This window comes from Aphis gossypii, chromosome X (genome assembly GCF_020184175.1).
Source record: "Aphis gossypii isolate Hap1 chromosome X, ASM2018417v2, whole genome shotgun sequence".
NCBI classification, from domain to species: Eukaryota; Metazoa; Arthropoda; class Insecta; order Hemiptera; family Aphididae; genus Aphis; species Aphis gossypii.
This window is the reverse complement of record NC_065533.1, coordinates 46,227,499-46,356,979: the sequence shown is the minus strand read 5'-3', so window position 1 is coordinate 46,356,979 and position 129,481 is coordinate 46,227,499. Positions and strand designations below refer to the sequence as shown.

Here is a 129,481-nt window from a genome sequence, read left to right as displayed (position 1 = left end):
GCATTTTTAATCACACACATATTTGTTTCTTGTCGTTTAGAACATATTATTATGTGTTATTATATTTTTTTAATTCCATCCGTACAAAAAAAATACCTCCAAATATTCAACGATTTATTCCGTGACTAGATCCCTAGAGGGTAACTTTGGAAAAACAATTATTGAAACCTTAGATTGTACCTACAGCATGCGATACATATAAATTATAAATCGACAAAATAATTTTTGTGATAAACAAAACGTTCATTAAATTCACTTTGTCATAGTTCGTTGTTTATAATAACTACAAATATTTATAAGTGTAACCGTATAGTTTTTATAATATATATTGAATAATATATAGTTAAGTGTATAATTCTAGTTTAATAAAACTCAATAAATAAAATCAAGCAAGTGTTATACAACCATTATAGAGTAAACATATGAATATGCAAACATTTTAAATTTTAAATATAAAATTAGGGTAATTAATCCAATTGTTTAGTAGGTGGATGTTGACTATACTTCGTAATTTAGTAAAATCACAATAATTAATATGTATATAATATATTGAATGTAATTATATATCATTGTATATTAAAAACTATTCTAAACGGAGACTTATATCAGTCTATACCTACTTTTTAAAATAATGACATAATAAAATAATATTATTCTACTATTATATGTATATTAACTATTTATTTTTCTATCATTAAATACGATAGATCGTATAGTATTTTTATTTTTATCAAGACAAATCATATATTTATTATAGTTATTAAACTATAATTTAATATAAAAATACTAAATGCAACTTATAATTTAATACTGACGTCGTGTGAATAGGTTCATAGTTAGTATCTATATTAATTATAAATAGCTTAAAGGGATTTGGTCTCGTCTACCAAAATAGATTTATCTTATGCCAAATGTGCCGATTATCCTAGTCATCGAATAAAACTAACTATGAAACATATTTATATTTTCTATGCAGTTTACTTCAAAATGACTTCAACTGATTTTAAATTAAGCTACTAAAATCCTAATAAGAATTTTTAAATATTATTAACATTAAAGAAAATAAATAATTTAAAAATATAAGCAAACCATTTTCAAGCAAAAGATAAATGTATTTTAACTGTAACTAATAATAAAACATTTGTTATAAATAAATAATAATTTATAATAAAATTAACCGTGTAATTTAAATTATATTGTAAATTTGATATTTAACTATAACATTGTTCGCATTGCCAATTGATTAAAAATACCAGATCATTTGAGTGATACCATACTTTAAACAAAACAAAAAAAAAATATAATTAATATTTATATAGTGAATTATTAACATATGTGAAATACGCGTTATATACGCGTGGAAATGTTTCGCTATTTATTTTACAGTCACGCATTTACTAAATATCTCTTACTATAGATATTACAGTAGGTACCTATGCATTTATTTGACACACAACATTAAAACTTATAATACTGCCTATATTGAACTCCTTAGAACGGTAAATATTAAACACTCAAAACCTCTTAAAATTAATTTAAATAATTTGACATTTTCAGTCTATAGAGTAAATAATATAAGTAGCCACTCAGAATCTAGTATTTTTAAAATATTATCACGATTAAAATAAATTAATTGAACTTAAATAAAATAACTGCACTGCTTCAGTAATACATAGTAAGTATTAGACATAAGTATTTTATAAATAATAATATTATATAAAATGTATAATGTTCAAATTAAATTTAGATATTATACTTTAACAAAAAATAATTTATGGTATAGAGGGCAGAGGCCGTAAAAAATTGGTATGATTGATAAAATCAAATTAAATGACGCAATAATAAATAACTTTAAAATAAAGACTACAGCTATACCTGCTAGGTAGCAATCTCCAATATTTTATGAAAATTAATCATAATATACAATTATTTATATATTTTTTTTTTATAAAACACTCTGAATTAACACAATTAAAGCAAAACGTTGTTATACGTATATACCTACTTATTATTTAAATTCTTATATATCCACACATACTAGTATTTCTATAACATAATTTCAAATTAATTTGTTTTTAATGTTTTCATTATTTAATTATACATATTATGCACACCGTGGTATAATAAACCTGAGATAATTTTTTAACTATTGCCCAACTAAACAATTTTTTTGATAACCGGTTAAAACGAATTATGGTCCAGAATTATAAAATGGTTGAAACAGAGTATTACCTACTATAAATCGTTTTGTTTTCATTTTTCTGTTTTTATAGATATCTAAAAAAATATTATGATAGTTCTAAGTATCCTATCTAGATAGGAGATATATATATAGATCTTCGTAAAAAGTTTTGAAACATTCCTTCTAAATACTCGCTTAATTTGATAAAGGATTTAATAAAGAAAATAATACTTCGTTTTAAGTCAATATACTCCTGAGTTCTGATCCATACAGAATCTGACTATTTGAGAACCACTGTTTACTGAGTATAAATGTAAATTGATTTATAAATATTCAGAACACAACAAATGTGTTAAAGCGTGAATGAACTGTCATTTATTGCATATGTTAAACTTAAACGATAAGAAATATAATATATATTAAACTTAATTGAAAATAATTTAAATCAATTTAAAAACAGATTTGAATAACAACTTGAATTGTAAATACCTACTAAATAGTATTTTTATATGTATTCATAATATACTCAGATATTATATTGTACTTGTACAAATATAATATTATGTATGGAATATGAGTAGGTATTATGCTGTTGCTATTATAAAAAAATATCCACCTACTTCCTATTTATAAGTATCATTATAAAAAAATAAATATTAGTTGCTTAACAATTTATAATCGTGAAATAATAGTTCAAAATATTATTACCTATAATTGTTAACTTTCAAATTACGTACATTGTAAATTTGTCAATAATAATATAAAACAACTAAATTGATTTTTATGAGGTACCTAGTTCGTTGAATGTAACAACTAACAAAATTCAACAAAAAAGTTGTTATTATTATTAATTAATACTTTAAAGTTCAAATGTGTAGTACTTATCAAGATTGAGGTAATATTTTATAAGTCAGTAAATATTTACATAATATGTTAATATATATTATTATTATATATATATAATATAATATAATATATCGTTTAAAAAAGAATTTGATAACTTTTTATCTTATTTAACTCTGAATAAAAATGATAAAAATAGTAAGTATTATATTATGATGAACATTTTAATTTACATGTGAGAGCTCAAATCACTATAATAGGTATGTTTTTTTCAAATATAAATGTATAATTTTCTGCTATTGGCTTATCGCGCAAATAGAAATTTAATATGTTTAATAATCATTATAGGTATTCATGTTTTGAACATTTTTTTATAGGAATTTTTGAATGCTACTTACTTTACTTAGGTACTCGCTATTTCACATTGTAATTGAAAAATATTTTTCTTCTCATAAAAAATTATAATTATTGTTATAATATAATAATAATTATATTTTGATATTTTACTAACTCACCCGGTAACACTTGGCTATTGCTATATTTTTTATATTTTTCATGTAGATATATTTGACCCGGTGAACTTTGTATCACCTACAATTTATCCATCTTTTTTATAAATATCTGTCTCTCGTGCACATCGTCGCGTGTAAAAATCGTCGTACAGGTTAGATTGTTCTGTTTTAAATATTTTTTTGAATTTATACACTTAATCTCATAAACATAATCTCAACACGAAATATGTAAATTTTACGAATTATATCAGTGGTTCTCAAACTTTGATTCGCGGAGTCCTAGGACTCCGCAAAACTAATCTAAGGGCTCCACGAGCACATTTAAATTAAGTACATATATTATTATTCGTTAAATTGTTACAAGTTACATTTATATTGTACAAAGTTTATATATTGGCAATTTGATTCATAATATTTTATGAGTTGTAAAATTGGTATTTCAAGTTTTTGGGGCTCCGTGAATTTTTTTTAGTATCTCAAGGGCTCCGCGGAAAAATAGTTTGAGAACCGCTGACTTTATATAAGTCACAAATTAATTGACAGTAGGTATCAAATGAAATCTTTTTTTTTTTTTTGTTAGGGATAAAATCCGAAACATCTAAATGGATTTAGATGCGGTTTACACTGTTAGATAGATAATTAACCGAGAAATGTTTATATGTATAATTTATTGGTATTAATATTATTAATTAATATACAATTAAAAAATTATACATAAAAACCTTCCTCGGTTAATTGTCTATCTCAGCGGTTCCCAACCCATTTATGGGCCACGAGCAGCACGGTACTAGGCCGTGAACAATATAATATTATTATATATTATTGTTTCATATACTTATAATATTTCTGGTTGTAATAATATTCGATCAATATTAACTACAGTGTAAAATAAGTGTACGGTATCGAACGTTTGAGGTTTGAATGTAGTTTTATCTCATATAATATATTATATTTTATAATTATAATACGTACCTATATAGGTGTCAGGTATGGTATTATAGTGGGCCTCAAAGATTTTTTTACAAAATTGGTGGTCCGCACTACTAAAAAGGTTGGGAACCGCTGGTCTATCTAACAGTGTAAGCCGCATTAAAATCCATTCAGCTGTTTCGGAGTTTATCCCTAACAAAAAAAAGAAGATTTCATTTTATACTATGTATATTGATCTATGTTCTTAATAGAGACGAAAGACTGATCAACAAATACTTACCCACCGACTAAAATCACTATTTGACTAAAAAAAACTATTATTATCTACCTACTTTATGTCTGATTATAAGAATTATTTGTTTTAAACGTTTGTAATATACCTATAGTCGTGTAAAGACAGTAAATAATGATATTATTGTTCAGGGTTAATAAAGAAACTAAAACCTACGTTATTTATCGGGTCATTACAAAGTTAAAGCTTCTTAAAACCATCATTCAAACAAAAATATTATAAGTGATCATAATTTTTACATTTTATTCTTTTAATAACAGATTGTGGATTTGGATTATAAAATATAAAAAATGTATCGAGCTACTATAATTTGCGTTCCATTTAAATTTTTTTATGTAAATATTGCTGTCCAAGCTTATTAATTTATATTGTATATGTGAATTACGTTGAAAGATATTTTTGCAAAATCAGTATTTTCTGTCTCATTTTAAGTTTTTAAACTAACAGTATAATTTTTATGGTTAAAAATATTTTTATTACTGCTAATAACTTCTTATAATTAAAAATTAATAATTAAGGGACTAATACAAATATATATAAATGTACAATAATTCACGAACAACATATAAACAAATATATATATATATATATATATATATATATAATATATATATATTATGTGTACAATAGTGTTTAGAATAAACCGTCCCGGGATGCAATTCACATGTGTTTCAAAAGCACCTGAGCCACAAGTTATACAATATACCTCCATGACCGTGACCTTTTTTAGATGACGCAATTTACCTACTCCGGTGATCTCATATTATACAGGAAACCTGCCCAGGCGGTCCAGCTCGATGTTAAAACACGTCTTTCGTTTACGATAGCGTTTTGAATTGGCTACTTAATTCACAGATTTAGATAAAAAAAAACAGTATTTTTTTATTTTTTTTAGTTATTATTCCTACAGGCTTATTATACAAGTCACGTGTTTACATTATCAAACCGTTTCTAAATGTTGTGTAATATTTCACGTCAATTGTGAATTTACTAATAAATTATCGAATAAACTTAGAATTTGTAGGGGAGAAATGAATAGATGTTTTTTTATAATTTATATTCCCGCATAATAATCAATTTAACATACCAATGTTTATCAGCTAGTATAATACTTCAACATAAAAATACAGATAAAATATGTGCATATTATAATATAGAATAAATGCAATATTAATAAGCTAATGGGAAAAGTATTGTTTTAGGTGATACCTAAATATAAATTTAAAATTAAGAAATGATATTACGATGTCTTGCTTTTATCTAGAATTTAAATTAGATGTAGAGTTCATAAGCAAAATTATATCATAAAATGAATAATGTATGATGCTTGAGCGCTATAAATATATACACCTAATATATCCCAAATTGTTTTTCTATTGTTTCCATTACTAATCATTATTCAACAATACCCGATTGATAAATGATTAAAATTATGTCTCATCGTAACAAAAAATCTAAATGTTATGTTTTTAATATTAACTAAACATAACATTTAAACAACTCTTGCGCTATTAACTTCTTTATAATTGCATTATAAAGAAACATTTTTTAATTAAAAGTTTTAAAATTTTGATTAATATACTATGAAATAAATGTCGTATTACTCTTAAATCCTTAATTCCTAAGTATCGCAAAACATAAATTTATATGGACAAGAGTAACGAATGTGATTCTGTATCCACTACGTGCATGTAATTAATTATTTTACAGTAGTACACTGTACAAAAAATTTAAAATTTTATATACTACAATTTTGTATCTACCTATATTATTGAGTAATTATATTTATACTACATTCGTTTTTTCTGATGAACAATTAAATTTGAAAATAGATAACACAAAAAAAATTGTTTTAGCGTGACAAATACTTACATAAAGAGAGTCCTCTGATTTTATAATATACTAATGCAAATGGAATATACAAGTACCAAGAACATCTTCTATAGTTACATCATAATATGTATTTGTCGCATCATTTACAATACATTATTATGTGCTTAGGTAGGTATATAAACCAGTTCAGTTCACACTATGGACCTACTCGAAAACTGGTTTTCGTAGCGGTGTAATTAAAAGGATTTTTTTAATAGGTATTCAAAATAATATTTTCATAGAATGCTTTTAAAAGTGTTTATCATAAACATCCATCAAATACATGCAGTCATATTAGTTCTTTATTTTCTTCCTTATTAACTACCTATATTATTTTACCACTACGATTCTTTAAACGTATTATAAGTATAGGACTAATACACTAAAATAGCCGATTGTTTTATCGCTGAATTCTGAAGGAGAAAATTATATTTATTTTAAACTATTAAAATTTAAAATAAATCAATTTTTTATTTGATTGTATTTTAAAATCAAATGACAGTAGATACTCGAAATGTTCATTGAAAATTTTTAATAGAACTTTTTTACGCTTCACCCTATTTTGAGCTATTTATTGCAATTTTAAATTTAAGACTTTTCATTTTGTTTCTTAAAATATTGATAACAATATTGAATTTACATCAAATGCTTAAAAGTGTAATGCCAAATTCCGCATAAATTATTCTTACAGAATTATAGAAATACATGTATAGCACAATTTTTTTGTTATAGACATTTTGGTTTCCAAACATCTACAATCGAATTTCACCAGCTACTGTCCATTAGTTATTATACAATACAAGCAATTTATATTTTACCAAAATTAGTTCAATCTATCGTATAACTAATATAAAAATTAATTTTAGGTAATAGCAGTAAAAATATAAAACCATATATACCATCATATATAGACCATCTTCTCTTCAAATCGTTTTAAGTATACCTATAATGCTTGATCATTTAATATAATTTGAACACATCTATTGCAATGACTTTCATAATGATGAAAACACTCGATACCTGCCCCCTTAACAACACTACAGCAGATCGACTTCTCTTATTATTTTTTTTTTTTTTTTAAATAAAATTAACAAAAAATACAATGTTGGTACAGCTATTATATATTATATTTATAATTAAGCTTTTTTAATTTAATAAACGGTTTTTACGGGTATAACTTGAATTAAAAAAATAACAAAATGTCATGCATTAAAACAATAGTCAATAAATTATTAAATATATTAATATTAACAATATATAATATTTACTTAGATAATATTATATAATACAATTTGTAGAGGAAAAACATTAAAGCTTAATAAATTATATTTGCTTAAATTTTTCCAGAAATATTGAAATAGGTAAGTACTAAAAAAAATAGTTTTATACTATTTATGTACCTAGTTATAGGTTTAGAGAGTACAACTTAAAAATACAAATGCACTTTTTGCTCATGCTAATAATGTTGATTGCACTAATATAAGTAGGTACCTAAGTAATATTATTATTTAGTTTTGTTATAGTTAAATTATTCTGGGTATTTCTTAAACTAATAAATCATATAAAACATATTTTTTAAGCAATCGTATTTAATTTTCATATAAACGTATACTTTTAACTGTTCGAGAATTTTAGATCTTTTTATAATGAATCTTTTCAGCCTGATCGCAGTTTTCACAACAACAACAAAAAATATCAATAATAAAACTCACGGAATTTTATATTATATCATGTGATATTTAATATCAGGAAAAGTGTAAGTGTACAATAACATAATATTATATTACGTTATATATATACTGTACGTATAATAGGTCTATATGCAGATGGGTAAATAAATCAAGTTTTTGTAAAGACATGTTATCGAAATTAACGGCTAGAATATATAATATTATGTAAATGACCCGTAGGGTAGGTCAAACGTCAATTACTATATTATATAACCCGTGTGATTAAGACGATTATTTAAAACAACGAATGCCTAACCACATTATTGTGGAAAGAGATGAACAAAAAAAAAATAGAAAAAACCGGTCCATCTAAAAACTCGTCTCGAACCCATTTAAATACGTTTATTTATTCGTGTACTAAAAGTGATTTTTGGTGTATAAAAATATATTCGTCGTGTGCGAGGGACATACACGTGGTTTTAGTGCTAGAAACTCTCATGAAAAATACAACACGTTAATGTTATAAGTTTATAACATATTATAATGTTACTTGACCTTGGCGCGCTTTCTTTTACAATACACAATAATATTATGACGATAACGCGCGCCGAGGAATCCTTATATATTTTTTCGTTGTAATATTATAGTGAAGCGTGTAAAAGTAAAAAGGAAAATATAAAACCGGTTGGGTCCGCCGTGTGCGTGTGTATAGCTACGGCAACACAATGCATAATAATATATTGTATTCGAGTGTCGTGCAGCTGCGACTCGAAGGCGACGGGTGTGCACGTCACGTCGTGTGATGTATATAGGTAGGTTTTATTCGGGGTAGTCGAGCTGCCCGCCTCTGGCCGGGTCGGTGGTCGCGTGACGGGGGATAATTGCTTTTTAGGGGATGTATTGGCGTCGACCCGGCGCGGCGGCGGGCAGCTGTATCGATTCTGTCGAATCCTCCCTTTTGTGGTGAGCAGCGTTTCGGGTCTGCGGGGCGACGTGCGCAAAGCCTTTTCAATATCAACAATGTATATCTAATGTGACGAGGGTTGGTAAACATATTGAATATAATACACGCATTATGTTTCCATGCTGCGTTTTCGGGACCCGAAAAATATTCAACCGTATACGACGACGGCGGCGGCGGCGATATAATATATTTTATTGTAACATTTTCGGTGAAAAGAATTTATATATGTTATATACGGCGTCTTATAATCCCCAAAAACCCAGCATGCTAGGTATTTGTGGTACCTATGTACATGATATTAAATCTTATTTTTTTTTTTTTGTCGTACTTGGACCGAATGACATGCCCTATAGTCCTATAATATATTATATAGAAAGTCTGCCGTACACCACTGCATGATGGTTGTATACTTATAGATGCGTGTATTATTATCGCGATCAAAGATCTAACGATATTTACGTCTAAGGGTTTTAATAATATATAGTTTCGAATCGTTCCTACGACGTACGAGGGGAGACTGACGCCGTGTCGCCGTCCCGCCGCCATGTCGCCGCTACAGGTTTTTAAATCCACAGGTTGTTTGTTTCGTATTAAAATAATTCTACTATTTTTTTTATTATTATTATTATTATTCTCCTTTTTCCTCTTCTTCTTCTTCTACTACTTAATATGTATTTTTTTTATTTACATATTATATTTAGAAAGCATGAACGCAGACCAAACGATATAATTTTTGTGACAGTAGGACGTGTAGCTTCGGCGAGTAAATCGGAGAGTTGAAAATATTCAAAACCCCGTATGGTTATAGTATTGTAAAAATAATCTACAGTTCAGTGTCGTACAAAATACAAAATCAAAAATTCAGTAAACTGCAATTCGTAATTGGGTAAGTTATAGAAATAATTAAAAGTTTATTATTAAGGTAACCTATCGTTTTAAAAAATATTTACAAACCAATGTTAAACATTTTAAATCAATAGGTACATTTCAAAAGATAAAGAATGGCATGGTATACGTATTACAATAGGACTGACCTTTTTCGTATTTTCTCAACGGGAGATATAATGTTGGTACCTATAGAGCGTGACAGTATCATAAAATAATATAATATGACTGTCGAATGAAGAGCGTGAACTATATTGTGTTACACCTCTGTGTCGACATATTATATTCGTATTTCGTAAATGTATATTATATTATTACAATATATACTCTAAGATACGAAGCAAGATTTATATATAGATATTTGTATGTATATTATACATAGATTTATCTGTGATTAAACCATTGGTTCATCGTGATAACATCTATTATATGACTCAAAAATTTAAATAAAATATTCAATCACGTATTAGTTACCTATTGGAACCAAACACTGGATAATTTGCAAATGTTTAATTTACCGTTTATAAAATAGACAGCCCGAATTTCTCTATTATCAAACGTTTCCAATGTTTACTGCTATCGAATTTTCTGTAATAATTTGGACTTGTGGATGTAATAGCCCTTCAACCGATAAGTGTCCTGAGGAGTAATGACGACATTAGAGACGTATTATGTCAAACTAAATACTGGTACAAACATTATTTTATTGACACATGTTATTGGTTATCCCTCAACAACAATGCGACACTTAATATCACTTTTTTGAAATAACGAATATTAAATTAAATTTGAATCACTAATGCGTTCATGCGTATTCGAGTGCGAGTACAGCACTTCACCTTAGTACCTAACCATATTTACCTATGTACAAATTACGGGACAAACAATTTAAGTTAACTATAACAAAAAGACATTCAATAACTGTACACCATTTTTATGTTTTGTATTATATTTTAAAGACAATATTTACCTATTAAACAATGTGTGATAGTTATGAGGATAAAGGGTTTATTATTGTACATTTATACTATGGTAGTAAGTAAAAACAACATATATTATGCAATCATACTTATAGTTGACAATGAGTCACACTCACAGATATAATAATAATATAAATATATTTTCTAAAACTGGATCAAAAAGGGCTTGTTAGAAGTTTTTAGTGACAAGGGTAGATGATGCTCATAAAACTGACGATTCCATTTTAATGGTCTGAAACTGACATGTTTGATGAGATATTTATTAATAAGACTGACAAGAAATTTATGCGCGGAGTTAACAGAATTAGGATCCGGTAAAGGGGTGAAGATATTTAGGTGGGTGGTCTGAGTATACTACTCTTTGTATGTGTGTGTGACGCAATATTCGTACATATACACTAGTGGGCTGTACTTTCTCGGAATTGATATCCCTTTAAATACAATGAACTTGCATAACCATGGCAACCCAATTCGTTCGCTTAAAAAATCGACCCTTTGAATTCTCTGAACCCAGAAACGGCTGCAGTCTGTTGCTATCAGTATTCTAGGTACATTGTAAAAACTAAGTAATACCGATATATATATATATCACTCATTATATCATAATTTACTCTTTTATTTTGACAATATTAACGTGTTTCTCGTATGTTTTAGTTCTACGAACGTTTTTGTGATATTTAAAGAACTTAACTTTCGGTTCAGACAACTTTCTCAGATATACAATATGGTACGTCATATATTTATTATTTAAACTTCGAAAGAATATTATAATTTTGTATTTTGCCGTATAGTTTCACGCGCAATACTAATTAAAATATTATTATATCTTGTATTCTTAATTATTTATATGTCTTATTACAGCAGTATCTACCGGCTTCGCGGACGTTTGCACCATACCTAAAGGACAAGTTTTGTCATAGTATTAGGAATGATGAAGTAACATTAATCGAATTTATCAAGGCTCTGAAACCGATATTGCAGACAGACGCCTACGGCAACCACCGTCGTAACGTAGGTATAAGCGATGTCGACATTGACATCGGTGAAAATGAAGGCAAAAACAGGTTCGGCGGCACAAAAAGGGACTGGCACACAAACAGCGGCGAATACCATTGTCGTGCAGAGGCTTTTGCAGTGGTTAGCGGTTACAACGACGTTCGCGGGCCTGCATACAGTTACGAAGGGGCCCACCAAATGGGCGTCCGTCGCACTTAAAGTCACAAGTGAGACGAAAAAACCACTGCTAAATCCTAAACACATCTCGGAGTTTATTTAAGAGCAGTGAGGTGGGAAGTAAGTTCGTTCGTTTATCTGTGACGTTTCCACTTTCCGCAGTGGCATTGTATATACCTATTATACAAGTATACTATATATATATTATACTATACTATATGAATGTTTATCTTAAACACCTTTGATCATCTGGAACCGTCCACCATTAGATATTAAGTGTTTATAATATTTAAAAAAAATATTATAAACTTAATTTTAAGATAATTTTATAACTAATTTTAATCGTTATACCATAACGTATATTATATTTAATATCTGTACCGTTTTAATGATGCTCGTCCATTTTGCTAAACAACGGGAACAGTATGTTATTGTTTATTTTATTTTTTGATGTAAGTGCTTACCTACGCACAACATAAAATCATATTTATAAAAAGTTATATTTCGTTTTTATTCATTATTTGAATAATCAATTATTGATTTGTTATTACACATCTGCATTATTACGTGGTGCGTAAAAAATTTTCAAACTGTCTCGTAGGTTAGTGGTTCTCAACCTCTTCATTTCTACTCCCCTTTATAAGTTTTCAAAAAACTCGTGTCCCCTCGGCAGGTAAATTGAAAAAAAAATTATCATCTTTTTTCTATACCTGACAAATAAACTATTCAATATTTGGAATGATAATTATAAAATATGAATAATAGTAAATAATATGACGGCATAATTAATTAATGTGAATATTTATATATAAATAAATTAGTACAAAATATAATATAAATAAAGTATAAGTATCCCAGCAAAGATTATGAGTGTTTAATTTCTTAATATAATATACAATCTTTATCAATAAGTATCCGATAATCGTTCGCTATTAATTTTTCATTTTCTTTCCCTGGATTTTAAAATAAAAATTTACTTCGTTATGCCTCGCAAACGATGTTTACACCTCCCCCCCATCCAAGGTTGGGATACACTGGTGTAGATAGTACGCCGTACGCAGATATAAAAAGGTTGAGACCCACTAATTTAGACTCGACACACACGCATATATTATATACGAATCGTATGTACGAATATACGTAATATCGTATATTACTGCATATTTCGCATAAACGCGTTATATGTCTATTTTCTATCATTTATATTATAAACCTAAGTTTTGATCACTTCCCGATGAAGGTCGCGGTATCACTTCCCGGCAATGGTACAAATAGTTTATTAGTAAAATTAATTGTATAGTTTATACAATAACGTTACTTTTACGTTTGATTAAGTTACCAATAGTGTATAATGTTTTTATGTTAGATTTAATCTTTATTATTAGTTATTACATATAATTAATAGTTAATCTATCGTAGGTACCTTTGTACAAATATAAATGGTGCCTGCGCGTTATAATTAATGAGCTTAACATGGTTTTAGTGTAATTTTCAATTATACATTTCGTGTAAAAAGTGTGATTGTCTTTTGGTCATACCAATATGAAACGATTAACCTAAGCTTGTTAAGTTTTATTTTGCCACTCCTATACAACATAATTTAGATTGTAAGTACCTAGGAATGCCATAACTCGGAGATTGTAAAATATTGATATAAATTATGATATTTAATGTCAGTTTTAAGAAGGATTAATTTTTCGGTGTGTTTAAATATGTTATAATACAATTATAAGCTATAACATAATATTCTTATAAGTATTTTTTGTATAAGCTATAATTTATTATTTTAATTTGATTTTGTTTGTGGTTTGTTATGTTTCATAAAACCAATTCTATTTACAAAACAAATTAATGTAAGATGTTTTTAATTATATATAAGTTAAAATATAATATTAACACAAAATAAAGTAGTTAAGATTGTAATATCATATTAATTTTAATATAATTATTAAACAAATAAACATAAAGTTAATTTAAGTATAATAAAAAAAATTACTTTAAATTAATAATAATATTATCATTAAAATATTCAAACAAAAAAAGACTAATAAGTTTAATAATTATAATAATAATCAAAGTCCGTCACACAAACACCCTTACTTCAAAATATTAACCCCAAATGAATAACTATTTTGTAAAATAACTTGTCAAACATTTTGTTTACCTACACAGAATTTTTTTGTTTTTGGTTACACTCTTAAAAATGTTTTATGTAAATCTTTGAGTGTTGGTGTTACGTCACACAAATAATCCAAGTAGCTTTAAAATTTAAAAACTTTTATCTTATAATTTTCTCACTGTAAAAGTTTATAATTACACACTTCGAAACTCGATAAATGATAATTTGTTTCGTTCCAGCTTTAATTTTAAATTTTACTACATTGTTTCATAAAAATAATTCTATTTATAAAAATTAATATAAGTTGTTTTTAATTATAAATATTAAAATATAATTATTAAAATTACAAGTATAGAATAATATAATATAAGTATAGTATAATAAGATAGAAGTTAATTTAAATGTAATTATTAACTACTTTATATTGGGTACCTAAATATTAAATTTAATAATATTATTATTTGTATACTTAAGCAAAAGTAGACTATAATCATTATTGTTGAAGCCATAACAGTTATAAAACCTACCTAATCTTAACAAGTAAAAAAAAATATATTAATATTACGCTGTTTCTTCATTGTCAATATTATTAAAAATAAACGAATTTAAAAATGTCATCATTATTGTATATTTGTTTTCAATTATTTATTATTTTCTCTCACTATGTTTCTCCTTTTAAATTATTATATTGATTTTTAAATAAGGTCTGTTTTTGAGTATTGGTCTGATACATTGATTTATGGAGTCTATATACTTTTTGCAAACGCCAAAACCAAATGATTGAACAAGTGCCAAGAAAATTATTGCAGTTTGCTGATTTTCTCCTTAACATACTTTACGCTTAACATAGCAATACTATTATTAGTCAACTAGGTACTTCGTCTGAGTTTATCAAACCATCGGTAAGTAATTAGCATCGCATAATTCATATCTAATTTTGTTGGTTTACCTATTCTCCAATGAATATTAATTTTAGGATACTAACTCGGCCACTGATAAACTCCACTTCCTTTATCTGTATACCCTTATCTACCACTATAATTACCTACCTTCATAATAATTAACCTCTACGGAATATTATGATGCGTCTTGTCAATGAAGACCTTTACTTTAATTTAGAAATGTTGAAATAGTAATGAAGCTCATATCAAAAGTAATTAAAAAATAATAAGTTATCAACAACTATTTTTAAATTACTTTTAAAAGATTTATTTGTATTTTTTATTATTTTTGGTATAAAAACTAATTTTCCATACTAATTAATAAGTAAATACAGTAAAATTTCATAAATCTGGACTAATTGGGACTCGGACTCTAGGTTGTTCGGATAAAAGTCCGGATTAAACAAAATGACCAAAAATAATAAATTATAAATTTAAAAAAAGTTTAGTATACAAATTTAAAATTTTAGTCTAATTCATATATTTAACAATATTAAACCTAAAAATGTACATAATTGTTTTATAATCATCAAATATACGTCATACATATAGAATTAAGGCATATCACCTTCTAGCACCTTTCTAGCATAAACTTGTGTAATTTATGTATTTTAAAAAGCTGTCCGAATTAAGTGAAGTCCGAACTAATGAGGTTCTACTGTAATATGTATATGTGTAAGTGTAACGTCCTCTAAACAAAAATTAAACAAATTGCGTAAGGACAGTGATGGATTTTCAAAATTTTTCTAGGAAGGGTCCTAAAAAATAATAATATGTAGGTATTTCAAATGTATCTATTATTTTTATTTTTATAAAATTCAGAATATAATACGATATTTATAATATTTATGTAAATATCAGCTTCTGATTAACCCCCGGACCCCCTCTCTAAATCCGTCCTTGACTCATTAAAACACTACTTTTCAAAAAAAAAAAAAAAAAGTAAGAAATAAATAAATAAAAAAGTCTAAAAAACAAGGTCACCCGGTAAAGTAAACTTTAACCCATTTTTTTATTGTAACTGTAAATCGATAAAAAAATGCAAAAAACTTTTGGTACTTCGACCCTGCCAGGATTCGAACCTGGAATCTTCTGATCCGTAGTCAGACGCGTTATCCGTTGCGCCACAGGGCCTATAATACTTCGTAGAAAACTACTTTGTATATATTTTACTCTTACTCACTTACTTTTTAGCTACTATAATAAATATACAAGTATGTTTCATGCGTCGAACCGATAAGGTTTGTGTTATCTTCTCAATGGACACGCCATAATAACCGCATAATCAGACTTCTTTAAGCAATGAACGTAAAACGTTTATCACTCATCAGTATATTATGCAGGCCCAACTCGCCGTTTGGGACGAATAGCTAATATTTCTAATGTGTAGCACAATGAATAAAACATTAAATTGAAATCAATTTGATTGAGCAGACCCTACCAGACCAACTTAAACAATAATAAAAATATTAAAAATATAATTATTATGTCAATACGTGAAACAATACAAATATACTCAGTACACGGCATTATTATATAATTATATAAATACCACAAATTGAGTAGATACCAAAAATAAGCACAAAATATAATGTTGCTGATTAGTTGTCAATTAATATTAGAAAGTCTTGTGAATTTCGTCAAAAATCCCAATTCAAATTAATGTAAAAAATATTATGATATTAAAATTTAAAATATCAAAAATTGTTTGAGGAAAAATAATTATTTTACAGCTGGGTATAGAATGTTATGAAAAATTGAACTTGAAATATTCATAAGAAGTTAATTTGGTTCTTCAATAAATTTCTTTTTATACATTGGTTGTATATGTATAAAGAACCATGTACTTCATTTTTAAATAGTAGGTTGAAGCCTGAAGAACAAACATTTTTATAAATTTTTAGTCATTAACTTATTTGTTAATTTTAGAATTTTTAAGAAATTTTGTCAAAATTATGCTTACAAAAAAGATTGTATCTATAGATTTTAGATATGTTTAATTATATAATTAACATTTGGTGAAAATTATGATATTTATGTCAAAAAATACTGATCATTTATTACTTTTAAACTCTACATTAGGTTTTTCATGATTAGACTTGTTATTTTTATAAAGCAGTAATCATTTATGTAATTCTGAAAGTATTGAAAGGAAAACATTTGTAAATCCATACACCTAAGTATTATTAAATTAATTTTATAGTCAAATTTTAGAATTTATACAATTCATATTAGTGCCATTGTAACTTTTACTTAACTAGTACGTTTAAATTCTAATGAGTAATTGACTTAATAAATTAACAAGATACTTAGTTTAATTGACTATTTAAATAAATATTTATAATTATGTTAAAGAATAAACCCAAGTCCCAAAAAGGGCTGTTCTCATTCCGCATTTCTAAAAAATTGTATATTGTAAAAAAAAAAAAAATGTACAAAAAAGAAAACATATTATACTATCAACTACGTACTATAGAGACTTTTAACTATTTAGTTAGAATAAATAAAACATAATAATATAAAATATACTATGGTATGATATAATTATGTATATTATGATTTAGCCACCCTTCCTTGACTAGTCTGGAGCACAGAACATGAGAAAAACATTAAGATATTGGCATAACATTTATTATATTAACAGACACAGAAAATCATTATATTGTTATTAACTAAAATATTGTTATATAAGTACAGCAATGGTTTAAATTATAAACTACCTAGCTATATTTATTTTTTTTGCATAGTTAATACATTATTTTATAGCTTTATAGGTAACTAACAAGGTACTTTAGTTTTTAAAAACGTTCCTAATGTTATGTATTCTGTAATAAGTTAAGAAGAGAGTTGGCTTGAACTTTAAGAATAAATTATTCTTCTATAATTTATTTTAAAAATATATGTAGGTAATTCAAATTAATGATTTTTAATTTTAAATATTATATTATATTCCATTTTTGATTCGGTGAAATAGCTAGCTGAGTCAATATCCTTTTATAAAAAATTAGAATAATCTGCAGAGGCATGTGTAAACTCCGGCCGAAACATTATAAAACTGTCCTGTCAGGTAGATAAGGTTTAAGTCTTTAAGTTCCTACATTAGAAAGCGTTAATGTCAACTGACAACTTTCATTCTTTACTTATTTGTATTTAATATTAAACTCAAATGCATACAAAGTTAAACATCTAGTTGGTATACTTAAATAAAAAACCATATCTAAAATTCAGACAAATAATTGTATATAATAATAATGGACAAAGAGTTTTTTATTATCACATTATAACATTTTAATTCACATTTTGAAAAGTCCAAGTTAAGTATAATATCCAATTCTAAATATTATTTTATTATGTTTATAAAACCTTGAACTTTGAAGACACACTAGAGAACTAGACAATATAATATAGATATTATTCACATTATCACAACATATTGTAATGATACATATTGATATTCCCTAATCTCTTGTTTAATTTAGTTGACTTTTTTAAATTCTGGAATCTGGTAGATTACATAAATAAATTTAATCAAGATTTTGTTTTCAGCACAGCTCACAATAAAAATATTGTATTTTTGTACTTGTAACAGAGTTAACAATTTTTGCTTGGTCAGAAATAATTATTAGTCTGGTAGAGCTTATTAGCAAAAACAGATTTTAAAATTCAATTATATTTTGTTCTAAAATTCTTTTTTTAAACAATATAGATATGGCTAATACAAAAAAAGGCCAATGCCAAAAAAATCAATAATAACAAATCTAATTTTTTACACTATACCTACCTAATTTATTATTTTAGTTCAAAAATAATTTGCATAATGTGGAACCTGTGTTATAAATTAGTATTTATGTTACACTAAAAAAATTCGATTATTTTAAACTATTAACACCTAAATTAAAATAATTTTAATTAGTATAGATACGCTTATGAAGTTAATCAACAATAATATCAAAAGAACTAATAACAAACAATTAACAATTGCTTAAATGTATCAGTGGATTTAAATGTAGTAATTTTGTTCGAGAAAAAAAGTGATTTTATCATCGGCTTACATTTCTCATTAATGATGATAGTGACATATTACACTAAAATCATAATATTATAATACATAAATAACATAACATAATATGATCTAAGAACATACATAATATTATTATGTACATATTTAATAATAATAATAAATATAATAATAATAATATAATACGGTCAAAATAATAAACAACATTATCTTCAAAAAATCGATCGATAGTTAATATTCGATTGTACGAGAGAATAACCTAAAAACATCTCCTTTTCAAAAAAGGAGGGAACGGATACACATTTCGTTGTTCTTTTATTTCGTTTTACTGTTTACAGTACTGTTTTCAGTTTTGTCAGTTTCAGTTTAGTGTGCTACCTGATGCGGTGCAGTTCCGTCGTGTTCTCTTGTCGATAAATCGAGCGTGAGGGAATAAACCTGTTGATTAATTATCTAACTGTTGAATCGTAATTATTATTATTACTGAAATGTTTGAGTTAAACAATAAATTGTGATCATTTATTATAAAGTTTTTTTTTAAGTTTTTGTCTTTTTTTGGAAGAATAAGATTACGGTAAGTTCAAACTCATTTACTTTAAAATCAGATAATATTAAAAATACCTATATACACTCGTCTTATTACATTATAGATTAATTTTTTTTTTTAATTTAATTTTTGTAATTTATACATTCTCGATTTTTAATTCGATTTTTTATATTAGTGTCTAATAAAATATTGTTTTAGGTTTGAACATTACAAATGGATATTCCGTTTGTTGAAGGTTGGAATATTGTTCAAATATTGGGCGAAGGAACATTTGGCGAGTATGTTATTGTTCACATATTTGTTAATAATAATTTTTTTTATTTATGCTAACAAATTAAACCTTTAATGTTGCAAAAAAACTGTTTTGTCTAAAGATGGTCTCTCAGTGTATTATAATTTATATTTATTTTATATTATATTTTTTTATTATTTGATAAATAAATAATTGTATTTAAATATTCAGTATGTTTGATTGATAAATTCCTAATGATGGAGTCAACTTGTTTTTACTTGGTAAAAAGGTTATAACACAACTATATTTGAAATGTTAATTATATTATGGTTATATTTTCAGAGTAAAACTTTTAGTAAATCAACGTAATCGAAGCTTTGTAGCCATGAAAACAATAGATTTACTAAACTATTCCAATGCATTAGCGACGGTAAAAAAAGAAGCAGCTATACATTGCCGATTGAATCATCCAAGTATAATAAAATACTACGGTCAGCGCCATTGTAAAGATAATTATTATATATTTTTAGAATATGCATCTGGAGGTGAATTATTTGATCGAATTGGTAAGCTTATTTGATATTATTAAGACTATAAATTATTTTAACTATATAGAGACAATCCTACATTATAAGTATGTTATAATATTACAGAATCAATACTAATCAGTCCTTTTCATTTCACTTTTAAAACATTTATTAATTTTTTGGATCATCTCTATAGAATTTATAAGATTTAAATGTAATATATATAATATATATATATGTTTTTATTTTATGGTAATTACAATAACTAATAACTAGACCCTGGAATTATATGCATTTGCATGTTTGTATATAATGTATGCACATCAATAGGGGTTTGAAATACCTATGTATGATTCGTATTACACCAAATTCAAATATCAAGTTTGACTTTGTGTATTTTGCATATTCAGAGAATTATTGCATATTAATTCATAAATGTATATAACATGCAGGTTGTGTATTTAATGATAAATCGATTTTAATTACTTATAAACAGTAAATTTTCGATTTTTAATTTTAAATATTATATTATGATTTTATCAAGATAAGATTGTTAATGTTTAAAATATTTATTCATAGCATGTGATTTTAGTTTTACTATTTTGAAAGTTTATTGTTTGATTTTTTGAGAGTTTTAGGTGTGGTATTTTATTATTATTTCCAATAGATATTTATAGACAATTTTAGTTTATTTTTATTTTCTCCTTGAATATTTTATAGTATTGAATTTTTATATTTTAATCTATTAAAAGTTTTTATAAATCTTAATTATTTGAATATTTTTGTTTCTGATAAAAGATAAGTAGTTTATTACTATTCTTGGTGTAAAGAATGTGTTTTATTTATTTGTATGTGTATATTTACATCATAATTGATAATTTTTAAATGCATATAATTCTGGGCTCTGTTAATAACTAATGATATTGCATTATTGTTAATATACTTATTTAAGAAAATATTGTTTGTTAAATTAGAACCTGATGTTGGAATGCCAGTGTCTGATGCTAGAAAATTCTTCAAAGAGTTGATTGCTGGAGTTGTATGTTATTTAACAAAAAATTTTTAATTTGTTTTATATCTATTTATGTATAATTTACACTATTTTTTTTATTAGGATTATTTACACAGTAATGGTATAGCACATAGAGATTTGAAACCAGAAAATTTACTATTGGACGTTAATGGAAATCTAAAAATAAGTGATTTTGGATTGGCTACTTTATTTTTATCTGGTGGAAAAGTAAGTAGTATTTATGTATTCTTATGTTTGCGATAATCATGAATTATTTAGTGTACACATTGAAGTAATAAAAAATCACACTCATCTATTCTTTACAGTGGCTGTACCAGAGTAATATGTTAGTATATTAGTGATGGCTCATAGATTTTTTTTTTTGAAAGATGGGTGACTCCTTAGTTGTTATATTTAAATAGGAAGTTGATTGATACTTTTAGGTAGATTATGTTTGCTTTTGCCTAAAATGTTTTGGTACTCTTGCAATATGCTACCAATCGTAATTATGTTTATTTAATTGTGAAAAAGTTTATTTGAGTCATTTTGATAAATAACATATAACAGTTGTATTAAATTATAGCTTAATAGCCATCATGATGACTGATAAATATCCACCAAGACCCATGACAACTTACTTTTAGATATATTATATTAGTCTATGTTATATTGTGTTCACGTATGTGTTTTTTTGTTGTGATTTTTACTTAGTATTTTTTTATTAAAATAATACAATGAAAAATCAATGCGGTATTTGTACATGCATTTGATATCCAATCAGGAAAAATTAGAAAAATGTATTAATTAAAAAGTAGTTTCATTAAATTTAAATATCTTATCTCTGGAGATAACTATCTTATATTTTATAATAATTTTTAATAGCGGCGTAAACTGGATAAAAATTGTGGAACTCGGCCTTATTTAGCTCCAGAAGTTCTTTCATCTGTACCTTTTCAAGCAGAACCTTCTGATATTTGGTCATGTGGTATTATACTGGTTTCAATGCTTGCTGGAGGTAATTATTTTCAATTAAATCGCTTATATTACACATTGAACTTAAATATTATTATTTACTTGTAAGTTATTGTATTATACAGAAAATTAATGTCAAGAGTTGATCTCTTTGGTATTCTAGCTGTAGATGTAATTTTTAAGAAATATTCTAAGGCTTTAGTACCAAAGTAATTGACTATTGATACTGCATCAGTCATCTTCAGTATTATGGTTTTAAGTTAAAAAATTAAAGTTAGTTTTGTATTATATAATTGTTTCTTTAAATTTAAGCAACCATCCATATTTTTGTTTGTTACTTTATAATTATAGCACAACAAAAACAAAATGTATATAACATTTTAATAAAACCTCTGCATGTTTAAAGACTATCTAGTATCTATGTATTTAAAAATTAAATATTTACAAATTTTTATTTTATTTTTTATATTGTATTAACTATAAATTATACATAATATAAATTACTTTTAAAATTAGATACTATAAAGTTACTGAAATTAAATCAACTAGGTACAAAGTAAATTCTAGGAAAAATTATAATTTATTCAATTTAAAATTTTTTGTATTTGTTTAGAGTTACCTTGGGATATGCCATCTGATAATGATAACGATTATAAATTGTGGAAAACTACTGACTATGCTAATCATTCACCATGGTCTAAATTAGATACTTTAGCTTTGTCTCTTGTAAGAAAGATATTGACACCAACACCATCTAAAAGATATGACATATCACAGATTCAATCACATCATTGGTTCAAAAAGTCAGAAACTTCTGGTAAAGTCAACTTAATCAATCTAATCATAACTAACAAAATTTAATACACAGTTAGACATTTAATCAAAATTATATTAACAATATCTCGTCTGTCACTCCGATTAATCCGACCATAGTATTATCGATATTAAGTCTTTAAAAATGCATTTATAACACTATTATAATATAATAAATTAATAATGTGTCTTATATGTTTCTGTATATTCTGATAATCCTATCTTTTTCACGTTCCATCCATACCCTACACCCCCAGTTTCAAAGGCGGCTTATTAAATGGGTTCTACTATATTTCATTAGCTATAATATAATTCAAGTTTATGTTTATTTAGGTAACAAAAAAGTTCGGTCTGACCGAGATTTGGATGATGATCGTCAATGTTATTCTCAACCAGCAACAACAGCTAATCTGTTTGATTCATCCATATTATCAAGTGATACTGAAATACACTCATTTTCTCAGCCAACACAGGTTGATGATCTTCTGCTTTCTTCGCAACTTTTTACATCACAGTCCACTTCTACGCCGCCACCAAATGTAATTGGAAATTATTTGTATTATTTTATAGGTTATATTAAACTGTTATATTTTCAGAATTCTATGCAGAGATTAGTCAAAAGAATGACTAGATTTCTTGTCTCTTTGTCGTCGGAAGAGGCATTAACCAATTTATCATTGTTTCTCGATGATTTGGGATATACATGGAAAATGAACTCACCTAGTTTGGTAAGTACTGTTAATATGAGTGTAATTACTTGTTATTAATTATTAGCTAATTATTAAAATTCCATTGCATTTTTTTTACATTTTGTGTTTGGTATGGTAGGTATGCTGTAGTCCATGAGATGAATAAGAGGAATAAGAGGAGGATGAAAAAAGGGGAAAAAATGTGTATGTCAAAAAATATTAAATTCTTTGGAAATAGTTATATGCATCATATAAATCGTTCAATATTGAGAGAATCATTAAATTAACTAACTAAGAGCAAATTTTTAGGAATAATTATAGTTTATTATATTGCTAAGAGAATAATAGTGAAGAAATTGCTTTATTTTTGTTTCTACATGAAACAGATAAACAGTTGCCATAATTGGTCAAGCTATTTTGGTTATTATGGTCCCATTAGAGATAGAAATATATGACAAATATAAATGGGTTGGTGGTTTTTATTTAGAGGACATCATACCCACATGTGTTATCTTACACACATACGACATAGACAAAACATGTTTACGCAGAGTGTGTAGAACTCGCTTAATTTTGGTTCAAGTGAAAAAGGTACCTATTAAAAATTTAAATTGTGACAATATTTCTGGGGGCAAAACATTGTGTTTTTTTTTTTAAAAAAAAAAATTAAATTTTGAAAATTTTAAGGTCATTTATAAATGTTGACATTTTTGCTATTTCCAAACTATATAATGAACGTTATGTTGTAAATAATGGAAATAACTCAGCGCCATGCCCTCAGAAATATGTCTCACAATTAAATTTTAATATAGGTACTCCAGAACCAAAATTGAGTGAGTTCTACTCAGACTGCGTAAATGTGTTTTGTCTAAATCGTACGTGTGTAAGACGGAGACAACACAATTGTCATGCAGGTATGACGTCTTCTTAATATCAAACAGCTGAAAAATGATGCTCTTATGGGTGGGTGATAAATAATTGTATGTGTACTACTTTGCTAGACTAGAGAGATCAAAGATATAGGTAGTTTTATAATATCTAATATTTTAATATTATATTAATAGCATACTATTTATTTTAGTTTATCAAATAAGGAAATTTTTATAATAAATAATTTATGTTAGTTTAAATATAACTACTATAACACATAAAATGTATAAACATGTTGAATGTTCTATTGTTCTGTAATGTACATGGACGTACATACAAATTGAGCCATGATATTGTTATCTCTGAGTCCATGTGTATTTATGAATATAAGAAAAGTACAATGCAAAAAAAGAGAGCAGTTTTAGCGAGCAGGTTCATTTAAATAAAATATGGGTAGAAGTTTATTTGGATGACATTCCACACATTTTGGTAAAACAAAAGATTTTTTTTATATGACGAGAATGCAACACAATTCCACATAAAAATTGCTTCAATGTTGTCAGTTAGGTACAGTGAATAAATATGTAACTATAATATTAATTTTTATTAAATTTTATCATAATAAAATAAGTCAATAAAAATTAGTCAATGTACACCTGATAAAACAAATATTTAAAAATTAGGACAAACATTTATAAGTTCAGTGAATTCCTCATTTACTTCATACAATGTAAAGAAAGATAATGCAAAACATTGCTTCAATCACTATCCAAGTTCATCTTTCGAATCCATGTATGCCTCTCTTAAACTAGATTTCAAACCTTTCTATTTCTAAAATTATTTTTTAAAGTACATTCAGCAACGTCACAAATTAATTTTGTACGGAATTGTGTAATGCAAAATCGTAAATCACGGGTATACTCGAAACTTGAATATAAACTTCTATTTTGCTCATTTAGTAAAAAAAATTCAACACACCACTTTTAGGTATATGTATAAAAAAAATAAAAATGTAAATTATCAGGTAATTTTATACTAAAACTTTTATAGTTTTCTATAAAAAAAGATAAGTATCTTTAAGTATCTCTAAAATAAGTTTCTTATTTTTTAAGAAAAATAAGAGAATAAAAACAATTGATAGAGGTAAACATTCTAAGGCAGTGGTTTTAGGACCGCGACCCAAATTTTCTTCAAAAAACTTATGGTGACCCCCTCTATAGTTCTATAATCGATACAGTTTTTAAAAAACATAAATTTCTTACAATCTGTATAATTAAAAAATCTTCTCGCAACCCCCTAAAAATTGACTTGTAACCCACAGTTTGAGGAACGCTACCTATTCTAAGATATTTATTTTTGTATAAGTTTCTAGACTAAAAGAAAATAGATCACATAAACCAAAATTGATAGTTAACATATTATAGACAAGTAATAATTTTAAATATTGTACTGTGTTACAGGTTACAATTACTACTACAGATCAGCGCTTAGTGTTTAAATCTAATGTAATTCCAATGAATGATCAAACTCTGATTGACTTCAGACTTTCGAGAGGCTGTGGCTTAGAATTTAAGCGTCATTTTGTTTCCATTAAAAATGCAATGTCTAAATTGATTTCCAGAGTTCCATTTTAATGGCCTGTTGCTACTAAAACTGAAACTGTTCCATATGATATTTATAGTGAAATAAATGCGATTAAGACTGTGATTTATTGTAGATTGATTTAAAATAATTTTACTTATGCTGCACCAAATTGGAAATAATAATGTTTAATATGTTTGTCAATGAATTATAACAAAATAATTTACTATTATCTATTATGTAACTTATTAATTACATACATGTAACATAGATTTAAGGAATATTTACTTTTTAGCTTTAGTATAAAAATGTTTGATAACATATTATATTGATTCCTACTTTTTTATTTTCTCAATCAATAGTATGAAAATGGCTAATTTTTATAAAATGTATTTTTATACACATTAAATGTAATTATAAAATTTTATATTGTGTGTTGTTTCCTTTGTTTTAATCTTATTTCATTATATTTAGATAATTATTTAAAATAGATTGATAGGTTACAATAGAAACATGGTTGGTCATTTGATAATAGTAATTTCTTGATTAGTTAAATGTTGCATATTAGTTTTAAAAAACATTAGATGAATAATAATAATTTAATTTAATTAGTAGTTAAATGTTTACCATTTTTATGAGTTAGTCGTTAGATATAAGATCAAAATCCCAACTTTAGTATTCAAATTTAACAAAACAAATATATAAACACTATAGGTATTAAATAAAAAATTTTAAATGATTATAACCCTAACTTGTACATTAGGTTATTAAGCAGTTGATATGCTGCATAATTATTAGAGAAGGAACCTAAGTATATAGGGTACTTGATTTGTCATTACTTACTGAATTTTCAAAATGTTTAATAAAAACTTTGAAATATTTATGCGTATTTTGCAATTATCAAAATATGTGGACACATATTTTTAAACTATGAAGTCGGTGACAGTTTTATTCTAAATACTAATGTATATTGTATATATAATATATAATATATATATATATTACTTAGTACTAACTAATTATGCTGCCTACTAGTTAATCTTCATGAAATAGTGTACCTAGTCACCTAGATATATAATGAAACACACGTAATAATAATAAAAAGTGTATAAAATAATTTTAGAAAATGGTTGAACGCTACTAAGATCTCTCGGATATTAATTCTTTAAATGAGGAAGGGGCCAAGGGCGTCTCTGGCCCTATTTTCAAGGGGGGGGCGACTTATTGATACAATTTAAAAAAAAAACCAAAAATACAAAAATGTATATGTTAACCTATTTAAACAACTAGGAGCGCTATTCCAAAATGTTTAATTATTTTACTTTATTCGGTGTACACTTTTTGTATCATAATTACACATAATTACGAAAATATTAAAGTAGGTACTATTAAATAGAAATAAAAACAGAGGCTCTGGGGAGGGCGATCTCCCCATCGCCCCCCCAGAAATACGCCCTTGGAAGGGGCTTTAAAAGGTGTTTGCTCTTGAGCCTTAATTTTGAAGTTAAACCTCAATAATTAAATCCATTGTCGATTGCATTTCCACTATGAGCATTGCAATAATATATTTATCACTATATTGCTTATTTTACATTTTTTTTTTTTAAAGTTCACTATTTAATAATTTAATATTATAACATTATTTATCATTTAATACGAAATTTATTTTTTTTCATAAATATAATATTATTAAATCATAATTGTAAATGTAATTTCATATGTACATTTATAATAGGTAGCTAAAAAATTGTCTTCACAAAATATTGTAATTAATAACTAAAGGGGATTACCCACTAGGCAATTCGAACGCCCGCGTCCGCGTTTTTAAAACATCGCGATCGTTCAAAATTAAACGTGCAGCTTATGGGAGTGTATTCACATTTCATTATTTCACACACATAAATAAGACGCGCGTTCGGTTGCGATTTTCAGCTATAATTAAATATTTTCCCAATGTAATTCTGGTTTTACACCACACACGGACGATTTAAATGCCGCGTTTGCCTGCGTTTATTTACGTTCGTTTATAATTCGTCTGTCGCGTTGACATGCGTCTAATTTGTAACCAGCTTAATAAAAATATGGCTAAAAATCCGACATAAAAATAAATGATAATTTTTTAACACACGCTTTGAAGTCAATATTATAATAGTGAGGTGTAGTGGCAGTAAATTTTATTTAATTGCGAATTGCGATGGCGCGAAGAATGTTTGTATGACTTCCTTTTCGTAATCGCCTTACAACAGACATCTAAAAATCAATTTTCATAAAATAAGATAAAAATCATTTCAAACGAAAATCGGTAAAATTCTTAAAACAAACGATTCAAATTTAAATTAATCATTTACGCATCCTCGATCGTATCGAATAGCAAATATTACGACATACTATCCACTTAGTCAAATTCATTAATGACTCGGTTCGTATTACCGTATTAGTAAGTTTTGTTTTTAAAAACTTTCAATAGGTTTTCATTGCTAGATTAGCTGGACTTAAAATAATCGTTATTTAATAAGAACGCGTAAATAACAAAAAAAAAAAAAAAATCGTGCTATAAATACGGCAATAAACAGCGGTTTTAAAACTCATTTTAAGGTATTTTAACTTTACGAGTATCCCGCAAATAGGACATATTTTAGATTTTCTGGTGCAGATGTTAAACTATAATTTTACGTCACTCATAATATATTATATTATTATACTATGCTGACTGCTGAGCCTCATTTTGTACAAGCGAATTTACTATACCCATGACCACGATTTAAGATATAATATATTATATTAGATATAATATCTTAAATCGTGTCCATGACTGATGATTCGGTGAGGCAGGGAAGGCTATAGACCCGTGGCACCTTTTACACAATATAATAGAAAATTATTTTATAATCATTCGCCGTATCTTAAGAAGCTATTTAAGAACATTTTATCTACTTAATTATAAATATGTAGGCGATCGGTTACTATCTCAAGAAGCAATAAGAAGGATATAGTTGGTTTTTGGTTATTTTTAGTGTTGGTATTTATTTTTTCTCCAAAATGTCGACGTCGCGCGTCGTCGTATGCCCATAACAATAACATAATATTATATTATTATTATTATTGTTACTTAGCCTTTTTATATAAAATAATGTGCTGGTGTATACAGCGTGTTCTTACAACACGTAGAGTGATTGAAAAAAAACTAAAACTATTTTTATTGAATTTATTTTTAACTATAATTTTATTTACGATTATTCGTTATTATTAGATATTATTATTTTGTTGTTTGCATGAATCTATAATATTATCTAGGATTTTATGGTGGTCATCATAGTATGATACTTAAAAATATTTATTATTAAAAAAATATAATATATTATTAATTACATACGTAGAAAAAAGTAGTGTACCAGTTCGTGCATCATCAATAATAATAATATAGAACTATAGAAGACACTTAAACAAAAACAAAATAGGTACTAAGTTTTTGACGTTTACATATTATTACAAAACTCGAATATTTGTATTGTACACTAAACAACTAAATCGTTTACAAGTATATAAAAGAGGTAGAATCTCCTGGCGACTGAAGTGTAAGTAAAAGGGGCCAGGACTCAATCAACTCCGAGACCAGCAAAAGTTTTCGTCGGCTCTGACTATAGCGGTACACGGTAGTTCTCACTGACACCCGCATAGAACCGTCTGATCGATATTCCATTTAATAAACTAACATTGAGAAAACAGAAGAGATGTACCCTTATAATATTGTATGATAATAATTATGATCAAAGGAGATACCCTAACGATATAACGAGGTACAGTGTTGTATTAGCTTATATAATATGATTCGTATACACAACGACCGCTTGCGAGTTTAATATTAATAATAATTATCAATGTACATACGCGTAGACGTCTACGCAAATAGATTTAATAATCTAAATAAAGCGTAATATTTAAACATAATTCCAAACTCTATAATGTTTGATTATAGAATCGCAGAATATTGAATATCAATAATATCGTTCTGTATTCCGTCTCTGCAGTCTACGATAATATTATAACTAAAGTCTTTATACTCGTATTCACAAATTAGAGAAAACATGACGTCAGCGCACCATAATAATATTATCTTCTATACGGAGCCGTCTCTCCGACCGACAAGCTACGTCGTAAATTCGTGTTCAGCCCAAGGCGGGAGAAAAAGTTTTTCCCGTGCACGTACGTTAATTGGTACATCGTAAAACAACCAACTACTTACAAACACAGATTATGTTCTTGAATTAAAATCCACGGTAGAAGTAGTGTGTGATGGACAATAAATTACGCGATACCATGTTCTGGGTTAATATATATGGGAATTATTATTTATAAGTCCAAATCAAACCGAATACGCTTGACGAACGACGTATCGTAGCTATCGTAGTATTTCTGTTTTGCGGGTCCGATTGGCAATCGATAGGCAAAAAATCTAAAAATTCTACATTCTGATTCCGTCCCACATCACATCCTGTCAACGTTTCAATATTATACATCGTACACACAACTAATATACAATTTCATCTTTTATAATTTCCCACATCTACGATTCAAAACAAATTAGTATAAACGGTTGAATTACAATTTATAGGCCGCATAATCCGTTCACAGCTCATCGGATAATACCAAACATAATATGATACGCTATAATACCTATAGCGATTTGGTAATTATCTGTTTAAATTGTAAAAATTATTTGTACGAACAAAATACAAATATATGTCTACTTTCAGTAGATTTCTAAGTGGTGAGATTCAGTAGGTATTCATTGATAAGTTCTGTTTACTATTATTTGATCCCTAAGTATTGAAGAAATTTTAATTCATAAAACTTAAAATAGGTACTTTTAATTAACAAAATATTTATTAGACATCAGTTGTTGACACATTATTACTTGCATACTATAGTCAATTAATTTGTAGATTTTCATTTAGATTTTTTATAGCTGACAATGATCTTAACATTTAATAAAAAGTAGTAATTATTAATAAATATTAACTTCTTATAACTAAATATAAAGAATGCATATATAATATAATATATTATGTAATGTTATTGCTTATACATTAATAATTTTTGGCACACAATTTTTTTATTTTTTTAATATCTTCATAACTTAATGTACAGACTTACAGTTAAGTGCTATACGAGTGATTACAGAAGTATATATATGTTATACAATATTTTTTTTTTGTTAGTAGTTATAAATTTACTGAAAAATAAATGTAATTATAACTTGTAATTCATTATATTTTTTCTTAAAATATATTTTATATTTATTTGTAATTACTAATGAGTGTTTGATAGGTACAATCAGTACCTATTGATCAGTACAATTTTACTTCTAAAGTAATAACTACCTTAATAGAATATAAACAAAATATATTAAAAAATTAAATGCAATAATATATCTATTTTAAATAATAAAACACAACATAATATTATCATATCAAATAATTAAAATGAACCATACATATTTTTTTAGACAATTTATCACAAACCTATTTTAAAAATTTGTGATTCAGTACATTTTTAGTAAATTATTTGTGCTTATAAAATAATGATATAAAAAACATCACAAATATTTGGAATGTATAGTGGTCAGTAAAGCCACTAAAGTAATAGTCTAAACTATTTTGTTTATAAATTGATTATTTAGTTGTTTTCTTGTTAATGTAGGAGGGCACCTCCTTTCCACACCATAACCCACAACTCAAATTCATCAAAGTACATAAGAAATTATTAAGATACCCACACACCTACTGACATGTAATGGTTCCCTATTTTCACTGCCATTGATGGTGGTTATGGTATTTTATATGTATATATGATATACATGTAAATTACATTTTGAAACATATAAAATTAAAAGTTATGATTATTATAGGAAAATGTTTTTATATATTAAAATTAAAATTAGCCAAAACTGAAAAAACAGATTAAAAAAGCATTACGCAAATAGCAGATCTTGATTTTTATAACAGGAATATAAATTTATAATCTAAAATTTGAAAGCATCTTTTCTACAAATAAAATTTAATAATCGGATCGTAAAAATTTAAAACATAATGAAATAAAAATTAATTTAAATAAACAATATTTAATTAATAAAAAAATTGTCAATGATTGACAAAGATAGCGTTATCTTTAATAGGCTGATTTCGGGGTTCAATTATAGTATTAAAAACTTCATGTAGGCAAGCAAGTGTAATAGTTTCTGATAATATTAAGGAGGAGTAACCGCTCCAACATCATGTCTAGTTCTATAAGTACGACCACCTGAATTAGGAGAACACAAACCTCTGTTATTGAAGTGTCTTGTACGTTCAAAATCAATAACTGTATACTCTGGAATTTCCGTCTTAGAGGGAACTGGCAACTCCTTCTTCTTTTTAGTCTTGCAAACAGCAATTTCAACTTCAGTATATGTAACTTCTTCTTTAGGAGTCACATAAGAATTACCACTGTAGACCAATTCTTCATTATTTTCAATGGGTTTCAGTATAATATTTGCATATGTAGGACATGGTTTGATAGAACCCAACTCAAGGTATGGAGATTCCTCCTTCTTATTTGATCTATTGAAGCTTCTTATTCCACTAAATCTAACTTGATCATAAACATCTTCATGTTCATTTCTGTTGGTGCGCAATTGACTAGCATAAAAAAAACCTTCAGAAGCCCTCTCTTTAGCTATATTCTTGTCATTTAAAATCTAAAATAAAAATGTTTCTTTAATCAAAAATTATTACTGTTAACTAAATATTTTTTATAAGAAGTAGAAAAAATAATAATTGTCAATTGGTGTTATGGTATATTTTGACAATTGTGAATTATATTTGTCATAGGTACATAAATTATTTGTAAATAGTGGTTGCTACTTTATATAATTGCTTTAGACGTTTAAGTATACACAATGCATCATACAATTTATGATGATGAATTACAATTAACATTTAAATATCTAATATGATAGATTTAATTTTAATCATGTAAATAACAAGATAAAAGTATAAACTCTATCAATATTTTACTCCTCAAATGGTATCAAAAGGTATGCAAATTATCGATTTGTCTAATGTTAATGAACTTTTATAGACACACAATGCAAAAGTAGTATGATAGTCAACATTTAATCAAACAGATAATAAACTGGCCTACACTAAATCAAAGATATTTTATTATCATACTCGTATAATATGTATAAATTACAAATGTATTTTTTTTTTGACAAATATACAAGTAATGTATGTATGGTTTGATGTCAATTAGATGACCAATTACTGATTTTACAAAATTTAAAAGTTATATTTTAATTTTTAGTTGCCACCCGTTAATAATAATAATTTTCCACTAATTTACTACTCATATTTATTAAGTGGTTTTATACAGACATATTATAAGATTGTGATTAAAATATTGAAAAAAAGAGCTATAGAATATTTCTTTCTGTTAACTAAAAACAATAATTAAATTTAGTTGATTCTATGGGACAGAAATATTATTGACAAAATTATACAAGCAGAAGGCACCTTAAAACAAAAATTTCCAAAATAAACAATCTTAAATCTAAAGCATACCTAATTAGTAATCATAAAATTATTTTATTTAATGTCAAATTTTAAATGTGTTTTATGAATAAATTTGTAAATATAGTAAGCTCTAAACCCTTATAATAACTAAACAATTTTTTTTGTTTGACAATACTTCCAAGTAGAAAATTGAGAAAAATACATCCCATGTTTATATTAAACAAAATTTATATGATTATTAAAAAAATTCTTGTACCATAACTTTATTATATTTATACTTAATACTTTTTTTACCTACTTAGTGCCTATTTTAGAGCTAATATAATATAGTACATAATTTAATGTAAACCAAGAATAATTTGAATTTTTGTAGTTAAATAGGAATAATTTATTTTCACTAATTTAATTTTAAATTTTGTATTCTCAATTAATTTATGTTATATGAGTATTGTAAATGTCTAAGTAAATTGGTGAGACCCTTTAAAATGTTTGGATAGTGAAGGTGTACATCTGTTTCACAATTTCATTATTTTAAAATGTACAAAATAGTCTAGTTCTAAAACATATAAGAATCTTAGAAAATAAAAAAATTATTGTTTTTTATTAAAAAATACTAATAATGATCAATGATACCTGCAATTTCCCTTTGATAGTTTTGAAGATATTTTCTGCATCGTTACTTCTAAATGCAAATATCCCTTCGCCATAGGGAAACGAGCGGCCAGCTTCGAAGCAGAACATACAATCTTCATATCCATAGCGTCGGATCGTGCTCAGTGCACACGAAATAGTCGATTTTTCACTCGCATAATGCATTAACAAATCGCTGTCAGTGATTTCGATTTGGCCATGATTTATTTCATTACCACTGTAATCTACGTTCGTGACCTGTAAGTTATTTTCGTACGAAGTCATATTAGTTTTCATAAAAATATCATTAAAAAAAAAAAATAAATAAATAAATAAAAATATTTATTATAAATTATTATAATTTATAATAAACCGCAGCGCATTACTCACTTTGAACTTGAGCGAATTCGAACCAGTTTTTCTCTTGCTGGATACGCAGCCCATTTTTACGTACAATGTGTAATAAGTATATTATTATTTATTTAAATATATTATACTATTATAAAATAATATAATATATATAAAAAAAAAAAACCATACAACGTGGGGGGACGAGCACCGAAACGACAAAATCGTAAGTGTACGTGTGAATTACGATACACGATTATGTGTCGTACGGTGAGTACCGACGGAGAATTTAAAACTGACGAGCGGTAACCGAAAAAAACGAATCGTACGTTATTGGCAATAACGGGAACGGTGCGCGGAGGGCGGCGCACGCCGGAATCGGGAATAGTACTGAACGGCGCGCGGAATCGCTCGATAGTGAATATTATATTATATACTACAATATACTACTACGGCGGGCAGCAGCTGATTACACCCGAGTAAAGGCGAAAACTGGAAGTTAGCGTCAGAGTTCAGGCGGGGTGCCACCGGGGGTTATCGTTTCGGTGTCCTCACTCCACACGGTGTTCGTTTTTATATTCTTATCAATGGCCGAGACCGTTTGAAATGCGTTTGTGTGTTCCATTATTGTGATGCCGTATACGGTTATTGTTATGACGAAATAACAATAATATTACAATACACATGTATCTATCAATAACACACTGACACGGTAAACAACGAACTACCGAAACGCGTGTACCCACAACAATAATAGGTATCTACATATATTAAAAAAACACGATATTATAATCAGGCGCGGATCCAGTAATAGGTACATATTTTTGGGTGGGCCCGTAAATTTAACCACAAAAGATGATACAGTAAAATTATGATTGAATGCGTAGAATATAAATATTGTTTTGTTACTCTCCATGCGCGATTACTAAATATATAATATATATAATAGGTTCTAAAACTTGTAATAAAAATTTTAAAATAAAAAATGCCAGTATTCAAAATTAAAATTATTGTTTTTAAAAATTTTGAGTGCGGGCCCGGGCCCACCCGACCTACTCTCTGGTTCCGCGCCTGATTGTAATACTCGCCGACTTACGTCGCGTCGACTCTAGGAGAGGGCGTCATTAAAATATATATCAATAAAAAAATATATATTTTTATATCTAAAATGACATACCTAGTCCAATTTAGTAGTAGGGGAGGATGGGAAAATGGCGGCCACCTAAGCGGAAATTCTTGTATCTCTAGTACTAAAAATTCAAAAATTTTTCTAATACTTTCATTAGAATTATCAGGTTACTATGTGTATAAGTTTCAAAATTTTAGAGTTAAGTGTACCTAATATATTTTTTTTTTACCCATATAGCGGGGTAATGCCAGTCACACATAAATACATGTAAAAGTATAGGACAAAATATAAATTTCTAAAAATTATACAAATTATGATGTCATCAGTACAGAGATATCGCATACCAATTAATCACATTAATTATAAATTATAATCAACATCACAAAATCATAAAAATAAAACTTACGGGATTACACTAGGGCCGTATTTACGCCTAGGGCGGCAAATTTTGTAAGCAATGAAAAAAAATCATATAAATATTTACTACTTACATTTTTTTTCTCGGGGTGGGGGCGGCATATTTAAAAGGGCTAGGTTAGCGTTACGGTGACGACAAATGCAAATGTAAATGTATTTATTAAACGGAATAAAAATGAACACAACCACAAAAACAATAAAATCGATTCAGATTTAAAAGAAATTCGATGTGCCATTAAACGTAATTCACAATAATTATAACCATACAAAAAATCATTAAAAATTATAAGGAAGGTATTACTCGTATGTATGTCTTCAGTGAATGTAGATAATATATTAGTGCTATGAGACAGTCTATGAATTGTGAAAGACGAAAACTTCTACCCCCTGGCCCCTGTGTCTCTATTAGATGCTCTTAATAAGATATTAGAATCGGACATCACACTAAATAATGGTGAAAAATTTGTGTTTGTAAACGAGTCGGCTCAAATAATTGTAGTGACGTGTAAAACAAACCTCCAATTTGTATGTAACAAAGTTGAATTTATTTTGGCAGACGTAACTTTCACTTATTGTCCGAAACATTTTTACCAACTATACATCATTCACGGTATTTGTAAATTGTAAGAAAAATTACGTTTTTAATTAATTTGTTTTTTGTTTCTTACCATCGATAACAACAGAAATGTTTAAAAATATATGGAAACATTAAAAGATTTAATATGTTTAAATTATGCCAATAAGGTATTCCAGCTTTCTCTCTTACTATTAAATTTTAAACTTGAAGCTCGCATTGCTGCTAAAGAAGTATAATATCCTTTAATTACTATTGAAGCCGGGCATTTTCATCTTTTAATTTAATTGATTATTTAAAAACATTAGGATATCAATGTATTTAAATTTAATTATATTCAGTAAAATTATTTTTAATTAATATACTAAATTAATTTTTTTTTTAACAATAAAATTAGGTATATGTTTAATTTTTAATTATCAATCAAATGTGTGCGGGTATGTACTATCGACCTTTGAAATTTCCCTTTTTAACATTAGAATAAATGTATGCGGTATTAAACTATGTAAAATGTGCGGTTATAAAAGGCAAATGTGTGGTTTTGACGACCGCCGTAGGGGTGGTTGAACGGTGAAGGGTTTGATTAAATTGATGATAAATCGGTAGTGGCACATATATAGATATACATATAGATGCAGGTTTGTCCTTTTGTCAAGAATTGCGATCCGAATTCCAAAGGGACAAAAACGGTTTTGTGTACCTACGCCTTATAGAACGTTTATATCATTACAGTTGTTGACCGTCGTGAATACAATAGCCGGTAGGTACACTTACATAGAAAATAATGCGCAGTCGCAATTACCAACGGGTGTTCGGTCAACACACACGTTTTACCAAAAATTCATTGTAAACCCGATTGTCCCATAACGATTATATATTATAGTGTTTGATTCCTATACAATATCATTTTGCACCCAAATCAAAAACTTTGACCTCACACCGTCCGGTCTATTGTGTTGCATTTCGATCATACCTCACGTAGCATTTAGGGAATCGAAAGGCGTCCAACATATTAATAATATAGTGTGTACGCCAAATATTATTTTGAACCAACTTTATTATTAACTATTCGGAAGAATGGTCATTGGCTGAACAACAGATTTTCTTCTTTTTTTTTTTAAGTAACATACCTACGTATATCTTTTTTTTTTTGTACTATATGTACTATAATGACGGTACGTATATCTCCACAGTCCGTAACATAATCTACAAGTATCATATCATTTTCATTTTCATTTTGTCAATATGATCCGATGGTGTAAAACATGATTTCATGCTGTTTTCGTTTTTTATACTTATAATAACGAAGAAAATAATATAGTATTATAATTCAATTATTCGTAATTTTACGCAAAAATCTAATATCAAAATGACAAAATGTAATGAGTCATGACTACATCAACGATTAGCATTATTTAGTTTGAAAATGTTTACTTATCTCTAATTATTATAATAAAGAGCAACGACACAAAAATGTATACATTATCTGTGTCAATATGTCCTAAATAAATAAAGAATAATTATTATTGATAAAATTATGATAAGACGAAATATTTTACTTATATATGTATATATAAAAAATTTAATTAATCTTAGATTTCTTGTAATCAATATAACATTTCATGTTATTATTTTTATAATTATACGTCGTTAGTTGTTGGTCGACATTCATTGACATTCACAGTGAATGTTTGAGAAATAATCATTATAATAACGTTTTATTTATTATTTAAAATATTTAATCAATATAAGATTAATATTACTAGGAGAAAACTTATCGAAAATTCAAGAGTGACGCATGACTTAAAATCGTCTGCAGTACAACACTAAAAAATAAAACATTACAGTTGAGTAGAGAACTACACGAAAATTTAATGACAACAGAAAAAGAGCCAGTATTATTTATTAATTATGATACATACCAAACCGTTTGTATTCGAATTACATTAATTACTAATGAGTAATGACTAATGTAGAGTATGAAATTAGAGACATTTTAGGAATTACTCTAATACCTAACATTAATTCAATTAATAGGTAGTTTATAGATATCATACTAATATTATTATATAGGTAACCTAACTATTATTCATAACTTATAAGACAATACACTTACAGCAGGGGTGGCCAAACTTTTTTTGGTCATTATCTTTTAAAAATATACTTCATCTTTAAGGATCGATTTCAATAGACAATTTTTTTTAGTATTGAATAACTATAATTATTAAGAAACATATAGGGCGCGTAGCCCTAAGAATAAATTCTATATGATACAGTGCCTACTTACGTAGGTGTAACAAACAAATTTTACAAGTAGCACCTCATCAATTTTTAGTTATTTTTTTTTTTCATCAATTAAATACGTCATATTATGTAATATAATTTATTTTATCTAAGAGTATTTAGCTAAACTAAATTGCATTCCAAAATTAAAATTAAAAACAATTCGTTATTGTCATTCTAATGAAGACATTTTTCAATTAAATTTTACTTTCTTTATTAATTAATAATTTTATACAATTTATTAGAATTTATTTAGATTAATAACATGAATTTTAGTATAATATAACATCGTTTAGATTTTAGTCATATAAAATTATAGTACCTCTACTATATAGCTAAATATATAATTCATAGTTGAGTGTTGAGATTTTTGTTAAACAAATGTAAATCTAATGAAGTAATTTTATTGTTCTACATTTTCTGCGAGGATAAGATATTATAACGTAGTAGTATAGTATGTACTAAATATCAATTATAAAAAAAAAAAATAAAGAGTAGGACGTACAAATGAACAAATAACAATGGTACACTTTTGTATTATTTTCAAACATTTGAGTATGAGAAAAAAAATATTAAGTCTTTAACCAAACTATTCATAAAATTCATTGTTTTATACTTTTTATATCCCATAATTTTGATCTCATATTATATTTAACAAAAATATATTTTTATTATATTTTATGCACATGACAATTTAGGATTCTTTCAATTCAAGAAAAGAAAGAAATTTTTCGTAAAAATATAGAACAATAATCGCAATAGTCAATATAAATTAGCAGGTCAAAATAAAAATAGTTCGTATTAATATAGTCATATCGTTGATTATTATTTATAATAAATGGTAATATGTAATCAATGGCCATTGAAAAATACATCGCTTCATTCACATTCTAATTTGCTATCATATCATACTATTTAAAACAAACAAATTATTATTTAATAGCAGACGTGTTTTAATAGATAAACTATCATACTTATACTACCAAAAGCTACAATACTTTATTAACAACTATACAATTTTAACATTTTAGTGAGAATCTCAATAATAAAATTAATATATTGATTGCAGTCTTATAAATAACACAGATAAAATGTATAAAACAAATTTGAATTAGAAATTTAATTTATAAAAATTGAAGTAAAAACTTAAAATTTTAATAGAAACAATGCTGATGTAACGAAATGAGTACAGTACACCAATAATCCCTATAATCGGTTTATAAACTTTTTCGTAGGATAAAAATTATTGTCATTAATAATGGATACAAAGTGTATCGATAAGAAGTTATGATTTTATGACTTTGTTTAACACACGCAAAAAATAAAAATTTAAAAGCAATTGTGTGGCGAAGTCGCGAAGGGATAATTGAAAGCTAACCAATGACCTTGCATTATAAATTATCAATATTTTTATTGGTAACCATTAATTTGAACGTTCAGGTAATAATTTGTTAATGGAACCAAGGGATTCAAAATTATTTTTAAAGTTCGCAAAAGTACAATAGAAAAGAAGCTCTATAATTTAAATTTGAAAATACAATTTTCCGACTATTTTCCAACCTTATTATAATATTCAATTAAAATAATATAATATAGAGAAAAAAAAATATTAATAATGAATTGTTCGTTAAATGATTTTCCAAAGACATTTAATTTTTGTAAGCAGAAAATGTCGTTCATTTTATTTGCATTTTGTTACTTATGGCACTTATCTCATATTTATTTATTTTATTCACTTGTCATTACTTAAGATAATTTTTTATATATTTGATATTTATTGTTTCGGTATCAACTTATTATGTCTAAAAGTGGGATATTTGGATTAATAATCCAAAATGTAAAAATGATTCATAAATTCATGATTCCCCAAGTAATCCAGCAAACTCATTTTTCATACGATAACCTATTCATAATAATAAAGTCCTCACTCCTCTGTTAAGTGACTACTTTTTGTAGTTTTGTCAAAATATATTCATCATGTTCAAGTATATCAGTATTAATGATGTAAACGGTGTATAACTGTAGAAGTACGAATTCCATGTTTGCGTATTGTTAACATCTCCTTTTACATGTGTTCATTAAAATATGAATTACAAATAATAAGAAATGTTTTTCTTTAATATATTTTCAATAGATTTCTGAAGTGTTATTTATTATAATACGAATACGGAATAGGTAGGTATAATAATAACTGAAACTTTGAGAGTTTATAAAATAAATTAAATGTTGGCACGTGCGGTAACAAATTATGGTAATATTTACTACGTAAATAGATATTTTTTTACCATTATATTTTAACCTATAGATTTGGTAAAATATAAATATATTTATTGAATGATATCAATGGCCGGCTTATACCGGCTCATACCTACTAATTTAAATGTACAATTGTGTTTTTTATATGATTTAAAATCTAATAATTGTACAAAAGTAGATCAATTAACGTACAATACGCAGTGTATTTGGATATTTATTGTTTTTTATATTATACAATAGGTCAAAATCACAAATATAAACGCACATCCGTTATTTACAGTTAATGGTAGGCGGGAGAAAGATAAGGTTAAAATTCACTGAATTATATCAGTACTATTTCTTCAGAGTAAAAATTTAAAACTGAATCATTTTATGGTCATTATTATTATAATATCAGTTGTCTGTAAATATTTATAAAAATGTTCCTTCCCCAGTGTATGACGTATATAATAACGTACTATACAGTTATACTGTTGTGTAAAAACTATAACTAGTTATATAATTAATTAGACGGAAAATATTCATATGCTAAGATTTCAATCCAGTACATCCTGTGTATATAAATTATATGCTCATACACCAGTTAAATTGATAACAAAAAAAAAAAAAAAAAAAATAGTAGGTAATAAATAATAATATTTTAACACATATTATTTGTAAACTTAATCACAATCATTACCGTTCAAAACGAGAAAAAAGGTAAAATAAAAATATATTTTCATAGTATTTTTTATAATTTGTATTATTTGTATTATTAATTTACTCTATGGCCTAAAGAATAAATGGATATATATATATATATATATATATATATATATATGTATAGACTATAGTATAGTTTGAATAAATAAGTATAAAATTAAAAAAAAGTCATGATAGGTAATATTTTAAAAACATGATTTTTGGGTTTTTGTTTTCTTTATAAATCATTAGTATTAAACAATGTTATTAGTAATCAAGCTTTGAAGTGAATGTGATTATGTTAATTATTTAATTTCACGACATAACTCAAAAAATAGTGACATCAAATATACCACACACTTTTAATTTTGACCAGAAAAAGGTCAATTATTCAAAAAATCACACATCTTATTGGTTATTTTACAATAAAACACCCCAAACTTATAGCGGTTAAAACCACACACTTTTTTAACTAACGGATAAGATAAGATTATAAGATGTATTGCAATAGTTATGATAGCATGATTAAAGAACGGCTAATGTAAGTTCCTACACGGGACCTAGCAGGTAAAAAAATACATATGTTAATTCCTACAAAATAGAATAAGGATATACTTAATACATATTTAAGTTCCTACACTGCGTGCAGTATTATATGTAATATATTAATTTATAAGTTATCAATCTAATATCAGTTATATCATATAATACTAATTACTATCATATACTTACATTTTGATATAATAATAATTCATAATTGTAAAAAAAAATATATAAGTACTGCATTTTATATAATAATTATATATGATTTATAATTTTTCAATCTAATTTAATTTAATAATTTTAATATAATAACACAATAAAAAAAAAATGTATCTTATGTGCAGGTTTATTTCTAAAAATTAAATGTTTAAAATAATTATTATATTGATTATTTTTTTTTTTTTTTTGTTGATTAGGTACTATTATTTTTTGATTCATAAAATTTTAAGTTAGATTAACTTATAATTTTATACAAAATATAGTATATTTTTTTACATAATATTTACCTTTCTTCTGCCGTGTAAGAATTTACATACGTACTAGGAACTTTCACATCGCATATGAAGGAATTAACGCATGTAATATACGCATGCCTATATCTGTTACTCACGTGAATAAACTTACGACTCCCCGTTTAAAGACTTTAGTTATCACTCGATATTATAGTCAATCCTGCGTATACCTATATAATATAATGGTTTAAAGTATAAAAACATAAGTGATTTTTTGCATTTTTATTCAATTATTTTTAATTAGGTACAATGGATTTTAAAATTATGGATAGTAATAAAAGGGACAAGTGTTCATTACTTTACAATTTTTAAGTATAGGAAATTTAAAGTAGTTAAATATTTTTTTGTTTGAATAAATTATAACTTATAAAGTATAAATAAATATATATACATTATAAAGAATGTGATTTTTGTTTATCGACCTTTTTGGGGTCGAAATCAAAAGTGTACGGTTTTTGGATACCACAATTTTAAAAGTTTTGTGGTTTTAGTGGTTTTAATCTATTGTTAAATGAGTGTGGTTTTAACCTAGGTAACAAAAATGTGCGGTTTTGTCCTGTGTTTTATCGCAAGTATGTGGTTTTATGAATTGACGAAATATATAATATAATGAGACAAAACGTATACACCGTTCCCCTAACAAATAAACCGGTTTTTTTCGTATAAAAAAATATATAAATTTGCCTACAACGAACTATGAGTGTTAAACATAGATATTAATTCAGAGCCGTGTCAAGTAATTCAGCGCCCCGGGGTTAAAGTTCATTTGGGGCCACTGCAGGTAGCATATTAAGCGCAAATAAAGGCGCCCGGGGGCAATTGCCGCCTTTGTCCCCCCTTAACACGGCTCTGGATACTATATATTATAAATATGTTAATATAATATAATAGATGACGAACAGTACGTCTGTATTTGTTTAGATAACTTATTGTTGTAAAACTTTAAAAAGTTATATAATAATTACGTAATAGTAACATTATAAATATGAAACGATCTATGCATAGTATTGAATTAGTTGAACGTTATTTTCAGAATAAGTTCAAAATTGAAAGTACCTAAATGTTATTATTTTTAACAATATAATTTAACCAGAAAAACAGAATTGTTGTACTATATTTTTAATTAGCTTTTAGTCTAAAATATAATATAACTAATATTATTATATACATATATATATTAAATAATTTAAGCCATTTTTCAATTATCTACAACATAATTAACTTTTTTAAAATCACGAATTTAATTTAAAACGCTTTATATGAAACTGTACTTATGTGTTTTTGATATTATTATAAGCTGTGTAAGAATATTATTAATTTTTAATATTCTATTTTTGAATTAACTATTATTTATTTATTAAAAACCATTTATGATGAATCTTAAATTAAATGATTAATTTAGGACGTAGGTATAATAAATTTTATTCATATTAAAATGTCAAATTAATATTTTGTCAATTTATACTAAATGTATATGCTTATATCTACTTGTCGCCAAATTGGTGGTCGGTGAACTGTAAATAACTTTAGATTTACGTATACGGCACATGTATACAAGATTATTCCTCATATTCAAGCCCGGATTAAGGATCGATTGGACCTCAGGACACTATCAACTTAGTGGGCCCCTTTTCAACTTTAACTTTAACAAATTTATCACTACATTTTAAACACTGTATCTTATTGTATAATGTTGTACAAAACAAAACAAATATAAATAAATAGTAATGCAATAATTTATTATACGCATATATAAAACACTGCAGTTGTAAATTTTTTTCCAAGTGTTTTCTTTTGCAAATTATTGAATAGTTGCATTGAAATCTACAAATTTTTCAAAATAACATTTTCTGAATATAATATCATTAATGATGTTAAATTTACCTATTTTTATAATAATTTTTTAACTATTTTAAACTCATTAAAAACATATATTTTACAAATAAAGATGGGCCCCAGAACCGTACCCCCTTGAGCCCTCTTAATCCGGACTTGCCCATATTATCTATATGATAGTTTCATTGTTGCCTGTAGAATTTACATAATAGGTATACTATACCTGTTTTTCAAATCCCATTTAACCGATGAGGTGTTGGAACACTTGGAACTTACACTTATTACCTTTTTTTGTTGTTATAAGCATTAAGTAGAAATATACTATATTATAATATATTAATGTACTGTTTTTATTTTATTTTTAATACAAAAAATAATCTATTAGAATTTAAGGGTTTTTATGCGTCTATTCTATTTATCATACTAATTTGTTTTACATTATTGTATACAAATGTAAATATAGTTTCAAAATTTATCACACAGTCAAAGTTCAGTTTTATTAGAATTCAAAGACATATTACAACAACTTTTATACTCAATGTCTCCTCTCCATACGTGTCAGAGCTCAGACAACAATAATTAACGTGTCAATCCATAACCCATCAACTGAAAAGGTATAGTACCACTCGGTGACGCAACTAAGAAAAATGCGTTGGGGATTATTATGTCCAAAGCCCAAATAACCCCAAATATGAGATTTTATGTAGTTTGTTATTACGTGATTTTTATTTTAATCTCAGATTACGGTTTAAATATACATATATTATATATGTATATTTAAAAATGATCAACTCACCTAAAATTTATCCTGATCAACCACAAGTCACAATCTTTTTTATTTGACTGACAACGTCAATTATAAAGGTTTAAGCCCGTTTATGAAAGTTAATTTAAAGTCAATTCCTGTAAATAAAAAGACTAAATTTAAAAACATCCTTATTTTGGTATTATTATTATTATTATTATTTATTAATTGATTATTATTAATAATCTGTCGTATTTGTCATCGCAAAATTTATAAATCCGTGTGCGGTAATTTGTATTTGCTGCAAGTGTTGTGGGCGATCCCCTATATACTCTACCTACTCGATAAGCAAACGCAGTTAAAATAATTTTAGTTGTGGATGAAAAAAGCGGTCGATTCGAAGTGGGACAGACGAGGGATGATGATACATTATAACCGTCTGATGTGCGGTGGACCGAATGGAATCAATACTTTTTTCTAAGTCATTTTGACGTCTTATTTGCACAGATGTCTGCGGTCGCTTGCTTTTTCACACAGTGAACGCGGCACGGTCGAAAAAAGTTTCTGAGTGCGGGACGATCGTCGTATTGATCTACGGCCCACTTTCGCATTCGACGGGCGTTAAAAGGTCGGTAACGCGAGTTTCGTTCGACCAAGCGCCCGCCAACAATACCGCCGTCGTCGCCAACGGTACCGTCGCCGCCAACAGCCCCGCCGCCGCCAACGCCGACACCGCTGGTGCCGCCGTCCACCGCCCGATGCGACGACTGTGACTCGGCGCCGCTTTTGTCGCGGTGTCCGGTATCCTGGAGAATCACCTGTGGTCGCGGTGGGCACGGCCGGCTGGGTAGGCAAGTTGGCGCCGGATACGTTAGACACGGCGACCGGTCGGCGATGCACTTCAATCGCTCGCACTCGTGTTGCATTCCGTCATTTCTCGCACACTTACAGCCGACGATCAACCGGCTGTTCCGAAATTCAAACCGGTCAAACTCGGCGGTCGGCCGGTTTTCGTCGCACACCGTAGTTTTGGCTCTCGACATGTCGAATTATTGTTCGCGCACTACCCGCGGTGGACTGTCGTCTACGGTGTAATATTGTAATAACGTTACGATCGTATCTATTTCGACTAAAATAACATTTTCAAAACGGAATCAAAAAAATTTATCATTATTATTAACATTATGATTTATTGATTATAATATTATGACGCCGTATACGTATACAACGTAGTGGTGTAATTCGGTCGTGTTTGTAGGGTTAAAATATTTCTACATTTTACCTATAACCCCCCCCCCTCTCCACGATAAATTGTATTTATCATAAGCATTTCTTTTCGGTGCAATTAACTTATGTACGCGTGTGACATGGAAACAAATAATTACAAGATATCCAATAATATCAGTAAATAAATGTAGATAACCAGATAAGGTCTTGTAGGATACGACACCCAAATCCCCCCCCCCGTAATTACACCATTGATATATCAGAGACCTAAGAGGAGGTCACAGAAGGAGTTTAGAGGCTCGACTCGGGTTAAAAAGTCCAAGAGTTTAACTGCGCGAGAATAAGAGTAAAATATTTTTATAAATAAACCTTTTTTTTTTATAATTTAATTAGAACTTTAAAACACGTGACTTTAAAGTTATTACTTCGTACAACGTCAGTATTAATTATTTGGACTAGGATTTTTATTTTTCTAATGCTTTAAAATTCAGCTCAATGTGTTGTTACGTACGAGTGAAAAATATATATTAGACGATCCTGCTCTTTTTTAACGATATTTTTGCACGTTTTTGTTTGTTTTTTAAGAAATTTAAATATTATTTAAGCGAACGAGAATTGTAACACAAATTTATTTTTTATAATAATAACTAGAATATATAAAAACATATAGTTAAACCATAATATTATATTAGTATAGTATAGTATACGCATATAGTAGCCAGATTGTGTCAAATGTAATAGGTACACGCAATATTTGTGATTTGTCGATCGCCTTTTTCATGTCTACAAATAATTAAATGGGTGATAACAATACTTCTTTAAACATTATAATATAATATGTACTAATTATTGTAGCACTTCTTAAGATATTTTAATCCCAACCCTATTTCTGATCGTAATCATGTATAGTAAGATAATGCAGTTAACATATTATAGTACCTATTTCATAGCTATGACGCAGTATGGTACACATACACTTGAAACAGCAGTAAATTAATGATTATATACAGATTCATGATAGTTAGGGTCGCAGTAAAAGTAGCGTAGGTACTGAAAGTTTCAATATCGATCCCAAAATTTAAAATGACGTCGTTGGTACGTTTAATACATGTGACGCAGGTGGTAGTTTCTAAACTGCATGTTCACACTTTTTTTCTAAACACTTTTACTTGTATAAAATAATGTATTGTGTTGGTGCTTTACATATTATTTTCATAAATTATCAAAATGCAATAAGTCATATTTTTTTGGTATACATAGATCGAAATATTATTTTATAAGTATTTGCATACTTCTAAAAGAATTTCTTGTACGTAATAAATAATATTTTAAGCATACCAAGCATTTTGTTCATAAATAGTATCACAGCTGAGATGGATATTATATGATAATATTTTTTCCATCAGTATCAAAATACATTTCTCTTAACTAGGTAGTTAATTTTTTAAACTGTTCAAAAAGTATGATAAAAAAAAAATCATTTGAAACTTGAAAAAGCTAACTACACATTTATGTAAATCCAGAAGGTATATTATTAAGCCCATATTTATAATTGTCATAATGGGTTACTCCATACACAAACATCCTCACAACTACACTCTCTAGTGGCTATAAAATGCTAGGTATACTTCTAGATATTTAAATAGATATTCACTACCTATATAGGTAACATTATGTTTTTTATTTCTCTTCATTACAACAAACCGTTAGCAAATGTTTAATTTACAAAATATAGCGTATCTATTGTGGTAAATAAACTGTTATACTTTGAACATATTGTATTCCCTCTTATATTCATATACATAGCGATAATAATAGAAATCGAAATAATAATGAGACAGGTCAGAGTTGACTTGTTGTTAGTATTTTTTTCTTTCGGATAAGTCGGTAACAATAATAATACAATATAAAACTGTGTATTTCGACATTACTGTTTTACCATCATTATAGTACTCGTTACTAATAACAAATGCAGCAAGTAAATCATTTTGTATTTTTTCAGTTAATATAACAATAATAGGTAGGAAATATGAGACTACTTATTATACCCTTGTCCCGAAATGTTTTTCTGTACACGTGTCGAATATGTAATAAGCGTATACAATGTGTATAGACAATTATTATAATGTAGGTAGTCAATACAATCATGCTTACTTATCCAATTTTTGATCAATGATCGTTTTAAACATTGACAAAGTTACTATAATATACTATTATATTACTACTATTATTAAAAAAAAACTATTATTATAACTATAACTTTAAGTATTAAATTTGATTTTGATTTTAAATTCTTAGATATTTGAATAGATATCATAACATTTTAAAAATTATAATTTAACACAAACTAAATCCCGCTTAGAACATTTACAATTAGTATAACTTATAAGAAATTCAATAATAAAAAGTAATATTTATCGAAAAAACAATTATTTGGAGATGAAGTTTAATTTATTATATTATTATTCTCTCTTTGTGTATGTATTTTTTTTTTTTTATCATCACATGAGAGCTATAACTTTTCAAGTAAATCATGTTATCTCATATTTATTAGATATAGCTTTTATTATGAACTAATAATCTCCTGAATACAGATGTTCTAATCAATTCTAATTTATTAATGTAATTTTCAATGGAAAATATATACTATTCGAATATTTTTGATTATCAAAAATGTAATATAATGAGCACATTGAACTTCTAATAAGATCTAATCGAGTTCAAACTAATTGATTCGTTATCTCTGTGTAACATATATGCACAATCATATCAAATGTATTATTTGTTGAACCAAAAAATGAGTCATTATAATTCATTACTCGTTAAAATATATTTAATCTAGACTTGTATTTCATTTAAAGACAAAAACGTCCATCTCGTCATTTCATTGTATTTACATACATTTTTTTTACGGTAAACCAATTTTTAAATAAAAATGTTCGAAATTGTTTATAAAGTGTTAATAATACAATGAGGGACCTTGTGAACAAAAAATAACAACAATTAAAATTTAAAAGTGACTTAAAATGTGTAATAAATATTATAAATTATAATATTAGTTTAATTTATATACTATAGATAAATACTTTACAAAAAAATATGTAGAAATATAAAATTTAGTTTAAAAAATAAGTCTATATATTAACTATTAAGTACATTTCTCTAATTAATCTATGTTATAATACTTTTAATTCGTTTCCAAACTTAGGTAATACACTAATATAGTATTACTTTTAGTAAAAATAAAAAAATTTTGGATGACCAATAAATTTTGAAAATTTAATACAAGGTTCCTTATGAGTTGTTCTTATTGTAGCTATAAAAAAATTTTTTATAAGCGTTTATAGTTCAAATTTTTATGAAATCACGAAAATTTGCAAGTAATTTTGAAGTTGAAAAATCATAAAAATTTTTGTGTTTATAACTAAGGATTAAAAATACAAAACACTAAGTTTTCCATAAGTTTTCTTTCAAGTAGCTATAGAGAAAACTCGAAACATCATTATAGGAAAAATTTTAAGTGCATTTGAATTATAAATTTTTACGAAATAGTGTAACGACAACGATTTATTCTCAAACGATTTTAAATATTTGTTATTATTCAAAAAGTATAAGTCGTAGATACTTGAAAATTTTACCAATTATTTAGATTGACATTTTCAAAATTTTTTGACTTTTATTGAGCTATTTATAGACAATTGAAATTTTTTTTTGAGGTGTCGATAAATTTTTTTTCGCCCAATCAAAATACTTGAAAATTTAATACAAAGTTCTTCATAAGTTATTCTTATAGTGATTAAAAAAATTATAAGAATACATAGGCACAATTTTTTTTATTAGCATTTGAAGTTTGAACATTGACAACATTTCGTCAAAATCATGAATATTTGCAAATTATTTTATATAAAAATTTTGTTTGAGTAGCTTAGAGGTAAAAATTAAATACAAGATTTTCCATAATTTTAGCTTACAATAATTATAAAATAACTTAAATTTCGGGGTATTCAGGCCATTAAAACATAAACCATCTTTTTCACCAACCATTCGAAATGATATCCTAGGCTAACAAATCATCTTCGTTTAGAATCGTTTTTCGAATATAATGATACCTATCATTGGATTCAAATTTAACACTCCTATAATATATAATAATGATCCATACGGCATTTAATGTACAACAGAGCAGTACCCACTTATCCGCTTTTTTTTGTTGTTTTAACCTCTTGTAAAATTATATTATTTATAGATAATACGATAGTTTATTTATAAAAAAGTAGTGTGTGAAAATACTTTATTTATAAAGTATAATTCCTATAATACAGAATAAGATAAGCACAGTCATTATGGGTGGCTAGCCCCTTTATCCCGCGCAGATTGTTATTGTAGTACTTGTACTACAGGCTGTAATATGTATATATATTTAATTTATGAAACGGTGTTGAAAAGTTATTACTGTATGAGAAATAGTAAACTATTTTATGAAAATATTAGATAAGTATATGAAATCTAGTAGAGGTTTTTTGATATAATAAAAGAGTAAGTTCATAATACTACATATATCTATAAAGTATTGGTATAATCAGATATCAGTATTAAAATTTTAGACTTGTTATACATATGATTAAAATAATATTATATTATACTCTATATCTAAATTTCGATTTTAAAACATATTCCTGTATTAAATAATAAATATATTAAATATGAAAAGTTCAAAACCAAATCAGAAATCCCAATAGTTTATAAATGATTTATAAAAAAATTTACTCAGAAAAACTGAGATTTCTTATTTGAAACATAGAATTCTCGTAAATTACTGCAATAAAGTTAAGTGTCTGATAAGATCGCAGAGCTCATTACAGTATAATCAACATAGGTAAAAACTACGGCCTTGGCTCAGTCTAGTCGTATTAATATAATTTATGTTTTGTTAGTATTTTATTAATAAAAATTTTATACACCTAAAAATTTAGCACAAAAAAAATATTTTACAATAAATAACTATTATTTGAGCCCCTTTAATATATTATATATTTTTTTATGATGGAAGTATTTTACATTATAATCAATTTTTTGTAATTGGAAATCATACGTGAAAAGGTTCAAAATAATAATCTCGATTTATTCATTTTTAGTGCGACAATAATTGTTTAATAATAATAATAATATACCTAATATTAATCAAATAAGTAATATTCTAATATATCTTTTTATAGTTATTTTGCTTATCATTTTTGGTTTCAAATATCTTAGATATTATTATTATTATGACTTAATATTGGCATGCGCAATCCATTACCACTAGCCAAACATTAAGCCATAGACATACCCACGTCATATACTCGCCCCAAATCCAACACAATATTCACACTCTCGTGCGCACACGTTCAATCTCGGACGCACATACACATGCTATACGTACATCTCATAATACATAATACATCTCACGCTACTCGTTTATTATTATATATAGCGTTTGTGGTTTATAATAACATATTCTATGTTATTTTCAATATTGACATTATGTCAGTGTTAATTGATGGGAAAATTTGACATTTGACGTTTTCATAATGTATTCAGAAAATTATGGAAAAAATATCGAAATAATCTCTATATAATGTATAATATATTATTAAACATTGAACTCGTATATATAAACATATAATATTTTTTTTTGAGTGACTAATTCATCATCGTCTAGCCGGAATCTCTGAAGCTGAGTTTTTAATTTAATCTGAAGTTTCGTTTTATGACATAATCACCCACTAAAAAAGGATTTTCCCAAATGCTTGTTTTTATGTGGTTAAACCGGTGTAAAAAATAGTAAAAATTGAAAAAAAAATTTATGTCGGATTTTTAATAAAACATAGCATACATAGGTACTCTGTAATAATTAATGTAGGTAATTGTATATAATTTTAAAATAGAGTAAATCTATTGTCATTATTAAATTTGTCACAGACAACGTCGCGCGGGATCAGCTAGTAACATGTATAATGCATTGAAAAAATCAATAGAATGGTACTGTTTGAATTATTTGGTCATTGTCTAGTTTTTAAAAAGTAAATTTTATATAGAAATATAACAAATTATTAGTTTTTATTAAAATATAAAATTATATTACAATTGACTGTACTTTATAGATTTGATCCCACTAAAAAATAGTATATTTAATGATTTAAATTTTAGACATTTTTAAGCTAAAATCATTATTAAAGATACATCAAAATATTACAAAAAAGTATAATATTGACCACTGTGTTAGCGATCGGTCGAATCAAAAAAATTTGATGTTTAACTTTGAATAGGTAGCTAAAGTTTAAATTTAAATTGTATTTATTTAATTATTTATATATTATAAGAAAAGTATACATTATTTAAATATTTAAATAAAAAACTACTAAACTAGTAAATAGTCTAGTAATAAAAATCATGCAGAATAAAAATATGTAAGAGTGTAAAATGTAATGTAAATCATTAATACAAATTTCTAATTAGTTTCAAAGAGAAATATTAATAAGTATTAATGCAACGGCAACTCCTCCTACTCCTGTCATTTTAATACAATTTATCTAAATTGGCCTAAAAAATTTCCTATTATAAGAAAAATGTCAAGTTTTGTTATGACGATCAGAATTAACGTAAAATGTATTAAATATAATGTTATCCAGTTATCATTATACTTATTGCATATAATTTTTTCTATACAAGTGTTATCTGCTGCAACTATAACAGCATAATATCATTATTATAGGGATTATTATTATAGTCTCTATACGGCGTTTATATACACCAACATAATATACACGTCTACGCGATTTTCCACTATAAGTAGCAACTAGTAAGTAAGAATTAAGAAGTATACCTATAATAGGTCTACCTATCTCGCCTAATTATCTATCTTGTTAAAATTAATTTAAATATGATATATTTTCAATTATAAATTGTAATATAAATTAATACATAGTGAATTTCAACCACAGGTTATTTTTAATTTTATGACAGTCATTTAACATAACCTAACCCCCTTTATTATCTTCTAAAAATTGTTTTCAATTATCGTTAAAATGAAATAATTAAAAAAGAGTCGTAAATCTGTTTTTTTTTTTTAATTAATAATATTAAAAAATATATAATTCAATTTATTATCTATATTGGGTAATTAATTTTTCTTTTTTTTATAAAGCAAATTAAAAATTGAGTAAATATAATAATATAATAAGGGCTTGAATTATTTTCGTAAATCACTATAATTGTAATACGGCATAATTTTAAAATACTGATCTCTCGTAAGTAATATAATTTTTATAATAATCATACAATATATTAATTTGTATCTAGATTTCAAAGTGCAGTTTATGTCTGGCTTTTACGCCATTAATTATATCATAGTGTTTAAAATTATTGATAAATATTTATGAATGAATTCAGTCACTTTAATACTATGATCAAAATTTAATAGGTAATTAATAATTATTAATTAGTAATTATTATACCCATTTTGAAAGTCGAAAAATAGAGTACAAACAAAGTACATTGTAGTATACAATTTGTATCACCTATTCAGCTGTTTACCGTGTGCACAATTTAGAAATGCTCGATTGTGTATTGAAAATCAATAATATTGTGTGTTAATATAATATTATTATAAGGGTAATTAATATTTGTTTTCAATTTCAATCTAATGTATAACGTATTTTTAAGAAAATGTAATTAAAATTATTATATTATTTACATTTAGAATTTATTTTTACTATTTAATTATACCAACAATATTCATTACTCTTTAGTCTTTATTAACATTATTATTCTTATTATTATATTAATTTAAGTTGTTATGTACATTGAAGGTTTAGTTAATAAAAATAGATTTAAAAATGTTTGTGGATAACTATTATGTAGGACGTAGGTCCCTATATAATATAATATAATTGATATTTCAACTTTTTCAAAAATAATATTTTGTATGGTAATTTTATTGTAGCTATTATTATTATTTTAGCAATAAAAAATCCAAATTATTATGGTTATTAGGTAATTATTTTATAATTTTGTTTATTAAATTATTATATCGACAGTTATTGATATTCAAGGATCTAGGGTGCTAGTAGCAGAATCGCAGTCCTACCTACAATAAGCTCATTGCAGTTATAATTGTTTTAATATTAATATATTGTATCGAATAATGATGAAAAATAAACTCAATAGTTTTGAAACCATGTTATGATTCTTAACATAAAAAAAAAAAAAAAAAAAATAATAAAATAATAATAATAATAATACTAAATAAAAATACTCCCGAGAATAGCTATTCCTTACTAGATTTGTATTGTTTGTCATTTTCAACTGATCGCCATTCACCACTGTTTTAAATTCGTTTATGCTGTATTTTTTTTTTTTTCAGAAACAAATTTACGTGATAAAATATAATATACAGCGCCATCTATTGAATTCACGGGGAAAAAACTACCTCAACTACGATGAAAATTAAGTGACCAATCTGTTCTAATCACAGTAGATTGCAGTGATAACTTTACTGATAGTAGTGATAATAGATATTTTATTACTTCGCGATTGAGACAAATGAGTAAAAAATTATGTAAAATTGTAAAATACAGAGCACTGAAGTGAGCGAAGTTTCCCATCGGTCAAGAAAGGGGTACAACCAACTACCAAGTACCTACACTTTTATTCTACTTAAATAGTTTGGTTGTGCTAAACTAAAATGATAAATTTTGACATGAAAAATATTGCAAAAGGGCATAGGCATCATAAATATTGAAACATTAAGTCTCGTATAAAATTACTCTGCTATAGACCCAATGAATTTGTATTATCGGGATTCGATTCAGTCCGTTTTTTATCTATCTCGTGTGATTTGCAACGCCTATAAACTCTATCATATAATCATTTGATAGAACTTCAATAGGTATGTTTTATAAAATTATTTATCGTTGACTTGAAAACGATTTTTCACTTTTTTTAAACTGAACTCTATTAAAAATGAAAAAAAGTCGTTGACGTATGACGTGTACTTAAATCTCATGACAAATCCACACATGTTTCCAGAAATCTTATCGGATAAATTGGTAAATTAATACGGTCGTCAGAAAATTAGTACTTTATACCAAAAAACAAACAAAATACCTACGCAATGAATATTCATATAGGTACATATATAATGCGTGAGTGTAGGATCGCTCATCTATATATTATTTTACACACATACTAACGTATACTAAAATCTATACTTAAATTTAATCCGATGACTAAGGTAGTTAATACAATTGACACGAGATTTTTATTTTGGTAAAAAAAACACACGTTTGGATCTAGTCTCCTTAATATATTAATGTACTTACGTTATATTACTTCAAGTTGTGTACCACTGTGCTAACTAAAGCAACTAAACAAGTAGTTAGCAACGTTGTCATTTTCAGCTACAAACTATTAAACTAACCGAAACTAACATAGGTAATCCATAAAACGTAAATTACGAGTATACGTTCAAACACCTCAAACCAAGAAAAATCGTGTTAAAAAATATTTTTACTTAAAATAATGATAGATTTTGAACGGGAACGACGTGCTCATTACAAAATTAATAGTTGCTAAATACGGTGTACGGACAATTGGTCCCCCGCGAAAAAACGTCGTATGCGGACAATTGGTCCCCTTCGTAATTTTATACTCAGACCATTTGAAGCTATAAAATAAATAAATTTATAATAATTTTATATTATATATTTAAATATAACTTTTAAGCCGCGGACTAATAATTATCCGAGATTAAGTTATGGCGAGGACCAATTGTCCGCATACGATATTTTCGTGGGAACTAATTGTCCGGGGACCAATTGTCCCAGATCCGCTAAATACCTGGCTAATGTGAAAATTAAATTAAAATCATTTTGATTATTAAATAATAAATATTGTAACATTGTTTATCTTGGAAAGCAAACATTTAACAAAATAATATATTTTCCATTAGTTAGTTATGTAGTACCTGTGTATTTTAATTTTTAATACTGATAGTAAGATAAGTGTTTTCATAAGAGTGTTTCGTGTTTACTGTTTTGTTAATTTATTAAAGCTACACCGAAAAATTAAGTTACTACAAAATTAATCATATCATTAATGACATAAATTATTTTTTAATCAAGAATCAAAATAAGCAATCAATAGTGACATTTTCATTTTTCTGTCTTAGATACTTCCTCGTTTAATCATAATATATTAAATTGGTTAATCATTCATGGTTATTTATCAGATATGATGGCATATTATGAAAAATATTATATTTGTTCTAATAATTTTCAAAAAAAAATTCTACAACGCTCATACTAGATTTAAATAATATTTTTTAATACAATATAAAATAGCGTCATTGCTATATCATTTTAATAAATAATCAAATTAATAAATTGATATGATTTGATTTTATTGATTTTAGTTCATTATTCGATTAAATCGTAAATAAAAATAATAATGCAACTATCGCCATTGGCTTGCGCAGACTTTGACCGCAGAGGAGGGGCTTTAAAAACGTCCGAACTAAAGATTTATTATGATAACTGATTAATTAATAACTTAATTACATTTATATTACATATTTATACTTTTACATTAAAACTGGCTTCACTTTTTTTTGTAAAATGTAAAAATGTTTGCTATCTCGTATAATATACATATCTACGTATTTATTAAAGAATAATCCAGTAGCCGTTAGGGGGCCACGGTCCACTCTCCCCTGTGCGCACACCTATGACTATCACATTTTCTACATTGTACACAATACGTCAACATAAAACACATTTAATTTGGTATCAGCTACTAGCAGAACCTATTTTGTATTGTTAAATTTCAAGTGAATGGATTTACTTAACTATTTGTAACTTAAAGGTAAGAATATTATATGTTTGTACATTAGTAAATTTAAAATTGCTTAAATGAGTTATGAGTAGGTATTTAAAGTATTATATGTAATACAAAAATGTTCATAACTTAAAAATTAAAATATTGTAAAAATCAATATCCCCCAAAAAAATATTAATCGCGATTTAAATATAAAAGTTTAAAATACTTACATTTAGATTTGAATAAATATGAAATGTTTGAATCAGTAATTTTCTATTTATAATTTTGTGAGATTTTTAATAAAATTGTTTTTATAAATAATACCTAAGCAACTGAAATCAATTGTAATATACATAAAAAAACTTTTTTTATGTTATAAAGATATATAGGTTTAATTTTTAAATTATTATTCTAGACTGTAATAAAAAATAAAACATAGGTCATAAAACAAAATGCAATTAAAAATTAATTTACTATTTATATTCAATCAGTCATAATCTAAATAAGTACAATTTACTTACATTTTAGAACCTATTCCTGTTCAAACATTTATATTGATTAAATTGAACAGTAAACAAAAGCAAAAATAAAAAATATAAATAAAACAATAAATTAGATATAATAAAATAATACTGATGTCTCTGATTTAAATAAATAAATTATTGTTTTATATTAAATCAATACAATTGATTAATACTTGATTATTATAAAGGTAACTAGCACAAAGAGAGATTTTGATCTTATTATTTTAAATAAAGTTTGCTCCAACTCCAAATTGAAAACCATCAACAATTCTATCGCCAGGTGAATACTGAATTGGTGAACATAAATTGAACTCAAATCTTATTGAATTACCAACTCGGGCAACTATTCCAACTCCAGCTGATAACCTAAAGTCTTTAAATGTTTTTGTAAAACTGGATTTAGTATCTTTGCCTAAAGAAACAAATATAAATATACGTATAAAAAAAATAGCAAAGCGCAATGTACAATTTATATATAGTATTAATAACTTTATACCAAAGAAAGATATATTCCCAGCATTACAAAATAAGTGTAACCTAATTGCTTCATTTATTCGGTTACTTTCCATGCCAAAAAGTGGTTTTACATAAATATGAACAGCAGAAACCCAATAACTCTATAATATAAGCATATACATTTATTAATTATAAATGTTTGTTATTTTAAATGCATCACAATCATATTAATGTTTTGATGAATTACCGTAACACCAGCAACAACATTATCACTTAAGTTACCAATTCCTCGGGACTGGAAACCTCGTAATGTCATAGGGCCACCAAGGAAAAATCTATCCATCATATTAACTTTTTTAAATGTTCCTAAATCAGTAAGAAATCCTCCACCAAATGATCCTTGAAATACCTCCATAAAAAATTTCAACAAATATTACTTTCCATACAAATTATAAATAATTATTAATTAAAGCAAAAATTAACATACAACGTCTTTGCTGATTTTTGAATAAAACTGACTAGTAAAATAATTCCTCAAAAATTTAACATCACCACCAAAACCAGCTACTTCCATAACCATTTGGAAGAATGCACCTTCATTAGCTAAAACCTTGGAATCTCTTGTATCAATTGTAGTTATATGTTTAATAGAAGATTTAACTGAGAGACCTGATTCCTCTCTTAGTTTAAATGGACTATTTTTTGATAACATATTTATATCACGTATTACACCTTCATACTGTAAATTTTGACTAAAATGACCCTAAAAATGTTTAAAAAAAAACTGTTAATAAATTATTTTGCGAAATTTAAAATAATAACTCTTTTTAAAAAAAATTTGGAATAGATACCTACTTTATAAGATGCAAGAAATAATAAGTCAAATAGAGTTCCCCACTCGTTGAAAACACCATGTACAGTATTCCAGTATGATTTCTTTTTAAATATATGTCCGGAAGTGCTTAAATGATTAAAAAATTAAATTGTGTAGTTAATTAAAATAAGATCTGAATTTTATTGATATAGATTAAGTTGAAGTCATACAAACCATGAGGATATACTTCCAGGAATATGTTTGGATATACAAGCATCATACTTTTGAGTACCATTATTTCCGAGTGATGATTCTATTTTAAAATGATTGGCGTGACCAGTCATATTGTTCAGCTTAAAACCTAATTTAACAAATCCTTCATTATCTCTTGCAATTGAATGAAGTATACTAGATGCTAATTTAAGTTCTTGCACATTGAAAGTAACCTATACATATACAAAGTAAAAATTAGATAATACATAAGAATAATTAATACATTTTTTTTTTTTTTAATACCTTATATCCATTTGGAGTTGAATTTGATCCACTACTTACATCTATATGAACACTAATATTTTCAAAACAATTTAAGCTCATTAAATTTTTACGAACAGTTTCAGCATTTTTTATTATCTGAAAAAAGATAATACATCATTTAAGTAAAATATTGAAATAGTAGAATTGTTTAACTATTTAGGTATAACAAAAATCACAGAAGTATCAGTATCAGAAGAATACAGAAGTATTCTTAGAAAACTTACATTATTGAAAGAATTTGATGTAAACATTAAGTTAATTGATGATTCAAGAATAAAATCTTTTGTTTTTGAATATCCAAGCATGTGCACTTGATCAACTCTTGCCTGTAAATATATTTAGATAATAATGATTAACTAGATAACTAAGTACTTACTACTAAGTATATATTAATTTCAATTAAATTAAAATTATAATTCCGTAAATGAAATAATGATACTATACTATCTACAATTCAAAACTTCCCAAACTGTGGGTCGCGATTATATTTTTGGTAGGTCGCACTATAATTTTATATTAAAAATAAATATATATATATATATATTTTGTTGTAAACAACTGATTCACTAAAAAAAGGTTATTCATTGATATTATGGGTCGCCAAATTTTAAAAAATTTCCAAAATGGGTCGTACAATAAAAAGTTTGGGAACCTCTGATCTACATTAATAAATTTATCTACACATTTTTCCATTCAATTTTTAATACATTAACAACTATCATTACAGATAATTTGTAAATTGTTCAGTAACAAGAAAGAAACAAGAAGAATGGTGGAGTTCAGTTAATATGACCAATGTATTTAAAAGTTTTTTGAGAGACATAAAAGGCACATTTGTTTAAGACGGTTATAATTTCAGTGACAGCTGTAAAACTGCAAGCTCCAATAAAAAGGTTTAGGTAAGTTTAGAATTTATTTTTTTTGGGTAGATAGCATAAAAACAAACAGATTGGAATACATTATACAATAATATGTTTGAGATTTCTGCTAGCTGCCAATAGGTTGTCAGAGTACAATAACAAAAAAGTAGGTACCCATTATTTTTTACATTTTATTTTCCTATGGTATATTTTAGTTATTAATGACATAACTCTGATATGAATAGGTATTTTAAACAAATAATTCAAAAAATCTTAAAAACTATTAATTACTTAACTATAAAATAAAAATATAATTTTGTTTTTATGAATTTGCTACAGCAATTATTAATTAAAACAATGCAATTATGGGGGTAAATTTACAAATTCTAAGTATCACTGAGAAGACATGAGTCTTTAATTCTAGTGATCATAATTTATGTATAGTTTTATGTTATTAATCAATAAAATATTAAATTAACATCTAGAATGACAATTCAATATCTAATAATTAATTAGCAAGTAATATATAAAAAAATATTAAAGGTAACAAAGTATTCTAGGCAGCATTTTCCCAGTAGGTACAAAGTTGTACATATGTATAATTATAATATTTTACAAAAATCTAATCAGAGACTACCAGTAGATAAATAATTAAGAGTTATCAATTTTATATTAAAATGGTCATATTTAAATTGTTAATAAAAAACTCACTTCTTTTTTTTCCAGCAATTTAGAATCTTGTAGTGACAACTTTTGATCAATATTGAATTCATGGTAAGGCTAGAAATTAAAATGTATATATTAAGTAAGAAATTATAATTTATATTGTAATGACTAATAATTTTTATTTTATTTTACACAATTAATGTGTTATCTTTAAATACAGATTTATAAAATATAATACATTAATACACAAAATAATTAAGTTAAATAAAATATAAAACTATATAAATAATAAAATATATATATTAATAATAAGTTAATTTGTTATTGTAGTTGTAAGAAATAAAAAATGAATAATAATAAACCAAAATCATATAAAAGAACATTCAAATTTATTTGTAGATACATGATTTAGTAATTAAATCATATTAAAGAAACTTTAATTTAATAAAATAGTGAACATTCTCCATTTTGACTCCTATCAAATTAATGTTTATTATATACTTAGGTAATAAAGTGAAACTTCCATTTAACAAAATATTTTTGAGAACTAAATATAATTGTATTTAATAAATTTTTCTGTCCATGAAACTGAACACCGAAGTTTCACTGTAATTCAATTTGACCGATTGATTTAAATACATAAAAAAATTTTGAATAAAACTAAAATTAAAAACAATATGTTGACTCTAATGGCTCAAGTTAATCTTATTTAGAAGTAATAAATAAGAGAAACATTACATAAAAAAATAAATTATTTTCACTTACTTTTGCAAATAGATTTCCCATGAATAATTACTGTGAATTAATTTATAGTGTAACAGAATTTTGTAATGTAGCCTGTAGGTAGGTAGTTAGTGAAGTGTTGACAGAAAGTAAGGCATTGAGTGTTTATATTTTATTATTGTGAACTGGAATCGATCAATGAATGGGAATTGAAAACTAACTAGATAACGTGGAATCGTACTGTGAAGTGTGAGTCCTAAAAGGAAACGCAGAACTTTAACTAAGAAAAGTTCAACGGTGAAAACATGGAAATCTAAGCTTTTAAAATAATAACTATAATAACATTTGGTTGAAAGATAGGTCAAAAAGCAGGTCACTGATACGAACGGCTAAACACCACCGACCGACTAATTGATAACGCGATTTTATTGATAACGATATGCCGCGCTACGGTGATAGCAGATAATTATATAGCGCACAGGTAGGATCTAATGTTTTAAATATTATTATGTTATTATTTTTATTACATACGAATTTTTTATTTCTCGTGTGACAACCGCAAAAATGTAGATCCCGTAAAACTCGTATAGATAATGCATTCGACGTAATCAGCCTAATAATAGGTAGTGTTTTTTTCCAATTCCTAATATGGTCAACAGTCGTATACGAGTTTTGTTGGATATTTTATGATGTCATTAAAACAATTTAGTCGCGGAATATTAAAAACTAATGTCGGGTGGTGGGCAATATAACGTATACTTAAATGCTTACACGTACAAAACGCATACCTATACATCGAAACTATATATAAAATAAAATTGGCTGTCGAGCTTAAGAGTTCGTCTCAAGGACGAGATTATAATACTATGGCACACTTACAAAATTATAATGGGTAATCCGTTTATCGTCGCGTATTAATTCATCTATATATGTAGGTATACCGACATAGGTAACACGCTAATCTTTTGAACATTTTTATACTTTTATATGTACCTAGTATGATCGTAAAATTATATTTTATGATGTTTATTAACAATAAACATTTTAGATTCTGAACGAAGTAATGAATGTATTGATTTTACAATGATGTGTTTTTTTTTTATGTAGGTACAGCATAATACTAATCGAAATAATGCTTCAATTTCAGACTTCGAGCCTCGAGGGTGGTTTCCGATGGCAAAGTGAATATCCTTGGTATATTAAACAGTTCAAATGTAAAAAATGTTCAATAGTTTTCAAAAAAAAAAAAATCGGAAAAAATAGAAAAAAAGGAATTTTTACTCAAAAACAGTTTTCAACGAAATCGATTTTTTTATATGGTTGTAACTCAAAAACGAATCACTGTAAATCCTTGAAATTTTCACCAAACGTTTATATTAGTGTTATCTATATATATATGTTACATACAGTCAAATATTTTGGCTTATTTTGAGTTTTTTATAGACAACTGACATTTAAAATTTTTCTAAGTATTTTTTTTTAAAGTGTCGATAAAAAAATGTTGAGTGCCCCAAAAAACTTGATAATTTAATACAACGTTTCTTATAAGTTGTTCTTATTGAAGCTACAAAAAAAAATCGTAAAAATCGTTATTTACAATTTTTTTTTATTAGCGTATGAAGTTCAAAAAATTATTAAAAAATGTTGTATAAGTAGCTAAGAGTTGAAAATTTATTACAAAAATTTCCATAAGTTTGGCTTACAATAATTATAAAAGAACTTAAAGTTAGGCCAATTAAAAAATTTTTGTCCTTGTTTAAATTTTTACGAAATCTAAAATTCACTCGTAAAATAACGATTTACTATCAAATAATTTTAGATTTTTGGTATAGTTAAAAATTATTAGTCGTAGAAACTTGAAACATACGCCAGCTGTTTAAATTGACATTTTCTGTAAATGATTTAAGTATAGGGGTATTCAGGTCATTAAAACAAAAAAAAACCTTTTTCACCATCCAATTTAAAATATAATATATATATAAGCTGACAAATCATCTCAGTTCAGAATCGTTTTTCGAATACAATGATTCAAATTTAACACATACCTAAATAATAGTGACTTACTGTAGAGCGGAGCGGTAGGTACCCACTTGACCACACTTTTTTTTATTTATTATTACTCATATTTTGATTTAAAAAAAAAAAAAATTATTTCGCTATAGACTATAGAGTAACAAATAACTATACCATTAGGTACTTTTATGTTAAAAATATTAATCTTAACTGGCTTAACTGCTGTAAGAGTCGAAATAAATGAACTTACTAGAACTATTTTCTGATAGGTATTGTTTTTAAATTTGATAGGTATATAAAAAAAAAATCTAAACCTTAAATAGTTAAAACTGTGAATAATTATCGTGGTTAAGCGTTCAAAAATGTCAAAATAATAATACTCAAGTTTGTGAGGTTACTTTGCTTATATTAACCTTTTATTCAAAAATAAAAATAGGTAAGTAAATAGGTATAATAGCTAATTAGGTACATATAGTTTAGAAATTATATAATATAGTAAACAAGTCTAAAAATAATTGATTTAAATGAACTATGGTATTTAAATTTAACTATTTAAATATTACATCTATTATAACTTAAAAATCTTCATAGTTGTTTAAAAAATAATTTAAATTAATATTTTTTTGTTAATCATGTTATATTAAATGTTCAGGAATGTGGTAAGTCGTATTATAGGTATGGGTACAATTATTTCATTAGCACTTTAAATACGTTTTAAAAAGTTTAATACCTACAAATGAATTTATGATATCTATCTAATGTACCTACATCATTAATTTAGCATTATAATTAATATAATATTGTAATGTGATATGTTATAAATTATATTTTATATTCACAAATTACAGATCGATTATTTATTATCACATTTTACTTTAATAATATTAAAAATTTAAAAAAAAAAACAGATTTAGATATAGTTGAGCGAATATTTTTTGTTTAGTTAGGCTCCCTAAAGAATATTTGTTTACAATGTAAATTATTAAATATTTTTAAGGTATGGATGATGTTCATTCGTGCATTGACAACTTTTAATATTTCTAGGTTTGGTTATTTATAAATTAATACTGCAGGCCCTTATACCAACAGCATCCTAACCCGCGCCCGGAGCATGGATACCCACTAAACATCCGGCACTGAACACGCAGATAACACAGATATTATATAAAAATGAAGTATTAATTAAATATTGATTTTTCTTCAGTGTTCATATAAAAGATCTAAAATAAAACTGGTTACTAACATTTATAAATTACAATAATATTATAATATTAAATATATATAAGTATACACGAACAATTTGATAAAATTAAAATTTAAAATATTAATGATAGTATATATATTTTTAAGTATTACATTACCGCAATTAATTTTTGTGAGGGGGGCTTCCTGTCCCCCAAAACCAACCTTGGCCCTCCAAAAATGTTTTTTTATTTAAAATAGTTTATCATTGGAAATTGATACAATGATACATGTAAATTATAATTATTAATATTTAATGTTTTAATATTTTAATATTCCCCCCAAATTGTGCTTATAATGTTTCGTATCATGAAACGTCAATACTCATTACCTATATATTATACTGAAGTACCTTTGTTAATACATTTATTAATACCTATATTCATAATTCCATTAAATTTTATTAGGAATATTAAAAAAAAAAACAAAATATATAATAATATATCAGTAATCTTTTTTAGTAGATATCTAGCTACTTAATATTATAAAAAAAAGTCATTATTTTAAATCATATGATTTAATGATATATTATTATTTTGAGATTTAAAAATTTAAGTTTCTGTATAATATTATACGGTATCATAGCCCATAGGTACATTATACTAATATACACCTCATTTAAACCTATACCTTGTAAATTAATATCAACTAAAAGATAATAATTTATTATTTATAAAAATATTATAACATTATAATAAATTATTATTATTTATTATAAAATATTAAAATATAAATATTTCTGCATTAGTGTTGTGCGTTTGTGCCTGCAATATATTATATTTATAATTATTTAGCTTGTCTATATAGGTGCGAGTTATAGCAACTATACTTGTTTAATTTTACAATGATCAATAAAAACGATACATCGTTATAATTAAAACACATTGTTATTTATTTTACATAAGAATAATGTTGTTCTACTCGTTTTTCACTCGGTTAGGTTAACCGTTGAAATGAACGCCAATAAAACTTTGCTGTTACGCATGTATTCATTTTCCATAAGGAAGCATAATTATGAGTGCGATCATAGTGATTTACGAATTAATGATCACGTGCGTTTTTTTCGCAGACGTCGGTACGATGCCTGTGGATCGTCTAGATCAATTAACAAATTTCACACCCGAAAGCTCGTCAAGTTACAATCCAACCGTGGTCGACCATTCGACAAATTTGGGCATTTTGGAGAAGATCGACGTGAAGAAATTACTAGACGCGCTGAAAATACTCAGCGAGGAAAAATCTGCAGGAGTTTCGGTGAGTTATCAGAATATATAGGTACCCGTGACGCAGTGACGATAATAAGCTAATAATTAATAATAAGATATTATTTGTTCGTATACTTATATTTTATATATTATATCGATTGAAACGTTTCAAATTCAGTGATAAATGCAATGGTTTTAAAATGATTTTATAATTTTTTGTTTTTACTATTAATACCTACATACATAAGGCTTCCACAAATTTTTGTTCGTAACACAGTTAAAAAATATTGAAAATAAGCGTTTAAAATTTTACTATTAATTTGTAGTTAAAAGCTTATAAAATAATTTATTTAAATACTATAAATCTGATAATGTAATATAGGTAAGATTTTTTATAAGTTCTACTCGATAACTTTTTTTTATTTGAAATAAACACTATAGTGTCTACTTAGGTATTTTTAAATTTTTCGAAATCCATTTTACCTATAAATTTAAAACGATTATTTTACATTAATTTACAAGTGTTCAATGCGCCTATTGGATATCAGTTATTTCTTATTTTAATTAATACCTATAATACTCCAAATTATTTTAGAAATTGATTGTACTTCAATTGTTTTATTTTAATATTTAGAAAACTACGAGTTTACCGTCTACCGTACAGAACGCGGTACACGAATTGGACTATTCGAAAGACAAGGTCGACGAAGATTTAACGAAAAATCAAGTTACAGGATTGGTGTTTTTGAACACAGCGTATGCCAAAGTGTCGGATCACATAAAATCGGTCAATGAAAACATTCAAAAGAACTACGACATTTTGATGAAGCTTAATATTTTAAAAGGAATGCTGATGGAAGATAATATACGTTCAAGGGGATTGACACCATGGATTAAATACATGTCCAAATACAAAAATATTGATAACAGTTATTATTAAATATTTACCTTACAGTAGGTAACATATACATGACCAATTACAATAGTTATACCAACAAATATTATACACAAATTAACACAATCATTTGGTTTGTGACGTTTGTGTTTACGATAATAATTAAATATACTGAAATGAGTTGTTTATTTGAGCCTACAATAATTATTTATAACCGAATTCATTATATTACTTACTTAGATAATGCATGAGATTATATTATGTTGGGTCGATATTATACTACGTCAATATATTATATTAGTAACTATATCAACTGGTGTTACGGTCAGTAGCGTATGTAGAAGTTAATTTTGGAGGAGGTTAAAAAAAATGTATGATAATATTATATATATATTATAACAAACAAAATCAATGCCCATACCAACCATAATTTTCAGGGGGGGTTAAACCCCTAAACCCCCCCTTATATACGCCACTGGTTACTGTTACATATCAATCGTGTACCGGTGTACCTCTCTATAAATTATAATATTATTTAAGTTAGTAACTACAAAATCACTTGTAAATCGTCTTGATTTTGATATATTTCGTAAAAATATGAACTATATACCAGGGGTGGCCAAACCACGACTCGCATCATAGACTTTTTCGGCTTGCATCTTATTAAAACATTTTTACAAAAAAAATTTTTTAATATGAATTTATGTTTTATATAATAATATGACGTTTTTTGATTTTTTTTTAACTAGAATAAGAACAATTCGTAAGGAATGTTGTATTAAATTTTCAAGTTTTTTTGAGCAGTAAAAATTTTTTTATCGACACTCCAAAAAAAAAAAAAATTAGAAAAATCGAAAATTTAAGTTGTTAGTAAAAATTTCCGTTTTTTCTTCACTTTTTTTTCTCGAATTTTTGGAAATCTGTTGAAAAATGTTTACTTATGAACTGTATAATGCACCTAGGATTTTCTCTTTGCTATCGGAAAACACCTCCGAAGTTTGAAATTGAAGCATTATTTCAACAAGTTATGCTGTACACACACACACACACACAAAACACACACATCATTGTAACATAAATACATTTCGTTCAGAATCTAAAATCATATTTTCAAAATCTGCTTTAATAGATTTTGAAATAATGAGTATTGTTTGACAAAAGAATCACACAGTATATTTTAGCTGTTATAAAAAATTCATTTTATTAGATATATTGATATACCATATATATAATATTTCTATGAATTACTCAATTATGGGGAAAGGACAATATCAACATTAATTGATGATTACATTAACTTGTCAATTTTCACAATTCTATATTTATATTTTAAAAGACCCGCTGCACATACAACAATTGAAAATAAATGCATGAACCAGTAACTTCTTAAAAAAAGTTCTCAGATATACAAATAATAATAATTATACAGCTTTAAGTAGTAGAAAAGATTCATAAATCAGTTATGAAACCAAATGTCAATTATTGTGTAAAAGCTTTATAAGTTTACCATATGATAAGAATGAACATTTGGTTACATTAAGTTAGGACAGTTAGGTACATTTTCTTAGTAACATCAGATCATAGTTCCCAAGGGAGGATGGCTACTTAACATTATATGAAAGCATAAGCATAAATACAATAAATGTTTCTAGAAAACTATAACAAAAAAATAACAAAATTTTTCTAGATTCACTGAAAAATAGTTACTTATGTGATAACAGAAAATGGTCCTCTTAGATTCTCTTATGTTTATTTTTTAGAATATACTTAATCATAATAATAATAATAATATAAATATAATAATTTTAAATCATTTGTATTAATTAATAACTAAGAACGCTTGTGAACAACTAATGTTTTTCATAAACAAATACATATAAATCTAAGCACTATACATTAGTATAAGTTATACAATTATTTTTGTTTTAATATCAATTAACGACATTTTTTATAGTATAAACTTAACTAAATTAAAAATAATTTGTACATATACATTATATAATTTATATTTTTTTATATATATATTTATAGTTCCATGTAATCAACCGCAGAGAAATAAGTATCAATATTATCATCCAAAAATCTGAAAAACACAATAAATTTTTCATGTATTTAATGTATTATATTAATATAGTGTATATACTGTTATAATTATGTATTGAGGGAAAGTTTTGTTGACTGTATACTAACTAATAACATTGAAAATTTTACATTAAGAAGAATCTATTTTAGCTAGTTATTTTTATAATTAGTGGGAATTGATCTATTATTAAATTTAACAGGTTGATTTCCATATATGATGGGATATAGATAGTATCTATATTCTATACGTTATATGATCATAAGCTTCCAATAATCATACTCACAAATAAATGTGAATATTTTCTATGGAGTTGGATTAATAAATAAAAAGAAAAATTGTAACACTTTTGGAATAGCATTGAAAATAGAAGGAGATCAGCAATACTTTAATTGCTGTTTTGAATTTTAAGCAAGTTATGAGCATTTTAAAATACATTCCAATAGTTGATTTAAGTATATTTAAAAATATATCTTTGAGAAAGAAAGTTTAATTTATAATGGCAATTTTAGTATGGAAAACAAAAATTATAAGGAGTTGCGTTGGGAGAGTAGATAACTTAAAGAACTATAAGAATGCTATGTTTAACAAAGACATTTTAAATAAGGTTATGTCATTGTAATGAAGCTGATAAGATACTATGAGATACTATAAGTTTTATTTTTTATAGTGCATGACATCTCAAATTTTACAAAAAAAAATTACGAAGCTTAAACAAGGTATCTTTCCACTTGTAGAACCAAAATGTTCCTAATATTACCTTTTGTTTAATTTATAAAGGTTGGATATATTTTTAATACATGTCATATTTTTTGTACAAAAATAGTTTTTTTCTTGATAAAATTATATATTTTTGTTGGTTTACTCTACTTTTTCTAATTCATTGGATGTCATTAAAAATGATTTTAACATTAATTATTGAAATGAAAAAAATCTAAAATTAGTTACTTACTGCATCATATTATCAATGAACTGAACGAAGAAATCTAAATCGCATTCAGGATTCCACGAGGTTTTTAATATAAAAAATGGCAATCTCACTGAAAAAAAATACACACATATAGACAATGATTTAATAAATAGTGAAGTATTTTTATAAATTTTATTACATGTTACTTAAGAACAGAACAAATTTTTGATAGCAAAGACATTTTATTTACATCTTTGATCTTATTAAATAATGTTTTCTTTCTGAATGTATTAAAACTATTTTCAATTTATGTTAAATTTGTTAATTTTAATATTTAAGTTACTTTATTTTAAAATATAATACCATAAACTTGAGTAATTTTCATGAAATTGACAACTTTCAGTATTTGGTAAACTATTTTTGAAAATTAATAAAATTATTTTATTTGTTAGGTTTATTAAATATTTTTATTTACAGTATGTTTGAATTAACAAACATTATTTGTAATATAAAATGTTAACAATTTTTTATGCTATATTAGTTATTACAATCAACAATTTATAGACATAATAGGAAATTAAATTTGAAATATACGATAATATTATAATTTAATTATAAACACTTCTAAAAAGAACATAGTTAAACACAAAATAGTTACACAAAGTATGCAAAATATAATTGCTTAAATATTGTGTTATTGTTTATGAAATAATACTTATCAATAAACTATACAATCAACGTTTATAAGTAAATTCCTATTACAATTTTTAAATTTAAATATAAAAAAATGTATTTTTGTTTAATACATACCGAGAAATCTCAATAGAAAAATGGGTCCATACACATAACACCATATTTTTTTGGGTACGATGTGTTGTTTAAAGACATAGGTCATATTTGGTTGTTCAGCTAATCTTTTCTTGAAATGGGACATTCCCTAAAATAAATAATATAAAATACATAACTATAATAAAAAATTGTATATTTATTTATTTTAATTAAATAAATAATTTTAAAATTGTATAACAATTATTTTTTTAATTGAAGTAGAACTAGTTCTAATCTCCTTCAAAAGCAAGAAAGCAGTGTATGGCAACTGATCTAGTTTCTTTTTTTTTTTTTAACTCAATTATGAATTATTATTTTTAATTCTGGGTGGAGTGGAGTGAAAAGTGTTTTGTTTAATGGTGTAATGGTATTTAGTTTAAACTTTATCAATTTTTTTTATTTTATTAATAATCAAGAATTATCAATTGTAGTAACTTGAAACATTCTATTATTACTTAAATAAGAAATTTTGCAAATTAAAAATACATCAACACTTACTTTTTTTTCATAAGTATTTAAAATCAATATTTTAATAAAAAATACTAATTTTAGATATGTTGTCGGAATACAAATAACTTGATTTGTAATTAATTCAGAATTAATATCAGTATATCACTATTAGCTATTTCATATAGGTATCATTAATAAAAATATTCAGATGAATTTAAAGCTCTTTTACCATATACCTAATTATAATAAGTCTAATAAATGATTATAAGAATATATACTAAAGATTCAAATCCCTAGGATAATTTAATCTAAATTACATTAAACAATAAAAACTTGGTTTCTATAAAAATTCCTGTTTTCCTAAATATTTGTTTTTTATGGTTATTTTAAAATTTACAGAAAATTTTCAATTTTGACCTCCTAAAAGTACCAATTAGGTGCAATTATAGTTGCCAAAAACCACTCTCAAAGTTGAAGATGAATGCTTTTTCTACTATAATATGTATACATAAACATTATTGAATTAAACATCAATACATTTATGGATCCGCTCATAAGTTAGTCTTTGAAAAATTATCTTAAAGTAATCGTTAAATACTAAGTTTATAAGAACTAAAAATATGCTGTATTAAATACGATTGTTTTTTTTTTTATCTTTACCTTTAATTGAATACCGTTCTTTATCTCATTTTGGTATGAAATATGTGTGTGAACAATACTGTTAAAATAGTTCATCAATTTTGTACATAATATTATTGATGATTTCCTAAAACAAATATTTTATTAACTATTTAATAATAATAAATTTAGATAGTTATTAAATAATTACCTATGAAGATCATCTGGAAAGTTATGTGATTCAATGAAGGTATATGCAACTTTTGCAACATAATGATCATCATGAAATTTAAGTAACTAAAACCAAGTAGTCAGTCAATTTTACAAAGATAATAATTATGATGTATAATATAAAATGTACCTTGTTGCATTGATTTTGTATTTCCAAATCATTTATCAACACTTTCTTTAATTTATCTGGCAATTTCACACCATTGGGTAATTTCTCACTAAGACGCTAAAAAAATTATAAATTATAAAATAGTTTATTCAAATTCTTAACTTTATTTTATATACTGTTTAAATACCATTGGAAATGGAATGATTTTTAGGTAAGTATGAGCAGCAGTTCGAAGAGATTGTTCCCTTAAAATTTTCTCTACATCCATCTCTCGGTTAGTAAACAAAGTAGAAGGTACACGTGGTTCAGTAAAGAAATTAGTAGCTAAGGTCTTAACTGGTAAGGTCTTAGCTGGTTCAGAAATTGAAGCTTGTCTTGCAAATTGTATGCTAATATTTTCTGTAGGATCATCGGACACATTACTGGCAATCATTTTTATTTCTTCTGTAGTTTTATCTTTAGAATAAGTTTTAGGACGTTTTGGAACTGGTTCGTATTCAAGTTGAAACTCGTTACTATAATCGATGTCCATAGACGTGCTTGGTTCAATTATACTTATATTTTGTATTACTTCATTTGTAAGTTTTTTAGTTTTGTTTGTATATGTTTTTACATTTTTTGTTGTTTCAATACTGTTTCCCATAGTACTACTACTAAGAGTAATTTCTGTAATTGTATCATCACTGACAGGTTTGATTTTGTTCTTGACTTCTCTATCGACAATGTTACTTTTAGGTTTATTGACTGCTTTCTCTGATTGACCTGGTATAAACAAAAGATTACAAGATCAAAATATATATTCAACTAAAAATATTTTACCTCTTTTTTGTAGATTTTTGTCAGTGTGTTTTCTTTTATTCTTTTCAGAATCTATTACTGTTTTTTTTGGTCGACCTAGTTTTAATAAAATATTACAATGATAAATATGAAGTACAAAATAAATATGTAATTAAAAATAAATTACCTCTAGGTTTCGACGGGGAAGGCAAACTGATCTTTTCATTAGGTTTTTCAGTTTTTTTTCTTCCTCTTTTGATTTTCTCAAGTTCTTTTTTTGATTTTTCACTACAATAAGTAATTATTATTATATTTTTTTTTATAAATAAATGGTACAAATAATAGGTATTATTAATTTAGCAATGTCTTACAAATTCTGCTTAAGTCTTTGTTGGTGACCTAAATTAATTTCATTAATTTCCAATAATTCATCTTCATCTACCCATTCGTCCCAAGTTGTTTTCCATCCCTTGTAATGAATAAAGTATTGCTTTTCACCATCGTCTGTCAAGCGCCGTTTCATACATTTAGCTTCATACAGCAAATTTTGAAAGTATGCAAGCACATTGTCACCTAATTAAGAATATAAATATATATGAAAGATTTTAAATAGGATTTAATTTACTTATGCTGAGAGAAGTAAAATTTTTGATAGAGATTAGCTTTATATTCAATAAAATATTTCAAATAAGGCCAAACATGCTTAAATGCTTGTATTCATAATCATAATTATATATATAATATTTAAGTATGAATTTGATTTAAAGTTAATATGAAACAAGTTACATAAATATTTATCTATACATTTATTATTGTATAATTAATATAAATGAAAAAATCTAATATCATAGTAAATTTAGGTTAAAGAAGAGTTTTATCAATGTTGTGCATGGATCAGAGAAAGAAAACAAATATTGTGCTGGCATCCTCTTAAAGTAAATTATAAAATAATAGAATAATTCAGTATACTTTTTATATTTTAAAGTCCTTAGATAGTTTAATGTACAGGTATATAATGGCTAGTATTATACTATAAATTGTTTTTATACTTAGTTCATACAAATGAGTGTAATAAACTAATAATTTTGCAATCCAAAATATATATGGTTAATAAGTGTTAGGTTAGGTCAATTGTTATGACAATAATTTCTAAATCAGTAGTTTTGTATTAGGATTTTTACGCAACTAATACAATTTTCTCAAACCATGGACATCACTGAAAGTGTTTTATGAAGGGAGGAACTCCAAAAGAGAAAAAAAAATCATAGACTAGAAGATAACACATAAAATATGTACTGAATATGCATTAGATCCATATGCAATAACTAATGGAATAATAGTATAAATTAAAATATATAAACTACACAAAAGAGCATAGAACAAAAATAATGTAATTGAATAATGCTCATATGAGAACACTATTTGAAAATCAAATGCATATATATTATACATTGATGAAAAGGTCCTGAAATTTGTATCTACTACTTACTACTTAGATAAGATATCAAATTATTGTTATTTAATGTTAAAAGGTGTACACACGTACAGTGTGCAGACCTAATTGTAGCGCATCATTCATCGTATACAACTAAATTAAAAACAGAAATTCTTAAATAGCTAATACAGAGTAAGTATATTTATTTGTAAAATATTTAAAATAAACACAATAATTCTATATAATACATAATTTGGGTATTTATTTCTAAAAAAATGTAAAAAAAAATAAGCAACAGATTATTTGAAATTAAATGAAACATCTATCAAAAACTTTCCAATGTTAAGACTACATAAAAATATTTATTTAAGTTAAAATCCGTTCTCTAATTATTAACATATTGTATTATAATATAATATACTTTAACCTTTTTGTTAGTTTATACAAATAAAACATTGACTCTATAATAATGCTACCTATTATATTTTACCAAAATAATGAAACTTTCAAAAAATATTTAAATTTAATAATAATACTGATAGCAACGTCTATAGTAGTATGCTATGCAGGTCTAATTTTCTAAATAAATACATAAGTATACTCAGTAGCAGTGTTACGGGTGAGAGGGGGATCCAGGGACCCTCACAGATCCTGAGTTTAAACTGTGAAATGTTAATCGCTTAGGACACTCAGATTTTAACTATATATTATAATTTTTACAAGCGGATAAACGCTTATTTATAAATTTATTAATAAATGTATTATAACACAATATGTCAATATCAAAAGACTTTGAGTACACTACCACTATTATCCATCACCGATTAAGTTGATAAATAAAAAAATGGTTACTCTTGATAATAATTAATAACACAAAATATTGTGCACTATATAGAATGAAAACATGGTTTAACAAAAACCATTTAAGTATAAAAAAATATTAACTTATAAAATTAAACATAATGTTATGAATGGTGACTTAAATAATTTGAATAACACACCTTAAAATTTTGTATAACTTTAGTGGTTGTAGTATAAATTTAAACTTAGAAAAAATCTACAACACTAGTTAGGTACAGTTTAAGTTTATCAAATTCTATGCATATTACTCCAAGACTTTAACACATATTTAATATGTGTTACAGAACCTTGATGAAAACTGCGTAATTTACTTATTAAAATGTCTTAAAATGCAATAGTGTCTACTTGTTTTTTATAAAAAAAAATACTCATTACATAATTCATTAATACACATAAATAGTAATAAGTTCCTACAATTAAATCAATTTAATTAAGTTTGTTTTAACTTTGGTAATTTAATAATATACCTAAGTACAGAGGCGGACCCAGGGTAGGGTTTGGGAGGTTAGCTTCACAATAGAAACTAGAAATGGCCTCTCGAAATGACAAACTACATAACTATATACAATATTAGGTACTACAATAATAAATAATAATTTGTAAAATGTACACAGATTCAAAAACATTTCTACAAAAATATAGTTATACATTTTTAAATATATAACGATGTATAGACGTATAAAAGGACGCAAAGACTGCATATTGAAGTATAAATAACACATACGAAATTGGGCGGATGGCGCATATCAAAAAATAATGTACAAAGAACTCGAAGATACACAGAATACCATACGTACGACTGCCTTAGTCTTTAAATTTTACAAAATATACACTGATTTCTTATAGCTATATTAATTGTTGATATCAAAATATATTTTAAATAAAGTAAATCGAGAACGTAGCGAGTAACTTTGTTATGCACATTTGGTTGAAACTTGAAGCTTCTATACAGTGGCCTCAAGTACGTGAACCATATACCTATAATATATGTAAATCCTGGGCTCGCCACTGTCAAGGTATCTAGTTAACTATAAAGTTTTCATTGCATAGAATTCTTTTGTTACATTGCAGTATATCAACACTTCAGCCAAGCAATCGAACGGAGATAATATAAGCAGCATAATATTTGCCAAACTGGGACATAAACTTAATCGTACAGTTATTGTAATAAAATTAACACTTTACCTTGGGCGAAATTATAAATATCTTCCATTATGTCGTCAAATAAAATATGAATAACGTATCAATAATATTGTAGATTCAGAGGTGTTAAACAATCCGTGTTCTCAAACAGTGGTGGCAGTATATTTATATACGTTTCACTGTACTGAAGACGCTGAAATTTTGTAGTCTAACTACACAAAGTAAACGAGTATTTTATAACGTATACAATATTAGGTGAGCAAATGCCAAAGGCGAAATACTAACAGGTAAAATTGGACAGGACGAGCGAGAACGGTATTAATAAAATGCAGTCAGTCGGATAACGGAATCCACTCGATCAATAAAACGCAAACGATGCCAGGCTATAGTATAGGCTGCCGGTCAGAATACACCAGCGATCGCCATTACGATTAAACGGAGGATTGTGCTATTCACACATTTACAATGTTCCAGATTCTGATTATAGGAAAATCGCAATGGCAATACAAACGAAATTCGGAATCGGAACGAGTAGTGCGTACCGCTACTGAAAAAAAAGATTATTGATCACCGATAGGCGTGGTGGGACTTCATGACATACGTAAATACATAAGTAAGTATATAGTAAATAAACTCTGAAAACAGTATGGAGTACAACGTCTGTCCCGTTGTGTTTAGTGTGTGTGCGAGCTTGGCGTCTGTGCGCGTCGGTCGAGCATACGATTTTCACGGCGTAATACGCAAAGATTTTATAAACGTTATCTTGTATAATATTTCCTTGGCGTTTACGCTTAATCATTTATTTTAGCCGATAAGCGCAATCGCAATGAATGATAACGAACGGACCGTCGTCGACGAGTGACGACTATCATTTCATTTTGCCTTAAATATTCAAAAAAAATCATCGTGTCATTTTGGTTTTATTCGATTTTTGCACCAAAGTAAAAGTGTAAAAAGCGTGACAATATAACATATTATTTACAATGACAAATTGTATCCGTCGATCGAATTTCAGTACGTTTTTTAATGTGGTGATGCAGACACACTTTCTGACTACGACTACCGAGCACCACCTAGCGTTAAGCTGCAGCCGACTTTATTGTTATTCACGAATACTGAAAAGTGCGATGAACGATTTAATATTATAGTTTGAATGTTTATGCACTTAAAATAGATTGAATTTGTAGGTACTAAAAAATTGGGTATTGGTTTTTTGAAGCTACACCATCTATAATAATAAATACATTGTATAAATATAAAATAATGAGTTTATATAATGATACAATGTTAAACAATTTTGTACATTTTTTATGCTTTTTGTGATTCCCAAAAGCTTCTTATACTTTAAAATATTTCTCAGTTTCACGGCATATACCACCTAATTTGTGCCCTCCATTATTTTCTCAGCATTTGAAAAGACTCATCTATTTCAACTTTTAAGTTTAGACAGCTATGAGAAAACAAACCGTGAGTGACAGGGCTAGATTTACAGTTTTCTCTCACCCGGGTGCTTATTACGAACCTGTAATAAAAATTGACAAAAATGAACAAAAAAAAAATCTTGGTAGGACTAAATCACAAAGAATTATTGGGCTCAAAAATATAATTATGTATAAAACTCCTGTTTCATTTTTAAAATTTATTTTATTTTTTTCTTATGCAATTATTTTCTATTTTGGTTTTCTTTTAAATATTTTGTTTTATATTAAAATCTGTTTCTTAGTAATAATAAAAAAATTGTAGATATTTAGAAAAAATCTTGTCTATATTTATCTAATGTGCCCAATGCATTAAAGGTTTTAATATGATTTTCGTTTAAATAATATTGATGTTATAAATCAACCAATGTTCTCTGTTACAACTTTCATCATTTTTGGAATAATCAATAAGATTATGATTTGAGCAGAAGAATATTTGAACTAGGTAGTTTATCAATATACGGAAAATCGCTTTTATTTGTTTGTTATTTGTGAAATGTTGTACAATAGGTCAATAGAATCAACAATTTATTCTGCTATATATTTTTTGTTTTTCACTTGGAAAGTTATATTGGTATTTCAATGTACAGAAATTCTAGTAAATATAGCATTGAATTGTAATTTTTAACTGTAGTGAAAATTCAAAATTATTGAATAGCAAATTGTTGTACTAAAAAAATTGCCATGTATAGATAACGCTAATAGTCTAATATAAACATTTGGTGAAAAACTCAAGTACTAATTGTAGGTAATTATATTTTGAGTTTGGTATCACTATATTCAAAAAATTGATTTTGCATAAAACTTACTATTTTTCATCACATTATTGTGGTTTTTCACAAGCTTTTTAAAAACAGCTAGAATAATAACTATTGACCTCTATGATGCATCAAGGGTATTCAATTAATATAATATAACTCGGTAAAATTTATTAATTATTGGGTATAACATAATATGGTATGTGCCATTAATCCTGAAATATAAATTCCTAGGCTTCACTATTACTCATAATCACATGTAAATAACTGAATAAATATTTATTAAACAATAATTAAAACATCACTAACATAAAGTAATCAAAAAAGCATAGGTTTAAAAAAATAAATTGTAGTATTTCTAAACACAATACTTATTTTAAAAAATAAATAAAAAACCAATATATACAAATGATTCGAATAATCGAAATGTCAAATAATCAAAATAATAATGATAATAACAACAACAAATTAAATAATTAGTAATTAATCTTCTCACTAATATTAATAAATGGATTTACAGTTAAAAATAACTGTTTATAGGTACCTAACTATGATTTATATAATTAATATTTATATAAAATAAAGTTTTATAATCTTTAAATATCTTACAGACATATTATTCATTGAGTAATATTATATTTTCTTAACATTGAATTCTGATTCTAATGGTTTCAGTTTCAAATGTGTGAAATGATAACTAAGTTGTTTATTACCAAATGAAAAGTTTATAATGCTTATTTTCACACTAATTATGATTTTAAATAAGGTTTTACTATCTTTCAGTATCTCAAATATGATTTAAAATAGGGATTTTACAATTTTTAAATAACTCATGTCTTATATACACATATTATTCTTTTAGTATTATTATGTTTTCTTTGCATAAAATTCAGATTGTAATGGTTTTAATTTAAAATGTGTGAGATGAAATCTGAATCGATTATTAGAAAAATAAAAGTTTATACTGCTTATTAACATATAATGATGATATGAAATAAGGTTTTTTAGTTTTTAAAAAATCTGAATTGGACATATTATGTAGAATGTTGTAAATTAACTTTTATAATTTTAGTCTGAAATTATGTTCTCTTAAAATGGAAGGGTTAATCTTATTGGTTTGTTATCAAATGTATGAAATAATATTCAGTTAATTGTTTCAAATTTCTTATCCACTGTTATACATATACTTGGTATTTATCATTTAAAGGATTACTAAATGTATTTTTAAATTTGTCAACTTTTCCACTGACTCCCAAAATATTCCACATAGTTCTATTTGTTGATACGCCATCACCAGTGATACCCATAACTTGTACACCTATATTATCTTTTAGTAATAATATAGTTTTAACTATAATTTTTGCAAGATCCACACCAAAAATTAATTAAGATTTTTAGAAAATATTTTCAGAATTTGTTATTTTTAATAATAAATAGTAATTTACCTTTTACAGGACCTTTTAAGGCAAAAGCTGCAATGGGCTGTTGTAAGTTGTAAGTGAGACTTTACATCATTAACACTAAAGCATGATTTCCTTTTATGTGTGTCCTCTTTTCAAAATCACTCCCAAAATCTTCTAGCCTATAGTAACTTAGGGTTCTAATGTTTACACGTATACTTTTTCATAAAAAAATTGCATCAAAAACTAGTATCACCTTTTTTTGGTGTTCAGTTTTTGCTGAAAATTTTTTTTTTAGCAGTTTAAAAAAATCTTGAACAAAACCACAACCTATTTTTACTGCTAATAAATGATTCCTTATACTGATAACACATGGTAAAGATTGTTTTTTTTTGTTTTCAAATAAATATTTAGAACTACCTAAAGATTTGTAAAATTGTGAAAAATTAAATCTTTTTGTGTAATTAAAAATGGAATTATTTGGGATTATTAGGTACCTTTGGTTATAACCAATTGTTTTTCTATATACCTATCTGTTAAAATTTGTTTGAAAATTGCTCAATTTATGATAGGAAACATAATGTTCAATTCCAAAATACCAATTTTCAGAACACTAATCTAATTGAGTACAAATTTTTCAAAACATTTTGATAAAAAAAGATATTTCTAAAACTTCTGTATCAATCTGTTGATAGCATTAGAACAATGAGAAAAATAATCATAAATTGTACTAGCTAGAATTAATCAAATTAATATTCAGAATCAGAACCTTTCTTCTTTTAGAAATCTAGGCTTCTGATAATATTTCATTGAAACAGATAGATTCTGAATTGTGTATGTATCCATTGCATCTTTATTATATGAATTAGTCAGGTTTTGAATCTAAAATATTGTAATACAATTTATTATTAAATACCTACACGTACTTGACAAATTATTTCATCAATAATAATAAGGTGCTTATAGTAGTTTCATACATATAATAAAATTTTATATCCCAAACAAATAAACACTAATTTAAAATTTACTACTAGGCAAATATCAATAATGGAACAGCCTCTACAATTTACATAGGTATTTGTAAAAGATAAAATATCTATCAAAAGAATTGTAATTGCTATTTACTCCAATATTCACTGGGTCCACTGCAGGGTTTGAAGTTTCTGATTCACACAATTTTAATGGAATTGCTCCCTTTTTTAATTTGTGTTTTTTTTTAAGCATATCTATAAATTAAAATAATACCTACAAACTAAAACATATAATACATACCTACATTGTTTATTGTATAATATCACTTCATTCATAATAACATTACAAAATACAAATTCATATAGTACTATGTGGCTCAATACTAAGCTATTTTTGAACTGTTTATGTCATGTATAATGTGTATATTATATTATTAGGTATATTACCTATAATATGCATTAGCCAAGTAAATCGGAATTCATCTCATACTTCATAGGATTAACATCTATAATATATACTATATAATTATTTAAATCATCGCATTCTATACATAGATTATATTACATATAGACATTTTAACATACCTAGTTACATACTTTAATACTTACATTAAAGTTACATATATTTATCTTATATTAATACACATTTCTTCGTAAAACTTATACCTATTTATAAAGATATACAGTTTACTCAAAAACTGAACAATCATCACTTGTAAGTTTAACACATAATAATCCCTTTTGCAGCAAAGACCTGTAAAGTTTACAGGTCTATGTTTTGAAGAATACGCTCGAACTCTCACCTATTTTATTAGTGATTTGTATTATTTGGGTTCTGTGTTACTGAATTGATTCTATCAATATTAATTCAAAATATTAGTTCATATTAATTTAAAATATTTTCTAGTCGCACCCATGTAAAATATTAAGTGATTATATATATAATAGCACCGTAAAATCATAAGGCAATAACAATAAGATATAATATTGTTTTTACAATATATAAATGTAAATAATAATATAATTAATATAATTATCCTTGAACACATAACCACACCTTGGCATTCTAGTAGGCATCTATTGTCAAAGGCGTGATACCGGCCGTTCGCGTTTATTTATTACTCGTTTGCGCACAAGTACACAACTTGAATTTTTAATAAATACATTTGAATGGTTCAAACGTATAGCTCGTTTGAGTATATTATAGGTAATGTTGCGTCCCGAATAGGTCGATTTATGCATCAACGTACGAAATGAATACGTCGTGTTTGTTCAAGTATAAGTTAACGTTTATTAAAATATTTCTTGTACGAATACAGTTATTACAAGCTTATTGTAAAATATAAAAAAAGATAGTGAGTGGTGTTACGACCGGCCTCTGAGTGTCATAGATATCCCTAATATCCCTAACCAGTAACCGTCTGCCGAGCTCTTGTCTCGGTCTCCCTTATATAATATGATTTGTCGTAAAAGAATAGGTGGCGACTCCGTCATACGAGGGGGTCCCGAAAAGACTGTGTATTCTTAAACACGACTTATCGAAGAGACATCGTTTTAGCAAAGAGACGTGTGTTTCTACTTAAATTGTTTAATTATTTTACTGATAAGATGTTCCACGCTCTCTTGTCCTCGCATGCCTGTATTAAATATTATATGTTAAAATGTGTCATCACACCATATAATATGTAATATCAGTATACAGACAGTACGTGATCCGTAACAGTAATCCGTAGTAAAATTACTATTTCTTAAAAAAAAATTATAAAGACCGCTTGTTATGCGACAACTCGTTAACATCACATGTTCGATTATAATTAAAATAGGCGTTTAGAAACCCAAAACGTAGTCGAATTATAACCGGAATCATGATAAAATATTTTATATAATATTATATTATATTATTTTTATTATAATATTATTATATTATATTTTATATATTTATTCTATCATGACCGGAATAAATTGTAACTCGATAATACTCGATTCAACGATTCGACGTGTATCTTATCGAAGTGTTTGAAATAAATCGATAAACGTAGAAAACCTATCTTGCATTCCGTATTAACCGTAAGTCACAGTACAAGTCTAAATCGGGTTATTGGAAATGAGAATTTTATGAGTTTACGAAAACATGTCATTTTCAGGAAATAATTTTCGATTGCCGGGTTTTTACGTTTTCCAAGATGTCTGTTTACCAGTAAAAATAAAACTACGCGCACTGTACGCCAACGAGTACAGTACCAAAGATATTATTAGTCGATAAGACCAGCTGTCGTACTATATTCAGGCGCGGATCCAGTAATATATTTTTGGGTGGGCCCGTAAATTTAACCACAAAAGATAATACAGTAAAATTATGATTGAATATAGAACATAATATTATTTTGTTACTCTTCATGCACGATTACTAAATATATAATATATATAATAAACTCTAAAACTTATAATAAAAATTCTAAAATAATAAATGCCAATACCCAAAATTAAAATTATTGTTTCTGGAAATTTTGGGTGGGCCCAGGCCCACCCAGCCCACCCTCTGGATCCGCGCCTGGACTATATTTCGTCGTACCTATAGACCGGCCGAATATCTCACACGCGCTCACACATACACAACAAATAATATTATCTGTAATATTGTAAATTCTATTTTCGATTCTGTGTAATAATTTATTATCGGTGCCGGCGCGTTACTGCGTTCGTGACAAAATAGATCTATTTTGTCATTATCTGTTATGTATTTTTGTCATGACTGCGTTAGTGCGTTATGACTTGTGACTAGTGAATTTTCGTCAGAATCGTTTTGATCGTTCAACGCGCCAGTGATAAACCTTACAAGTACTCGTACACCGAGTTTTGAAATTTGCAGTGAATCGTGTCATTGATTAATTTAAATAATTAATATTTAATCAATGATCATAATATAATTTTTATTTTGTTATTTCACGACTCATATAAGTGTGAACGCACCGTCATTAATTATTGTCACGTTATTTAGTACTCGCGAATCGTTTTTTTTTTTTTTTTATTATTCCTTTGGCGTGTGTACAAATCACCATATTTTCGTTTCAATTATTACATATTATTATTAAGTGGCTATTGCGAAATAAGTGTGCGAATCGCCTTTTCGTAGGCCGATCGGCGCCAATTGCCTGAATAGTGTTATTCATTCTGAAAGCACAGTGACGCTAATCATTATAATATAATAAAATAATACTGGTATAAAATAATTGCCGGTGCACTGAGACTCGTCACAATTATTGGAACCATCGCACGGTATTTGCAGTGCTCTCTAGTTTGTACGCGGAGACGGTCGCTAATCGGCCATTCTCCACGGTCAGAGCGCGGTGTCTGAGAATTTGAAAAGAAAACCTACACCCACGCTCTCCCTTGTTACGGCGGGGACCGATGTTCATAGTATATATAAGACCGAATCGACTCGGAGTCGATGTGAGGACGCTCGTGGTAGTCGGCGTCACTCAGCCGTACGGCGGACCTGTTGATTCAACAGCGTAATATTTAAACTTTATAAATTGTTCTATAATTTTCGGGATTTAGTAGTTCTAGTAAACATATGAGAACTATCTAATGACCGACAAAACCACCATTGCTTCATTGTGCGTTCGGACTTAAAACCCCCGGGCGACACAGGAGCAGTTCAGACGTCTTCGACTAACCACAACCCTGTACCGTCCTTACCACAAAATTTTTGGCCTTATTTCGTGGCATTTTTTTTTCGTGTGAGTAATATTTTTTTATGTTTACACCGTTTGGTCTTTGAGTTGCATATTATGATCTATGCCTAATTGAAAAGGATTATAATATTATTTTGATACAATAATAACAAAATGTAGAAAATAATTTAAAAATATATGGTATTTAATTGGAGTATTTAATTGGTATTTAATTATTGTAAAAAAAAAAAACGTTAACCAACATCGTTAATTTTTTATATTTACTACAAAATACCATTATTAAAAAGACCAAACCTTAATAAATTTTGGTACCATAAGAAAAATAATAAGCGTTATTAGTATCCTAGCAGATACTAAATACATATTTTTAAATGGAAATTATTTAAATGATTGAAATATTTAGAGAAATATTTCCATACTTACCTAATTATTGTGACATAAAATAAAGAAAATAACCACAGGTATAATTATTGCAGTTACACATATTTTTAAGAAACATACATTTCAACGAGATAAGAACTTTGGTGCAAAAAAAAATTGTGGCGAATGGAGCCATTATGTTTGTCATGCAATTATTGGCACTGTTTTTTTATTTTGAAACTTGTGTAAAATCATCATTGGAGATACACACAATTACTAAGTATTAAGAATGTATGTTATGTTTTGGTAGATCATTATTTTTGTTCACCTTGTAATTCACATTATTAGAATATACTTAGTATGCCAATTTTCTACCGATTTGACCACATTTTCATGGTTTCAATTTTTTTAATATTCAAAATTCTCTTAAAGCCATTGGTAATTAAAATTAAAAGTATATTAACACAGATAATTGGTATCCCAGAACATTATTAGGTATCAATGTACAAATATACCTAAATAAATAAATTAGTAATTTATTATATGATAATTTTTAAAATAATAATAATAATTTAAATATATTTTTTCATGTTTTTGCATCAAAAAATAATAAATTATAAGTAAGAACCTAAATGATTTATGTATAATAAATAACAATATATTAATAAATTATTAGTGGGCAATTAATTGGATTTATAGTAGATACTAATAGAATTTTTAAATGTTTCTGTAAACAAAAGGTAAAAATGTGTGCATGATTTGATGATTCTAAATCTTGATGTAAAGTCTATTTAGGTATATATCATTCATTTAGTATTAATTATTACATCAATTTATACGATTCTCATGACGTGAAGAATATATTTATCTTATTTATATGTAAACAACAAAAAGTGTTCATAAAGTGTACTTTTTATTAAAGGAAAATAAAAGAGACTATTGAGCAATTGTCTCATGAATTGTTTTATATCAGCTAGCTCAAATTTGAATTCTTTATTAGCTATTAAATTAGCTAGGGTCATGTTCACAAAATTCAAAGATCAAAAAAATTGTTGATCTCTGTTTATTTTCTTTACAGCCTATAAAAAATGTATACTAGATTTATTTTTCAGTTGTACTTAAGTAAAAATATATTACTCTCAAATAAAATTTACCTTAAGTACCTATGAAAAACTTCTATCAATTTGATCACATATAATATTATTGTTATTTATTTATTTATTTTCTTAATAATTGTAATTTGAATTATTTGGCATCTGAGCATACTCTTGAATGACCTTTAAAATGTACAATTTTGTTTTAATGCACAAGTGTTCTGGTATATTTTTAAAGTCTGCACAAATATACATAAATGTACTAACTATGTACATGGCAAATCCTATATAGTTATATAATCTTTATAAATATTAAATAATTTATCTTTTTAGTCATTTATCTTAATAATTTATTAAAAAAATATTATCCATATAGGTACATTTAATTTAATAAAGTCTTTAGAAGTTTAACAATAAAAATAAATGTCTATTTTAAAAATATAATTTATCATCTATACCGTTATTAAAAATAACCTATAATTATGATTTGACATATGCAAACATATTCAATAAATATCCAATAAATAAAAAAAGGTAGATTACAACCTCTGTTGTACATTAAATATTGAGCAGGTTATTATTATAGACATGTTAAATTTGAATTAAATGATTATATTATAATTTTATATAGAAAATGATTCTGAATGAAAACAGTCTATCATATCACTAAAATAGAATAAACAAATAATTAATAGTTGTTAACTATGAATTGGTAGTTTTATACAATCTTAATCTGTAATTTATATTTTTTTAAGTCTTTAATCAAATCAATAACATGAATTAAATGTAAAATTTCTTAATTTGTGATTATGAAATCATCAATGCATAAATTAATTATTATTTATTAATTAAACGAAGAATTGATATAACATATAAATGATCAATGACTTTCATGATGTGATATTATATAATATTAAAAAAACCTTTTGTAAATATTGTAAGGTTAATATTTTATATAGTTTGGACTAATAATATGTCAATGTTATAAATATTAAATTAATTTTAATATAATAACATTTTTTGAAAGTAATATAAATGAATATTTAACAAACTTTTTGGAAAAAAGTATTATTTGTTTGTTTTTCCGATCTCTTTTTTATATAATATTTGTAATCTGCAACAGTTTTTTTATATAAAATTAATGATTACACCGTCATTGTAACAAAGGTGGTCGCATTGATCACAGCACAACTACACTGCAGACTGAATGTTATGGCGCGCCGCCTACGCCGACTCGCTGTAGTAGTTCAACCTAGTTCATCCCAAAAGACACGCACAATGCACATGCACGACCTGTTCCGTCGGCTACGTTGGGTACTATTTGACAATAATCATAAATATCATTTTGTGTATCCGTACACGATAAGTAGTCGATAAAATACTTAGATTTTTAACTTTGAATGTGATTTTGGATAGTAAATTGGATTTAATTTTTACTTTGAAAAGGTCAAAATTAAAAATTCTCAATATTTTTTTAAAATACCTAATCGACTAGGAAAAAATAAAAGGAATATCGAGGATTAAAACCAGTTTTAAACAAAATCAATTTATATTTTTCTGCAGTGTATCCTAAAAACAAATAACTTTAGATACTTGAAGTTTTCACAGAATATTTTGACTGTTTTAGAGACATTTAAAATTAAAATTTCTTTTTAGTTTAATTAACGTATACGTAGGTAATATTGTAGTTGTATACAAGTATAAAGGGAAAACATAATATTATCACATAATAAGTGAAAATTATATGACTATTACTATAAGTACTGACTATCTACCGGGATTCGATATAATAAGTTTATAGGATTTATTATCGATGTTAGTAATTTTACCATAACATTTAAGCATATCATATAGGTACATAGTATAGGAGTTTCGAACGTTCTCTAATACACCGTAAACCGATGTCAGTGATCGTACATGACGTGTCGGTCCAATGGTTTCTAAAATTTGAAATTATTAAGTTGAATGGTTCAAACGTAGAACTCGTTTGAGTATATATTATTATAATCCATATAAAATTATAATTTCTTAAAAAATAAGTTATCAAGATCACTGGCTACGTGGCAACTCGTTAACATCACACGCGTTCAATTATAATTATAATGGGCGTTTAGAAACCCGAAACGTAGCCGGAAAAATTGTAACTCGATTATGCTCGATTCAACGTGTACCTATATTATCGAAGTGTTTTAAATAAATCGAAAAACGTAGACCTAGCTTGCATTCCGTAAATCACAATACTGAATACAAATCTAAATCGGTCATCGGGTCATTGGAAATGAATTTACGAAAACTTCAGTGGCATAGCTAGACATTTTTTCTTGGGTAGGCCCGATATTTTGATGTAATAAGGATTATCGATGAATATTTTTATTAAATAAAAAACATGAAATAAAACATTTATTTTTGAAGAAAAGTGGGTAGGCCCGGGCCTACCAGACCTACACGTTGGCTACGCCACTGGAAAACTTGTCATTTTCAGGAAATAATCTTCCGTGCGAGTTTGTACAAATCGCCATATTTTCATTTTCATTGTTACCGTTATATTATTATTATTATTATTATTATTAAGTGGCTATTGCAAAATAGGTAAGTGTATTTCCGTACTGTTTTCGTAAGCCGATCGGCGCTAATTGCCTGAATATTTTTATTTATTCCAAAACCACAGAGATGCTAAATATTATTATAATAAAATAATCGGCGGTGTACCGCGATCGTCACTCGTCACAATTTATTGGAACCATCGCACGGTATTTGTAGTGCTCTCTAGTCTGTACGTGGAGACAGTCGCTATTCGGCCATCCGCCACGGTCAGAGCGCGGTGTTTGAGAATTTGAAAAGAAAATCTACGTCCACGCTCTCCCTTGTTACGGCGGGGACCGATGTTCATAGTATATATAAGACCGAATCGACTCGGAGTCGATGTGAGGACGCTCGTGGTAGTCGGCGTCACTCAGCCGTACGGCGGACCTGTTGATTCAACAGAGTATCATTTAAACGTTCGATTCATTGCTACTAGGGATTTAGGTAGTTCTAGTAAACATATTATGAGAACTATCTAATGACCGACAAAACCACCATTGCTTCATTGTGCGTTCGGACTTAAAACCCCCGGGCGACACAGGAGCAGTTCAGACGTCTTCGACTAACCACAACCCTGTACCGTCCTTACCACAAAATTTTTGGCCTTATTTCGTGGCATTTTTTTTTCGTGTGAGTAATATTTTTTTATGTTTACACCGTTTGGTCTTTGAGTAACATATTATGATCTATGCCTGATTGATAAGGAAAACATTACGTTTACGTTACAATACATTACGCCATGTAGGTAATGACAAAAAATAGAAAGTAATTTAAAAAAAAATATATATATATAATTGGAGTTTATTATTCTTGTAAAAAAATGTAACCATTATTATTTTATTTACTACGAAATACCATTATTATTTTATTTATTAATTTAATTGTGTCAGTACACCGAGTATTTTTACAATATTAAATACAAAAAAATATCATTATTAATTATTAAAAAGACCAAACCTTAAAATATTTTGGTACCATAAGAAAAATAATAAGCGTTATTAGTATCCTAGCAGATACTAGATACATATTTTTAAACGGGAATTATTTAAATGATTGAAATATCTAGAGAAATATTTTCATACCTACTTAATTATTGTGACATAAAATAATGAAAAAAAAAACCACAGGTATAATTATTGCAATTTGGCATATTTTTAAAAACATATATTTCAAAGAGATAGGAACGTTGGCGCAAAAAAAAATTGTAACGAACATTATGTCATTATGTTTGTCAAGCAATTATTAGCACTGTTTATTTATTTTTAAACCTTAGTGAAATCATCACTGGAGATATACACTATCACAGAATATTGAGAATGTATGTTATGTTTGGGTAGATTAATATTTTTGGCCACCTTGTAATTCACATTATTAGAACATACTTCTAATGTTATTGACCCACATAAAGAACTATGCCAATTTTCTATCGATTGACTACATTATCATGATTTTTATTATTGTAATATATAAACTTCTCCTAAAGCCATTGGAAATTGAAATTTAAAAATATATTAACACAGATAGTTGGTATTCCAGATCATTATTAGGTAAAGAATATCAATAAAAAAATTTTGTTTTTATACTTTTTATAGGGATCTACCTAAATGAATAAATGTAGGTACTAATTAGTTAGTTATTATATGATAATTATTAAAATAATAATGATAATAATAACTAAAGAAAATATGAACAATATTCAAAATACACACTTACATTTTTTTAATAAATTTATTATTATATTATTTTATTATTTATCACCTAATGTTACTTATAACTAGATATTTATTATTTTATTATTTATTATCTATTTTTTGTATTGTCATATAAAAATAAAAAATAAATCTGTAAATAAAAGGTAAAAATTTAAGCATGATTTCAACGATAAGTAAAATGTAATAATTCTTACTAATGTAAGTATGTCACTAACATAATAATGAAATACTCTCTGTAATAAGACAAAAATAAAAAGAATATTGATTATTTTAAATATTAGGCATTTTTGTTGTCGATACAGATTTTATAAAAGTACATTTAAAAAGTTTTACATATTTTGTATCACATTAATTGTCTAGAAAAATATAATACATATGGTACTTAAAGTTACTATACCTGATAATAGTAATAAGTATTATGATATTTTAAATTCAAACATATTATGTGCGTATTAAAAATAAATATATTAACTTATATTTGATTCCATTAAACAAAAAATAGAACAATTATAAATATGTACAATATTGTATATTAATATTCATTATATACATATATGTATAATATGATAATTATAAAAAAAATAAAAAATTATAATATGTTAAATTTAATGTCATATAAATTAAAATTGCATATATATTAAACATTTTGTATACAATTTTTAGATAAAATTTATAAGCTTTACAAATATCAGTCTCTCAGTTTTTCATAATATTTAAAAATTTAATTAATTATTTATTTAATTTATGTAATAAATATACCTATATTTTTTAAATATTTTAACCAAAAGTATGTATCATTATCGGATTATGCTGTTATACACTACATTATTAGCTGATTCTATTAAACAAAAAATGAACAATAATAAATATATACAGTTAAAGTATTGTAGGAATATTAATATTGATTAAATATATTAAAATAATAATAAAAATATTCAATACACCAAGTTTAACGTCATATCAATATTTAAAAATGGTAAATAATATATTAAAAAGTTAACTAATCATAAATATAATATCGAAAAGTATATAATATTATTGTAAGATTATGTTGCTATACACCATATTCTTTAGTAAATGTGATCGTGTAAGTTAGAAGTTGAAGCACCATTACCTACTAACATGGGCGCCCATAAGTAAAATTTTAGGGGGGGGGGGTCAAAATAAAAAATTCTCAAATGTAAAGATAATAATTATATTATGGTAATATTTATTGAGTTACAAGTTTTTAATATTTTTTTTCCAGAGGGGCCCCCCCCGGGCAAGTGCCCCCCTTGCCCCTCCCAATGGGCGCCCATGCCTACTATAACTGATATTGGTTTTGCACATTTTACAATTTGTTGGTTCTTTTGAAATTTTCGTTTTTGAAATATATTGTAATCATGGCAATTGTTTTTTATTTATTATATGACTAAATAAATCACTGGGAATGGGATCTTTCCAAAAAAAATCCTGATTTAAAGCTGTGTCACCATCGTTTCTCTTTCCCGAGCCAGCATTAATAAATGGTCAATCAAATCACATACCAAACTGCTAGAAATATGGTGTATAAAATATGTCTGTACCTGTAAATAAACATTTAGTTAATGTCTAAGACACAAAGTTTGAAAATTTCAATAAACTTACCTTTCTTGTATTTTGTTTTGGAAGTGTAATTTTTTTTTTACACATCGAGATTGACAATGTTAGGCCATACTTCTGGTATTATTGACCCACATTATAATGATATCAACATTAATTGACTTATTTTTTGAAGAACCGTGCATAATAGGATATTGAGTAAAAAATGCAACCATAATGCAGCCTGTTCCCCACATCTACAGCAGGACTGTAATTATGTTCACCAAGCAGTAACTCAGAAGGACAATACCATAGTGTTACTACACTATTAGTGTAACTGAAATCATTAATAATAACAGATTAAATATATAACAAGTATTTTAAAGATTTTTTAATTACTTATTTGGTTTATTTTTTGTTGGTATACTAAATGCACGAGATAGACCAAAATCTGCTAATTTCAGAATTCCTGTTTTAGTAACTAATATATTTGAAGATTTTAAATATCAATGTAAAATCTATTTAGATACATATCATTCGTTTAGTATTAATTATTACATCAATTTATATAATTCTCATAACGTGAAGAATATATTTACCTTATTTATATGTAAACAACCAAAAGAGTCACAAAGTGTACTTTTTATTAAAGGAAAATAAAAGATATATGTGAGAAAATAATATTTAGTTTTGCTTTATAATTTTATAAATAAGAAGTTGACTAATAAAAAAAAAATAAAAAATAAACTAATAAATTAAATAATGAATTTCATCTTGTTAGACAAGGATAAATTAAAGAACAACCTAATAAACTTTTTATAATTTCTGCAGATTGTGGACCCAACCAGTCTTCTTCAAATCAAAAACTTATTACTGAGCAATTAGGAAAAAATGTATATAATTAAAACATAATTTTTGAATGTATCTAGTATCTTAATCATAAAAAGATGCTAGATACAAATAAAAAAAGTATTTAGATACACAATACAAGATACAATTAAATAATGTATCTCAATAGAGATATAAGATACAATTGTTATCTGAGATAGTGAGATACTATCCAGTCCTGGTTATATTATTATATACATATTGTTTAAGAAAATGGTATATACAAAAAATATAAATAAAGAAAAAAAATAATTTACATACTAAAAGTCTCATTGCTGCCACACATTATCCTAATTAAGAGAGCATTTCTTGCAAATAAGTCTGATTGGATGGTAAATAAAATAGCTCATATTTTATCATGGGCTTTTTGAGCTATCATGCTTGTGGAGTTTAAATGTTTGAAAAGGGCTTCCAAAGAAGAAATTTTTATAATGATGTATAAATTATTTAGAATTTTAAAAAATGTACATGTTTTTAATATTTTTGTCATTTTTTAAGTATACAGCAAAACCAAAGATATTTTTATTATTTTTAATGGGGTTTGTATAATAATATTATTATTATTTTATTATAATTGTATAATGGCTGAAGGGTACTTCCTAATTTTTATACTAATTTAAATAAAATTAAAAGTGAGTATACAATAACTAATTTAAATGCTCAACAAGCTTTTCTATTTTTTCCATCAGAGTAATCACTGGTCAGGTTGAGAAAAAAAATTGTAAATTTTAGTAAATCATTTTATTGATTTTAAAAATATATATTTAATTATTTAAATTAGGTACATCTGCATTACATTTATATCAATGAGCACACTTCTAACTAAACCAAAAAAAAATTTTTTTGATAATCATAACAAAAATGAATGTTAAGAGTAGATGAGGAAAAACAGTAAAATCAAAGATTGAATCAAAACTTATTGTACAGGTTACTTCCGCGATGAACGTGATTTAAAACATAGGTCTATGCCAGTGAAAATGTTCACCAGAGCCAATTGTATAAAAAAACTAACAATTAATAGTAAATCATATTATTATAATTAAGTATTATATCCAGAATCATGTATGAACGACTACAGTACAAAATAATACATGTCATACCATAATATAAATTATGATTGTTTATTGAATAAGACACATTTTTGTAACCGAATTGGTGTGAACAGTTGAAATTATGAAACTTCACAATGCTGAAGACAGCAAGACAACATTACAGCCGTTTGAGCTATGGTCTAAAAAAAAATACTAAAATGTCTCTGTCGATAGATATAAATAAGTCCTGATGGTTCTAATGTTTTAGAAAAAAATCTACTAACCACTGGAGAGCTAAATACTAAATAACATCCGTGGAACGTTAATAGTAATAACGGCTTTGCTGACGAAATTACTTACTTTCGCTTTTGAGAATTTGTATTTTGTAAGCATCAGCCGTTGGCCGCCGATACACAGATTGATCATCAGTCAATGTATTACTTATATAAATAATACAATAAACTCTAAATTAAAAATTAAAAATATAGCAGTTATGATACGCGCTTTGACAATTTAAAAAATATGCTCAATACACTTAACGTTAAGAACTAATTATTAACTGATAAGTAAAATATTTAAAAAGTATCTAACAGTCAAATGGCCGCATTACGGGCATATATCTATATACATATATATATATAGTATATATATAGATATATACTATATATACATAACCTAATACATAGGTTTAGACTACAAAAAATCCTAAAACGATATAGAAGCGAAACTCGATCAGCTGGGGCAGTATTGGTTCCTTATGAACAACTGAAGACGTCTGAACAAGGAAATGGTTCCGTACACCGACATGATGTTAGACCTAAGATTACAAATATTATGAAAATGGATTCAGACGATAGGGTCGTATTCTGCGCGGGGTTGGGTTGGTTCCCGACTTACCGTTCGGCGTTCACTATTCCATGATAAAATAATTATTTTGTCATGAACTATTCTGCATTCTGTTTACATATTATCTCTCAAATTTGGTGTACGTGTTCAATTTTATTATCTTCGTTCTGACTACTCGCTATCGACCCATCGTCATAACTCGTTCGTCATCGTAGTCGTCGGTCGAGATTCGCCGGGTCCTGTTCAACATACAATTAGACTTTTATTGTTTTAAACCATTTCCCGTTGTAAATCTATTCAATTTATGCTCATTGTTTTGGTAAATATAATTTATTTGTTATTAATAATCTTATTCTAATAACGAAATTAACCGTATTAAGCCCTGGTTTCCTACAACTACGCTTTCGTGATCCCGCAAATGTTGCCACAGTACCGATCGCTGTGCGATCACGCAGCGGTCGCTACTGTGGCAGAATTTGCGTGATCACGGATGCGTGATTGTAGGAAACCCGGGCTTTAAAACCATTTGGAATACTAGATATTAACCATTATAATTTTTTATTTTATAGAAATCAAAACCTGGATATGGACCACCGAGGGTCTATTTGTGCTTTTTGGGCACTGTTATTTTTAGTTGGCCCGATTGTGTCTAAGGAAGGAACAAAATCTAAAGACGAACTTGGTACTGTTATTGGTATTGATTTAGGCACAACGTATTCATGGTAATTATAATTCATTAATTTGTTTACTTATGTAAGGTATGAATAAACTGTGGTATAAATCTAAAAACAGTTATAATCCTATAATCCTTTAATTTCATTCACATTTTATTGTTTGCTAATTCTCAAAATAAACACTTAGCAGCGCCGGATTGGCAAGATATCGGTCTACCTAGTTTTAGAATTTCTGACGTTTGATTACAGCTACAGCTACCTACTGTACAGTTTAAATAATTTAAATAAATTTTATTTCTAATGTTTTTACTAATTTATTAAAAAAAAAAAAAATACAAACAAATATCCAAAACCGGTTCATATTTTGAACGGCCCACTGATTTGTTTTTGGTAATTCGCCAGACCAATCCGGCCCAGATACTTAGTATACACTACTTACAAACCACATGTTAGGTTAATTAATAAATACAAGTATAATGATTAGTAGTTATGTTTAAGTTACATATTTTTAGTTTCAATTTATTAATTATCATCTATAAAAAAATAATTACGTTTTAAATGGATATCTCAGGTTAGGTTCCTATTTAAATAATTTTGAATACTTAACCTGGAATAAACCTGTGCCATCATTAAAAATATTGTAAAGGTGATGCATTAGGGAAACATTTAATTGGATAATATTTTTCTTTTATTATTTTCAGTAAGATTCTTTTGATGGTTTAAGTTTATTTTCGTGATACAAAATTAAAATTAAAAATATATTAGCTTTAATGTTTGAAATTAAATAATGCTTGTGTAATTAACCTAATTATACATAATAAGGTATTTTTGAAATTGAATATCATTAAAATTATTAATATCGTCTTTATCAATTTTTTATTTATTCTTAGTTTTATTTAAGTATGTTACTTGAGTTTATTTTAATATTATTTTCTTTTATTAATTTTATGTATTGAACTTTTGTTTTCAAACTTCAACAAATATTTTTATTTATATTAATGTTAACTTTTTAAATGCCAATATAAATCTTTAAAATTCAAACGTAACAATACATTTTTTGTCTATTTTTAGTGTTGGGGTGTATAAAAATGGACGAGTAGAAATAATAGCCAATGATCAAGGTAACAGAATTACTCCATCGTATGTTGCATTCACTAAAGAAGGAGAACGTCTTATTGGGGATGCAGCTAAAAATCAGCTTACTACGAATCCTGAGAATACAGTATTTGATGTAAAGCGATTAATTGGCCGTGATTGGTCTGATGTCAATGTTCAACATGATGTTAAGTTCTTCCCCTTCAAGGTAAATTATCATATTTTTTTTTATATATTTTCAATAATTTTATATTCATACTTTGTATTTATATTTTTTTAGGTGGTTGAAAAAAATACTAAGCCTCACATTGAACTTGAAACTATTGAAGGTACAGTCAAAGTGTTTGGACCTGAAGAAATTTCTGCTATGATATTAGCTAAGATGAAAGAAACTGCTGAAGCATACTTAGGCAAAACTGTAACACATGCAGTCGTCACCGTACCCGCTTATTTCAATGATGGTCAACGTCAAGCTACTAAAGATGCAGGAGCTATTGCAGGTCTCACAATCATGAGAATCATTAATGAGCCAACAGCTGCAGCAATAGCATATGGTTTAGATAAAAGGGAAGGCGAAAAAAATGTTCTTGTATTTGATTTGGGTGGTGGTACCTTTGATGTATCATTGTTGACAATTGATAATGGTGTCTTCGAAGTAGTTTCAACAAATGGAGATACTCATTTAGGTGGAGAAGATTTTGATCAAAGAGTTATGGATCATTTCATTAAGTTGTATAAGAAAAAGAAGGGTAAGGATATCAGAAAAGATAACCGTGCAGTTCAGAAATTGAGACGTGAAGTAGAAAAGGCAAAACGTGGTCTTTCTGCCAGTCATCAAGTGCGCATAGAAATTGAAAGTTTCTTTGAAGGACATGATTTCTCTGAGACTTTGACTCGTGCCAAATTTGAAGAACTTAACATGGATTTGTTTAAATCTACCATGAAACCCGTTCAAAAAGTAATGGAGGATGCTGATATGAATAAAAAGGATATTGATGAAATTGTGTTGGTTGGTGGTAGTACTAGAATTCCTAAAGTTCAACAGCTAGTCAAAGAGTATTTTAATGGAAAGGAACCATCACGTGGTATTAATCCAGATGAAGCTGTTGCTTACGGTGCTGCTGTTCAGGCTGGAGTTTTATCAGGCGAACAAGATACAGATGCAATCATTCTATTAGATGTAAATCCTTTAACTATGGGTATTGAAACTGTTGGTGGAGTTATGACCAAATTGATTAAACGTAACACAGTTATTCCAACTAAGAAAAGTCAAGTTTTCTCCACTGCTTCTGATAATCAAAACACTGTTACAATTCAAGTATTTGAAGGTGAACGACCGTTGACCAAAGATAATCATCTTTTAGGAAAATTCGATCTTACAGGAATACCCCCTGCACCTAGAGGAGTTCCACAAATTGAAGTAACATTTGAAATTGATGCTAATGGTATTCTGCTAGTTAGTGCAGAAGATAAGGGAACTGGTAACCTAGAAAAGATTGTCATTACCAATGATCAAAATAGATTAACACCACAAGACATAGAACGTATGATCAAGGAAGCTGAGCGGTTTGCTGATGATGACAAAAAATTGAAGGAACGTGTTGAATCTAGAAATGATCTGGAATCTTATGCATACTCATTAAAGAGTCAAATCGGTAATGAAGAACAATTAGGTGGAAAGGTAAAGATATATTTTTGTTTTAATCTTATTTAATTTATTTTCATATATTATTTTTTTGTGTTTAGTTGTCAGACTCTGAAAAAACAAAAATGGAAGACATTATTGATGCTAAGATTAAATGGTTGGATGAGAATCAAGATGCTGATCCAGAACAATTCAAAACACAATTATCCGAATTGGAGAGTGTTGTTAACCCAATCATATCAAAATTATATGCTAGGACTGATGGTGTTCCTCCTCCACCCGCTGGAGATGCTGAGAAAGATGAACTTTAAAAATGGAAATATTTATAAATGTATTTATTGTATAAAAGACTGCTAAGATTTTACTTCCTTTTGGATTATGTATGTTAAGCAGTTAGATAAATAATAAGGCATATGTTAACATATTGTTTTCTATGTATGCAATTTATCATTTTATAAAAGGTTTGAATTATTTGGTTTTTTTGTACAATAAACATTTAAATCTATTTGATAACACTCTTTCGTCATCCTGATCTACTAGAAAAGTCCATACATTTGTAAACCTACATAGTACATATAGATTATGCTCAGAGCACTTTGTTAAAACAGATTTCAACATTTAACAATTTTAAAAATTTTGTGTTTTTCAGCATAACTTTGTGAAATTGTTGAATAAAATAGGTTAAAAATAGTTAGATTTTCATTTCTAGAAATGTTCATTTATAAATAATACATATTATACACATTATTATGGATTTATTTTATATTGCACACGAAAGAAAACAAGTACCTATTTATAATGTAGAAATTTATAAGAGAATAAATTACAGAAAAATTGTGTGACAAGCAAGTATATGAATTATTATTTCAAACAAATGGAATACAAAATATATTATGCGCATACAAATATTAATAGATATGTGTAATAAGTAGTAAGTACCTACATATAAATATATAATAAACGTACTATATAGTATATATATATATGTGTGAAAATATAATTTGGTTGTTATTGATGCTAAAAAAAAAAAATTCAGATTATAATATTATATATACTATATATAGCTTAGAGTATATAGCTTTCGACCGAAAATGAAAAAGTTTGCTTTTTACCCCACTTTTGTGTAGTATAATGAATAAAATTAAGCCAATTATTGTTGTTAATTATGTTGATTGTTGGTATCATTACGTAACATTTAAAAAATAAAAAAAAATATAATTACCAAAATATTTTGTATAAAAAATATTATTATAACCAAAGAAATATATTTTATTTGCAATACATCGCATTAGCAATGTTGTTATATTTTATTCACATTTTAAAAATATATTTATGCTGCTGGGGACTGGGGTAGAATGGATATCAGGTTCTTTATATTGTCACGGGATAACAGTTTTTCTATCAATTGCATTCCTATAATAAACAGAATTGTATATTATAAAATTAATAATTTCTTCAATTTATTATGATAGAAATGATAAAATGTTATAACTGTTCCTTAAATATAATACAAGTTTAAATAAGTTTATTTATGTGTACATAAAAATAAATATAGAAACAAGATAGGTAGTTAAATACATTTAATTACCAAATTATAATTTATTATTTCAATAACAAAGGTATAGTGTTAGATAAATTACATTTTTTTGATAGGTAATTAAATCCCATTAGGTACTAATTATAACATACAATTTAAATTAAATTACTTTTTATTATTAAAAATATGCTCATTATCTAAGTGACCTTAGCCATAACTGCATAACTGAAAATGTGTAATACTATTAGTATTATCCTAATGGATATTATTGTAAAAATATTTTTTTCATTGAAATGAGATATATTTAATTTGATAAAAATGAACAGAATTTATGCTAAGCTATTATAATTGAAATAAGATTGATTTTATTTTATAAATGTTTACATACTTTGGTATAATTATTACATTCTTTAAAAATGTATATATATATATAGTAGGTCTTGTATTACCTAATTCATTTAATGTAAATAGTATTTCTTATAATAATAGAATTTTTTGTTGATGATATTGATATGATAATATGTTGACATGGTATGTTCCTTTTTAGTATTGCAAATTTTTTTTAATACCTTTTTAATATTTAAATATTTGTGATTTTTTTTATTAAATATTTCAACAAGAGTAATTTGGAAAAATTAACAAAAGTAAGTAACTAAATTACATAAAAATTGTCTTCAATAAAATTATAATTAAATTATTACCAACTACTTTAACTAACTTTGTTTATAACAAGGTACCTACTTGTAAGTTATAACTTAAATTAAGTTATATCTTGATATTGCATATGGACATTAACGTATAATATTCTGTTATTTCAAAATGGGATTGTATTTTTAATTCGTTTTAATTTTATATTTAATGTATTAGAATTACACACGTGTTGTTCAAATCATGACAATCCATTTGACAGCATAGTAATTGACTTCACTCAAGAAATTAAAACAAAACAAATCTCAGTTTTGGTTTTAAATCTAAAATTAAAATTGAATTAGTATGTTAATCATATCCAAAGTTATTATTAATTTTTAGTCTGCTCTTTCAAAAAATAAATAATAGCAATACATAAATATTGTAGTTAATATTTTGGAAACTACTGAATATAATATATTGTATTTTTAATAATTAAATAATAGTTAAATATTTTTAACTTATTATACATATTTTCAATTTCAGAAAAATTTAAGCTATTTAGTGTATTTAAATGTGTTTTTCTGCTATGCAATGTAATGCACTTAACTCGCAAAGTTATTTAAAATTTACTCCCTTACACAATGTCATATTTTGCATAATATATAAATAAAAAACATTATACTTATATGTTAATTAATGTTAAATAACATTTGCATTTGTTGGTGTTCAAAAACAAGATATATATATATATATATATGTACAATTATATTCTTTTTTTGAGCTTATAAAAGTATATAACCTAGGTATGTTGTTAACCAACTCATATATTAATAACTACCTTATATATACATTATTTTATACTTTAGTGTTTAATATATTTTACTAAAATTCCAACTTGAATTACCTCAACCTACCAACTCATTAAATTATTTAAAAATTTTAGTATTTAATTTACTCTTGAGCAAATTTTATTTATTCCTGGTAGCTAAATAAAAAACTCGCCATCGATAACAAAATATATATTTATTATTTAATAACATTTGGAATTTATTGTGTGCTTGGTTTAATATATATTTTATAAGTATTGTAATAAATATTTGGTAAATTATATAAGTAAAATAGTTAACTATGTTTTTTATTTTATATAAAAAAATTCAATCTCAAAAAAATTGAAACTATTTAGGGTATTTTAACAAGTAGTTTAAAAAATGTTTCAAATTCCAACTTTTTTGGAGGCTTACAATTCTCATTATTGAAATATCTGAGACAACAAATAACAACTACTTACCTATATTATTTACATCATAATATTGTTTAGAAATTAAAATTAATGTTTAATATTTAACTAATCGACTTAATAAGTAATTCACTTAACACCTTGTGTCATATATTATCCTATACCAATATTATATATATAAATATATTATCTTATATTTTTATTTTAAATATTCATAACAATCATAGCAATTTACAAGTTCAAGAGACATTAAAATCTTTTCAACTACTTTATTTAGTGTAATCATAGGTATCGATATGACAACTCAACCTTTATTTTACAAAGGTAATCAAATATTTATATGATCAATTTTTTATATAATCATTCAGTAATTCATCAAAAAATATTTTTATATAATTTAATCTTATATATTTTATTGTATTTGTATATTATTAAAATAAAAAATATAAAAAAAAATTTGGGTAATTTTTTTAAGTACATTATTGCAGTTAAAATGCATTTTTTCAATAATTTTTACAGTTTTTGGGGCATTAAAATCTGAGCCCATGTAATACTAAAACCAACGTAGGTTGTACCTGTGACGGACCTTCGATTCCAATCCATGGGTGATAACTAAGGCTAGTATTTGTGTGCAGCAACATTTTTTTTTGTTTTTGCTACGACCAAATAGTGTACCTACCTACCTACTATTCCGTGTGTTGGTTAGTAAATTTGTGTTGATTTATCTCGATGATATTGTAACAGGCCACGTACCTATATGAGCAACCGTGAATGGATGGTGTGAGGTAGACCTGAAACGAATAAATGGTAGAAACATTTCAAAAAGCAAAATGTCCAAACGACAAATACACACCTTGTATTATCGCCATAATACCGTATTAAAAATATTGATAGTATGCATGTATATAAACGACAAATATGAACTTAATATCTTAGTTTGAATAGCGCACTTCAACAAAAGTGTCCGACGTGACCCAATCGGTGTGTCGTTAATTCATTTTCGGGGGGTATGGAATAATTTGTGATAGTTGTTGAGGAGTCGCCATTGTTGAACAAAAGTGTGTGTGTGGTACCAGGGATTCATGAAAACGAGCGTGTTCTTTTAGGCATAGACGGCGCTCGGCGGTTAGTCTAACGACGGTAGATTTTCCTTCACGTTTGTGTGAAAAAGCCGCTTTGCCTTTTGAAATATTTTTACCATTTATTATTTCAGCTCTACCTCAAACCATCCATTCACGGTTGCTCATATAGGTACGTGGCCTGTTACAATATCATCGAGATAAATCATCACAAATTTACTAACCAACGCACGGAATAGTAGGTACGTAATCAGTATAGGTAGTACGAAAAATCCAAATCGCTAAAAATTATAATAATTTACTCAATCATAAAAAACGCCAACGGTTGTCGGCTAGTCAACATTATATAAATATTTTCCTGGTCGTTGGTGACGACTACCCGTCGACACACATAGTGTTCACTTTGACAGTTCATAAGTTTGACTGGCGAAATGCGATGAGATAACGTTTTGAAAATTATGATGCGCGATCAAATACTGTCTCCCAAGAATCTTAGAACGTAATTGTTTTTTTATTTTCTTTATTTTTATTGTCGATAGGTACTTATTTAAAATAATAATATTTCTGTCATTATCATTATATCAGTTATTAATTCATCATAATCTTATATTGTCGTCCTAACATTATTGGTATATATTATATTATAATTCAATATGAATAATATACTGTTAAAATCTACGAGTTAAATACACTGCTATATGCACTGCCCTATAGCCTATAATAATTCTTATTACTTTGATGGATGAAATTCACAATTTAAGTTCAGAAAAAAAACAAAAAAAAAAAAATGGTAAGTGGGTACCGGTCTGCTGTACATTAGGTGCGTGTGGATCACTATTATATTATGTTATAGGAGTGTTAAATTTAAATCTAATGATAGGTATCATTGTATACAAAAAACGATTCTGAACGAAGATGATTTGTCAGCTTAGGATATAATTTCCAGTGATTGGTGAACAAGGTGGTTTATGTTTATAGGCCTGAGTACACCAAAATTTAAGTTCTTTTATAATTATTGTAAGTTAAACTTATGAAAAATCTTGTATTAAATTTTCAACTTTTAGCTACTTATACAAAAAAATGTATGAATTATATCCACAAAATAATTTGCAAATATTCATGATTTTGACGAATTTTTATCAATATTTGAACTTCAAATGTTAATAAAAAAAAAACTGTGCCAGTGTATTCTTATAATTTTTGAACCACTATAAGATTAACTTATGAAAAACTTTGTATTAAATTTTCAAGTATTTTGACTCGGCCAAAAAAATTTTATCGATGTTTATAAAAAAAAAAAATTTAACAAAAACGAATATTTCAAATGCCTAAAAATAGTATTAAAATAAGCGAAATATTTTCAAAATTAAATCATGTAAAGAAAATGTCAATCTAAATAACTAGTGAAATTTTCAAGTACCTATGTATTACGTCTTATAATTGAGTATAGATAGTACTAAACTATAGTATATCTATACTCAATGGTCTTATACTTTTTGAATAATAATAAATATTTAAATTCGTTTAAGGATAAATTGTTATCGTTACGCAATTTTGTAAAAATTTAAAAAATTTAAAATTCAAATGCACTATGCACATAAAATTGTTCCTATAATGACGTTTCGAGTTTTCTCTATAGCTAATAGAAGGAAAATTTATGAAAAACTTAGTGTTGAATTTTTTAACCTTAGATATAAACACAAACAAATTTATGATTTTTTAACTACAAAATTACTTGCAAATTTTCGTAATTTTGACATATTTCGTAAAAATTTGAACTATAAACGCTTATAAAAAATTTTGGTTATTTCAACTATAGTAAGAACAACTCATATAAGGAGCCTTGTATTAAATTTTCAAGTTTTTTTGGACATCCAAAATTTTTTTTATCGTCACTTCAAAAAATTTTTTCCAGAATAATTGAAAATTTCATTTGCTTATAAATAGCTCAAAAAATGTAAAAATATTTTGAAAATTTAACTCTATATAGATAACACTAATATAAACATTTGATAAAAATTTCTAATATTTACAGTGATTAGTTTTTGAGTTACAACCATATAAAAAAATCGATTCGGTCGAAAACTGGTTTTACGTAAAAATTCACGTTATATTCAGTCACTTTTTTTTTTGTTTTTCTCGATTTTTTTGAAAATTGTTGGAAAATGTTTACTTTTGACCTCTATAATGCACCAAGGATATTCACTTTGCCATCGGAAACTACCCCCGAAGTTTAAAATTGAAGCATTATTTCGACTAGTTATGTTGTACCCAGATACAAAAAAAAACACATCATTGTAAAATCAATACATTCATCACTTCGTTCAGAATCTAAAATAACACATTATAGGTATATAGTCACTGATTTAACAATTATTTAAATTTTAGTTACATGTATATAATTATTAAAATTAAATTAATAAGTGGAATGAATTGAATTTGTATTGAATATAAATCATGATTCGTGAAGCAATTAATATCATTTGAGTGGAGCAATATAGGATTTCGTTAATTTTTTAGGGTACTGTTAGTATTTCTAGTACAGACAGTACAGTATGTTAATCAGGACTATTCACTGAACAATAAGTGAACAATACTTATATGTAACAACATATTCACCTTTCCTGTTAATTTTTCCGGCTATTTATTATTATTATTTTTATATATAATAACTGTCTTAAATATTGTACTGTCTAAGCAAAACATTGGTGTATATAAATAAATAATATCTGTATATAATTATGGGCTTTTCGGGTGCGTCTCGTTCATCAGCTTTACTCTATATACACCTAAATAATCATAATAATAATAATAATACGGTACCCAAGTGGTGTTGTGTATACGCGGTAATTTATTGCGTTCACAATGTGATATTATAATAATATGCTGTATGGATTTCTTCACCTGTACTCCACTCTGGCCGAGTTTAAACGCTCGCCGTTTACACACGCCGCGCCGTGTATTCGTTCTTCCTCCCGCAGAACAATGGCTATATACATAGTAGGTAGTATAATAATGTGAGCCTAAAGAAAAATTATAACAATTTATTTAGCACGGTTAGTGGCGGGCGTCGATGAATAAAAAAAAAGGCGATTGTTTATTCGGTAAGCTAGGCAGTCAGCGCTATTATATACATATTATGTATCGTTCTAATTTACAAGTACATATAGGTACGTCATACACTCGTGCACAAAATATGTATATACCTACAGCACAAAATAATAATATACGTGTATATCCGCTGCATATAACCGAACCGTACCTACCTATAAACACAAATAATAACGATCGCGATCGTAATACTACCCACGTGTGTATAATAACAGCACACACGTTATATAAATAAAAAAATTGCCGCAGTAATAATATATATAATTGCGTATACGAAAATCATGGGAGGCTTTACACGCATTGAACGATGAGTTATAAAAAAAAAACACGTATTTATATACTTACACGGTTAAACGTTTTGAGCCATTGTTAACCGGCCATTAAAACAATTAAAAAAAAACAACATTTTCATAATAATATTATAATGTAATACGTGCCGTGCCATTGTTTTGACGGCGTTGCCCGTGCATTTAAATGCAAGAAACGTGGTAACCGTGGAGCGCGGGATAGGATAAGAAATAAGAAAATATGTGTAAGTATAATATACACGGAGGCGATTTCGTCAGGATGTGAGCTCTATTTATTTCGGCGCGAGGTACGAAAACGCGTGTGCGAACATCCATCACGGCGAACGCGATAAAATATAAAACATAAGTATTAAGTAGTATAATACTTGTACAAACGTTTTGAAAATTGCACGTTATAATATATTTCGAATTGTGAATAATGTATAATTACCACCGTCAGCTCATTATGTAGACAATATGCGAACCAGTGTGTTGTGTCGACTTCGGCGGTGTATATAATAATAATTATATTATAGCTTTTATATTCGTATAACGCGTATTACCATTGATTATACGTATAGTATATATGGTATTACCTATCTACCGATTACCCATACTGTTCAATTTGATCACATATAAAAATAATGTATTATATGATAAGTCGTGTTCGGGTCCTACGGATTTATGAATATTTAACCAGACAGTTATTGAGTTATATATAATATATTATATAAGCAATCGTAGTAAAACACTTATAATAGCCAATAGGTACTTTATGTTCGGTGAAAATGCGATTACGATCATTTTTTTTTTATCTTCGATACAATACCCGACCTGCAGATGGAACCTTACTTTTGCATATCTATATATTCAATAACACTGAATCGAGTGAAGAAATTATATACTTTCTTCTTCTGCACATCATTTGCACATCTATTTAAAACAACACATCGTATTTTTTACTGTCTTTAAATGTACTATTATAATATTTAGGTATATCGTATATTAGTGTTTAAGTTGATAAATATAATTCCTCTATACCTATTTAATGGTACCTAAATGTATGTATTTATTTTTAATATGTAATGGATTGTTAAGGTTCCGAATTTACATCCATCGAATGAGGTTGAATATTGAGTTTATTTTCCATAGATTCAAATAATATCCAATAGAATACAATGCATTTTTATGTATTGCGAAAAATCTTTATTGTAAGTTGAATATTTTTCTAATGTGAAGGATCAACAGTATGTGTCACTATAGCGCTATTTAAAATCTTCTTCAAATTATTATAATACATGGTAATATATACGAAGATTTAGTAATTCATTTTGATAAGTATAGTATACACAATGATAATGATATGAATTATAGCATATACGATATATAGGTTACCTACTATTTTTGATAATAATATTAATTTTATTAAACTCTGAAACACTAAAAAATGAGAATTTTATGAGTGTAAAATCATCACTGAAGAATGCATGTTAAAAATGTTCTATATTGCAAATTTATAAAGAAAACTGTGGCATAATATTTAATTAATATACTATTATACTCGTATAAATTAATTTAAATTTAAAATGAAAGCTATACATTTTGGAAGTTGTAAAATGCATAAAAATAATCGGTTTTTTTGAACATAGATCTTGTATGTTATAAATGTATATAATAAATATGACAATGTGTATAATATTTTCATATTTATGAATTCTTTCATAAAAAAGTAATGGTAAGTATAAGTTATAAGTATATAAATATAAGTTGTAGGTACTTTTTTACTGAATTATTGTTTTGATTAAACGCATTATACTAATATGGCATATACCTTGACATTTTTGCTCACATTTAATTATTTAAAACATGACATAATGCGACTTACTATCAGTACCTATTACAGTATACACTTATGTTATATCGTACGATATTAAAATAATGTTCAGGACGTTTCACATTACCGTAATACCCGCTCGAAAATCGTTCAAACATCTCTATACTTAAGCTCCTATTTACGCACAGGCTCGTGCACCGTATACACTTGTCTATACATCACGTGCGTACACGGTATACGTATAATAATACATGGTTTCATGGTACCGGGTAAAATATTACATAAACAACTATATTATGTACTTTTAACTTTTAACCATACGGTTTAAATGGTTTAGTCACCACCGTCATTGTATGCAAGTAAATCATCGAGCTTTGTTTGACGAATATGTAGGTGTGTTTTGCTATGATTAATTTGAAAGTTATGAATAACTTTAAAGTTCAATAATAAAGAAAATTAATTATAAGCAAGATGTTATCTTTAGCAAATATAAACAAAGTACTTTTAATATTATTAAGTTATTACCGTAATCGATAATTTGTGCTGGTAAATCTTGTTCTAAAATATTTATATAAATGCACCCCAATTTTATCACGATTATATTTTTTGATAATTTGGAGAACACGCCGATTGAAATATTAAATGCAATTTTTAAGTAATAAATATATTGAATTTAAATAAAAATGACAAAGTTAAGAGAAGAAACCAAGTCGATTTTTCATCGTCATCAATGCCAGCTAGATGATGTTGTTACCACATATTTTGGAACTCTATAAAATTTGATTTCACGTTTAAGTATACGATTATTCAGATCGTGAATTCGAAAATCGGTATTCTGACCTAATAGCGTTTGGTGGATGGGATTAGCAATCGTTTTTATACGCACACGTACGGACGGGCATCGGATCAAGTGCAGTGTTGGAAGTTTGTTATCGATGAGGCGTATATTATCGTCAGATTATTATCATTGCTATTATTATTAAACAGGCGTAAGTTCGAGAGATGACTGTTTTACAAGACACGTCAACACGATTTATTACGTACGGTACATTATGAACGATAAAGGCGCTTATATTATATGGTGTTGACGTGTGTTTACATTGTATATAATCGTACATCGAACTAAATATTAAAATATTTCGACGGTGTTTGGATATTATATGGATATAATATTGAGGAAAATCTTGTCGACACAGTGCCTCACAAAAAATGTACGCGGGAGGATTATACGATATAATATATATATATTCAAGTATACATTATATAGGTGACTTATTTTTCGTGTAGAGACCGAATAACGAGCCATTATAATATATAGGTCAATATTATTAAACGGAAAGTTGTCTTCGTTTTGTTATATTTTTTCGATCAATTTTAATAATAATAATAGTTTTTATTTAATATTAATCATCGTTTGTTTACTTATTTATTTATTTTTTTGATATCATAATATACTTACATTTACGAGTGGTATAAAAAGTTTCAATCTTAAACAGAGAAAGTGGTTTTTGGTGGAAAATTGGATCTAGTTGTACTCGGAGGACTATATGTTCTTTTTTATTTATTTATAACCAATATTTCGTTTGTCAGTAAAGTTCAACCATTTAATATAAAACTGATCGCTAATAAATTATTTTCTCCAAAAATTTTAAAATAAAGTTTAACGTAGTCACATAAGTATACTTTTTTATGATCGATCGAAGTTCCACTTTGATGATATTGAATACTATTTAAAGGTATAATAATGATTTATTCTCAATAAATATAGTGTATTAATTTCAGATTTTGATAGAGGGAAAGGGAATTTTTGATCAGGTATATAGTATATAAATAAAAAAAGATGTTCACTTCATTCGCAACTTGCAAGCTAATTTCCAATTAAATTTTTATTTTAATATAATTACTACAGTCTATCCTTTTATTTGTATTATAATTTATCATAGGCACAAATAGATTATTTAACCTGGGTAAAATAATATATAATACATAGCATCTATATCAGGATTCAGGTGTCATTTAAATATTTTTAATTACAAAATATGTGAATATACGTTTTAAATATTTAGGCATTTAATAAAAGTATATTTTGTTTTTATAATACAAGTATAATAATAACATGTCCGATGTTTGGAGCGGGTTTTATTGGATATAATATGATGTATTATTTTATTCTTTAAGTTATATATGTTCTAAAATTAAAACAATATAATTTTAAATTATTTTACTTCTTTACAACAAATTTGCTTACATTGTACAGTACATTTTGTAAAAGTTATTCAGTAATGAGCTTCATAAGTTTTATAAAATAGTTCTTTTTTGTTTTAATAATTCATCTGAACTCTAGTGAACTCCTTTGAGAACATTTTCTAAGTCGATAGAATTTATTGTAGTCCCCTTAAGAATATTATGGATTAAAATCAATCAATGCTTAAAAAAATGTTTAAATGCAGCAATTGCTGCATATACTGTCCCCGTGTTCCCGCTTCGTTCCATTAAAAGTATTATAAATTAATATATTACCAGTCATAACTTATAAATTTTAGTTTATAACAATTATTTCTAATTATTGAATAAATCTTAAAAAAATTTATGTGTGACCTTTTTAATAAAGGAATTAATAAATTAATATTTGACGTAAAAAAAATAAATAATAAAAAAATTAAAGTATTCATATTAAAAATTAAAATTAAGTTAAAACATTAAGTTGATTAACTCTATGTTTTTTTCAAATTAACTTTTAAATTAATAAGTTAATTTTTTTAAGATTAATGTGTTAACTTCAAATTAATTAATTAATTTTATTCAAAAATATCTAAATTAAGTTAATTTTCGTCCAAAGAATAATGCAAATTTTTGAATGAGGTTTTTATAAAAGTAGGTTTTTTGATAGCTAGTTAATACTTTGATGTATAATTTTAAATTTTCCTAGTAGATTGTAAAGAAAAACTATCTAATAAACATTATTATGTGTTTGGATTTTTATTTTGCAAATTAGAAAGTTTATCTTTAAGCTAAGTTAAGTTACTTTTTTTTCAAAGTTAACATTTAACTTAACGAGTTAACGAAAAAAATATGAGTAACTTTTAACTTAACTTATATAGCTTTATTATTTTAAAAGAACTTAACTTATCGAGTTAAAAAAAATCGTCAACTTGCCCAGCCTTGGTAATAGGTATATATATATTATATAGGTAAGGTACACACTACATAGCCACATAGGTAATGATAATTACTCGGGCCGCAACTAACCTATACCTAAAATATTATCGGGCTGAAGTTCTGATTCAAGTTCTGTACATACTTTTAAATGGACCACCACCAGTCACAAAAAGCTGAGATTTGGTACCTCTCATATTTTTATTTTGTATTTTCATATTTTTGTACTAAGCAACTTGCATTTCTTGGCTATTAGAGTAATAAAATAAATATAAAATAAATTAAATATCTGCCTACTAATTACCAATTGTACAAAAATATGATGTATTCTTATTTTTTACAGATCCCAGTGACTGGATGTTATACTGTACAGCAATTTCTCTCCAAATATTTTCTTTGTCTTTTCGTGTTACAGCATTATAATCATTAGATGATTTATTTTCCAACACTGTTTTCCTGGAAAGAGCAATTTTTAATAGTAGTTCTTTTTCTGTAAAGCTGAAGTTATTAGAATGTTTTCTCTTACTTAAATTACTCATTTTATATAATAGAAAGATTTGAAAGTCAAGCTATTTACTTTTAAAGCACTAAAAACGTATTATATGTAAAAACAACCGGAACTTTTAAAACACGATCGCTGATAATAGCAAAAGCAAAATAAGATAATACACTTTTTGCAGTATGACTATTCGTAAGATATATTGATTTTACGATTAACTTCTAGTTAATTAACAGGCACATCAATTTAATTTGATAAACAGTGCACCATTTAACTGGCATTTTAAACGATAGATAAATTAATCTGATGATTAACTACTGGCAGTTAATATACCAATTGAAAATCCGGGCCTTAATTTGGTTATTACATAAAGTACTTAGATATTCATGATACAACTCCATGTCATACTTTAACATTAATCTATACAAGAAAAAAAGGTAAAAATAGAAATTTGTATTGTAATAGCGATAAATAAAAATTTCCATCGTAAATTTCAAAATCTCTGTTTGAGCATCTCCTGGTATAGGACCACTCCTTATTTAAATTAGCCTCTCTTCTTTCCAGAGGTGTAATCTATCTCTGTACCAAATTTAATCGCAATCAGTTGAATGGTTTAGAAATGCATAAAAGACAGACGACAGACCTTTATTTTTATATAGATTTAAAAAATCGTTAAAAAAATAGTTTGACTTTTTTGTGATATTTATAGAGATTTGAGTTATTTAGTTTTTTTCTATTTATCTATGATAAAATGTTTGTTTCAAGTAAAAGAATTTAATTATTTAATACAAGTTCCTCGGAAGCTTGTTTCAGAACATTTAAAAAATATCGAAACAAATTTTAGGTGTATACAATGCATTTTTTTTATACCTAAGTGTTTGGGTATAAAACCGAATTATTTTGTAGTTTTAAATTTATAAAATAATTTAAATAGCTAAAAGTTATTTAAAATGTTTATTAATTTGAAATTTTCAAATAATATCTATAATATAATGAAGTTGAGAATATAGTAATATATTGATAGTATAGTAATGTATTGACACTACATATAAAATTATTTATATTATAACAAAACAATAACTAAAAATGTTATTTTTAATTAAACTAATATATTTTATTTCGTCAATTTTTGAATTTGTAATATTAGTGTAAAAAAAGTGCCGAAGTATGTATTGTTCCTACTTTTAATTTTCTATAAGAAACGGACCTAATTTTTGCTTGCTCAGAATCATTTTTATTTTCAATGATTTATTGAATTCAATTTTTACTCATTCATTACAGCAGTGTTTGTTTTTTTCTTAATTTAAATGTATTATAATACCATAATTTTAATCAAAGCCAAATATTATTTTAACTTAAACCATGACTGATATATACCGTCATCTCCTCTATTAATATTTGTAATTTTCATCAGACAACTTCCTGTTTACGTTATAATACGTATATTTAGGTATAATATAAGAAAACAATGTGATAGTTTTAAACAAGAAACATAATTAATCGAATCGTAATTTAGTTTACTATTATTAATTCGAAAAATTATTGTATCTATACTGATAAAAAAACAAAAGAAGCCAGTTCAGGACAAGTATGAAAACAAAAGCTATTGAAAAGTACTTAAGTTTTTAATGTTATTTTTTCAGAAAGAGCTCATGTTTTAAATTCTTTGTGACTGTGAAATATGTTTATTGTGTATGGAATAATAGCTATGCATATAAGAGATATTATAATAATGATAAATTGTATCTATATTCTATATGTTATTATTTTTTTAAACTATTTTATTTTTTTGTATTCATGTAGTCGAGTACAGTGTTGTAGCTGTTAACGTATTATAAACAGTAATATAATACAATAATTATACTACAACACACACACACAAACACACAGGTATATATTATATACTGCCACTTGGTACACATAGCGGTTGTCCGACTACAAGTATAGATAATATTTTAATATAATATAATAATAATGCCATTTTTATCGTGTTATTATAATAGGTATATGGGGGGAAATTGGTCAAAATTTGCGCGAAAATAAGTCCACCTGCGCGTAATGTGTTCCAATTTCACAAATCATAATTATAATAATAATTGTAAACAAAAGACCTAACACTTGTTACACATTCACGCCTAACAAATTTAATAGTCTGCCGGCGCTAACCGGCCATCACACGAAACCTGTGATAAACGCAAAATAGCGAAAAAAAATATACGAAAAACAAAAATTATTACACTATATAACTAAATTAACGGTATTCGAGTAAAAAAAAAATATATAAATTCATATAATATGCGATTTGATATTATGCGCCCTACGGACTTAAGTAAAAAATATAATATATACATATCTCGGACGTCCCGTGAATAGTAAGTGTATTATACCTATATATAGGTACGTCGAGCCTTAGCGCATATTAGGCGTGCACGAGGAAGCAGATCGGTGTTCACCGATTGCAGTTGGACGTGTGAAATTTATCGCACCCATCGGCGTTGTACTTAATGTGTGTATGGTGTTTCCATGGCTTCTGGGCCTATTTGTTTAAATATATATATATAGATATATATACAAACTTATTATAATGTCCAAGCGTCTCCTTTTGAGAACTGTGACTATTTTATATACTGTCTACACATTACACTATAATATGTACGACGCATATAATATATAGGTATTTGTTATATATTATACGGCTGATATTTAATAGGTAGGCGAGACGCAGTTGTCGACATTTATTTTTGATTTATAAATACAAATATAGGTATATATTAGGTAAATGTATGTATGCATCATATTTTATTGTATTTAATATATTAGTAAGTGAGTATCATAATACCGAGATCATATTTTGTTTGGAGTATACTGTTAAAGTATTTATTTTTTAAACACACATGTATCCCTCAAAGAAAACGTTTTTCAGTTTTCTCATAATGTTTTTAAATTATCAAATAGACCAAAAAGAAGATTATATTTAAGAACATATTATTATGTATTATAATATGTTTATTAGCTTAAGCTAGACAAAATAACAGTTGTAATGAAATTATATTTATAGAATTAACAACAACCTCGAAAGAATCAACGCTAAAAATATATATTTATATTTATATACATACGCATTAAATAGAAAAACTCGCTGTTCGGTATTATAGTAGATGTAAAGTGTACTTTGTTATTAAGTAGTCTACTTACTGTAATTGAAATGTAAAAATTGAACTCGGAGATAAATCGTTGGGTACTTGATGAAGTGTGATGAAAATGATTCTGAGATGAGACGATTTGTTTGCCTACCTATATAGTTCTAAGGATATTTTATTATTTAATATTTATTTAGGTATATTGCTATTCGTAGTACAGTAGATTTTTGAGTTACAGAAAAATAACTAAAATCATTAATTTTTGTTTAAATATCAAATGTTGTAGAAATTTAAACTTTAATAAAAAAAAATATAAATTTTAAATAAAGTAAGTTTAAATATTTACTTAAAGTAAGATTAAATATTTAAAAAAAACTTTTTTTTAGAGGGGGGTCGAATTTATTTAACCCATCCCACATTGTTTGATCATTTTTAAACCGTCACAAATAGCTTTCCATAATGTTTAAATACTTTAAATCCATTTATAGAGTTTGAAAGTTACAATAAAAAATTGAAAAAATTATATTTTATGGTTGCATTAATCTATGTGAATAAAATTAAATGATGCTTTATTCTAGTGTTGTTCGGAGAATATTCTTTTAAATTTATTTCATCATATAGATTTTATAAAAACTTAACTTAATCTAATTTTTAAAATTTTTTTTTCTAGAAAATAAAAACATATGATTTACAAATCAAATATTACACTTAGTTACAAAACTGATTAATCTAACTCCTGTAAGCTTATGTAGCTTGTATTGGAAATAGTAGGGAGCTATGATTACTACTAAATGTAATAAATAAGAACATAATATAAATATACACATGAAATTACAGTTTTATATACTAAGCAATTAATATTAACAATTTCACCCCGAGTATCTTTTTTTTGAAATACAGCGCATATAATTGAAAAAGGTTAGACTCAAATAATCCACAAAAAGTTTATTGGCATATTAGTCAAATCATATTTTTTTAATTCCCTTTTGTTGTTTAAATAAATAGTTGAATAACAGTAGTTTATTACTTAATTATTTAAAAAATATTCGCAAGAGCCTGGTTATGATCGGATAATATTCCAGAATAGGGGAGGGGGGGGCAACTTATCATACCTAGTAAATACCGATTGACATTGTGGACTGTTGAGTCGTAGACTATCATGGCTTTATGTTACTCTATCGTTATCGACACTGATTCTATAACAAAATATACTGATAATTATATGTAACGACAAAAAAAAGCAAATAAATTGAGGAATTAACTGATCATTTTTAATTGTATATAACTATAATACATATGTATAAGAGTAATTTTTACTAAAATAATTATTTTATGATTACTGTTATTACTTCTCCAATTTGTGTGGATAATTGGAAAATTACACCGGATGTATAGTAAGTAAATAGTACATAAGTAATTGTAAGTTGTCTGGTATAATTTTGGCAAAGTGCTGTGAAGGACTAACTAACACATACGCACACATTCAGAATCAAACTAGGAAGCTCCATCTGATTTATGTGGTTAGTTTAGAAGCCTGCTCATTTCTGAAAAGCGAGCGATTTTGACTGGTAAGAGTTTAATATAGTTTAATTTATTCATAGTAACTTATATCATAATTTATCAAATAATCAAATGTTGCCTAATGGCTGTATCACCATCCGCCCATCCATCAGTTTCAATTTTATAAATTTAAGTTGGTGTGTTAACTTTATTTCGATTAGAATATATTATCATCGGTGTATGCTATAAATGTCTTAAGTCAAAAACGACTAGTTTCAGGAAAATAAAACAAAACATTGAATGATAATTCAAAATCATTGACAATAATATGGGCTGATAATTAATTTAATTTAGTATATTCAATGTACCAATTTTTGTGTTAACTATTAAGTAAAACTTTAAATCAATTTTTCATTGTTTTTTAGTGACTTAAGATGTTTGGATTTTTATTTTATATGACTTACGCTGTATGTATCATTAAGTTTCAACGAGGCATGCATTTAAAATGATTACTTATTTTATTTTATTTGAGCAAAAAATATAATAAAAATTACTTGAATAAAAATAAAAATAAAATATCCCTTAACTTGATTTAAGATTATAAGACCATTTTAAATTATTGATCTTGTTTGATCCATAACTCTTTACTAAGACATACGTGTTTTGTACCTAATATAAATTATAAAGTGACTTAAAATGTTTAAACCAAAACAAATTTCACTGATAGTGGGTTATAGTTTTGACTTGCGTTATCTGTACCAATATAGAAAGTCGGTGGAAGGGGTGTTTTAAAACCAAGGGGACTAAGGGGAACATAAATTCTGAAAAACTTAATGAATAAAATTACATTTAAGATTAATTATTAATGAAGAAGGGTTAAATACATTAACCAGCATAAATATAGAAGCAGAAATAACGAAGAACATTAAGTATTTAGTATTAACTAATAACATTGATTATAATGATATAATTAACAAATTCTCTAATATTTAGTTGAAGAGTAAATAAATTATCAAAAATGATAGTGAAGTAGATGGGAGGTGACAACACTAATTAGTAATGCTTTGATTAATTTTATCAAACCTTTTAATATTTTATAATTTATGAAAATTATTAGAGTATGATCAACACAAAGTATATACGAGTATTATATATTTTTCAAAGTTATTATTTTCAATACTTATATGAATTTTAAAACTCTAAAACTATTTGTTTGAATTTTGGATTTAGATGCATTACTATTTTCAAAAAAACGATTCAATCAACGATTTGCGATAAAAAAGGTTGGTTTTTATTTAATAGTTTGATAAGTTTGTTTCATCACAAGGCACTCCTGAAATAGTATAGGTAAATAATATTTGAAATCTAAGTATTTGAAAAATATGTAATTAGTACATCTCAAAATTTCAAAACTCATGATTTAAGTTAATGGAGGATGAGGACGCTTGATAATTTAGCCTCTATTTAGTCTATATTATATTATAACGTTTTGTTATATTATGTAAATACACAGGTACACGATTTTTTAACTTAATGTTATAGTAGATAGGTACACATAATCTCTCGCTTTGTAATATTTAAAACGATAATAAGATTATCTTACCGTTATAGACAGGTGCGCAATACCTGCTGCAGTATTTTGTCTGCATTATTTTAAGTTGACAATGCTTATGTAATTACAAACCAACGTTTGTGATGCATTCTAGTTTATAAGAACCTATTAACGCTGTCGGCAGTATATGTGTCGTATATGATATATTACTAGTGATATATTTTTTTAATAGTATAATATACGAGTAGATAGGTTCCATATACCTATGTTTAGTTAGGTAAATCGTTGTATTTGCCTATTGGCATAATTTTTTTGTCATTAATAGTTTTTTATTTTATTTATAGTATACAATAAATGGTTTTCGGGAATTAAATTTAAATTGTAAAAAAAAACCTATTAAAATTTATCACATTAACTCAATGATAATAATAAAGAAATATAATGTTATTTCGTACAAGCCGTTAAGTCACGCATATTAGCTGAAGATACATTTCCAGACATGAAAAATGAACTCACATACAACATTGAATAATTATACAACATAAAAAAAACTTAAGTTAGATGGCAAGTTTAGAATATAGTCTAAATATAATATTTTGTTATCTTTCAATTAATAATAATAGTGTTGCCAAAATAATAACCTACAATTGTAGATTATTTTTTTGTTATAAGTTTACAGTAAACAAATTAAAAATATATATTATATATATATTTATAGTAGGGTATTTCACAATTTTTTTTGAAATCATTTAAGGTTTTTATTTATTTTAATTTTATGTTCATTCAAAAGATTTGATAGGTACATATGAAATGATTTTAAATCTTTCGTTTTTATCTAAAATCATTGTTTCGATATTATTTATTACTTTATTAGTTGGTAAAATTTCAGTGATAAGGTTTTGAAACATTGTTACTGGTTTATATGTTCAAAAAATTACAATAAAAATGACTTATATTGCTATATAAAAATATTATTTATATTATTGAGTGAAATTTAAAAACTCTGGAATTATCTTAAAAATGAAAAAAATTATATTAAAATCCATTAGTTCAATAAATAACACACAACTATAACGGATTTGAAACAAATAAAAATCCCTTTTTTGCCATAAATTATTTAATGCATATTTTTTTTGAAAATGTAGACGTACTTAATTAAAAGTTTGAAGAAGTAGTTTTTTAATCGGTTAAATGTTTTTATTTTACGAACAAAAGTCCTTAAAAATGATTAAAAATATATAAAATAGATGTAATATTACCATATTAGATTTAGAATATTTTATTATACTTGGACCATATTTTACAAAATATAAATGTAGATACAGAATAGGTATTATCAAATATTAAAATTTTAAAATTATCATAGCCCCTTTATCTTTTAAACCCAGTGTCATGAATGTATTTTACAGTACCACCTTCATAGTACACTAGTTTAAATGACTCAAAAAGTACTCGATCGAATTTATATTATGATACATAAAACAATTACAGAAAAATTATCTGTTAAACAATTTACATTAAACAGAAAACTCTCGATTATCCATAGTCTTACATGGAATCGAATTATTCTAAGAAATAGATACAAATTATGTAATCATTATACGGTTCAATAAAGAATCAGCTTTACATTTTAATACATAATAATAATTTTGTATTCTTTTTCGACCTATTTTATCTTACTTATTCGAGGTTGTAACGCCATTCAATTTTACGGAGGATCGAGAGTTTACTGTATAAGGGGGAAGGGGGTGCTTTCATTTGAAAAACTGAACACCCATGTACGCGATATCTACTTTTTAATTAATACAAAAAAAATCTCAAAAATTAAATTTTAAATAACTATATACATTATAGAAGAAAAAATAAAAGGTGAGCATTCTTAGTGAATAATATTCTATGTAACCATATTATGAGTAGATAGTACCAAATATATATTAAATTAATATAACTGTAAATGATATATTGGTGTAGTAGGTATACATATTAAATGTTAATTATTATTATTCAACTATTTAGTCCATAGAATAAGCAGACGACACATCCAAAATAATTTTTAGACTATTATTAACAGTCGAAGGAAGCCAAAATAATATATTAATGTCAGACGGGTATTTGATATTGTGTCGGCCATAATAATATATATTATACGGTTATATAAACGCCATTGACTGCCGTCAAGTTCTGATGGAACTTATGCATAGATAATTACGTCACATAGACTTGATACCGTTTTGTTATTTCGATTTAACCTAGCCACCTAGCTTGCCGTCAACCCTCACATAGACAGGTCTATTATAACCGTTTATTTTTGTTTATTTATTCATACTACTGGGTTGCGATGTGAGTATACTTATTATATTTAATTTTTTTTCTTTTATTTTTTTTTATCTATTTTAATATATGTGTTATAACTTAAAACATATCGTCCGTTTGAAAATTGATGTGAAAAAATGTCGTCAGATGACTCAGATGATGTTTTTACAATTTAAAGATTAACAATGGTATCAACAAATGGTATACCATCATACAAACGTGAAAGAGCCAATGTTATTTTTTGATCATCACACATTTTTGACGATAATTTGGGGAATTAAATTTGTATATCATTATAGTTTTTAATATTGTAATACGTTAAAAGGTTTATGCACAATTTTATAGGTATACCGTTGATTGGAGTGGCTTTTTACTGGAACTCATGATCTCACTTGTTGTTAATTTTGAATTTATTTATTTTATATTACATTTACACGATAACATACATTATACCACGTATAATTTATTGCCCACAATTGGAAACAAGCTTCGTATGTTTTATTTCCCTTTTTGATACACGTCGGCAGCGTTGTCCGGTAGTTGTACTAATCGTAAGTGTGCATCTGTAGTTCGCAGGTTGTTCTTCTATATATCGCTTTACGCCCCCGAAGACAGTACCTACACACACGCGTATACATATACCGACCCAACAGCTGTCTATCCGTATACATATATACACACATACACACACACATACTCTTCCCCTGCCAACCCTTTCGTTTGTTGCGGCTTAATAGACCGACACGGCGGGACGGTCGGCGTATCAAACACGATCTCAAAGTGGAAGAATTTACACTGTTTAACGTTTACGAGAAATCCGCCCTTGTCCCGAGGGGATTTCACGAAATTATAATATGTTTAATAGAGCGTCGCCGCATGCAAATCGAACGAGTGTTTCCCGACAACGGAATATATTATTATAAACCACCACACGCGTCACCTTTCGTTATAAAACCATACCATCATATTATACGACACTATGTAATATTTCGGGATTTGCTCGCAATAAATTATTGTGTACGATACATATGAGCAGGTATTATAAATCGATTGTACATAATATTACGTAGTTTAACTTTATACAGATGAAAATCACGATTGCAAGCACGATTCACTAGATAGTATATTATCAGCTAGGTACTTACATAACATTAATATATATATACTTTATACCTATATTATAATAATATGGTATAACCAACAATTTTTAAGGATTAGATTAGACTAAAATTTTGGTAGAAATTTAGCGATGACAAATAAGTGGGAGAGGAGGTTTTTGTTCGGCAATATTTTTGCCATTATTGTTATTTTAATTATCATAAGCATTTAAATTAAAATAAATATTCTCGTGAGAAAAGTCATCAAAGTTTATAGGTACGATTTTAAAAGCCAATTTAACAGAATGCCGCTTATCAAAATTTTGAGATCTTTATAACACATTTTTGGAATATTATAATTCAACACAAGTTCTGAAACTACACAATTGTCAAAATTCTACAGAGGAAATACAAACAAATTAGTCAAAGGTATATTACGTAATATTATAAATTTGAGATTAGAAACAATGGGAATTAGATGATATACTAGATTTTTCAACAATAATAATTATGTATTATTTTAGTAATATTTATATAGAATTTTACACAATATATTTGAAGCTATTAAAATTTAGAGTACCAAATTAGAAAATTAAACCATCCAGTATTCGTTTATATTAAAAGCATTTCATTCGATAAATCTAAAAATTTACTGGAGGCTTGGATGTCCCTATAGTGTGTCTATAATATAATATAACCTTAATCTACACAACGATTTATGTGCTCTCACAAAATAAAACTATCTTACTTGTTCTTTAACTATTGAAATAGATTTTACATCGAACTCTCGAATTATATTCATCCTTTTTTATCTTCTAAATTTTATTATAAGAAATTCCTATAAAAAGATATAAAAAGCGATTAAATTTTACCAATAGTGTTACTTATTTTCGTAAAAAATATAAAATATTTTGAAACGTTTCGTTTTCTTTCTTCAAATTATTGAATTTCATTTATTTATATTATAGTTTAATATACATCATAAATATTTCTATTAAATAATAATAAATAAATGATAATTTGAAATATATTATGTTTGAACCGTTGCATTATTAAATTTTAACCAACTGTGTTATAACATATAATATAAACAAGAAATGTTTTAGTTAATTGTATAAATGTATAAAATATTGTTGCTTTGTATTCATACATCTAATTCCTATGAATGTTATCAGTTCAAATTTTATTCAAATTGTCATTCTTTTTTTCAAATAGAAATTAATATTGACGAGTGACGACTTCATTTGTCAAATGCTACATGGTACCTATTTTAGGATCTAGGTACAGACATTAGGTAGATAATCAGTATAGTAAAAGCACTGTGGAAAATATTATCCTATAAAGGTGGCCTTCCATGACACTATACGAAGTTAAATAATTATTTAGGGAACGTTAATTTTGTATAGGATTTTAAGTGTTCCACTTTTTAGTTTTCCATTCGTGAACTGCAGGGGGGTCGAAGTAGTTGCCTTCGTTTCTTTCTACGGCGGACATCCGCGCGCCTGCCCATAGTGCTTACCTATATTATATTATACCATTATTATAATATACACCTACGAATGTTTAAATTTTAATTGTTTTTATTGTTACATTTCCGTTTTGATAAAAAAAAAAAAAAAAAAATACATATATACACATACATATAAACGTTTTTATTATATAAATGGTTTAAAAATAGTCGGTAAACAGTGTATATAAATATACCAAACGTGTGTGTACGGTAAAAAGATTGAACGAGGATATAATACAAAAAAATAATAATAATAAAGAGAACCACTACATTATAATACCTATACGTAAGTATATGCGTAAATATAGATTTCCTCGACAAAGTGGAACCGGTAACTACACACACACACACAAGCGCGCGCGCATATTATATTCTTCCTTTGGATAAATAACGCAAACGACGACGGCGACTATATAAGACGATGAGAGGTCCTCTCTTGACAACCAGTAATTAGGCGGTGCGTTGTGTGTGGAACCCATAAATCTTGCCGGTTGTTATACTATATTGTATAATAGGCATTGGCGCGTAATTCATTTCTGGTGAATTGAGGGCCAAACACCGTCAGTTAGCTTTAATTTGTGTCGCATTGTTTCCGACGACCGGGCCGGCCACACGCACACACACACACATAAAGTATGTAAGTATATCGTTGTGGAAACGAGAAAAATATATAAATAATATAGTACACGTATGTTGCCTAGGTATATACCGAAATGAAAAAAATAAGTATATATAATGTTATATATGACAATGTTTTTCCATCACAAACAAAAACGGACACACACACACACGCGCGCGTCACAGGGAGCCACTAGTCTTCGTGCTCACACACACACTAACGTACTATATACACGTGTAATTACATATTATCTATACCTATACATAGTATGTGTGTATTGGTATTATTATTATTATTATGTGCAGTGTAGTAGGTACACGTCGAGAGAATTATTATTATTTTTTGTTGAATAGGTTTTAAAGCGTTTTCCAACAATACTCACGGTAGACTGTACAAAATTAACTGAGTCGAAAGCCGCTAAACAATCATGTCCTTAATTATATGGGCATATCGACGATAGCAACGCATTTTGACACGTTATTATCGATGACCAAATGCGCGTGCGGCGTACGGGTGTTGCGCGGCGATGATCAGCTCTCACGGGTGGCTGATAATAATAATTATACAATTTTTGTTAAATATACGTCACGACGTCACGTATATAATGTGCAACGCGCGCGTATACGGACGTCCGTCCGACCATCGTCGTCGGTGGTGCGTACATATAGTTATACCCGCGTGGCGTTTATATTGGCCGCTACGCCGCTACGGAATGACCGCACCCTTTGGCGAAAACGGGGATAAGTATATAGGATTAGATTTTAGGGATTAAGCCCCCACCAAATTATTTTCGAGTCTTATGCGCAATCATTTTTTCTTGAGATTATTGCGATTATAGCTATTGCGAGTATTGATAATCATATAGTAAATATTTATGTATTATTATAAAAGTTGTATGGCAAACTGAAATTTTGTATTGCGATAAAAAAATCATATTAAATCGGGAGATATATAAAAGAAAAATGTACTAATATAGTAATATAATAACTGGAGCAGTTTTTCTGAAATTTAATTAACTACATATTGGAATCGGCAATAACACCACCTGTTTGCAGTTCGGTCACGTTTGAACGACATTTTTTTTTTTTTTGAATCGAAATATCATAACTGATTATATGACATTAATAGGGGTTCAAAATCGTTTCTCTGCTGTCTATGCTCAATATGGAAAAAACAGACGTCGACAATTATTGATAATATGATGAAGACGTTATTGCGAGAAATTTGTTGAAAAGAATAGTCTATTAGTAGTAGTATTATTTGTTGCGATACATAACAATTGTATATGAATATATATGTATTTGTTTTTGTTAGCGATAATATGGGGAGAGGGGCTTGGAGTACAGCATCCCATGTATATCTGTTAAAAAATAATACCTATTCTCACTCATTTTAATTAATTTCTGTCAATGGGACCACCGTGTACATTGCTTAAACTTAATAGTTACAAAGCGCGACCATTTTGTTGTCATATATACTACGTGCGACGAGCGAGGCGACATTAATTGTTATTGAACACACAATAATTGTAGCACTACTACAATAATAATTATTGAAAAACATGAAAGTTTCATTAAATATTTAAAATATATTTTTTCTAACATTATATAATTTTTAAAATATTTTTCGTTATTTGGAATTTTGACATATTTTTCAAAATAGATCAAAAAATATAATAGGTACCGTAATAATAAACTTCAACTTTATACCTAGTATGACTCATAACAGTATAACAAATATTTTTTTCGTTTCCTCATAGTATTTAAACAAAGATCAAATAAATTTCAAGTGGCAACAATTACCTTATATTTATAAATTGTTGCTATAGGATTTTAAGATTGTTTATAAAATAATACAATTTCTTTAGATAAATTTAAACCAAAATAAAATACAACAAAATATAAATAATATAATTTAATATAATAAACATAAAAATAAAATAAATATATATTTTTAATAATATAATTAAATTATTCAATTTTTTAAAAAATTCAATGGTTTTTACACTAAAATACTTAAATATGTTAACTTATCAGTCGATACACATTTTTTAATTTACCTTTTAAAGAAAAATTTTAAATAAATAATATTACAGTACAAGATGTGAACGAACTTAAGGTCCCTTTCACATGGACGCGTATCGTATACGCGCGCGCTTTTAGTTTACACTTTACATCAAACGTTCCCAACCTTTTTAGTGCTACGGACCACTTGGAGAACTTTCGATACGTCACGACTCACGGGCCACCTTAATTGTATTCCTTATTTTTCTAATATATTATAAGAATCAATTTTTTTCATACATTTTAGAAATTGGATTATGAATAAATAAAAAATAATGAAATTCCTTATAACAGAATTTTATTAATGTTTATAATTACAGATCATTTTTTGTTAAAGTTTAAAATAATTAACAATTTAACGCATATAACTATTTTAAAAAAATGTACAACTGCTGATATAAACAAATCTTAATGTACAAACAAGATAAAATTATTGGTTGAAATAATAACATAGATTTCACTGTATAATATAAATTTATAAATAAACGATAAATAACAAATAATGTTTAAAATCGTTTGAGAATAAATCGTTGTCGTTACGCAATTTCATAAAAATTTAAAATTCAAATGCACTTAACATTTTTCCTGTAGGCTATAATGAATTATGATGCTTCGAGTTTTCTCTATAGGTACTATTGAATGAAAACTTATAGTCCTATAAGTCCTATTGATCATTGAATTTGTCTCAAAATGTTTTTCTGGCATAGTATTATTAGTTTTTATTTTATGAATGGAAAACAAAAATAATTGGTAGTGCGCTATTTTAGAAAAGTGAAAAAATTTATTTTTTTTGTTATGGCTACAAATATCGTAATAGTGCCTATCTAAAGTATGATATTTAAAAATCTGCTCCCCCTAGACGACATAATTCGTTAATGCGTTACTAGTTAGGTTGTCGCCGCATTAGTTACTATTTAATACCGCGATCGGTGACGGGCGAGTGTTACTAATGTGTTACTATTATAGGGTCAATATACATTATACACATTACAAACATATGCATTGATATAATATTATCATATTGGCTGTATTTGAATAATATTATTTAATATGTGTACAAAAAAAAAAAAAAAAATGGAATGAGAATGCCACCTCTCCAGCTTATTCTTCGTCGGTCGACTCGGAGATGACGGCATATTATATATTATTATTTTATCATCTTTAATTCGCCTTCATAATATGTATAATTCAACTACAAGCGGTACACGGTGTATTATGTATTATAAGTATATATTATAATGATAAATGATAATAATAATAATATATATTATTTTTATATAATATTACACACAGATATTAAACACAAGTCATATATGTGCGCGTGCGTGCATGCGTGCATGCGTTTGACTATATGTGTGCGGATACCGAACAAAATTAACTGTCGGAACGCATATACTATTACGTATACCTATATGGGTACGCCGGCCGCGGCAGTCGTTGCACCTCGGTCGCTGTGCTTGTGTGAAAGAACAACCGAAGCGTGCGCACATCAAAATACAGTAGCAGTCTGGTAGCAGTCCAGTCACCGCACCGCAGGAATGTCTCTCGTGCACAGTCGGCGGCTGCGGCGGCGGCGGCGGCGGTGACTATATACAGCAGCGGGAAAAACAAAACCTTCATAATATAATGTGTGTGTATGTATATAATAATATTATATATTAAAATATTATATTTTTATCGAAACACGGACATTATCATACCCCTTGCACACACATCACACGCACACAAACACGCGCGCGATCGAAGACTTAAAGGATACACCATCGTATCGCGTTTACCCGCACCGGATCACCCGGATTCTACCGCCCGCCCGTCTTCTACCCGAAACGGTTTTTTTTTTTTTTTTATATTTTTTTATACGTCATTTTTTTTTCACGCAGATCTCTGCGTACACACGGGTAATGTATATTTTTTTCTCGACGGTTTCGGTTTCTCTCTCTCTCTTCAATTTTCGGTAGCCGAAAATCGGTAAAAAAATATTGTCGATCACGCATCGTCGCGCTAAAACTAGTATATAGACTTGCGGCCGCACACACAAAACGGCGTAAAACAACTAAAAATTAATATTATTATATTGCGTGTATACACACACACACACATTTTATATTATTTTATAAAAGTGCGTATTTTTATATACATACAGGTACGACTAAGCCGCTACCGGTCCGTAGCTGCGTCTGAGTATAAAATAAAATGTGCTCGCCGAGGCGTCTAACTTCACATTTGCCTTGGCCGTCAATCCATAGGTATATAATATTATTAATACTAAAGTATATTATATATGTGTACGGTTGCCGACAAACCACTGCCACCGTCGTCGTCGTCATCGAATACGAATATTGTATATAATTTCTGCGCGTATGCAGACGATGTATATGTATATAATATGTATAATTCGTAGATACACTGTGAAGCAAAAATAATATTTAAATATCTCAACAGCGGTCACCGCTCGCTATTTCATGTGTGTGGTTCCTTTGACGACACGGTAGGTAAACCGATAAAAAAACTCGTCTCGATCGCCCATCGCCTTGCTGTTAATACGTGCGGTCGTCTTAATATAATGTTTTGGAGGTCTTTTGAAGATACCGAAAGTCCGACACGTTTATTAAATACTGTAGGTAGTATATATTATAATGGTATTTGTTTTTGACTTATATATGAAAGTGTGCAATGAATAATAATATTGTATGGAATTCAATTTAAACCAATATAATCGAAGACTACAGTCTACGGTTCAATTATGGCTGGGAATGTAATAACGCATCAAAAAAAAAAAAAAAAAACTATAGAGTCTTTAAAGTCCTTTTTAAGAAGATACCCGCAAAACTTGTTGTTTCCGTCTTTATAAAAGTAAATTTATGAAGTGTATTATATTTATATTTTTTTTATTTAGTATATTTTGTTTGGTTAGGGTAGTAAAATGGAAGTAGTA

The 129,481-nt window shown here is 26.6% G+C and overlaps 7 protein-coding genes, 1 long non-coding RNA gene and 1 other non-coding gene across 15 annotated transcripts; 3 read left to right on the top strand and 6 right to left on the bottom strand.

Annotated features, from left to right (window-relative positions):
* Positions 1-16,424: 16,424 nt before the first annotated feature.
* Trnar-acg (transfer RNA arginine (anticodon ACG)) lies at positions 16,425-16,497 on the bottom strand. Its single transcript has one exon. It is a non-coding gene; the product is annotated as a tRNA-Arg (tRNA).
* Positions 16,498-19,714: 3,217 nt separating this feature from the next.
* On the top strand, positions 19,715-26,993 carry LOC114132783 (serine/threonine-protein kinase Chk1-like). 2 transcript variants are annotated; one of them, XM_050207510.1, is made up of 11 exons: positions 19,715-19,955; positions 20,127-20,206; positions 20,503-20,726; positions 21,662-21,726; positions 21,802-21,927; positions 22,582-22,714; positions 23,285-23,488; positions 23,818-24,023; positions 24,081-24,212; positions 24,313-24,377; positions 26,504-26,644. In XM_050207510.1, exons 2-10 carry the CDS (start codon positions 20,142-20,144, stop codon positions 24,328-24,330), a joined length of 1,173 nt encoding a protein of 390 aa, XP_050063467.1. In that variant the 5' UTR covers positions 19,715-19,955; positions 20,127-20,141; the 3' UTR covers positions 24,331-24,377; positions 26,504-26,644. The 2 variants fall into 2 exon arrangements, with proteins under 2 accessions (XP_050063467.1, XP_027854156.2); XM_027998355.2 differs by lacking the exon at positions 24,313-24,377 and having other exon boundaries at positions 19,719-19,955; positions 26,504-26,993.
* A 5,122-nt stretch (positions 26,994-32,115) lies between these two features.
* LOC114132805 (docking protein 1-like) lies at positions 32,116-56,969 on the bottom strand. 2 transcript variants are annotated; one of them, XM_050205555.1, is made up of 3 exons: positions 56,721-56,969; positions 34,811-35,065; positions 32,116-33,360 (listed from the first exon to the last, which is right to left on the bottom strand). In XM_050205555.1, exons 2-3 carry the CDS (start codon positions 34,991-34,993, stop codon positions 32,872-32,874), a joined length of 672 nt encoding a protein of 223 aa, XP_050061512.1. In that variant the 5' UTR covers positions 34,994-35,065; positions 56,721-56,969; the 3' UTR covers positions 32,116-32,871. The 2 variants fall into 2 exon arrangements, with proteins under 2 accessions (XP_050061512.1, XP_050061511.1); XM_050205554.1 differs by lacking the exon at positions 56,721-56,969 and adding an exon at positions 35,198-37,630.
* Positions 46,310-58,552, bottom strand: LOC126551643 (uncharacterized). Its single transcript, XM_050205556.1, has 2 exons — positions 58,446-58,552; positions 46,310-47,260 (listed from the first exon to the last, which is right to left on the bottom strand). Exon 2 carries the CDS (start codon positions 47,172-47,174, stop codon positions 46,614-46,616), a length of 561 nt encoding a protein of 186 aa, XP_050061513.1. The 5' UTR covers positions 47,175-47,260; positions 58,446-58,552; the 3' UTR covers positions 46,310-46,613.
* LOC114132788 (uncharacterized) lies at positions 58,086-68,338 on the top strand. 4 transcript variants are annotated; one of them, XM_027998362.2, is made up of 4 exons: positions 58,086-58,260; positions 61,274-61,445; positions 67,120-67,304; positions 67,890-68,338. In XM_027998362.2, exons 3-4 carry the CDS (start codon positions 67,131-67,133, stop codon positions 68,193-68,195), a joined length of 480 nt encoding a protein of 159 aa, XP_027854163.2. In that variant the 5' UTR covers positions 58,086-58,260; positions 61,274-61,445; positions 67,120-67,130; the 3' UTR covers positions 68,196-68,338. The 4 variants fall into 4 exon arrangements, with proteins under 4 accessions (XP_027854163.2, XP_050061514.1, XP_027854164.2 ...); XM_050205557.1 differs by lacking the exons at positions 58,086-58,260; positions 61,274-61,445 and adding an exon at positions 62,148-62,180; XM_027998363.2 differs by lacking the exons at positions 58,086-58,260; positions 61,274-61,445 and adding an exon at positions 65,853-65,983.
* LOC114132787 (sorting and assembly machinery component 50 homolog) lies at positions 58,674-63,516 on the bottom strand. The gene is made up of 10 exons (XM_027998359.2): positions 62,838-63,516; positions 62,118-62,186; positions 60,771-60,872; positions 60,526-60,642; positions 60,244-60,455; positions 60,051-60,156; positions 59,683-59,958; positions 59,443-59,604; positions 59,236-59,356; positions 58,674-59,151 (listed from the first exon to the last, which is right to left on the bottom strand). The coding sequence occupies exons 1-10, from the start codon at positions 62,856-62,858 to the stop codon at positions 58,964-58,966; spliced, it is 1,374 nt and encodes a 457-aa protein (XP_027854160.2). The 5' UTR covers positions 62,859-63,516; the 3' UTR covers positions 58,674-58,963.
* A 987-nt stretch (positions 68,339-69,325) lies between the features above and the next one.
* On the bottom strand, positions 69,326-78,322 carry LOC114132806 (uncharacterized). 2 transcript variants are annotated; one of them, XM_050205552.1, is made up of 12 exons: positions 77,878-78,322; positions 77,635-77,804; positions 74,525-74,726; positions 74,341-74,441; positions 74,196-74,270; positions 73,564-74,138; positions 73,398-73,493; positions 73,248-73,333; positions 73,079-73,184; positions 71,951-72,077; positions 71,183-71,270; positions 69,326-70,233 (listed from the first exon to the last, which is right to left on the bottom strand). In XM_050205552.1, exons 2-12 carry the CDS (start codon positions 77,660-77,662, stop codon positions 70,176-70,178), a joined length of 1,542 nt encoding a protein of 513 aa, XP_050061509.1. In that variant the 5' UTR covers positions 77,663-77,804; positions 77,878-78,322; the 3' UTR covers positions 69,326-70,175. The 2 variants fall into 2 exon arrangements, with proteins under 2 accessions (XP_050061509.1, XP_050061510.1); XM_050205553.1 differs by having other exon boundaries at positions 77,635-77,800.
* A 14,586-nt stretch (positions 78,323-92,908) lies between these two features.
* Positions 92,909-95,835, bottom strand: LOC126552031 (uncharacterized). Its single transcript, XR_007605884.1, has 3 exons — positions 95,483-95,835; positions 93,270-93,540; positions 92,909-93,208 (listed from the first exon to the last, which is right to left on the bottom strand). It is a non-coding gene; the product is annotated as an uncharacterized LOC126552031 (long non-coding RNA).
* A 289-nt stretch (positions 95,836-96,124) lies between these two features.
* LOC126552030 (endoplasmic reticulum chaperone BiP-like) lies at positions 96,125-99,895 on the top strand. Its single transcript, XM_050206507.1, has 5 exons — positions 96,125-96,287; positions 96,538-96,690; positions 97,714-97,945; positions 98,018-99,418; positions 99,484-99,895. The coding sequence occupies exons 2-5, from the start codon at positions 96,554-96,556 to the stop codon at positions 99,691-99,693; spliced, it is 1,980 nt and encodes a 659-aa protein (XP_050062464.1). The 5' UTR covers positions 96,125-96,287; positions 96,538-96,553; the 3' UTR covers positions 99,694-99,895.
* The last annotated feature ends 29,586 nt before the right edge of the window (positions 99,896-129,481 follow it).

What these genes read in the sequence shown, in the direction of transcription:
- LOC114132788 (XM_027998360.2), top strand. Translation starts at nt 67,065, where the DNA reads ATGAGTGCGATCATAGTGATTTACGAATTAATGATCACGTGCGTTTTT. An exon ending in AAAAATCTGCAGGAGTTTCG is followed by an intron (nt 67,305 to 67,889) that starts GTGAGTTATCAG and finishes TTTAATATTTAG; the next exon opens with AAAACTACGAGTTTACCGTC.
- LOC126551643 (XM_050205556.1), bottom strand. Translation starts at nt 47,174, where the DNA reads ATGTCGAGAGCCAAAACTACGGTGTGCGACGAAAACCGGCCGACCGCC.
- LOC114132806 (XM_050205552.1), bottom strand. Translation starts at nt 77,662, where the DNA reads ATGGAAGATATTTATAATTTCGCCCAAG. An exon ending in CAAAAATCTACAAAAAAGAG is followed by an intron (nt 74,139 to 74,195) that starts GTAAAATATTTT and finishes TGTTTATACCAG; the next exon opens with GTCAATCAGAGAAAGCAGTC. An exon ending in TTCATTGATAATATGATGCA is followed by an intron (nt 70,234 to 71,182) that starts GTAAGTAACTAA and finishes TGTGTTTTTCAG; the next exon opens with ATTTTTGGATGATAATATTG.
- LOC114132787 (XM_027998359.2), bottom strand. Translation starts at nt 62,858, where the DNA reads ATGGGAAATCTATTTGCAAAA. An exon ending in CAACTCCAAATGGATATAAG is followed by an intron (nt 60,456 to 60,525) that starts GTATTAAAAAAA and finishes GTATATGTATAG; the next exon opens with GTTACTTTCAATGTGCAAGA. An exon ending in CAAAAATCAGCAAAGACGTT is followed by an intron (nt 59,605 to 59,682) that starts GTATGTTAATTT and finishes TTTTTTATGGAG; the next exon opens with GTATTTCAAGGATCATTTGG.
- LOC126552030 (XM_050206507.1), top strand. Translation starts at nt 96,554, where the DNA reads ATGGACCACCGAGGGTCTATTTGTGCTTTTTGGGCACTGTTATTTTTA. An exon ending in TTAGGCACAACGTATTCATG is followed by an intron (nt 96,691 to 97,713) that starts GTAATTATAATT and finishes GTCTATTTTTAG; the next exon opens with TGTTGGGGTGTATAAAAATG. An exon ending in TTAAGTTCTTCCCCTTCAAG is followed by an intron (nt 97,946 to 98,017) that starts GTAAATTATCAT and finishes ATATTTTTTTAG; the next exon opens with GTGGTTGAAAAAAATACTAA.
- LOC114132783 (XM_027998355.2), top strand. Translation starts at nt 20,142, where the DNA reads ATGGATATTCCGTTTGTTGAAGGTTGGAATATTGTTCAAATATTGGGC. An exon ending in TATTTTTATCTGGTGGAAAA is followed by an intron (nt 21,928 to 22,581) that starts GTAAGTAGTATT and finishes AATTTTTAATAG; the next exon opens with CGGCGTAAACTGGATAAAAA. An exon ending in CAAAAAGTCAGAAACTTCTG is followed by an intron (nt 23,489 to 23,817) that starts GTAAAGTCAACT and finishes ATGTTTATTTAG; the next exon opens with GTAACAAAAAAGTTCGGTCT.
- LOC114132805 (XM_050205554.1), bottom strand. Translation starts at nt 35,251, where the DNA reads ATGGGCTGCGTATCCAGCAAGAGAAAAACTGGTTCGAATTCGCTCAAG. An exon ending in CGAATTCGCTCAAGTTCAAA is followed by an intron (nt 35,066 to 35,197) that starts GTGAGTAATGCG and finishes AATAACTTACAG; the next exon opens with GTCACGAACGTAGATTACAG. An exon ending in CTATCAAAGGGAAATTGCAG is followed by an intron (nt 33,361 to 34,810) that starts GTATCATTGATC and finishes TTTTTATTTTAG; the next exon opens with ATTTTAAATGACAAGAATAT.